Source organism: Oncorhynchus nerka, linkage group LG18 (genome assembly GCF_034236695.1).
Source record: "Oncorhynchus nerka isolate Pitt River linkage group LG18, Oner_Uvic_2.0, whole genome shotgun sequence".
NCBI classification, from domain to species: domain Eukaryota; kingdom Metazoa; phylum Chordata; class Actinopteri; order Salmoniformes; family Salmonidae; genus Oncorhynchus; species Oncorhynchus nerka.
The window spans coordinates 33,425,335-33,569,513 of NC_088413.1; the positions used below are offsets into that span (position 1 = coordinate 33,425,335).

General features: G+C 42.3%; 6 protein-coding genes and 1 pseudogene across 8 annotated transcripts in view; 3 read left to right on the forward strand and 4 right to left on the reverse strand.

The window, feature by feature from the left end:
* Nucleotides 1–9,502: 9,502 nt before the first annotated feature.
* Nucleotides 9,503–48,045, forward strand: LOC115145787 (choline transporter-like protein 1). Its single transcript, XM_029687298.2, has 16 exons — nt 9,503–9,751; nt 10,165–10,254; nt 12,933–13,075; nt 13,862–13,998; nt 14,099–14,192; nt 14,297–14,466; nt 15,170–15,259; nt 17,700–17,848; nt 25,963–26,149; nt 28,662–28,830; nt 30,190–30,346; nt 45,425–45,508; nt 45,599–45,736; nt 45,874–46,110; nt 46,893–46,973; nt 47,104–48,045. Exons 1-16 carry the CDS (start codon nt 9,608–9,610, stop codon nt 47,128–47,130), a joined length of 2,097 nt encoding a protein of 698 aa, XP_029543158.1. The 5' UTR covers nt 9,503–9,607; the 3' UTR covers nt 47,131–48,045.
* Nucleotides 48,046–56,794: 8,749 nt separating this feature from the next.
* Nucleotides 56,795–60,112, reverse strand: LOC115146552 (zinc finger protein RFP-like). 2 transcript variants are annotated; one of them, XM_029688641.2, is made up of 2 exons: nt 59,955–60,112; nt 56,795–59,714 (listed from the first exon to the last, which is right to left on the reverse strand). In XM_029688641.2, the coding sequence occupies exon 2, from the start codon at nt 59,710–59,712 to the stop codon at nt 58,096–58,098; it is 1,617 nt and encodes a 538-aa protein (XP_029544501.1). In that variant the 5' UTR covers nt 59,713–59,714; nt 59,955–60,112; the 3' UTR covers nt 56,795–58,095. The 2 variants fall into 2 exon arrangements, with proteins under 2 accessions (XP_029544501.1, XP_029544502.1); XM_029688642.2 differs by having other exon boundaries at nt 59,931–60,112.
* Nucleotides 60,113–76,093: 15,981 nt separating this feature from the next.
* On the reverse strand, nt 76,094–77,913 carry LOC115146553 (zinc finger protein RFP-like; annotated as a pseudogene).
* A 16,355-nt stretch (nt 77,914–94,268) lies between these two features.
* Nucleotides 94,269–105,039, reverse strand: LOC115145788 (pleiotropic regulator 1-like). The gene is made up of 15 exons (XM_029687299.2): nt 104,885–105,039; nt 104,422–104,528; nt 100,233–100,363; nt 100,054–100,107; nt 99,631–99,724; nt 99,263–99,356; nt 99,004–99,105; nt 98,654–98,746; nt 98,057–98,206; nt 97,783–97,884; nt 97,575–97,677; nt 97,185–97,293; nt 96,866–97,005; nt 95,088–95,281; nt 94,269–94,870 (listed from the first exon to the last, which is right to left on the reverse strand). The coding sequence occupies exons 1-15, from the start codon at nt 104,891–104,893 to the stop codon at nt 94,811–94,813; spliced, it is 1,542 nt and encodes a 513-aa protein (XP_029543159.1). The 5' UTR covers nt 104,894–105,039; the 3' UTR covers nt 94,269–94,810.
* Nucleotides 105,040–115,718: 10,679 nt separating this feature from the next.
* LOC115145790 (fibrinogen gamma chain-like) lies at nt 115,719–123,082 on the reverse strand. Of its 2 annotated transcripts, none has more exons than XM_029687301.2 (9): nt 122,966–123,082; nt 122,786–122,830; nt 122,103–122,286; nt 121,573–121,657; nt 121,044–121,174; nt 120,292–120,425; nt 119,864–120,048; nt 116,889–117,166; nt 115,719–116,586 (listed from the first exon to the last, which is right to left on the reverse strand). In XM_029687301.2, exons 1-9 carry the CDS (start codon nt 123,026–123,028, stop codon nt 116,405–116,407), a joined length of 1,287 nt encoding a protein of 428 aa, XP_029543161.1. In that variant the 5' UTR covers nt 123,029–123,082; the 3' UTR covers nt 115,719–116,404. The 2 variants fall into 2 exon arrangements, with proteins under 2 accessions (XP_029543161.1, XP_029543160.1); XM_029687300.2 differs by having other exon boundaries at nt 122,786–122,833; nt 122,966–123,081.
* A 15,589-nt stretch (nt 123,083–138,671) lies between these two features.
* Nucleotides 138,672–140,644, forward strand: LOC115146554 (lecithin retinol acyltransferase-like). Its single transcript, XM_029688643.2, has 2 exons — nt 138,672–139,268; nt 139,881–140,644. The coding sequence occupies exons 1-2, from the start codon at nt 138,717–138,719 to the stop codon at nt 140,031–140,033; spliced, it is 705 nt and encodes a 234-aa protein (XP_029544503.1). The 5' UTR covers nt 138,672–138,716; the 3' UTR covers nt 140,034–140,644.
* Nucleotides 140,645–141,277: 633 nt separating this feature from the next.
* LOC115146555 (lecithin retinol acyltransferase-like) overlaps nt 141,278–144,179 on the forward strand; it is a 3,953-nt gene continuing 1,051 nt past the window's right edge. Inside the window, exon 1 of the mRNA XM_029688644.2 lies at nt 141,278–141,813. Coding sequence (XP_029544504.1) covers nt 141,310–141,813 — 504 coding nt within the window. The 5' untranslated portion in view covers nt 141,278–141,309. The remainder of the gene's footprint in view (nt 141,814–144,179) is intronic.

Here is a 144,179-nt window from a genome sequence, read left to right on the forward strand (position 1 = left end):
GTGTGAGAGTGCACAACAGTGGAGCTGCAATTTTTTTTTTTTTTTATTTTTAAGAGGACAGCAATTTCTGGCACATGAGATCTCATGTCGAAATATGCCATCTTTCGGTATCGGTTCGAACAGTCCCTGGCTTGAGTTCCGCGAGGGCTCGTGGGGATGCTGTTTGCCAGTTGCTCGCACGGTGGCGGGGAGCTGACAGGTCGGCGAGGAGGATACAAAGACTGTATGGGGAGGCTCCCACCAATCACCAACCCACTTTGACTTTTAACGGTGCTCACGATTCGGCTCGAACACAAGATTTGACGGCGAGACCGGCCATTTACACTATACTAGCGGCACTCGCCTAGCCATGCTAGCCTCGCCCTCGTGTGGGTGCTAACAAGCCAGCTAGGTCGTGCTACGTATCAACAGCCAATGCCAGCCAATCGAATAAGGGTTGGAAGCTATAATGAGTTTCGATTGGTCACTCGTGTCGCAATATCGTGGAGGATTCGAATCAAGTTCAGCTTTCCTGAACTTTAGTCCGGCCCTGATCAGCTCCCTTGCCCATGCTCGCATCACTCAACGGCCCATTCCACTTATCTCACTTTCCTTCTATTGAAAGTGAATTGCTTCCAATGTTTCACCGAGCTTCCTATTGTAAAATGGCCAGTTAGTGTATTACTCTGGGACTAGGCCTGCTTGAAAACATTAGGCTATTGAATTAGTATTTCTTATAAAAGAGTGTGTTTTCAAGTACAGCATGTCACAAGAACACAGTGGATATACACTGAGCGTACGAAACATGAAGAACACCTTCCTAATATGGCCCTCGGAACAGCCTCAATTCGTCGGGGGTATGGACTCTACAAGGTGCCGAAAGCGTTCCACAGGGATGCTGGCCCATGTTGACTCCAATGCTCCCCACAGTTGTGTCAAGTTGGCAGGAAGTCCTTTGGGTGGTGGACCATTCGTGATGCACACAAGAAACTGTTGAATGTGGAAAAACTCAGCAGTGTTGCAATTCTTGACACCTGCTACCAATACTCCGTTCAAAAGGCACTTCAAACTTTTGTCATGCCCATTCACCCTGTGACTGGCACCCATGTCTCAATTGTCTCCCGACTTAAAAATCATTACTAAACTTGTCTCCTCCCCTTCCTCTACACTGATCGAAGGGGATTTAACAAGTGACATCAATAAGGGATCAAAGCTTTCACCTGGTCAGTGTATTTCATGGGGGAAAAAAGCAGGTGTTCATAATGTGTTGTATATTCAGTGTAGGTTGCATCCCAAAAGGCACCCTATTCCCTATATAGTGCACTACTTTTGACCAGAGTCCTATGGGAATATCAAATCAAATTGTATTTGTCACATGCACGGAATACAACAGGTGTAGGTAGACCCTACAGTGAAGTGCTTACTTAAAAGCCCTTAGCCAACAATGCAGTTTTAAGGGAAAAAAAGTGTTAAGAAAGTAAAAAACAAAACAAGAAATAGGGCCATTTGAGACGCACACAAAGTGTGGCTTTTGATGGTTTAGCATCCCAAAAGGCACCCTATTCCCTATATAGTGCACTACTTTTGACCAGAGTCCTATGGGAATATCAAATCAAATTGTATTTGTCACATGCACGGAATACAACAGGTGTAGGTAGACCCTACAGTGAAGTGCTTACTTAAAAGCCCTTAGCCAACAATGCAGTTTTAAGGGAAAAAAAGTGTTAAGAAAGTAAAAAACAAAACAAGAAATAGGGCCATTTGAGACGCACACAAAGTGTGGCTTTTGATGGTTTAGCCGATATCTCGTTTGCAAGAGGGATTTACAATCATTTAGAACTTAGACAATATAGTGTCTGGGGGCCATGCCGGGGCCACGTCCGGCCAGGGAAGGGACATTGCTTTAGGCCTACCTGTATAGAACTCACTGTAGTCAGAACAGGCTACATCCCAAATGGCACCCTATTCCCTATACAGTGCACTACTTTTGCCATTTTACTACGTAAAGCACTTTGAGCATCTGGAAAAGCGCTATACTTTGCTATACAACCTGTCAATTATTCTCTTCGAAATAACTTTACAGTGCAGTTTATGAGAATAAACATACCAATAAGCATCCTAAAATTATTTGATGTTTTAATATTTAATTGATTATGTCTTGATTAAAGTCATATGTGTATGCACTGTATATACTGTATGTGCGTGTGTGTGTACGTCATAGGAGGCTGGTGGGTGGAGCTATAGGAGGACGGGCTCATTGTAGACTGGAATAGTGCGGATTTGTGAAGGTCAGGACTGTGTATGTGTTCTTGCATACCTGCGTGTGTGTGTTATACTGACCCAGTCCTCTCTCTCTCTCTGTAGGTGCAGTATCCAATGAGGGTCAGTTCTCCCCCCAGCCTCAGGGCAGGAGCCTGGCCCCATGTGTTGCTACCCCCAGGACCTAGTGCCCATGCTGACTGTTGGATGATAACAGGAGCTAAACAATAACTGCCACAACAACAACAGAGAGAGCTATAGAACCACGCAACAGGGACAGCTACACATTACTACTGTATATAATCATACAACAGGAACAACTCTTCAAGCAGGAACAGCTACACAACAGAAAGGAACAACTACACTATACAATCACAACACAATCATACAATAGAATAGTAAGTAGTTTTTTAAAACATTTTTGTAAGTATTCAGCTGACAATTGCGTAATGCATATTTATGTTCACTAAAACTTAAAACGTCAGCTAAACTGCGACTTCACATAAAGAGCAACTCTTACTTGCTGGTTTACTGGACACAAACTATTGAGCGGGAAACCGACCCACAATCTCATTAATATAGCCGACTCTTGTCTGCGGTCATGGTGTTCTCCAAATTCACCACCTGGTGGAGTCATTGGGTTATTCTATGAAAATGGTGGCTTTTTGAACAGCCAACTTTCACAAATTGTATTAAAAAATATATATATCAAAACTTTGTCAGATAATAGTTAACCCCTTACCATTATAAATCAACATAAATGACAGCTTAACATATTTTTAGTATTTTACTACATTACATTAAATAAATGCTGCCTTTTTGTCACTGGTGTTACCTATATTTTAGATGACAATTCAGGCTTTCTAGAATGCAATTTCAGTCTTTAATTTGCATACATAATCAAAGACAGAAAAGGTTAAAGATAATAATGTACTTTAAACATGCATGTGTAAAGTTCTATTGTCTGACATTTTTCCATTTATATTTATTTATTGTTTTATTGTAACATTAGAAATAATTGAGTTTGAGTCATCAAAATTGAAGGATCATATCCTTAAAATGTTTACTAATGAATGTAGCAACAATTAGATAGATATAAAACCCATATTCAATTAAATTGTGCAACTCTGATGCCAGAACACCAATATACCATACAGTAATACCAGTGATGCAACATAAAACCAGTGACACAACGTAACACCAGTGACACAATGTGAAACCAATGACAAACACAAGATTATTTCAAACAAATTTGATCAATTTATTGGTAATATTTTTTAATGACAAATCATTTCAGATTTCATCAAATGGGTTGATTTAATATGAACAATACAATTAGGGTTATTGGTCAAAGATTAAGACCAAAAGATGAAGCCTAGACTAAAATGTGTCTTTCATGTCACAACATTGTTATGCAAGCATATAAAAACATGTCCACTAGAACATTAGAAACACTAACTAAAACTGTTTTCCTAACCACACTGATACGAACATTTTGTACGCAGTAAAACATGTTCATGGAATTTATCCTGCATTGTTCTTCACTTTTACATGTTATTGTGTCGCGTCCATCTCCTATCATCTCTGAGCCAATCGCCATTGCTTCCTAGCTGCAGACGGCTTCTTCACTAGTAGCCAGTTCACATCTGCCACTTTCACACAGTCAAGTGCTCCTCCAAGTACTTCCAGATACTGTGACACATTTGAACTGATATTTTGTTCACTGGCAGCGGCTCTGGCATCAGACAAACAATCTGGTCATCCCCATACCAGTTGGTATCATCTCTTTGGGCTTGGCCTGTAGAACTTGTTGACACCATTCCTGCACATGTGCTTTACTTTGACATGCTGTTCTTCAACCTCCAGTATAATGCCAGGGAATGGCATTTGAAACAGTGGCCAGGTAAACAACAGCATGGTTTGCTGTCATACCTTGTCCATAGACTGCATACATGGTAAGGGAACCAACATGTCGTTTTGTAATTTGGGTGAACTATCCCTTTAAGTAACTCTGTAGATACAGAGTATATATGTCTTCCTACAGACACATTGTCTTAATTCTGACCTTGCAGTACTGGGTTCAGTGTCTGGAGTGGATGGGGGTGGGGGGTTAAACACTGTCGTTACTGCTCTCAATCTCTCTCTGTGTTTTGCGTGTCTGACCCGCCATTTCCTTCCCGCCTGTCCTTTATTCCCTTTCTGTGAGATCCTTCACTCTCTTTATTTTTTGACTCTCTAAATCCTTTAAGTAAGTCCGGTGTTTTTGTTTAAGGTAGGCTGCTCTGCGGTGTGGGTCAGCATCCCCGCGCTGTCTGTATAGAGTCTAACGCTTTTCAGCAGCACCTCATTTCGCCATTATCTATCAGAAGGAAAGTGTAAGGAATTGCTATTTCGTATGCAGGTGACTAACTTACTGCTAATTACATGGCTACAACTCACAGTAAAGCCTGTGGGGTCCCCTACAGGATAGCTCCCACATTACACACAATCTCCTTTGTATTTTAACCGAACACTGTGTGCCCGAAGAAGATCCTACGATGATGGACAGACAACTGAGCCAATGGCAGAAGACTACAGACTACAACCAGCTGAACCAATCCGGAGATCCGATCTTCATAGGGTCAACCTACTTTCTGTGACGTATATAAGGGCTGTGCTGACTGTTTACGCTCTCTCTGCCTGCCGTTCCACACGAACTAACGGAAGAGCCGTATTTACGTGTACCAGATATTCTCCCTCTGAAATAAACTGTCGCTTGTCGTACAATTTTAACACCTGGTCTGAATCGATCCTTAACCGGCTCACCCTTCTAATATCCTTTTATCAACAAAAGCCATATTATGTGATTACAATATTGAAACAGTAATCAAATGCTAATAAGTCTTTTTTTAAATATAATTGTTGAGGGTTTTATAAAACATTGAGAAAAAGTTTGTGGTGTTATTGATTGTCACTGGCTTTATCGACATGTCACTGGTACTTGGTGATATCTGAGTATCTGAGACACTCCGGTATCTCAACATTTTGCAGGCTTTGCCACGAGCCTACAGGTCATTGCAAAATCGTATATGCTGTTCTAGATCTGTGAATAAGAGATGGATGAATTGAGCTAGTAGATTGAGTGTCCGTTTGTATTCTATTTGGTGATGTCACCGTGTTTGTGTTAGTCGGGGTACCAACCTTTTTAGCTATTCGTTACAGGCTGGTAAAACATCTAAAAAGGTAATCCGGGATTTTGAAAATGAAACAACACACTTCTTAAAGATCCTATTTTCATTGGAAACATCGAATATATATATTTTTGCACAAACAGACTCGGGTCATGAAAGTAGATGGTCAGAGTTGTAGCCATTAAACGTGCCATTGAGCTGAAGAACCTGACGAACCTTAGAGAAAAAGATTTGATGAGCAAGCTCAACGTTTTTCTAAAGAAAGATCACCCATCTCAAGAAGAAGAGTCTGTGTTTAAATCTTTACAACTACAGTTAGAACAGTTTTACAAGGATCTGGGTGCCTTTCGCAGATCAAGAGCAAAATGGATTGAAGAGGGGGAAAGAAACAGCAGTTATTTCTTTGCACTTGGAAAGAGAAACAGCATGCAAATGAATGATGTATTGTTAAATATTTAGGAATACTTCTATCAAAAAAAACACTTAGTCAGACAACATATGAATTCCTCTCCTAAAATTAAGAATAATAATATAGTTAATAGTTGGCTACAAAGGGATCTATCTAATCCCTCTACCTGTACTTCATCTGGAGAAATAAGTCTCACAAACTTAAAAAGTCAGTCCTCTCAAATAAAAGACATCATAAGAGGTGTGGAAGTGTTGGATTTTGTTGACATAAATAAAATTTTCAAGATCAATTTGTTGAAAAGATGTTTGGTCAATACAGAATCAATTTGGTATTTCATTGCAAACAATGTGTTCAATAAGTTGGAATGTCTTCATTTTTTTACTGAAATGTAATGATATTCCCGAAAGATGACCTGCTAAATTGGCTAGGTTTCACCAACAAGCTTTAATGTCCTGGAAAATATGTTTCCTGCACAACGTTTCCCCACATTACACTCTTTTGTGGAATAATTCAGACATACAGTACATTCGGAAAGTATTCAGACCCCTTGACTTTTCCCACATTTTGTTATGTTAGTCTTATTCTAAAATGTATTACAAAAACAATTGTCCTCATAAATCTACACACAATACCCCATAATGACAAAGCAAAAACAGATTTTTATACATTTTTGTAATTTTACAAAAAAAATGTAACTGAAAAATAACATTTACATAAGTATTCGGACCCTTTACTAAGTACTTTGTCTAAGCACCTTTGACAGTGATTACAGCCTTGAGTCTTCTTGGGTATGAGGCTACAACCTTGGCACACCTGTATTTGGGGAGTTTCTCCCATTCTTCTCTGCAGATCCTCTCAAGATTTGTCAGGTTGGACAGGGAGCATCGCTTCACAGCTATTTCCAGGTCTCTCCAGAGATGTTTGATCGGGTTCAAGTCCAGACCCTGGCTGGGCCTCTCAAGGACATTCAGAGACTTGTCCCCAAGCCACTCCTGCGTTGTCTTGGCTGTGTGCTTAGGGTTATTGTCCTGTCACCCCAGTCGGAGGTTCTGAGTGCTCTGGAGCAGGTTTTCATCAAGGATCTCTCTGTACTTTGCTCCATTAATCTTTCCCTTGATCCGGACTAGTCTCCCAGTCCCTGCCGCTGCAAAACATGCCCACAGCATGATGCTGCCACCACCATGCTTTAAAGTAGGGATGGTGCCACGTTTCTTCCAGACATGACGCTTGGTATTCAGGCCAAAGAGTTCAATCTTGGTTCTCATGGTCTGAGAGTACTTTTAGGTGCCTTTTGGCGAACTCCAAATGGGCTGTCATGTTCCTTTTACTGATGATTGGCCTCCGTCAGGCCACTCTACCATAAAGGCCTAATTGGTGGAGTGCTAAAGAGTTGGTTTTCCTTCTGGAAGGTTCTCCCATCTCCACAGAGGAACTCTGGAGCTCTGTCAGAGTGACCATCGGGTTCTTGGTCATCTCCTTGACCCCAAGTGCCTTCTCCCCCGATTGCTCAGTTTGGCTGGGCGGCCAGCTCCAGGAAGAGTCTTGGTGGTTTCAAACTTCTTCCATTTAAGAATAATGGAGGCCACTCTGTTCTTGCGGACATTCAATGCTGCAGACAATTGTTGGTACCCTTCTCCAGATCTGTGCCTCGATACAATCCTGACTCGGAGCTCTACGAACCATTCCTTCAACCTTTTGGCTTGGTTTTTGCTCTGACATGCACTGTCAACTGTGGAACCTTACATAGACAAGTGTGTGCCTTTCCAATTCATGTCCAATCAATTGAATTTAACACAGGTGGACTCCAATCAAGTTGTAGAAACATCTCAAGGGTGATCAATGGAAACAGGATGCATATGAGCTCAATTTCGAGTCTCATAGCAAAGGGTCTGAATACTTATGTAAATAAGTATTTCTGTTTGACTTTATGGGGTATTGTGTGTAGATTGTTGAGGAAAAAATATAATTTAATCAATTTTAGAATAAAGCTGTAACGTAGCATAAAATGTGGGAAAAGTCAAGGTGTCTGAATACTTCCCGAATGCACTGTAACTGTAAGGAATAAATCATTGTTCTACCCTAGCTGGCATGAGAGGAATATTGACTTTGTTCTTGATGTTTTCGACAACAGGGGTAATATTCTTTCATGTTAACAACTTATAACATTGAATGAGTTTCCAACACCTTTCAGAGAGTTTATGTCTGTGATCAAAGCAGTTCCCACACGAATGAAAACTCGTCTTAGCTTTGGTGATGATCACAGAGTTGATCCAGAACTCAGTATAGAAGGCGCGGGCTTAACTTGAGAAATCTTGTTGTAACAACAAATGTATAAGACACATTTTTCGTTCACGGAACCAACTTTCGCCTCGAGTAAAACATTTCTGAAACATGCTTATTCCTGACATTGTCTAGGGAAAAAAAGCTTGGTTGATGCCTTACGAATATTGTATACCAAACTTATTTAAGGGAGTACACTGTAAGATTCTACATAAGATATATCCATGTATTTATAGTTTGTCCAAATTTGTTTATATGAATGATATCTGCCTTTTCTGCGAAAAAAAGAAAGTGACTCACTTGTTCTATAAATGTTAACCTGTGATAGAGTTTTGGGAAAACGTTGCAGAATACTTATTTACCTTTTTGAACACTACTCATGTTTCTGACATGAAGGATATAGTATGTTACTATTGCAATGATAACAAGACCATTGAAATTGTGATTTGAAAACAAAAATATTGTTGCCAAATACTTTATACACAAACAAAAATGCCAGAATTCGATACCAAAATGACAAATATTGTGGGTTGAATTGAATAATCTTGTTAAGACATTATCCATAGTAAATAACAAAAAGAATGACATCTTCCTGAATCATTATAATGAGATTTTTTTCTGAATGAATACAATCTTCACTTACATTTTTTTATATTTAATAATTTCTTGTTTATACTTGTTTTGTGAGACATGTCAGATGTAGGGATGTACGTTGTTGATAATTTTGTATAATGAATAATAATCTAAAAAATATATATATATAAAAATAAAACAAATTAAAAGGGGGGTGTAGCTAACATTCCACTCCTTGACACTCCTGTCATTTGCCAAAGAGAAAATAAATATTAAAATATTAACATTCTAATAGCAGAAGACAGAAACCGGGCGGTGTTTGTGTGTGTGAATCATCACAGATTAGAGTGCTATGCTTCAGAATCAAATCATGAGATACTGGCATCACTCAGGGCAGTGGGATTAGAATTCCATTTCACACTGAATTGTCAGATGATTTTGATATGCTCATTACAAATGGCTCTGGATGGTCAGAGAATGTGCCATTGTCACTGAGGTTCTGGTGGAAGTTTATGGTGCTTTTTTTATGCTCTGTAGTAGCTGAAGGTTTTTATGTTCCAAGACAAACAAAAGCACATTTGTTTCCTGGATAACAAAAGTGTACTGTGTCCATCAACACCCCAACACGTCAAAATACAATAAAACAAAGCATGTTTTATCTAAAGCAGTTAGCAAATTCTACAACTTGCATTCATGTCAAAATAACATGCATTTTAATAGAAACATATTTATTTCCATAAGCTTTTATCCGACAATAGGTGAATGTCTGCAGTAAACCCATTGGGGTTTTCACTGTTTTAATGTCTATGGGTTTTCAGCGTTGCATCCAACGTTTAGCCTACAGTGAAAGCGTTTCAGTGCCATAAAATAATATTAGAAAAAAAACGTATGATTGCAGTGACACTTTCGCCTCGTTCACAAGGAAAAAGTTAATCGCATGTGCATACACATCCTTGCATCTAATCTGTTTACAAGCGCAGTGTTACAGGCAAGGAAGTTTTGCAGGCACTTTTTGTGTTTTGGAAGTTCCAGTCACTCCCTAAATCGCCTGTCAACAATGGGATGCTGTGGCAGTTCAGAGGTAATCGGGTTGAGGGATATTTAAGACAAAACGTTTGTTACTAGCTAGCTAGACATTTTTAGATGTTCCAAACTAGTTGCTAACATTATCTGTTTGGGGTAACATACCCATTTAGCTACAAAAACGAACAAGTTGTTATCGACTGTCTGCAGATCTTTCGCGGCGTTGTCTGTACTGTATGTAGTTAACTATAGTTGTTTACACTTAAACAACGGACTACTTCTGTGTCTAAAATAAACGCTTTCATGTTAATTTAGGTGAAAGTAAGTTATTTAGTCAAATACTATACAGTTTTTCTGAGTGTTAGCACTGACTGAGGGAGAGAAAAAAGCACGCCAGGTTAAACCAGTGTTGTGCATGCACCAGGCGTTCACAGATGACGAATTTGATTGTTTCCTACTTTTATTTGTTAGCAAAAGCAGCGCGAGTGGAAACCATTGGAGGATCGAAGCTGCACGGATATTCCATGGCTCATCATATTCGCATTGTTCTGTATCGGAATGGTGAGTTTGCTGTGGTTTCTTTGTAGATGACCATGGGCGCGTTCGAGCTGATCACTTTCGTCAAGATTTTGACTCATTTTGGTCACCGCCTTTCAAAGTGTGTAGCGTTATTATAAACATTGTTCGATTTGGGACTACATGACGACTGCATGACTTTAACAACAACCATGTGATCAAAGGTCGTGATCTTTCGATTGCAGTCGCTCCTCACCACAGATTATCCGTTATATTGACCAGATAATCTGGAAAGCAGTCAGGAGGAGGCAAGATCAGGTGGGACCATTCTAGCCAATGAGAGGGCAGATACGCGTGCGACCAGGCACAACTGTCTTCATTAGTTACCACAGCCACAAAGTGTATCGTAAAAAGTCATGAAAACAAACATTTGCATTTTGGTCCAAATTTAAGGTTTAGGGTTAGGCATAATGTTAGCAGTGTGGTTAGGTTTAAAATCACATTTGGAGAAGTTAAATTGTAGAAATAGGCAGGGTTATGACTTTGTGGCTGTGTTAACTAGTGACGACCAGGCATAACTCTGATAGTTTGTTCTCAAAATTGCTGGGATGTAACATGTCCTTTTTATATTAGTATCAGCGGCAGGTTGCTTAGTGGTTAGAGCGTTGGACCCGTAACCGAAAGGTTGCTAGATCGAATCCCCGAGCTGACAAGGTAAAAATCTGTTGTTTTGCCCCTGAACAAGGCAGTTAACCCATTGTTCCTTGGATGTCATTGTAAAAAGGAGTTTGTTCTTAACTGACTTGCCAAGTTATAAAGGTTGAACACCCAAAAAATAACAACCTAATCATGACAAAAATTCTATTAGAGCAAATAAGCAAAACATTTTTTAAATGAAATTTGACACTCATTAACCTCGACAAAAACGCCACCTGCTGGAGACGACAGACTTTGGGCCCAGTTATCCCTCTCGCTTCGCCTCTTTCCTCTCTGTCCTCACCAACTGCAACTTGAAGTCAGAACCAAAGCATTGTGGGAGACAACCTTCTGTTTTGTTGGAAGCAAAAGGCACTACATGCTATTAAATTGTTGATGTTGCCACTTATCATTGGTTATTACCAATACACATGGACTATTTTGTGTGGATGACTATTTAGAGCTTAAATAGATATTTGTCCTTACATCCTTACAATCTAATTGCATAGGCCTACACGTGATCCACATTTCTAATATAAATAAATTAAATATCCTACTTGCTGACAATACAGCTAATGGGTTTATTTAAATATTACTGTAATGTTGTGTCCCATGTCATAGCCTACAACTTGTCTTGTCTGTAACATTGTTGTCACCAAACAAATTCAAACTTGTTGGGTGTATATTTAGTGTGAATACAATTGAATACGTATTGTAGGCTACACATGGGTCATTGTTGTCACGACTTCCGCCGGATGTCGGTCCCTCTCCTTGCCCGGGCGGCGTTCGGCGGTCACCGGCCTTCTAGCCATCGCCCATCCACTTTTCATTTTCCATTTGTTTTGTCTTTGTTTTACACACATGGTTTCAATTCCCCAATGACTTGTTCATTATTTAACCATCTGTTCCCCCATGTTTGTTTGTGAGTGATTGTTTGTATGTAATACGGCCCGTTATTGTGGGCTCGTTTATTTGTGTTGTATTTGAGAATATATTTGAGTAAATATTACGTTGATTACTCATATCTGCTGTCCTACTCCTGACTCCTCTACACCAGCTACACACAGGCTTATTACAATTGTAAGATGTTTTCTACACTGGCAATTAATGTGTGTTCGGGAAACCATCCCTTAATAAGCAAGTACCCCAGACACCAGTCATGGGGTCAATACCAAGTGCATATGACTGCTTGGCATATTGCTAGGCATATTGTTTCCCCGAGTAACTTATTTGAACTGATACACTGGTACGTGTATAGTCTAATACGTTTCTGTACAGTGAGCGTTTCCTCCTTCATGCGACTTAATCAAATTCTGCTTACTGACAAGCAACATAAAGGCTGAGAATGAAAGAAACAGTCTCTACTGATGCTGACCTGCAATCAATTACCATGCAGCAAGAACCTCGGACTCCATTTAGTCACATCTGTTACAAGTCTATGTTGCGCAATCACAAATAATAATGAGGAAGGTACAAGGGCGTGAAGTAATGGCAAACAGAGCATGTCCCATACGCTGCAACAACAAAGAAATCTGTCGGTGCATATGTACCTGCACAGAATTTACTCGTCGACTTCAGACTACAGACGGCTGCTTTCGCCTTGCCACTCAAACGCGCCCCATGCTGAGTGTGCAACACTTTACTCGGGCTTACATTGAGCACATGCAGATCTTATTGATCTCTCTTTTTGTTTTCAGTAAGCGGACATTATATAGAACTGGCACTGTTAACTGTAATGACATATGATAATATGAAGCACACTGACTGGTCAATCCAACCACATGAGGCATAGTGGTACATTGTTTGGCACCTATTCTGTTCGATTGCATGTATGGAATAAAATTACACTGTTTATGGTTCGCGAAGGTTATTCGATGGGTCATTTAGTACATGGCGTCATATACTGATTATTGTAATTACCAGCGTAGTTCAGCTCTACCCTGATATTGTTTTGTGCATTGTCATCATGATGATGGTGGTGGGGATGATGATCATGTTGTTATTAATGGAAGCTGCTTCCCCGGTAGGCCTGTATCGCTGGTTTCTCCATTTCCACGGGAGCTGCATCCAGGCTCATCTCTGGCTACGACAGCTACGGTAACACCTGCGGTCAGAAAAACGGGAAGATCGAGGGGGTCGAACTCAGTGGCCGGGATCAGACCGACAACAAGTAAGTCGCGTTGGGAATGTGGATCATCTCGAGATGGATGCTTACCAGTTATTAGCCTATCATGGAATAGCGAAGTAATAACAATGTTTTGGTTGAGATTTCCACTCCCATGACAGGGCATTTCTGTCAGACACTTTACTCTAAATCGTACTATACTCACTTCTTGTTACCTGTGGTCAGAAAAGACTGATGTGGGTCTGAAATGGCACCCATCTATATAATGCACTCTTTTTGACCAGAGCTGGGGTCAATAATAGTCCACTAGGGAATAGGGTGCCATTTCACATGTAGACTGAGTGCAACAATGTTTTGCATTAATTCATGTCCATGTTCTTTCTTTTGGGAAGATATTCTAATAAATGATTCATACATCCAGTCCAGTAAGTTTCCATTCTAGCAGTCTCTAGGAACAGTTTCAATGAGACAATGGGCTTTGTTTCTTAAACTGGGCTGGTTGCCCATTGACGTTTTGACTGAGGGGGCAGCAGGGGCGTTTTGGCTACAGAGATTTGACTGTTTGCTAAGCTCCATCCCACATCACATTTTACACAACCTACGTCAAAAAGTCCACTATGAAAATATACTGAGGACAATATGCAGTTTATTGTATTGCAAGATGGAACCGTACATTTTGCAACATTCAAGGATGTCACTCAAATGTGCAGATGTTTAGTTCCGTCTTACTTGACTTGGGCCATTGGCAAATACATTCCATCTCCCTCTTTTCAGGACGTTTTTATACTTCCCTGCATCCTTATTGAGGTCCTGTTCTTTGACCTTTCCCAGGTATGTCTTCTTCCTGGACCCCTGCAACATTGACATCCTGAACAGGAAGATCAAGTCCATGGCCCTCTGTGTGTCCAGGTGTCCAGACAGAGAGCTCAAGACGTACACTGACGTCAAAAAGTTTGCACTGCAAAATGGTGAGCGTTCTCTAATCCGTACTGTATGCATTTATTCCATTGGTAATTGGTGAAAATCAATTGCACAAAGTTTACTTCCTATTTCTCCACTTTTACATAGGATCGGAGCTCTGCTCATACGACATTCCAGTCTCCAGGTATCCAAGCCACGGAGAGAGATCCAAAAAGTGCCCCAAACTCCCCGTGCCACCAAGGTACGGTCCTTTTACCAGTGTCAAGTCAACAGCGAGTAAATATAATGACACTCGCGAGACTTATGTTGACGATACCATTTCCCCCATCCTCTCGCCTTGTGCAGTAAGTCTCTCCCGGTGTTCCACCGCTGCACCCCCGTGGACATCTCCTGCTATGCCCAGTTCGCTGAGGCCTTCGTCACCTTCGTCAGTGACAACAGCATGTTGCACAGGGTTATCGCCGGGGTGATGGCCAGCAAGGAGATTATCATGGGCCTCTGTGTGCTGGCTCTAGGTACTGTGCATTCTAAAGTGGCGTTTTATGTTCTACCTGTCCGTATAGCCTCCTAAAGCATAATAGTGCATATCCTAAATAACTTCTCTCACTCTCTGTATACTGCTTGATTTGATTGTGCCTCAGAGGCCTCTGCTCTCCCCCTAGAATGTTGCCTTTCCTGAGACGGGGTCAGGAAATGATAACAGGAAATGTCTCCTGGAGATCTGACGGCATCCAGGGCTCCATGCCAACTTTTTAAAAAAGTAGAAACGTTTAGGAGCACACAAAGATATTCGGAGCACAGTGGAGAATATTTGAGGTAACAAGCCGTTTTCTTTGCAGTAATAGTGGAAGCATGACAGTCGTGAATCTGCGCTCAGTGTATGCCCCATGGCACTCGGGCTGCAGTACAGTGAAGTCGCCTAGTCATTGCAACAATTATCATCTGGGTGATTTTCATTCTAGGCGCACTGGTGCTCCTAAATAAAAATGCCAGGTCGCACAGCAAAATATTTAAGCGCATAATGCAAGTAAAAAGGTCGCACTGTAGAGCGCTGGCATCCAAAATAAGTAGTCCCCCTTAAATTTACACGAAACATCAGCCTTGTGTTTCAATAAATATAGCAGCAAGAATCGTAGCGTTATACAATAATAAATGCATTTTTATGTCATGACAATAGCATCGTTTCGTCTCTTTTATTTCTATCCCCTCTGTCTCTAGTCCTCTCCATAATCCTGATGGTGGTGATTCGCTACATCTCTGTCGTGCTGGTCTGGATGCTCACAGCCCTCGTGGTTCTGGGCTCTTTAGGTAAGCTTCCCTCTTACCGACGTCTCAGTGATGTCATGAAAGAGACGGTCTTAACTAGTGATGGGCATTCCGAGTCTTTTCGGTGAGCCGGATCTTTTGGCTCCGCTCACCTAAAACGAGCCGTTCATTTGGCTCCCAAACGTCTCTTCCTTCATTCTGTAGTGCTTAAAAAAGGTATGAAAAACCAAATTTCTATTGTAAAGCCTAAAAGGTCGCCTAGCATTATGTCAGATTGTGAAATGTGAGTTCAAATCAATGTTACCTCATGAAATCAGATTGCTTGCAAAAACACTGCAAAAATTGAGCATGGACCAGAATGAAGCTTTCTCCTCACTATCTACTGTCCCTGCTGTAAGGAATTCCCATCTCCAGATAATGTTTCTACAACTGATCTCCAGATAATGTTTTTATAACTGATCTCCAGATAATGTTTTTATATCTGATCTCCAGATAATGTTTTTATATCTGATCTCCAGATAATTTTTTATATCTGATCTCCAGATAATGTTTTATATCTGATCTCCAGATAATGTTTTTATAACCGATCTCCGGATAATGTTTTTAGAACTGATCTCCAGATAATGTTTTTAGAACTGATCTCCAGATAATGTTTTTAGAACTGATCTCCAAATAATGTTTTTAGAACTGATTTCCAAATAATGTTTTTATAAATGTTTTTAGAACTGATCTCCAGATAATGTTTTTATATCTGATCTCCAGATAATGTTTTTACATCTGATCTCCAGATAATGTTTTATAACTGATGTCCGGATAATGTTTTATATCTGATCTCCAGATAATGTTTTTACAACTGATCTCCGGATAATGTTTTTATATCTGATCTCCAGATAATGTTTTTATATCTGATCTCCAGATAATGTTTTATAACTGATCTCCAGATAATGTTTTTATAACTGATGTCCGGATAATGTTTTTATATCTGATCTCCAGATAATGTTTGTATATCTGATCTCCGGATAATGTTTTTACAACTGATCTCCGGATAATGTTTTTATATCTGATCTCCAGATAATGTTTTTATAACTGATCTCCAGATAATGTTTTTATAACTGATCTCCAGATAATGTTTTTATATCTGATCTCCAGATAATGTTTTTACATCTGATCTCCAGATAATGTTTTTATAACCGATCTCCGGATAATGTTTTTAGAACTGATCTCCGGATAATGTTTTTATAACTGATCTCCAGATAATGTTTTTATAACTGATCTCCAGATAATGTTTTATAACTGATCTCCGGATAATGTTTTTATATCTGATCTCCAGATAATTTTTTATATCTGATCTCCAGATAATGTTTTTATATCTGATCTCCAGATAATGTTTTATAACTGATCTCCAGATAATGTTTTTATAACTGATGTCCGGATAATGTTTTTATATCTGATCTCCAGATAATGTTTGTATATCTGATCTCCAGATAATGTTTTTACAACTGATCTCCGGATAATGTTTTTATATCTGATCTCCAGATAATGTTTTATATCTGATCTCCAGATAATGTTTTTATAACTGATCTCCAGATAATGTTTTTATATCTGATCTCCAGATAATGTTTTTACATCTGATCTCCAGATAATGTTTTTACATCTGATCTCCAGATAATGTTTTTATAACCGATCTCTGGATAATGTTTTTAGAACTGATCTCCGGATAATGTTTTTATAACTGATCTCCAGATAATGTTTTATAACTGATCTCCAGATAATGTTTTTATATCTGATCTCCAGATAATGTTTTTACAACTGATCTCCGGATAATGTTTTTATATCTGATCTCCAGATAATGTTTGTATATCTGATCTCCAGATAATGTTTTTACAACTGATCTCCGGATAATGTTTTTATATCTGATCTCCAGATAATGTTTTATATCTGATCTCCAGATAATGTTTTTATAACTGATCTCCAGATAATGTTTTTACAACTGATCTCCAGATAATGTTTTTATATCTGATCTCTGGATAATGTTTTTATATCTGATCTCCAGATAATGTTTTATAACTGATCTCTGGATAATGTTTTTACATCTGATCTCCAGATAATGTTTTTCGAACTGATCTCCAGATAATATTTTCAGAACTGATCACCAGACAATGTTTTTATATCTGATCTCCAGATAATGTTTTTACATCTGATCTCCAGATAATGTTTTTATATATAATATCCAGATAATTGTTGTCGGGAGCTCAAAAAGCAGTAGTAACAGTATGCAAATCAGGAAGCCAAATGAACAGGTGCAATTCAATTTCCGCTGTTTGAAAAGAGCCGGCCGTTCTCGAACAACCCATCACTAGTCTTTACCTGGTTCTTCTCTGATATCCATCCAGAAACCAGTGTACAACCAGAAAACTACATTTTACCCAGTATGAGCCTGAACCCAATGGTAGCCTAATGGTTTCGTCCTTGTGCGTTTCAGGCGGGACCGGGGTTCTGTGGTGGCTCTACGTGGACCACAGGATGAATCTGACTGACCAGACTGGTACCACCCCAACACCCCAACAGCAGTTGGCCACAGGCAACGTCCAGGCTTTGCTGGTCTACGCTGTCATTGCCACCGTCTTCACGGTACGTGTGTGTGCATGCGTGCTTGTGTTGCCATGTGTTGTGATTTCTCTGTTTTATATGGGTACCGTGTGTTTATACTGTACTGTGTTTTCAAGTATTTGCTCTTCAAGACCAGATTTGTTTAAGGAACAAGAAAAAGACAGAAATGGCCAGACCCATATTTACATTTTAGACTTTTAGCTTATGCTCTTACAGATTTTTCACCCCAGGGACATTGAACCAGGGATATTGAACCAGCGACCTTTCGGTTACTGGCCCAACACTCATGATTAGCGTTCCGGTGGGAAGTTAAGGACTGGAATTTTGCTTAAATTCATCAAAAAAGTTAGCTTATAACAGTGAAACTTTTTTGTGGGATACACACAAGGCAATTCTAGCTCTTGTGGCATATTTTGGTTAAACTATCCCCAGTTCAATAAAATTGCAACCCTCTGCATGCACAGTGCACACATTCCATCACATGTGCAGTGCACTCTGCCATCACATGTACAGCTGATTCTGAAGATCTTGCTCACTAATGAGATGCTATTGAGCCCACACTACTACACTGTCTGAGCCAAGGACTACATGCATTCTGGTAAGTTTTGATTACAATACTAGGCGGGGTGAATGTATTTTATATGAGATACATGATTTTCTTTTAACATCTAAATAGTAGCCTACAGCAAAGTGTGTTTAAATCATTTCTAACTTGTTAACAATTTCTGCTAGTTAGTGTTTGCTACCGTGTGGGTTTTTAGGTTGCTTGAGCCTGTTAACATTTCTAGGGCAGGCGTTCCACTAGCGGAACCCCTCGACAACATTCCGCTGAAAAGGCAGCGCGCGAAATTCCAAAATATTTTTTTAAAATATATAACTTTCACACAATAACAAGTCCAATACAGCAAATGAAAGATAAACATCTTACCTCTTAAAGCTAGGGGGCAGAATTTTCACTTTTGGATAAATAGCTGCCCAATTTCAACTTCCTGCTGCTCATGCCAAGAATATAAGATATGCATATTATTCATAGAGTTGGATAGAAAACACTCTGAAGTTTCTAAAACTGTTTGAATCATGTCTGTGAGTATAACAGAACTTATGTAGCAGGCAAAACCCCAAGGACTAACTGTTTCCCATCTCTGTTCCCTATATTGTCTTTGCCATTGGATATTTAATAGGAACCTATGTTCAGTTCCTACCGCTTCCACACGATGTCGCCAGTCTTTGGAATATGGTTGAGGTTATTCCTTTGTCTTATGAGGAAGTAGGCCAACTCGGAACAGGGGACACTTTTGTGAGTTGCGCAAGACGTGAAGAGCAGAGCTTTTTCTTTTCGTTCATGTATTGAATACAGATTGCCCCGTCTACAAGTAGTTTGAAATATTTTGGCAAGTTTATAGGCAACTTTTGAAATATTTTGTAGTGACGTTGTGTTTTTCTAAGCTGTTTTTTTCTGGATCAAACGCGCTTCATAAATGGACATTTTCGATATATATGGACGGAATTAATCATACAAAAGGACCAATTGTGATGTTTATGGGACATATTGGAGTGCCAACAAAAGAAGCTCGTCAAAGGTAATGCATATTTTATATTTTATTTCAGTGTTTTGTGTAGCGCCTGTTACGCTAGCTCCTTTGTTTACTGCTGGTGCAGATGTCTGCAGGCTATTAGATAATAGCTTCTTATGCTTTCGCCGAAAAGCATTTTTATAATCTGACATGTTGGCTGGATTCACAACGAGTGTAGCTTTAATTGAGTATCGTACATCTGTGATTCAATGAAAGTTTGAATTTTATAGCATTTTATTTGAATCTGGTGCTCTGCATTTCCCCTGGCAATTGGCCAGTTGAGACGCTAGCGTCTCCCCTATCCATAAGAGGATAATTATCTACCCATCGTGTCCGATTTAAAAAAATGCTTTACAGCGAAAGCACAACATATGATTATGTTAGATCATAGCCAAGTCAAAAAAAATACACAGCCATTTTTCCAGCCAAAAATAGGAGTCACAAAAAGCAGAAATAGAGATAAAATTAATCACTAACCTTTGATGATCTTCATCAGATGACACTCATAGGACATCATGTTACACAACACATGTATGTTTTGTTCAATAATGTGCATATTTATATCCAAAAATCTCAGTTTATATTGGCGCATAACGTGCAGTAATGTTTTGATTCCAAAACATCCAGTGATTTTGCAGAAATACTCATATTAAACATTGATAAAAGATACAACTGTTATTCACAGAATTAAAGATAGACTTCTCCTTAATGCAACCGCTGTGTCAGATTTTTTTTAAACTTTACGGAAAAAGCATAATCTGAGAAAGGCGCTCAGAACCCAATCCAGCCAGAGAAATATCCGCCATTTTGGAGTCAACAGAAGTTAGAAATAACACCATAAATATTCACTTACCTTTGATGATCTTCATCAGAAGGCACTCCCAGGAATCCCAGTTTGACAATAAATTACTGATTTGTTCCATAAAGTCCATCATTTAGCCACTTGTTAGCGTGTTCAGCCCAGTAATCCATCTTAATGAGGCGCAGGCACTTCGCCCAGACAAAAACTCCATTTACAAGTTCCATTTACAGTCCTTTAGAAACATGTCAAACGATGTATGGAATCAATCTTTAGGATGTTTTTAACATAAAACATCAATAATGTTCCAACCGGAGAATTCCTATGTCTGAAGAAAAGCACTGGAACGAGAGGTAACCCTGTTGGGAGCGAGCGTCATGAGACCAAGGCACTATGCCAGACCACTCAAACAGGTCTCATGAGCCCCTCCTTTATAGTAGAATCCTCATTCAAGTTTCTAAAGACGGTTGACATCTAGTGGAAGCCGTAGGAAGTGCAACTTGACTCCATAGACACTGTGTATTTGGTAGGCCAAGCTTTGAAAAACTACAAACCTCAGATGTCCCACTTCCTGGTTGGATTTTTCTCAGGTTTTCGCCTGCCATATGAGTTCTGTTATACTCACATACATTATTCAAACAGTTGTAGAAACTTCAGAGTGTTTCCTATCCAATACTAATAATAATATGCATATATTAGCATCTGGGACAGAATAGGAGGCAGTTCAGTCTGGGCACGCTATTCATCCAAAAGTGAAAATGCTGCCCCCTATCCCAAAAGAGTTTTAACCGAGGAGTGTTAATTCACCTGTTTCCATACATGTTTCATTTTAAAACAATTATCTTACAAAGGAGTTGTTTAATCTAACTGCTTAACTATTTATCTGTACATGGAATTGTATTTGTTGTTCTTTTAGTCATTTTTCTCTCTCATCTTTACAGGAAAATGCCACAGACACTATCTGATGTGTGGAGACATTTCACAGCAGCTAATGTAGAAGGGAAAGCTGTGTATATTTGCAAATACTGTGCCCAATCATATGTGAAGAATGCAACAAAGATGCAGAATCATCTGGCCAAGTGCATAACGTTCCCACAGCAGTCACAACAAGCAACCTCTGACAGAAGTCCCTCTACTTCTATTCGAGGTGAAAATTAGGAATCAGACACCTTATTGATAGCAACAGCTCATGGTCCTCCTGGAAACAGAAGTGTTTTTGACTCACTCAATGGTGGAACATAGTCAGAGAAATACTGATGAATTTCTTGCTCGAGCTGTGTATGCAACTGGTTCATCTCTGATGCTCATAAGCAATGTGTATTGGAAGAGATTTCTGAATGTTCTTTGCCCAGCATACACCCCTCCTACCAGACATGCTTTATCTACTCATTTCCTGGATGCAGAGTTCAACAGAGTTCAAGTGAAGGTAAAACAAATCATAGAGAAAGCAGCCTGTATTGCAATCATCTCTGATGGGTGGTTGAATGTTTGTGGGCAAGGAATAATTAACTACATCATCTCCACCCCTCAACCAGTATTCTACAAGAGCACAGATACAAGGGACAACAGACACACCAGTCTCTACATTGCAGATGAGCTGAAGGCAGTCATCAATGACCTTGGACCACAGAAGGTATTTGCACTGGTGACAGACAATGCTGCGAACATAAAGGCTGCTTGGTCTAAAGTGGAGTCCTACCCTCACATCACACCCATTGGCTGTGCTGCTCATGCATTGAATCTGCTCCTCAAGGACATCATGGCACTGAAAGCAATGGATACACTCTACAAGAGAGCCAAGGAAATGGTTAGGTATGTGAAGGGTCATCAAGTTATAGAAGTAATCTACCTCACCAAGCAAAGTGAGAAGAATAAGAGCACCACATTGAAGCTGCCCAGCAACACCCGTTGGGGTGGTGTTGTCATCATGTTTGACAGTCTCCTGGAGGGGAACGAGTCTCTCCAAGAAATGGCCATATCACAGTCTGCCGATATGGACAGCACCATCAAGAGGATCCTCCTGGATGATGTATTTTTGGAAAGAGTGGTAAGCAGCCTGAAACTCCTGAAACCTAGAGCAGTAGCCATTGCTCGGTTTGAGGGAGACAAAGCCACCCTGTCTGCTGTTCAGACTCTGCTTGCAGATGTAAGAGAACAAATACGTACTGCCCTGCCCACTTCACTGTTGCTCCAAGCAGAGGAAACTGCTGTTCTGAAATATATCAAAAAGCGTGAAGACTTCTGCCTGAAGCCAAGTAAGCTGGCAAGAGCACCCAGTCTGGTGCAGAGATCAACAAGGCCTATGGTGTCATCACTATGGTGTCTCGTCACCTTGGCCTGGATGAGGGCAAGGTTCTTGGCAGTCTGGCGAAGTACACTTGCAAGTAAGGGCTTTGGGATGGAGATGCAATATCGCAGTCATGCCAACATAACTTATCAGCCACCTGGTGGAAGGGACTTTGTGGATCTGAGGCTCTTTCCCCTGTTGCCTCCATCATCCTCCAAATCCCACCAACATCAGCCGCCTCAGAGCGCAACTGGTCCTTGTTTGGGAACACGCACACCAAAGCACGCAACAGGCTGACCAATACAAGGGTTGAAAAATTGGTGGCCATCCGGGCACATTTGAGGCTATTTGAGCCTGACAATGAGCCACCCTCTACAAGGTTGGAAAGTGACAGTGAAGATGAGGCCTCAGAGTCTGATGTTCAAGAGGTGGACATTGAGGGAGAAGACATGGAAGCCTGAGAGGAAGACAACCAAACCTTTAGTTTCTAGACTATCACTTTACAGATGTATGTTGAAAATGTTTTTGGAGATGTGATGGATAATTGGGGATCATTCAATATTCACTTTATTTTGTTGTTCAGTGAAATCATCCCATGTGAAGAGTCAACTCATTTAATTAAAGTTAAACAATTAAACTAAATTGTTTTTTTAAATGTATATTGGAAGGATTTAATCATTTGCAATTATGTCTACTTATGATAAGGTAAAAGGTTTCTGTCTACATATGATGTGGTAAATATATCCAATGTAAAAAAAACATCTACATTTAAAAGGTATTAATATTAATGTCATATTTCTGTTAATTCCCACGGAAAGTTTCCACCTCTGAATATTCCCCGAAATGTACAACCCAGCGCAGCGGCTATTTAATGAGTCTGTAATCTGATGTTTTGCCGACGGTTGGCACTAGTGGAAAACACTGCATTCACACATACCAACACAATCTCACAATCAATTCGTGCATATATGTACAAAATGCATTTCAGCAAATTTCGTGCGTTTTTGTGCGTTTTTCTGGCTTAATTCGTGAGAAAAGACACAAATTGAAGTGCTTCTTAATCCGTGCGAAAAGACACATTGATTAGTGCAAAAAGACACAAATTTAACCAGTAGGCTACACACAAGCCTTTTCAACAACCATATAGACGCGATAGTTTATATTTAATTTTTGTTCTTAAACTCGATGTAGGATCAGGCAAAATCCCTTGAGTTGCGCACCTTATGCAGGTTTGGTCCTCGGTTGGTTGCCATGTGTCCATATCGAGTGGTGTGGTCATGATGTCTATGTCCGCTTGTCAACGGATGTGGAAAGCATAGTGCAACCTAGGAGTTTGGTTTCTAGTTTTGAGTCGGTTGATCCACTTCCATCTCTGACACGTGGAAACCGGAGGGGAAGGGAGGGGGGTGCACTCCACACATATGCGCGTAGGCCGGAGGGGTCCGGGCGAGGCCGGCCAAAGTTGTGGGCCCCATGGTTGCCCACTTGTAGATTGACCCATTGGTTGGGTTAAAGAGTCGTCTGTCCGTAGGGTGGGGGTTAGGGTTAGGTCCAGTGAAGTTAGGGTTAGGTATAGTTAGTAGAATGGTTAAGGTTAGGGTAAGGTATAGTCGCGTATATGGTTGTTGCAAAGGCTTGTGTGCCTACTGGTTAAATTTGTGTATTTTCACACGAATTAAGTAGCACATAAATTTGTGTATTTTCAAAAGAATTGAACCACACAAAAATGCACAAAAACGCACAAAATCTGCTGAAATACATTTTGTACATATATGCGCGAATTAGATGTGAGGCTGGGCTGTACTCACACAGCCACGCTTTGGTCTCAAACAGGTTACAATGTTGGTCAAACTATAAATCTGGACCGGCCCAACCCGAATCAACTCTTAGAATATTAGGCCCGAGCTGAAAATATACTTTTTCAAGTTACATTTTTTTGTGGGGGCAGAAGAATAAACGAATAAGTAACTCAAAATAACTTTGATCGCTTTTATTATAATTTTTACATTGCAAAAAGTTAAAATAGTTTTTCATGCCTCGAGATGTACATGATCTGGCTAAATAGGTTCCGGAACAAAACAGTCCAAAATGGAGAGATCCGGCTCAAATTAAGCACTGCATTTACATAAGTATTCAGACCCTTTACTGAGTACTTTGTTTAAGCACCTTTGGCAGCAAATACAGCCTCGAGTCTTCTTGGGTATGAGGCTACAACCTTGACACACCTATATTTGGAGAGTTTCTCCCAATCTTCTCTGCAAATCCTCTCAAGATCTGTCAGGTTGGATGGGGAGCATCACTGCACAGCTATTTTCAGGTCTCTCCAGAGATGTTTGATCAGGTTCAAGTCCGGACCCTGGCTGGGCCACTCAAGGACATTCAAAGACTTGTCCTGAAGCCACTCCTGGGTTTTCTTGACTGTGTGCTTAGGGTCGTTAAGGTTCTGAGCGCTCTGGAGCAGGTTTTCAAGAAGGATCTCTCTGTACTTTGCTCCGTTCATCTTTCCCTCGATCCTGACTAGTCTCCCAGTCCCTGACACTGAAAAACATCCCCACAGCATGATGCTGCCACCACCATGCTTCACCATAGGGATGGTGCCAGGTTTCCTCCAGACGTGACACTTGGTATTCAGGCCAAAAAGTTCAATCTTGGTTTCATCAAACCAGAGAATCTTGTTTCTCATGGTCTGAGAGTCTTTATGTGCTTGTTGGCAAACTTCAAACAAGCTGTAATGTGCCTTACACTGAGGAGTGGCTTCCGTCTGGCCACTCTACCATAAAGGCCTGATTGGTGGAGTGCTGCAGAGATGGTTGTCCTTCTGGAAGGTTCTCCCTTCTCCACAGAGGAACTCTGTCAGAGTGACCATCGGGTTCTTGGTGACCTCCTTGAACAAGGCTCTTCGCCCCGATTGCTCAGTTTGGCCGGGTGGCCAGCTGTAGGAAGAGTCTTGGTGGTTCTAAACTTTTTCAATTTAAGAATGATGGAAGCCACTTTGTTCTTGGGGACCTTCAATGCTGCAGAAATGTTTTGGTACCCTTCCACAGTTCTGTGCCTCAACAGACAGTTCCACAGACAATTTTCTCGACCTCATGGCTTGGTTTTTGCACTGTCAAGTGTGGGACCTTATACAGACAGGTGTGTGCCTTTCCAAATAATCTCCAATCAAGTTGTAGAAACATCTCAAGGATGATCACTGGAAACAGGATGCACCTGAGCTCAATTTCTAATCTCAAAGCAAAGGGTCTGAATACTTATGTAAATAAGGTGTTTCTGTTTTTTTTAAATACATATATAAATTTGCAAACATTTCTAACAACGTGTTTTCACTTTGTCACCATGGGGTATTGTGTGTAAATTGATGAGTTTTTTTTATTTAATTCATTTTAGAATAGGGCTGTAATGTAACAAAAATGTGGAAAAAGTGAAGGGGTCTGAATACTTTCCGAATACTTCATATCCTGTATCCCACTTTCAGGTGATCCTGCTGCTGCTGCTGTTCTTCATGAGGAAGCGCGTGGCACTGACCATCACCCTGTTCCACGTAGCGGGCAAGGTGTTCACTCACCTGCCCCTGCTGGCCCTGCAGCCCTTCTGGACCTTCCTCAGCCTCATGCTCTTCTGGGTCTCCTGGCTCGGTGTGTTCCTCTTCCTCGGAACCACAGGTCAGAATGGAATACAACTTTGTCACGTTGTGAAACAGACATTTTTGTTAATGTCTTTATTTTCCCCTTTCAACAAGATATTTACGTCTAAATAAACCTTCTTGGCGAGGATACCATTTTTTTTTTACAGATTTGTTCCAATTATTTTATGCCCCGAAAAATAACAAGGTAGTGAGTGGACTTGCGTCACTATGGAAAGTTTGGATACTGTACGTATGGACTGTTTTGTTCATTTCATCCCGCTAGTGATGTGATGATTAACCATAGAGATCCTAATAAATTACTAAATGGGCTGTGTCATAAACCCACAAAGTTCCATAATGGGGTGAAAATGGCAGCCATCTTGGTCAGGGAGAAATCCAAAACCAGTTGAATTAGAATAAATGACAGTAGAGGCATGTGATGCATTTCCTGTCTTGCAGGAAAATACAAGTAAGGTATGTGATGCATCAGAAATTGTGTAATGGAATTATAGTCAATATCAAATATTGTCATATAAATACAGTTTATATGTGTTTTACACACATTGTCTGTATAAATAGCCTCTCAAATATATGTAAACGGACCATAAATGTCTCAGATTTAGTTTTCTTAGAAAGCTGTGAGTGCTATTATATGAGTACATTTACATGCACACTAATAATTCAATATTAAAATGATTATGGCAGAGTATGGAAATAGTCATGTAAACACCTTACTCTACTTATGTTATTTGGCGTGAGGTCAAAATTGAAGTAAGCATACGCTGATTAAAACACCTGGTTTTCTGAGCATTCTTTCAAATTATTAGGACACGTAAACAGCTTAATCAGCATTCCAGCTGTGTATTTGATGTGCGTATGTGCCAGAACCGGTAGTGCAAGCCTCCCTCTTATGCGCGAGTGAAGTGAGTTCGGAAAAACTGAAAATATGCATTTTAGAAACAGTTTTCACATACAAATGTTATATGTCCGAACTCAGAATCAAATAGGCTTGGTCACTTGTGGAACAACATGGTCACTGGTGGAACGTTTATTTTCATTGGCGATTTTCTGCAATTATTTAAGTCCCATCAGGTAGCCTGATATCAGATGTGTCCATGTAAACAGGATAATTAGGGAAATCATTATTCTTGCGAAGCATGTAAACGTTTTAAACAAAATATTATATACTGAACAAAAATATAAACGCAACAGGTAAGTTGTTGTTCCCATGTTTCATGAGCTGAAATAAAGAGCCCAGAAATGTTCCATATGCAAAAAAAAAGCTTATTTCTCAAAAATGTTGTACGCAATTTTTTTTTACATCCATGTTAGTGAGCATTTCTCCTTTGCCAAGATAATCCATCCACCTGACAGGTGTGGCATATCAAGAAGCTGATTAAATACCATGATCATTACACAGGTACACCTTGTACTGGGGACAATAAAAGGCCACTCTAAAACGTGCAGTTTTGTCACACAACACAATGCCACAGATGTCTCAAGTTTTGATGGAGCGTGCAATTGACATGCTGACTGCAGGAATGTCCACCAGAGCTGTTGCCAGAGAATTAAATGTTCATTTCTCTACCATAACCCGCCGCCAACGTCGTTTTAGAGAATTTGGCAGTACGTCCAACCGGCTTCACAACCGCAGACCACGTGTAACCACGCCAGCCCATCAACTGATTTGAGCCAGTGTAGGACTGTGGATTGACCGCATTGTTTGAATGGAATGTTGGCACATTGTCAGTTAATTAGAAACATTTATGGAAACATTCCTCTACCGACCTACACACATACAGTGCAGATAAATTCTTCACATTCATTATTTTACACACTATCTTATGACAGCACTGGCAAACCATGGTTGACCAACATGGGTGACCTTAGGACCATCACAAGAAGGTTCATGTCCATTCTAGTGTTCTAATTCCTGCTTCTATGTGATTAACACACTCATGTGACATTTTGGAACTGAAAGCGCATGGCTAGAGTGGCATGACTCGACGCCCACTCTTATTTAGATTCTTGGGTCGGTCTGGTGCTGTGGGTGGCAGCTCGGGCGCACAGTCAAAGAAAAGGTCTCTGAAATCTACCCAATACATCATGTTCTCCCTCATCAACAACAACACCAGAGCAACCTCCAATACAACAAAGCGTCATGTTTTTGTAGAATCTGTCTGCCTACTATCTTCCTTTGTCTGCCTTTTAGCTGTTCCTGGATGTTATTCAGATTAGAGTTCGATAAACTAGATAACCTTTAAAAAAAGTGTCCAACAAACTCATCCGAGCTGCAGTGTTTGTTGTTGCAAAATGGTGCCATCTTGCTGTATTATATTTGAATGAAAATATTTTCCCCAAAAAATCTTCCAGGAACAATCATGATCCTTGAATGCCTTGCAGATCAGAGGAGATCAGCTTGCCCCTAATATTTGCTGTAGGGAACCCTGTAAAGAACGAGAAGATTGACCCCTAACCTTAGCTGTGTGCCCCTACAGGCACCCCTGTGCAGAGCGACCTCGAACCCTGTCTGTGTGTAACCCCTACAGGTAGCCCAGTGCAGAGTGAGGAGACAGGGCTGGTGGAGTTTCGTATGTCAGGTCCACTCCAGTACATGGTGTGGTACCACGCTGTGGGCCTCATCTGGATCAGTCAGTTCATCCTGGCCTGCCAGCAGATGACCGTGGCCGGAGCTGTGGTCACCTACTACTTCACAAGGTCAGGAGAGAGTGTTGTGACGAAATGCTATGTGATGAAATGCTATGTGATGAAATGCCATGTGATGAAACGCTATGTGATGAAATGTAATAAAAGTAATGGCATGTTTGTGATGTGTTCACTTGGAAATATCCCGTATCAGACCTGGGTACAGGTTTCTGGGTTTCTTCTGTCAAATACTTCTGATGACCAGGTGGCGAATCGCATCTCTGCATGTCTGGCAGACATATCAGTGTGGATGACGGATCACCACCTCAAGCTGAACCTCGGCAAGACGGAGCTGCTCTTCCTCCCGGGGAAGGACTGCCCGTTCCATGATCTCGCCATCACGGTTGACAACTCCATTGTGTCCTCCTCCCAGAGCGCTAAGAACCTTGGCGTGATCCTGGACAACACCCTGTCGTTCTCAACTAACATCAAGGCGGTGGCCCGTTCTTGTAGGTTCATGCTCTACAACATCCGCAGAGTACGACCCTGCCTCACACAGGAAGCAGCGCAGGTCCTAATCCAGGCACTTGTCATCTCCCGTCTGGATTACTGCAACTCGCTGTTGGCTGGGCTCCCTGCCTGTGCCATTAAACCCCTACAACTCATCCAGAACGCCGCAGCCCGTCTGGTGTTCAACCTTCCCAAGTTCTCTCACGTCACCCCGCTCCTCCGCTCTCTCCACTGGCTTCCAGTTGAAGCTCGCATCCGCTACCTGACCATGGTGCTTGCCTACGGAGCTGTGAGGGGAACGGCACCTCAGTACCTCCAGGCTCTGATCAGGCCCTACACCCAAACAAGGGCACTGCGTTCATCCACCTCTGGCCTGCTCGCCTCCCTACCACTGAGGAAGTACAGTTCCCGCGCAGCCCAGTCAAAACTGTTCGCTGCTCTGGCCCCCCAATGGTGGAACAAACTCCCTCACGACGCCAGGACAGCGGAGTCAATCACCACCTTCCGGAGACACCTGAAACCCCACCTCTTTCAGGAATACCTAGGATAGGATAAAGTAATCCTTCTCACCCCCCTTAAAAGATTTAGATGCACTATTGTAAAGTGGCTGTTCCACTGGATGTCTTAAGGTGAACGCACCAATTTGTAAGTCGCTCTGGATAAGAGCGTCTGCTAAATGACTTAAATGTAAATGTAAAATGTAAATACGTTAGCTGCACTTCATTGAGCTTGCCTGGTGCATTTGAACCAATGGAATTGTCCCAAAAGTGCAAAGCACACCCATCTTAGCTACAGTACAGCGCCTGCTTTATTTGTCCATTAGTACGGACAACACTATTTAATCCCAAGTCAGTCCTGTATCAGTTAATTGGACTATTTTACAACTCTTCTTCTTTTCCTCTATCCTGTGGTGGACATCAGGAATAAATCTCAACTGCCCATGACCCCCATCGTGTCGTCTATGCTGCGTCTGACCCGCTACCATCTGGGCACCGTGGCCAAAGGCTCCTTCATCATCACCCTGGTGGAGATCCCTCGCCTCATCCTCACCTACATCCACAACCAGCTGAAAGGAAAAGTACGTACTTTATCTCATTCAGCTATATCAAACGTGTATTTGTCACATGCGCCGAATACAATAGGTGTATATCACTGACATCCACAATCAGTTCAATGGCAGAGTATGTAGGGTGTTCACCCACTGCTCTAGAATGTTGAGGAAAAACGGGGCAATTCAAGAGAGTACTACAAAATGAATGCCAAGACGTAGTTTTCTTTGCCCTATGTCATTATAAATCTCATATAATGAATAATTCAATTGTTCTCTACAACATTATAACCTTAATAATATACTTGTACTTTTTAAAATTTGATTTAACCTTTATATTGACAGGGAAGTCATACTGAGACTAGGATCTCTTCCACAGAGGAGCCCTACATAAATACATCAAACACATACAATATACAAAATTACAAAACATATGAAGAAAAACAGACACATTTATCAACATAAGACGTCTCCGGTCATTACTCTGAACTGACCAAGGGGAACATCTCATTTCAGAGAACTCTGGAAGTGGTTCCACATAAAGGCGGAAAAAAAAAAACTAAAAGCAGCGTTTACCCATCTCTGTGGAGACCAAAGGGGCCTCCAGGGTTATCCAAGCCTGAGACCAGGTTTTGGTCATTTGTAAATCTAAATTGAATTCATGATGATAGATACATAGGAAGTTTCTGCATGAGTGCTTTGTAGATGAACACAAGCAAATGCTGCTCTCTCCTTACATGCAAAGAGACCCAACCCACTTTTTGATACAAAACACAATGGTGAGTTCTGTAACCATGACCAGTAATAAACCTAAGGGCACAATGGTGAGTTCTGTAACCATGACCAGTAATAAACCTAAGGGCACAATGGTGAGTTCTGTAACCATGACCAGTAATAAACCTAAGGGCACAATGGTGAGTTCTGTAACCATGACCAGTAATAAACCTAAGAGCACAATGGTGAGTTCTGTAACCATGACCAGTAATAAACCTAAGAGCACAATGGTGAGTTCTGTAACCATGACCAGTAATAAACCTAAGGGCACAATGGTGAGTTCTGTAACCATGACCAGTAATAAACCTAAGAGCACAATGGTGAGTTCTGTAACCATGACCAGTAATAAACCTAAGGGCACAATGGTGGGTTCTAGGGTTTGAACTATTGTTTTTCTGAAACAATTCTATATTGAATGGACTTATTTGCATTTTATGGGTGAACACCCTTGAAAAAGGACGGGTGGCTGCGACCCACCCCTTTTGAAGGTCCTCGGATACATTTTTTGGAACTCAGTCGAGGTCTCAACTTACTGTTCCGAGTTAGAATAGTAGAATACACAAGGTGCAGTTTAGAAATTTGGTCGTACATCAGCGGTTTCTCTCGTTATGTCAGTTACTTAAAGAGGAAGTGACAGCTTTTTAGCAACATGAAATCTTATAAAAATCGGTTCATATACACCCCCAGGAAGAATATGATATCTTTTGTTTACATTTTCTGACAAGGGAACACTAGATATGGTTATTGAAATACTTTTACACTTTCCAAGAATGTTTTAGTAGGACGTAGGGTAAGGTATTTGTGAAAATTCTATTGTGGTAAAGCGAACGTGCATTCCGGAAATTTAATAGACAAGGCATAAAACCTACCCCCCCAAAAAAAGTGTCAATCTTGTTCAGGACCGGGCTCTACACAGACCGATGCACCATAGCCAATCAGAGCTACAATAGGTCTATATGGAAATAAGCTATTTGCCTCACCGGCCTGCCATTATTCAATTTGAACTGAACTGTGTGTTTACAAGCAGTAAGTAACAACAGCACGACATTAGAAATCATTCGCCAAAAGCAACAAAGATACATTTTAATGGCTTTCTGCAAATATGTATATACAGAGGTCCTCTTACATTGAGATGGGTGCAACTGCAGCCCGCAATTTGGGGTGTTCCTGCATGTGGGCATCCCTGCATCTGCAGGAACCCCTCTTTATACTTCTGTTGGTCAATTTTTTATTGACTCCGGTACATAGGCGGGAGGCAGGGGCACTTCAGTAGAGTAAATGGTGGTAATGCACCATAATGTTGGATGCCAACATCCGATAAACCCCACAGAAGAAGAACAGGCAGGGGTGACAACAGTAGTTAGCTATAGCTAGTACACACCGGTAACGGTAGTTAGCTATAGCTAATACACACCTGTAGTGTCCTTCACCCCCGCCTGTCGGGTAGTTTTCCCACAGTTCTGTAAACGACAGCAAGGGCAGGTGTTCGGCAGGCGGGAGTGAAGGACACTGTGTGCTAGCTTAGCCAGCTTGCCCTAAGGAGGACTCTGGTACACAGCAGGCGGGGGCGTCACCGTGTGCAAGCCAGCTAACTGCAGTAGTAAGCTAGCACACAGTGTCACCCCAGTCTCCCGCCTGCTGTGCTAGCGGTGACGACCAGTAGACCGTGTCCTTCGCCCCTGCCTGTTGGACACTGTTTTCGCGCAATTCTGGTAATGATGTTGAAGGCAGATTTAGGTTTAGCAGGTGGGAGCCAAGGACACTGTCTACCGAATTCGGTACACAGCAGGCGGGGGCGAAAAATCTCAATACTCATAATACACATTTTGACAACTGAATGGGAACGGCCTGCTCGCCCATTTGATCGATGCCAAATACATTTAATAGACAACTAAGAGATATGCTTGCTAACTGTGCATACGTTGTTCAAGTTCAACGTAGCTAGCTAGCAAAGTGACACCCGCATCTCTAGCTGAAGCCACCAAAAAACGATATGACAGGGGAAAAGGCCGCCACTCACCAACTCGTGCCATGACATGACATCCTCCCAGCAGCTAGCTAGCTAACGAATGTTAGGCTCCTTGTTTTTAGCTTGCTAAATAAATAGATACTCTAGCCCAGGGGTGTCAAACTCATTTCGCATCGTGGGCCACATACGGCCTAGGGAGATGTCAAGTGGGCCGGACCATTAAAATTATACCATACTCTGCTACACTGCTCCACGAAATTGAAAATTTATGGAGTTGTATGAACAGTAGAATTCCATCACACAACTTTTGTTTTGAAGCTGCTGACTAACATTAAAGTGCACATTTTTTAAATCACCACAGTAAGGATTCATCTTCACAGAGCTGTATTCTTTCAATGCAAACAGTATCTAAGGCAGCATTTTAAAGGTGTTAGTCTAGTCTGGACTTGTATTTGTTCCTGAAACTTGGCATATTTTGGCCTGTACAAGTGCATCAACACCAGGTGTCATGTCCTGACTAGCTGTCACTTTCAGAATGTCATTTAAGTGCTTGTTTGTGAGCCTTGAACGCATTTTTGTTTTATTGATATTCATCACTGAGAAAATTTGTTCACAAAGGTAGGTTGTCCCAAACATGCACAAAATTTTAGCAGCCAGGGCTGTTAATTTGGGGTACCCTGGTAGTAGATACTGATAAAATCTGTCCAGACCTACAGAGGCAAATTTGCCCTTCAAATCTGCATCACACTGCAAATCAATTATCTCTAGCTGAATTTCGACCGGCAGATCAGAAGCTTTAACTGTGAAAGGTGAGCGAAAAACTGAAAATTCTGTCTCAAGTTCACCAAATACCTGAAAACGTTTCTCAAACTCCCGCAGTAGTCCTGCAATTTTGTCTTTGTACCGTTTCATGTCCGCATCAGGTCTGGTCACACACACATCTCTCAGACAGGGGAAATGAGCAGGGTTGCCATTTGCCAGTTGCATCTCCCACAAAGTCAGCTTCAATTTAAATGCATGTATGTTGTCAGAAAACTGTGTGACAACTTTTTGCGGCCTTGCAACATTTTGTTCAGATTGTTCAAGTGTTCAGTAATATCAACCAAGAATGCAAGGTCCCGTAGCCATTCCTGAGATTGTAATTCCAACACCGGTTTTCCTTTTTTCTCCATGAACTGTCCGATTTCCTCTCGTAGATCAAAGAAATGCCTCAGCACAGCGCCTCGGCTTAACCATCTCACTTCAGTGTGGTATGGCAGGCTGTGGGTAATGTTGCTGTCGCTGAGAAGTTTGTCAAACTGACGATGGTTCAGACCTCTGGACCGGATGAAATTTACAGTGCGAACAACCACCTCCATGACGTGGTCCATTTTCAGCGACTTGCAACACAATGCCTCCTGGTGCAAAATACAGTGAAATGTCCAGAAACGATCTCCTCCATTAAGGGCTTGTACTTTGTCTTTGAACTTTGTCGCGACACCTGCTTTCTTTCCGACCATGGATGGCGCGCCGTCTGTAGCCAGGCTGACAGCGGGACCAGTCCACTCCAACTCTGTCCAATGCAGCAACGACAGAGCCGAAAATGTCCTCGGCTGTTGTGGTGTCCATCATTGGCACCAACTCAAGAAACTCTTCAGTAACAGTCAATGTCTCATCAACTCCTCGAATAAATATGGCCAGTTGGGCCACGTCTGTGATGTCAGTGCTCTCGTCAATTGCCACGGAAAATGCAATAAATGACTTGACTCTCTGTTTCAATTGACTGTCTAAATCTGCCGATAGTTCCGAAATCCTCTCTGCTATAGTATTCTTCGTCAGGCTAATATTGGCAAAAGCTTGTCGCTTCTCGGGACATACAAGTTCAGCCGCCTTCATCATGCATCGTTTAACAAAGTCACCGTCGGAATACGGCTTCGATGCTAATGCTATTTCGCTAGCAATTAGGTAGCTGGCTTTACCGCTGCTTCACTGACTTCTCGGCTCTGGATGAAAGTTGACTGCTGTTTCCTCAGACCCGCCAGCAATTCGTTAATCTTATCTCTTCTCAGTTGTCCTTGCAAGCCGTCATATTTTTCGCTGTGATGAGTCTCGTAGTGGCGTCGAATATTATATTCCTTCAATACCGAAACTTGTTGCAAACACACCAAGCACGAAGGTTTTCCGTGCATCTCTGTAAATAAATAGGACGTGGTCCATTTTTCTTTGAAAATTCTACACTCCTTATCTACTTTTCTCCGTTTGGATAACGACATTTTGGCTAATGAGGGTGTAGCGGAGAGGTAGAGACCAAGGTATTAACAACGTCGTAACAAGCAGCAGATGGCGCATTGATACCGTCTGCTGTTTTCAGTCTGTCTCAGTGATGCGGCTTGTCTTCTACTCTGATGGAAAGAGTGCGCCCCTTAGCGGATAATCCATGAATTGCAGCGAATTAAAAATATTAATTCCATGTCTTTTATGCATTTTTTCCACTTTCAAATTATCCTGCGGGCCTGATCGAACCTCCTTGGGGGCCGGTTCCGGCCCGCGGGCCGTATGTTTGACACCCCTGAGGCTAGAGTCTAGCCTATTAGGAACGTTATGACTGACTTGAGATCATTGTGCTTGCCAGTTTGTTTGTATTGATGTTCCCTGCCTTAGTTTTGTCAGTTTTTGTCCAAAATATTGAGTCATTGAAACTGAAACAGTGCATCCTGAATGGGTGGAGGCAGCAAGCAATCAACCAGGGCAGCTGTGATTTACAACCTAATAGCAATATTTTTGTTACTAGCAATAAATGTATTGGTGAATTATATTAATCATGCATTGAACTGTATTCATCTGTTTTGCCAACAATGCTATATTCAACAATGCTATATTCTATGCTATAGTCAAATAGAATCTATTTTTAAAACCTCTTATTGTCTGTTTGTTTCATATATGCAAAGTAGTTAAAACGCTGTCAGTTCCACTTTAATTAGCCCATGTCTGCTAACATTTTTTTTATTGCTAAGTTAGTTTAGCAGCTAGCTATCTAAAATGTATCTGCACCCCATGGCAAAATGTGTAGAATTGCAGGAAACTTGCTTTAAAACAGTAACATTTTCTCTACACCCCATGTCAAAATGGTGTTAAACATGATTTTTGAATGACTAGCCCATGTCTGTACCCCACACATACAATTATTTGTAAGGTCCCTCAGTCGAGCAGTGACTTTCAAGCACAGATTCAACAACAAAGACTACATGTAGGGAGGTTTTCCAATGCCTCACAAAGGGCACCAAAGGCAGACATTGACTATCCCTTTGAGTATGGTGAAGTTATTTATTACACTGTGGATGGTGTATCAATACACCCAGTCACTATAAAGTTGACAGAGAGGAAAGAAACCACTCTGGGATTTCACCAATGGCGATATTTAAACCAGTTAGAGTTAAATGGCTGTGATAGGAGAAAACTGTGGATGGATTAACAACATTGTAGTTACTCCACAATACTAACCTAAATGACAGAGTGAAAAGAAGGAAGCCTGTACACAATACTAATATTGTTTGTAATAAGGTACTAAAGTAATTTAACATTTTGTCCTGAATACAAAGCATTTTGTTTGCGGCAAATCCAACACAACAGAGTACCACTGTAATGGGTGAGTGCTGGTGGCAGGGAAGTCAGGCGCAGGAGAGTGAACTTGGTATAAACGGAGCAGTTTAATAAGTATTCAAAAACTCTGAAAACCAAAATATACTAAATAAAATAAGAGGGTGCAAAACCTGTCGCACACCAGAACATAACTACACACATACATACAACAAACAATCACCGACAAGGACATGAGGGGAAACAGAGGGTTAAATACATAACATGTAATTGATGGGATTGAAATCAGGTGTAATGTAAGACGAGACAAAATCAATGGAAAATGAAAAAATGGATCAGCGATGGCTAGAAAGTCGGTGACGTCGACCGCCGAACACTGCCCGAACAAGGAGAGGGACCAACTTCGGTGGAAGTCGTGACAACCACTCTTCATATTTTCAAGCATGGTGGTGGCTGCATCATGTTATGGGTATGCTTGTCATCGGCAAGGACTAGTGATTTTTTGTGGGGGATAAAAATAAAAGAAATAGAGCTAAGCACAGGCAAAGAGGAAAACCTGGTTCAGTCTGCTTTCCAACAGACACTGGTAGACAAATCCACCTTTCAACAGGACAATAACTTAAAACGCAAGGCCAAATATACACTGGAGTTACTTACCAATACGACATTGAATGTTCCTAAGTGGCCTAGTTACAGTTTTGGCTTAAATGGGCTTGACAATCTATGGCAAGACTTGAAAATGGCTGTCTAGCAATGATCAACAGCTAACTTGAAAGAGCTTGAAGATATTTTTCAAGAATAATGGCAGGTTTTCTATAAGAATAAGGTTTTCAAAGCTCTTTGGGACTTACCCATAAAGACTAACAGCTGTAATCGCTGCCAAAGATGATTCTAACACATATTGACTCAGGTGGTTGAACAGTTATCTAATAAAAAAAATACAGTGGTTCCTCAATTAATAGTTTTGAGATTATGCTGCAGGACTTAATTTGTGGTTTAGTATGTTATCCTGCATCACTGCTTCATTGCTCCAGACCACCGCAAGGGGGAGTTAGAGCACTGATTATGCTTTTGGAAGCTGTACATTTAAAAATATATATATAGTCCATGATATTATTAAGATATATGTGTTGGCTGAATATAAGCAGCAAGTGATGTTTGCTAAATAATCAAGTTGATGGCGCAGTCATATAGCCTCGGCACCTACATAAAGCTGAGTGACTCACTCATTCATGGCTTTGGATCAAAAATAAATAAGTACCCACATTCTTTCTGATAGTCTAGAAGTGAAAAATAGAAGTGATTATAAAAGTCACAACTCTACAATTGTTCCCTAGTTTTGGTCTCACATAAGCACGGTCTGTGAAGAGCGTTTAACTAAAATAAGCAATTTTGTTTCATTTTTTTTTTTTAAACACCAGGAATATATAGACCTTAGACCTATGAACACTTAAAAAATGAGAGTCAGGGTTAGTGCTTTGTGTATGTTATTGGTTATCCTGACCTGGATGCCATGTATAATAGTCTCTAAAAGGACAAATGTTATCACCGTTTCTTGCACAGTTTCCTTTCCTTCCGTTTCTTGCATCCTTTCAGAGAGAGAATTTAAACAGCCACCTGTTTAAATTATATCATTATATATAAAAAATATTCCATTTGATTTGGAATGGCAAGCCAGACAAAATTAAAAGGACCAATTGTCTCACCCCTTGTTCAAGAATGGCCTTTTCCCCCTTTATGAAGTTTCCAACTCTCCACTTTCGGTTATTTGAAAATGAAATCATCTCCAAAATATAGTTGTTTTTTAAACAAGGACTTAGAAAATGAGATTATGAACTCTACAAACAACGTTTCCAGTACGAGAATGAGAATGGTAAATGACTGTAATTAATACATTCATTCAATACAAAAGAAGCCACCCATCCACCCATTATGGGCTATTAGCAGGACAATAGACTACGGCCAAGAAAGAGGGTAGGGGGGGAATTGTATCGTCAATTTCTCAAGCCAAAACATCTTGATGGTCTCCACCAGTTCATCTTTACTACATAAAGGTCTGCTTACTCTGCTGGTGACTTGACCCAGTTTTTGCCCTCATTTGCAATGCAAACCCGGGTGGCAGTGTGTTTTGGTCCGAGCAGGCCCTTTTCATCAAGCCAGCTTATTTCTATGGTGCTACCCGTTCCAGGGTTGGGACTGTATCCACCAGAGGACTTGAAAATGAGTCGGTGCTGAGAAGATCACCAAAACTAAAGGTATTTTGGTTTCAGTACATTTAAAAAAATGTTTTATGTGTATAGCCTATCAATGTGTAGACATGCAGTCGTGGCCAAAAGTTTTGAGAATGACACAAATATTATTTTTCACAAAGTCTGCTGCCTCAGTTTATATGATGTCAATTTGCATATACTCCAGAATGTTATGAAGAGTGATTAGATTAATTGCAATTAATTGCAAAGTCCCTCTTTGTCATGCAAATTAACTGAATCCCCCCAAAACATTTACACTGCATTTCAGCCCCGCCACAAAAGGACCAGCTAACATCATGTCAGTGATTCTCTCGTTAACACAGGTGTGAGTGTTGACGAGGACAAGGCTGGAGATCACTCTGTCATGCTGATTGAGTTCGAATAATAGAGTGGAACTTCAAAATGAGGGTGGTGCTTGGAATCATTGTTCTTCCTCTGTCAGCCATGGTTACCTGCAAGGAAACGTGCCGTCATCATTGCTTTGCACAAAAAGGGCTTCACAGGCAAGGATATTGCTGCCAGTAAGATTTCACCTGAATCAACCAGTTATCAGATCATCAAGAACTTCAAGGAGAGCCCAAGAAAGTCCAGCAAGCGCCTGGACCATCTTCTAAAGTTGATTCAGCTGCGGGATCGCGGTACCACCAGTACAGAGCTTACTCAGGAATGGCAGCAGGCAAGTGTGAGTGCATCTGCACGCACAGTGAGGCGAAGACTTTTGGAGGATGGCTTAGTGTCAAGAAGGGCAGCAAAGAAGCCACTTCTCTCCAGGAAAAACATCAGGGTCAGACTGATATTCTGCAAAAAGTACAGGGATTGGACTGCTGAGGACGAGGGTAAAGTAATTTTCTCTGATGAATCCTCATTCCGATTGTTTGGGGCATCGGGAAAAAAGCTTGTCCGGAGAAGACAAGGTGAGCGCTACCATCAGTCCTGTGTCATGCCAACAGTAACGCATCCTGAGACCATTCATGTGTGGGGTTGCTTCTCAGCCAAGGGAGTGGGCTCACTCACAATTTTGCCTAAGAACACAGCCATGAATAAAGAATGGTACCAACACATCCTCCAAGAGCAACTTCTCCCAACCATCCAGGAACAGTTTGGTGAAAAACAATGCCTTTTCCAGCATAATGGAGCACCTTGCCATAAGGCAAAAGTGATAACTAAGCGGCTCGTGGAACAAAACATCGATATTTTGGTTCCATGGCCAGGAAACTCCCCAAACCTTAATCCCATTGAGAACTTGTGGTCAATCCTCAAGTAGCGGGTGGACAAACAAAACCCCACAAGTTCTGACAAACTCCAAGCATTGATTGATTAGCATTGATGATGCTAAACATACCTTTGTAAAACTGACTATCCTACCGATCCTTGACTTCGGTGATGTCATTTACAAAATAGCCAAAAACACTCTACTCAGCAAATTAGATGTAGTCTATCACTGTGCCATCCTTTTTGTTGCCAAAGCCTCATATACTACCTACCACTGCGACCTGTATGCTCTCGTTGGCTGGCCCTCGCTTCATATTCTTCGCCAAACCCACTGGTTCCAGGTCATCTATAAGTCTTTGCTAGGGAAATAACAAAGAAGCCTTATCTCAGCTCACTGCTCACCATAGCAACACCCACCCGTAGCACGCGCTCCAGCAGGTATATTTCACTGGTCATCCCCAAAGCCAACTCCTCCTTTGGCCGCCTTTTTTTCCAGTTATCCGCTGCTAATGACTGGAATGAATTGCAAAAATCACTGAAGCTGGAGACTTATATCTCCCTCACTAACTTTGAGCATCAGCTGTCAGAGCAGCTTAACGATCACAGCACCTCTACACAGCCCATCTGTAAATAGCCCACCCAACTACCTCATTCCCCAAATTGTTATTTATTCTTGCTCTTTTTGCATCCCAGTATCTCTACTTGCACATCATCATCTGCACATCTATCACTCCAGTGTTAATGCTAAATTATAATTATTTTGCCACTATGGCCTATTTATTGCCTTACCTCCCTAATCTTACTACATTTGCACACATTGTATGTAGAGTTTTCTATTGTGTTAATGACTGTACATTTGTTTATAACTCTGTGTTGTTTTTGTCGCAGGGCTTTACTTTATCTTGGCCAGGTTGCAGTTGTAAATGAGAACGTGTTCTCAACTGGCCTCCCTGGTTAAATAAAGGTGAAATAGAATAAAATTAATAAAACATCTGTGGAGAAATGGCTGGACAACAGGCCTCACCAAAAAAATACGCATGGTTCCACAGAATAGCAACTGGGATGGAACCCGAGGCGAATGTGTCTTCTTCATCAACATGTTTATGCTTTCGTTAATAAAATAATGATAAAAATACTCTTTCAAAATGCAGATGTTTATTTCGTTATGGGTCCATAACGAATTACTATGGGAATAAATATCACTTGAATGACAGAAATATTGGAACAAAGTAGGCTTTGATTCATGCCTGGGCCTGCAGGACACAGAGTTCGGACGAACCATTGGGTCGAAACTACAGAACAGTACAAAACAAGAGAACACATTATTCATCCACAGCTACTTCGAAGTCTGTGGAGGGCTGAGTACATCCTTTATTGTATTCACTTATACAGTATCAACATGATATTAACTTATAGAGCTAATAAGAGACTAAAATAACTGTGGGTAAATACAGAGCCTTCAGAAAGTATTCATATCCCATGACTTATTCCACATTTTGCTGTGTTACAGCCTGATTTCAAAATTGATTCAGTTGATTGTTTTTCTTACCCATCTACACACATACACAATAATGACAAAGTGAAAACATGTTTTTTTGAAAATACACGTAAGTATTCATACCCCTAAGTCAATACTTTGTAGAAACACTTTTGGCGGCGATTACAGCTTTGAGTCATCTTGGGTATGTCTGTATCAGCTTTGCACATCTGGATTTGGGGATTTTCTCCCATTCTTCCTTGCAGAATTTCTCAATCTCTGTTAAGTTTAATTGGGGAGCGGTGGTGAACAGCAATCTTCAAGTCTTTCCACAGATTTTCAATGTGTTTCAATCCTGAGCTGTGGCTGGGCTACTTAAGGACTTTCACATTCTTGTTCTGAAGCCATTCCAGCATTGCTTTGGCTGTAGGCTTGGGGTCATTGTCCTGTTGGAACATAAATCTTCACCCCAGTCTAAGGTTGTTTGCACTCTGAAGAAGGTTCTCATCAAAGGAATTGCCTGTATTTGGCTCCATTCATTGTTCCCTCTGTCCTTACCAGTCTCTGCCGCTGAAAAGCATCCCCATAGCATGATACTGCCACCACCATGCCTCACGGTAGGGATGGTGTTAGATGGGTGATGAGTTGTGCTGGTTTTCTTCAGACATTGTGCTTTGCAGTCATGCCAAAGAGTTACATCAGACCGCAGAATCTTTTGCTTTATGCTCTTTCTTTCATTTGCCTTTTTGCAAACTCCAGGCGTGCTATCATGTGCCTTTTTCTCGGGTGGTTTTCGTCTGGCCGTTCTCCCATCAAGCCCATATTGGTGAAGTGCTGTAGAGACTGTTGTTCTCCCATCTCAGCTAAGGACTCTGTAGTTCTGTCAGAGTGGTCATTGGATTCTAGGTCACCTCCCTGACTAAGGTCCTTCTTGCCTGGCCTGGTTGCTCAGTTTGGTTGGACGGTAGCTCCAGGCAGAGTCTGGGTAGTTCCATGTTTTTTTAAATTTCCCAATGATGGAGACAACTGTGCTCTTGGAAACTATCAACACTCTAGAAATGGTTTTATACCCTTCCCAGATATATGCCTCATCACAATTCTATCTCGGGAGATCTACGGACAGTTCCTTAGACTTCATGGTTTACTGTAGTTTCTGCTCTGACATGCTTTGTTAACTGTGGGACCTTTATATAGACAGTAGTGTTTCTTTATAAATCATGTACAAACAATTGAATTGGCCACAGGTGTACTCCAATCAAGTTGTTTTGTGACATCTCAGGGATGATCAAAGGATATTGGATGTGTCTGAGCTCAATTTGTAGTGTCATTGCAAAGGGGTGTGAATACTTATGTAAATGAGATATTCCTGTTTTCACTTTGCATTATGGGGAATTGTGTGTTGATGGGTGAACAATGGGTAACACAACAAATTGTGGAGTAAGTCAAGGGGTATGAATATTTTCTGAAGGTGCACTGTAGGTAGATTTGAATAATCAAAGCAACATAACTTGTATTACTTATTTAAGTTAATGCCAGTTAAGTTTTCATTTTCAGTAAGCACAAGCATTTATTATCCATATTAAGATGTACAGAACCGTTTTCATTTCATGATGAAATTTCAGAGGAAACCTGTGAACATTCTAATGTGACATGTCAATCTGACTAAATACACTAATTTTGATGATTTGTAAATTGTCTGTTGCAGAACAACAGTTCCCTCGTTGTTTAACCAGTCTGTGTGATTGACATGAGAGATGATGAGAGGGGCTACGTTTTTGCGATCAGTATTATTACAGGATTCAAAGAATGGAAAGAGTGTCTCTGTAAAGGTGCAGACAGTGGAAGAGCAGATATGAGACCTGGCCTCCACATCATAAAAGGAGACGTGACCCTCCACATAGTCCACAAACAACCCCACCTTCTGGGGCTTCTCTCTCAGGGAGAGAAGGCAGTCCAGAGTCCATTCTCAGGGCTCAGTGTGATTTTACCCTTCCAGTCAATGGGCTCTCTGGCCACACCTACATCCCAGTCAGTCTTCCCCTTAACCGTCACCTCATAGTAAAATCTCCCAGAGGAGAAGCCATCCTTTCCGAGGGTCATGGCATAACGATCAAACCTTTTTGGATTGTCCGGAAGATTATGTGGTGTGTTTCCATGTCTTACTTGTTTCCCGTCTTCAGACAGGATCAGACTGGAATGTTCTGTATCAGGGTCCAGAGACGTAAGTGTGATTTCAGGCAGCTTCTCCATCTCTTTATTCAGCGTCCAGCTAAGACAAAAGCTCTCCTCGCGGTCCCCACACACATATCACTGAGAACACTGAACTCAGTGATTTACTGCCCCAGCTCTTTAGAGCCCTTCAGCCTGCCTCTCTACTGCTGTCTGCTTCTCCTCAATCACCTCAACACGCTCAGCCTGGCTTTTCTCAATGGATTTCACCAGAGTACTGAAGAACTGCATACACTCTGCTGTCATAAGTCTTGTGGTCTGTTTCAGTGCAGAACTGACACACACACACGCCTGGTCATTACTACAGAACACCTCCAGGGGTCTGTCATGCTTCTTACAGATCCTGTCTTCCAGGTTCTCCACAGGGTCGATCAGCTTGTGTCTCTTGAACGCTGGGGCTATCTGATGAGGCTCCAGGTGAGTCTCACAGTAAGAGGTCTGACACACCAGGCAGGACTTCAGGGCACCGAGGTTCATCACAGTGCTCACGTCACAGGGCTTTTTTGTCGACGTTTGGGAGGGGACTCCATCTTTACCCCCGTCTCTCATCCTTTTAAAATTCTCTACAACCTCTCTGAAGGTCGTGTCGACACGAAGCTCAAGCCGTCTGGAGAATTGCTCCTGTCGGACATCGACACAGGTCCTTGCCGTTCCGGTACTTTGTGACAAAGACCATGCAGAAGTTGTGTCCACACGAAGTGGAGACTGGCTCAGTGAACACATCCAGACAGATAGAGCACATAAACTGCTCTTCAGACAGGAGACTGCTGGAGGAAGCCATATTTAAAGAGAGAGAGAGCAAACACTCTCTGAAATACTTCAGATCAAAATACTAAAAGTCTCCAGCTCCAGATTATAATCAATCAATAATGCATTATATATATATATATATTTATTTTTTTACAGAGCATTATTTATTTCCTCTAATGACAGTAGAAATTAATCAATGTTCTAAATATAGTTAAACATAGCTACGGTGGATAAAGAAAACAGGAGATGACCACAAACTGTTATCAGGTAACATTTCTTCACCAAACCTTGTAAATCTCTACTGACCTGTGTCTGTGTAAAAGAGTGTGGACGTGTTCTCCGATGTTTATTTTCTGGACTATAGTATCAAAAAAACTACCGGAGAGTCAGCATCGTGAATATACTTTTCTGAAGAGTTTGAGGGTATTTACTCGTGTGCACAACATACAGTAGTAGGTATATCCCACCCAGTGCTGTTCTGTGCTCTGGAACAGAATTAACCCTTCACATGGCTTATTTCTGTCTTCATTCTTGATACATTCTTTTACCAAAATCAAACAAGGTTGAACAGTTTAAACAGGAGTCTTCCATTTTTATTTTTACTGATTTAGGTCGAAAAAGTGTGAATCAGAAATGTTTAAACATAAAGACCTATTGCAGGTGTATGGAAGGTTTTCAGACAACAACAACAAGTTAAAATTCCACACGGGGATGAAAAAATAGTGTCAGTCTTGGCAGATTTGACAATTAAGAAGCAAGACATATCCCAGATTGTGTTGTTAAACGTTCTCGCTTTCACTCATAACAATTACCAGTTTGTCAAGTCAGACAATGGGTGGAGAACTAAAACTGAATGTGTTTTCTGTTGGTAGGAAAATGCCTGTGCTCGCTGTATGCTGAAAGCCTGCATCTGCTGCTTGTGGTGCCTGAAGAAATGTCTAACATACCTGAATCAAGTAAGTTTCCTATCAGACTGATTGTCATTGAAGATGTTGACAACAGTCTATTTTACAGACGATACTCCTGTCTGTCTGTTTTCACCACAGAACGCGTACACGGCCACCGCGATCAACAGTACCAGTTTCTGTACATCGGCATGCGATGCCTTTGTCATCCTGGTAGAGAATGCCCTCAGAGTGGCCACCATCAACACCGTGGGGGACTTTGTCCTCTTCCTGGGAAAGGTAACGGCCACATAGCAACGCCATTTTAGGATATTTCAAGCATAATAATACTATTCGATCTATCACCCTCTCTCTTTTTCTCTTTTCTCCCTTTCCCACCCCCACTTTTCTCCATCTTTCCCTGTGTGTGTGTCCAGGTACTGATCGTCTCCTGCACAGCATTCGTCGGTGTACTGTCGCTCAACTACCAGCGTGACTACACGGTATGGGTGCTGCCCCTGCTCATCGTCTGCCTGTTCTCCTGGCTGGTGGCCCACTGCTTCCTGTCTGTCTTTGAGATTGTGGTGGACGTGCTCTTCCTCTGCTTCGCCGTGGACACCAAGCACAACGACGGCAGCCCCGGCCGAGAGTTCTACATGGACAAAGCCCTCATGGTGAGGGGAAGGGAGGCGAGGCTGGGTGGGAGATTATGGCTGGGTCCCCGATTCTCCACCAGTCATGGATTAAAAGCAATGGATTGGTGTAATCACAGATAACAATGAAAATAAATGTCTTTAAAAAATGTATCTTGCCAGTCGTGGCGTGGCAAGATCTGGTGGGACCATTCTAGCCAATGCGTGGGCAGATACGCGTGTGAACAACAGGCACAACTCCGACAGGCACAGCTTGCCGGGATTTCACATGTCCTACTTATGTCAGTACAACTGAAACAACCTAAGCATTACGAGACTTCTATTCGATCAGATAAGCCTCATGTAGTAATTAAACCATACCATTTTTTGCTAAACAAATTTGACCCTCATTGACCTCCATACAAAAACCTGTTTAAAAACACCATCTGTTGGAGAAGACACATCTTGGGCCCAGTTATCCCTCTCACGTCGCCTTTTCCTCTCTGCTGCAATCGCAGGCTAGAGGGAGTTTCCGCCATTGTTCAATTCTTTGGTAGAATTGTGGAGAATAGCCTTATATATATATATATATATCTGTTCCATTATCCACACTAATATTCCAATGTATCAGGCAACACCTTCTCACTGGTATGCTAGTGTGGGTAATGGAATGTAGCCATTGTTTTTGCAGTGCCACTTTTGAATCCATTTCTATATGGTGAATAGTGTTTATGTACGTATTACACCAAACTCGCCTTGTTACCTCAACACCCGACACACACATTCACGCTCTTTCTTCTTTCTCCCCCTACCTCTCTCTGTAGGAGTTTGTAGAGAACAGTAAAAAAATGGCGGGAAGGGACCGGGCCGAGGCAGGTGGAGACGGTCGTGAGATGAAGCCCATGGTGAGTTAACAAAACTTTTCCGACAGAGAACACATTCACTTACCTCCATAATCTAGAGTCATACACCCAAAATGACGATGCTGATGAAGACAATAGTAAAGATTAACACTCCATTTGTTTGTTGTTGTAGACTCATGGAGGAGGGACTTTTGCTTGACCAAACCAAACCAGAAGACGGAAACCAAAAGGCATTCTAAACGTTTCCAGGATATCACTCCAGTCCCAGGGACGACAATACTTTTGATAACATGTGTATTAATTTATGGCACACTATACATGAAAGCTTCGGGTCTTTTTTAAAGCACAATGTCTTTTTGTAGCACATCCGTCAATAATATTGTTAGTGTAGTTTTGCGGTATTGTACAGGCTGTGGAGTTGGTGTTTTTTAGTTTAGCTTCTTGTGTGTGTGGAAGTATTGTGTGAGAGATTTATTCAAATGCAGCATGTCATCACTGTTGTTGTTTTTTTAACTACTAATATTGTACACTGCAAGTGTTTGTATATCAATGTCTTTTTACATTGTGGTAATGAGGATCATGGTCGCTACTTACTGGTCCATCTAATTCGATTGTGACAAATAACTAGCATAACAGATGATCAACAGGCACTTTTCTCTGTGGAAAACTCCAACCCCAATGTCTTTTGACCCTGTTGAAAAATTTGCTTCATGGAATAGAAGAAAAAACTTATTCTGCGTTTATATATATATTATTTTTTACAGGATCAGTGAAAAGCCAGCTCCCAATGGAGCATTTTACTGTTGCAAATCAAATATGAAATAGCCAGTGCTATGTACTATGATAAGGATGTTCATATTGGTTATTAGTATTCTGAAATGCAGGTCCAACAAGTACTGAGGTGTCTTATGTCAAAGGCAATGCATTACCATAATGGAAAATCCCTATATTGTGGCAACGTTGAGCCATTACTCCTGATTTGAGTTTGGAATACTGTATCCATAGAAAAAGCGATTCCCTATGACTGTATCTCTATTCGTCAATGCAGACAGAGTTTTATCCCAGAATATTTTGGATTACATTTTGATACAGAGAAATAAAACAACAAAAAGAAGCAGTGTCCACTTGTGTTTGTGAGAGCTGTGGCCAAGAGAGAATCAGTTCCAGTAGGGACATGGGTTTGTGTCTGGATGTCATTAAGATATCCACTCAGGAAGAAACATTCAAACAAAATACCCAATAATAAATACAATATAAAAACTCAGCAAAAAAAGAAATGTCCTCTCACTGTCAACTGTGTTTATTTTCAGCAAAACTTGTGTAAATATTAAACTTGTGTAAATATTTGTATGAACATAAGATTCAACAACTGAAACATAAACTGAACATGTTCCACTGACATGTGACTAACATAAATGGAATAATATGTCCCTGAAAAAGGGTGGGTCAAAATCAAAGTAACAGTCAGTATCTGGTGTGGCCACCAGCTGCATTAAGTACTGCAGTGGATCTCATCCTCATGGACAGCACCAGATATGCCAGTTCTTGCTGTGAGATGTTTCCCCACTCTTCCACCAAGGCACCTGCAAGTTCCCGGACATTTCTGGGGGAAATGACCCGAGCCCTCACCCTCCTATCCAACAGGTCCCAAACGTGCTCAATGGGATTGAGATCCGGGCTCTTCGCTGGGCCATGGCAGAACACTGACATTCCTGTCTTGCAGGAAATCACACAGAACGAGCAGTATGGCTGGTGGCATTGTCATGCTGGAGGGTCAAGTCAGGATGAGCCTGCAGGAAGGGTACCACATGAGGGTGGAGGATGTCTTCCCTGTAACGCACAGCATTGAGATTGCCTGCAATGACAACAAGCTCTGTCCGATGATGCTGTGACCCTCCACCTCCAAATCGATCCCGCTCCAGAGTGCAGGTTTTGGTGTAACACTCATTCCTTCGATGATAAACGTGAATCCGACCATCACCCCTGCTGAGACAAAACCGCAACTCGTCAGTGAAGAGCACTTTTTGCCAGTCCATGCAAGATCTCACCTCATGGGGCATCAATGCTCATGAGGAAGGTGAGGGATCAGCCCAGAACTACACGGCAGGACCTGGTCAATGACCTGAAGAGAGCTGGGACCACAGTCTCAAAGAAAACCATTAGTAACACACCACGCCGTCATGGATTAAAATCCTGCAGCGCACGCAAGGTCCCCCTGCTCAAGCCAGCGCATGTCCAGGCCCGTCTGAAGTTTGCCAATGTCCATCTGGATGATCCAGAGGAGGAATGGGAGAAGGTCATGTGGTCTGATGAGACAAAAATAGAGCTTTTTGGTCTAAACTCCACTCACCGTGTTTGGAGGAAGAAAAAGGATGAGTACAACCCCAAGAACACCATCCCAATCGTGAAGCATGGAGGTGGAAAAATCATTCTTTGGGGATGCTTTTCTGCAAAGGGGACAGGACGACTGCACCGTATTGAGGGAAGGATGGATGGGGCCATTGAAGATGGGTCATGGCTAGGTCTTCCAGCATGACAACGACCCGAAACACACAGCCAGGGCAGCTAAGGAGTGGCTCCGTAAGAAGCATCTCAAGGTCCTGGAGTGGCCTAGCCAGTCTCCAGACCTGAACCCAATAGAAAATCTTTGGAGGGAGCTGAAAGTCCGTATTGCCCAGCGACAGCCCCGAAACCTGAAGGATCTGGAGAAGGTCTGTATGGAGGAGTGGGCCAAAATCCCTGCTGCAGTGTGTGCAAACCTGGTCAAGAACTACAGGAAACGTATGATCTCTGTAATTGAAAACAAAGGTTTCTGTACCAAATATTAAGTTCTGCTTTTCTGATGCAAATTAATTACTTAAAAATCATACAATGTGATTTTCTGGATTTTTGTTTTAGATTCCGTCTCTCACAGTTGAAGTGTACCTATGATAAAAAAAATTACAGACATCTACATGCTTTGTAAGTAGGAAAACCTGCAAAATCGGCAATGTATCAAATACTTGTTCTCCCCACTGTATGTATATATACACAGTACCAGTCAAATGTTTGGACACACCTACTCATTCAATGGTTTTTCTTTATTTGTACTATTTTCTACATTGTAGAATACATTTTGATGTCTTCACTATTATTGTAGAATAATAGTAAAGACATCAAATATTTTAGAAAAAGCTGTTGCGCAGCAACTCACGGCCTTCCTCAAGACAATGTATACGAAACGCTTCAGTCTGGTTTTAGACCCCATCATAGTGTAGCCAATGTGAAATGGCTCGCAAGTTAGCGGTGGTGCGCGCTAATAGTGCTTCAGTCGGTGACATCACTCGCTCTGAGACCTAGAAGTAGTTGATCCCCTTGCTCTGAGATTGCACTCGTGAAGGTGGTAAATTACCTTTTAAGGGCGTCAGACCGAGGCTCTGCATCTGTCCTCGTGCTCCTAGACTTTAGTGCTGCTTTTGATACCATCAATCACCATATTCTTTTGGAGAGATTGGAAACCCAAATTGGTCTACACGGACAAGTTCTGGCCTGGTTTAGATTTGATCTGTCTGGAAAAGATACTGTATGTTTGTCTCTGTAGATGGTTTGTCCTCTGACAAATCAACTGTAAATTTCGGTGTTCCTCAAGGCTCCGTTTTAGGGCCACTATTGTTTTCCCTATATATTCTACTTTTTGGTGATGTCATTCGGAAACATAATGTTAACTTTCACTGCAATGCCGACGACACATAGCTGTACATTTCGATTCTCATCACAAAATTGTCCAAGTTCAACTTTTCCACTGATGCCTTGAGATGGATGAAATCATACCTTGAAGGCAGAACTCAGTGTGTCAGAGTGAGCAATGAGCTGTCGCCCACTCGTAGCTATGATGTGGGCGTGCCCCAAGGGTCAATACTGGGGCCCCTCCTGTTCAGCCTGTACATTAATGATCTGCCTTCTATCTGTACTGGGTCTGAAGTTCAAATGTATGCAGATGATACAGTGATATATGTGCATGCAAAGAGCAAACAACAAGCTGCACAAGAACTCACTACTGTATGGTCCAGGTTACAAAGTGTCTCAGTGACTCGTGTTTGCATCTCAATGTGAAAAAAACTGTTTGCATGTTCTTCACAAAGAGGGCAACAGATGCTACTGAGCCAGATGTCTATGTGTCAGGGGAGAAGCTCCAGGTGGTATCCGATTTTAAGTACCTTGGCATCATACTTGATTCCAACCTCTCTTTTAAAAAGCATGTGAAAAAGGTAATTCAAATAACCAAATTCAACCTAGCTAATTTCCGATTTATACGAAATTGTTTGACTACAGAGGTAGCAAAACTGTACTTCAATTCTATGATACTCCCCCACTTAACATACTGCTTGACTAGTTGGGCCCAAACTTGCTGTACAACATTAAAACCTATTCAGTCTGTCTACAAACAGGCTCTCAAAGTGCTTGATAGGAAGCCCAATAGCCATCATCATTGTCACATCCTTAGAAAGCATGAGCTCTTGAGTTGGGAAAATCTTGTGCAATACACCGACGCATGTCTTGTATTCAAGATCCTTAATGGCCTGGCTCCCCCTCCACTCAATATTTTTGTTAAACAGAAAACCCAGACATATGGCAGCAGATCCACAAGGTCTGCCATGAGAGGTGACTGTATAGTTCCCCTAAGGAAAAGCACCTTTAGTAAATCTGCATTCTCTGTGAGAGCTTCCCATGTCTGGAATACACTGCCATCAGACACACATAACTGCACCACATATCACACTTTCACAAAATGCTTGAAGACATGGCTAAAGATCAATCAGATTTGTGAACATGGTCCCTAGCTGTGTGTTGCCGCTTTCCATGTTGTCTGTTGTCTGTAGCTTGTGAGGTGTGGAAACACTTTGTTGCTTTTATGAATTTTGTCTTGCTGCTTTTTGTTCTATGTTGCTCTGTCTATATGCTACGTCTTGCTTGTCCTATGTTGCTCTGTCTGTATGCTATGTCTTGCTTGTCCTATGTTGCTATGTCTTGCTTGTTCTATGTTGCTATTGTCTATATTGTAATTGTTTTTAATAACCTGCCCAGGGACTGCGGTTGAAAATTAGCCGGCTGGCTAAAACCGGCACTTTTACTGAAACGTTGATTAATGTGCACTGTCCCTGTAAAAATAAAAAATAAACTCAAACTCAAACTCAAACATGGTGAAGCCCCAAAATTGCCCTCCCTGGAAGCCTGTGTTTCAGATGTAAGGAAGTGGATGGTGGCAAATGTTCAGAGATGCTAGTTCTAGGTCCCAAGAAACAAAGAGATATTCTGTTGGACCTGACAATTCATCTTGATGGTTGTACAGTTGTCTCAAATAAAACTGTGAAGGACCTCAGCGTTACTCTGGACCCTGATCTCTCTTTTGATGAACATATCAAAACTGTTTCAAGGACAGCTATTTTCCATCTACGTAACATTGCAAAAATCTTTAACTATCTGTACAAAATTGATGCTAACCTACAAAGGATTAAATGGGCTTGCTCCTACCTATCTTTCCGATTTGTTCCTGCCGTAAAACCTTGAAATCAGCCCTTGCCTTAACAGGATTCCAGTGTAGAGAGGCTAGCACTGGAGTAATATGATCCATTTTTTGGGTTCTAGTCAAGATTCTAGCAGCCGTGTTTAGCACTAACTGAAGTTTATTTAGTGCTTTATCTGGGTAGCCGGAAAGTAGAGCATTGCAGTAATTTAACCTAGAAGAGACAAAAGCATGGATTCATTTTTCTGCTACACGAACGCTACGGTCACAAGGCGCAGGCCTCCTTATTGTCCCTAGAATTTCTGAGCAAACAGCTGGAGGCAGGGCTTTCTCCTATAGAGCTCCATTCTTATGGAATGGTCTGCCTATCTATGTCTGAGACGCAGACTCGGTCTCGACCTGTAAGTCTTTATTGAAGACTCATCTATTCAGTAGGTCCTATGATTGAGTGTAGTCTGGCCCAGAAGTGTGAAGGTGAACGGAAAGGCACTGGAGCAACGAACCGCCCTTGCTGTCGCTGCCTGACTCTCCACTGGGATTCTCTGCCTCAAACTGACATTTACTCCTTAGGTGCACCCTCTACAACCACTGTGATTATTATTATTTGCCCCTGCTGGTCATCTATGAACATTTGAACAGCTTGGCCATGTTCTGTTATAATCTCCACCCAGCCCAGCCAGGAGAGGACTGGCCACCCCTCATAGCCTTGTTCCTCTCTAGGTTTCTTCCTGGGTTCTGGCCTTTCTAGGGAATTTTTCCTAGCCACCGTGTTTCTACACCTGCATTGCTTGCTGTTTGGGGTTTTAGGCTGGGTATAAGGGTACAAGGCGAGACCCAGATGCAGACACAGGAGGCAGATGGTTAGAGTCTTAGTTGTTTATTGAATCCCAAAGGAGTAGGCAAGAGAATGATCGCAGACAGGCAAAAGGTCAAACCCGGATTCGGAGTCCATGAAGTACAGAGTGACAGACAGGCTCGATGTCAGGGCAGGCAGAAGGGTCAGGCAGGCAGGTACGGAGTCCAGAAAAAACAGCAAGAGTCAAAACCGGGAAGAACAGACAACAGGAGCATGGGAAAAACACGCTCGTTGACTTGAAAACATACAAGACAAACTGGCACAGAGAGACAGGAAGCACAGGGATAAATACACCGGGGAAAATAAGCGACACCTGGAGGAGGTGGAGACAATCACAAGAACAGGTGAAACAGAACAGGGCGTGACACTGGGTTTCTGTACAGCACTTTGTGACATCAGCTGATGTAAGAAGGGCTTCATAAATACATTTGATTGATTTGATTGAAAACTATGAAATAACACATGGAATGATGTTGTAACCAAAAGGTGTTAAAAACAAATCAAAATATATTTTACATTCTTCAAAATGGCCACCCTTTGCCATGATGACAGCTTTGCACACTCTTGGCATTCTCTCAACAAGCTTCACCTGGAATGCTTTTCCATCAGTCTTGAAGGAGTTCCCACATATGATGAGCAGACTACTTCTCCTTCACTCTGCGGTCCAACTCATCCCAAACCATCTCAATTGGATTAAGGTTGGGTGATTGGAGGCCAGGTCATCTGATGCAGCACACCTTCTTGGTCAGATAGCCCTTACACAGCCTGGATGTGTGATAGGTCATTGTCCTGTTGGAAAACAAATGATAGTCCCACTAAGCCCAAACCAGATGGGATGGCATATCGCTGCAGAATGCTGTGGTAGCCATGCAGGTTAAGTATACCTTGAATTCTAAATAAATCACTGACAGTGTCACAAGCAAAGCACCCCCACACCATCACACCTCCTCCTCCATGCTTCACGGTGGGAACCACACATGCGGAGATCATCTGTTCACCTACTCTGCGTCTCACAAAGACACGGCGGTTGGAACCAAAAATCGCAAATTTGGACTCATCAGACCAAAGGACAGATTTCCACCGCTCTAATGTCCATTGCTTGTTTCTTGGCCCATCTAGTCTCTTCTTATTATTGGTGTCCTTCAGTAGTAGTTTCTTTGCAGCAATTCGACTATGAAGGCCTGATTCACGTAGTCTCCTCTGAACAGTTGATGTTGAGATGTGTCTGTGAAGCATTTATTTTGGGCTGCAATTTCTGAGGCTGGTAACTCTAATGAACGTATCCTCTGCAGCAGAGGTAACTCTGGGTCTTCCTTTCCTGTTGCTGTCCTCATGAGAGACAGTTTCGTCATAGCACTTAATGGTTTTTGCGATTGCACTTGAAGAAAGTTCCGTATTGACTGACCTTCATGTCTTAAAGTAATGATGGACTGTCGTTTCTCTTTGCTTATTTGAGCTGTTCTTGCCATAATATGGACTTGGTCTTTTACCAAATAGGGCTATATTTTGTACACCACCCCAACCTTGTCACAGCACACAACACAGCATTAAGAAGGAAATAAATTTCACAAATGAACTTTTAACAATGCACACCTGTTAATTGAAATGCATTCCAGGTGACTACCCCCATTAAGCTGGTTGAGAGAATGCCAAGAGTGTGCAAAGCTGTCATCAAGGGAAAGGGTGGCTACTTTGAAGAATATAAAATATAAAATCTATTTTGATTTGTTTAACACTTTCTGGGTTACTACATGATTCCATATGTGTTATTTTATAGTTTTGATGTCTTCACTATTATTCTACATTGTAGAAAATAGTTAAAATAAAGAAACATCCTGGAATGAGTATGTGTGTCCAAACTTTTGACTGGTACTGTATACCCAACAATAAAATAATATATTTAATTTAATTCTAATTGTGATGTTATTGTGATGTATTAACTTGGAAATAGCCCCCTATCAGACCAGGGTTCAAAGTATTTGTTTTTCTGTCAAATGCATTAGCTGCACTTGATTGATCTCAACTGATGTAAAGAAAGAAATGGAATAGTCCCAAAAGTGCCATCCCCACCAATCTGGCACTCCAAACAGTCTATTTCACTCAAAATATTTGAAAGAAAATAAATTGGAACCCAGCTCTGTCCTGCATGAGTTTGAATATTCCTATCTCTTGTTTTCCTCTACCCTCTGGTGGACATCCGCAATAAATCCCTGATGCCCATGACCCCCATCCTGTCGTATTCCACCCCTTTGTTATGATCTAAATAAGTCTAAGTCTAAACAAGTCTAAATAAGCTCAGGAGTAAAAATGTGCTTAACAAGTCACATAGTAAGTTGCATGGACTCAATCTGTGTGCAATAACAGTGTTTAACATGAAGCTGGCTCTAACCAGAATAGAAAGAGGAGTGGGAGGCCCCGGTGCACAACTGAGCAAGAGGACAAGTACATTAGAGTATCTAGTTTGAGAAACAGACGCCTCACAAGTCCTCAACTGGCAGCTTCATTAAATAGTACCCGCAATACACCAGTCTCAACGTCAACATTGAATAGGCGACTCTGGGAAGCTGGCCTTCTAGGCAGAGTTGCAAAGAAAAAGCCATATCTCAGACTGGCCAATAAAATGAAAAGATTAAGATGGGCAAAAGAACACAGACACTGGACAGAGGAATTCTGCCTAGAAGGCCAGCATCCCAGAATCGCCTCTTCAGCGTTGACGTTGAGACTGGTGTTTTGCTGGTACTATTTAATGAAACTGCCAGTTGAGGACTTGTGAGGTGACTGTTTCTCAAACTAGACACTTTAATGTACTTGTCCTCCTGCTCAGTTGTGCACCGATGCCTCCTCTTTCTATTCTGGTTAGGGCCAGTTTGTGCTGTTCTGTGAATGGAGTAGTATACAGCGTTGTATGAGATCTTTAGTTTCTTGGCAATTTCTCGCATGGAATAGATTTAATTTCTCAGAACAAGAATAGACTGACAGATTTCAGAAGAACGTTTTTGGTTTCTAGCCATTTTGAGCCTGTAAACGAACCCACAAATGCTGACGCTCCAGATACTCAACTAGTCTAAAGAAGGCCAGTTGTATTGCTTCTTTAATCAGAACAACCCTTTTCAGCTGTGCTAACATAATTGCAAAATGTTTTTTTAATGATCAATTAGCCTTTTAAAATGATAAACTTGGATTAGCTAAACACAACGTGCCATTGGAATATATGAATGACGGTTGTTGATAATGGGCCTCGGTAAGCCTATGTAGATATTTCATAAAAATCTGCCATTTCCAGCTACAATAGTCATTTACAACATTAACAATGTCAAATTGATCAGAAATACAGTGTGTATTTCTGATCAATTTGATGTTATTTTAATGGACAAAAAATAGCTTTCTTTAAAAACAAGGAAGTGTCTAAGTGACCCCAAACATTTGAATGGTAGCATATTGTAACGGCTCCCCTCTTCCTCTTCTGAGGAGGAGTAGCAAGGATCGGACCAATACGCAGCGTGGTAAGTGTCCATGATACTTTAATAAGAACTGAACACGACTAAATACGAAAATAACCAAGTGAATAGAAACGAAAACCGAAACAGTCCTGAATGGTGACACAATCAACAAAACAGGAAACAATCACCCACCAAACACAGGTGGGAAAAGGCTACCTAAGTATGATTCTCAATCAGAGACCACTAACGACACCTGCCTCTGATTGAGAACCATACCAGGCCAAACACAAAACACAACATAGAAAAAGGAACATAGACAACCCACCCAACTCACGCCCTGACCATACTAAAACAAAGGTCAGAACGTGACACACACTTCGTTATTATCGGGTACTGTGTGTAAAAATATATATTTTGAGTTTGTGCTATAACACAACAACATCTGGAATAAGTCAAGGGGTATGAGTACTGTCTGAAGGCACTGTACCATCAGCTCAAAAGAAAAGTATGTATTCAGTCACTTTTCAGTCAATGTTCCTAAACCAACAACCAGCTTATAGGCACATTATTTCCCTTATCACACACTGTCTTAGATCCACAGCCAGCTCCAAGGAAAAGTATGTCCTTTTTCGAAATGCAGTACTGTGGAACCAGCTCAAAGGCTGAGTATGTCCTTTACTACATTCACTTATACAGTATCAATAACCAGCTTAAAGGCTGAGTATGTCCTTTACCACATTCACTTATGCCGTATCAATAACCAGCTTAAAGACTGAGTATGTCCTTTACCACATTCACTTATACAGTATCAATAACCAGCTTAAAGGCTGAGTATGTCCTTTACCACATTCACTTATGCCGTATCAATAACCATCTTAAAGTCCTTTTTCACAATAACCTACATCCACAACCAGATCAAAGGAAAAGTAAGTCCTTTATCACATTCACGTATACAGTATCAGCAACCAGCTTAAAGATGCACAATAAAGAAATCACTCTGCCGTTTCCTGGTTGCTAAAATTCTAATAGTTCGCCTAATTTCAGTTTTTGACCAAAAGAAAGCAAGTATAGTGTTGAGAATCATTGTACCATCTAAACCGCTGTGAAATATCTTTTCCACATCCCAAAATATTGTATTTTCAGCTGTTTGAAGGTGGTGTACAAAACCTGAAAGTAAAAGATGCCAAAATGAAATGTAATAGCAGGAAGCATAGAAATAATGCACATACAACAGATCTACCGCTTTTTATACTTGCTTCGAATGAGAATGACAGATCTATAACTCACATTTCTATGTGAATTTGGTCGGGTCGCCCAAAAAGTTACATATTGCAGCTTTAAAGAAAGATTAAGTCCTTTGTTTAATCAGTATTTGTGATTGACAGGAGAGATGACGAGAGGGTCTGCGTTTTTACCACTATCATCACTACAGGGACTGAAGAATGGGTAGATTTTCTCTGTAAAGATGCAGCAAGTGAAAGAGTAGATATGAGACCGGGCCTCCACATTATAAAAAGAGACCACACCCTCCTCATAATCCACAAACACCCCCACCTTCTGGGGCTTCTCGCTCAGGGAGAGACGGACTTGCGGTGAGGCACAGGCTGTGTACTCCTTCCCATCCCTTAGCATCATAGTCCAAACTCCATGTTCAGGGCTCAGTGTGATATCCCCCTTCCTGTCAGTGGACTCTCTGGCAACTCCTAAATCCCACCTAGTCTTACCCTTAACCGTCACCTCATAGTAAAATCTCCCTGAGGAGAAGCCATCCTTTCCAAGGAGAACGGTAAAACGATCAAACCTTTTTGGATTGTCCGGAAGATTCAGTTCCGTGTCTCCAGTTCTCACTTGTTTCCCATTGTCAGACAGGATGAGAAAGAGATTTGCTGTATCAGGGTCCAGTGTCACATCCACTGCATACTGCTGAATCCTCTTCAGTTTGACCTCAGGCAGCTTCTCCATCTCTTTATTCAATGTCTCCTCCAGCTGAGACACAGCTCTCCTCACAGCCCTGTGAACACTGATCTCAGACCAGTTCTTGGTGGGTGGAGGGGTGCACACCACGGATGTGAAGCTCTGGAGAAGTTGGAGGTGGTCCTCAGTGTGTGAGAGCTGCTTCAGCTCAGTGCTTCTCCTCTTTAGCTCAGTGATTTCCTGCTCTAGTTCTTTAATGAGCCCTTCAGCCTGCCTCTCTACTGCTTTCTGCTTCTCCTCAACCTCCTCAATGAGCCGAGCTTGGCCTTTCTCAATGGATCGTACCAGAGCAGTGAAGACCTTTATGCTGTCTGCTATCTCCCTCTTTGCATCCCTTTTGCTGAGATGTACTGAGAGTTTAATCTCTTTAACTTTCTGCAGTAGCTCCTGGATAATCCTCTGCACTTCTGCCTCAGTTTTCCCCAGCTGAGCCTTCCTCTCTCCACACTCGTCCTCTATAGGAACAGTGTCATGAGTCTTGTGGTCTGTTTCAGTGCAGAACTGACACACACACGTCTGGTCGGTCCTACAGAACAGCTCCAGGAGTCTGTTGTGCTTCTTACAGATCCTGTCTTCCAGGTTCTCCACAGGGTCAATCAGCTTGTGTCTCTTGAATGCTGGGGATATTTGATGAGGCTCCAGGTGAGTCTTACAGTAAGATGCCAGACACACCTGGCATGACTTCAGGGCCTTGCGCTTCGTCCCAGTGCAGACGTCACAGTGCACTTTTCCAGGTTTGGCAGGGGACTCATCTTTACCTGTGTCTCTCAACAATTTATAATTCTCTATAATCTCTCTGAAGGTTGTGTTGACACGAAGCTTAGTTTGCCTGGAGAATTTCTCCTGACACAGTGGGCATTGACACAGGTCGTTGCTATCCCAGTACTTTGTTATACAGGCCATGCAGAAGTTGTGTCCACACGAAGTGGAGACTGGCTCAGTGAACACATCCAGACAGATAGAGCACAGCAACTGCTCTTCAGACAGTAGACTGCTGGAGGAAGCCATATCTAGAAAGAGAAGGAGGAACTATAAATGATTTCCTGGAAAGAGTCAGCTCTTGATAGTTTCAGTGCCATCAACATGGCATTAAGGGATACAAACCAATCCTGTTTAACCACACAACATACATTATGCATTAATACATTTACAAAATATAGCTTAACATAGGTACTGTAGAAAAGAAAACAGAATATAATAAGTTACACAATAGAATTTATCTTCACCTGCCCTGGTAAATCTCTACTCACTTGTGTGTGAGAGAGAGTGTGGGTTCTCTCTGATCTTTCTGACTGTAGTATCAAAAAAGCCCTGGAGACAGCTTAGCTGTCTAATAAAGATTTCTGAGGAGTTTGAGAGCGTTTGAGATAGTTTGCTCTTTTGCTGTTCATACGTCTATCCACTTAAGTTTCACTTTAGCAACTTGACATCAACATGCTCCTCCCCACCCAGTGCTGCTCTGCACTCTGGAACAGAATTAACCCTTCACGTTGCTGATCTCTCTCTTCTATCTTGATACATTGTTTACCCATCTAAAATCAAACCAGGTTGAACATCTTTAAACAGGAATGATCTAGGTAAAACAAGTGTGAATCAGAAATGTTAAACAAGGAATTATTGCAGATGTATGGAACGTTGTCCAAAGACGTAAAAAAAGAAAATAATTTAAGTTCATGGGGATGAACAAATAAACACGGTCTAGGTGTCACGCCCTGGTCTTAGTATTTTGTGTTTTCTTTATTATTTTGGTCAGGCCAGGGTGTGACATGGGTTATTTATGTGGTGTGTTTTGTCTAGATTTTTTTTGTAGGTTATGGGATTGTGGTTAGTGGGGTTGTCTAGAAAGGTATATGGTTGCCTGGAGTGGTTCTCAATCAGAGGCAGGTGTTTATTGTTGTCTCTGATTGGGAACCATATTTAGGCAGCCATATTCTTTGAGTGTTTCGTGGGTGATTGTTCCTGTCTCTGTGTTTGTTTGCACCAGATAGGCTGTTTAGGTTTTTTCACGTTTATTGTTTTTGTATACTGTTCGTGTTTTCATCTTTATTAAAGATGTATACAAATAACCACGCTGCATTTTGGTCCGATCCCTGCTACACCTCCTCTTCAGAGGAAGAGGAGAAAGAAAACCGTTACACTAGGTAGATTTGAACTTGCCCGATGACTCACACAGAATTCTTCCTCTGCTCTATTGATAAGAAACAAAGTTCATGGGTGTGGCGTTTGGCCATGGCAATAGGTCTGGGCAGCCAGGCAAGATTTGACCATTAGCAACAAGAAGTATCCCAGAAAGGGCATTTAAACATACTCACTTTCGCTCATACCGACCACCAGTTTGTCAAGTCAAATCAAATCACATTTTATAGGTCACATACACGTGTTTAGCAGATGTTATTGCGGGTGTAGCGAAATGCTTGTGTTTCTAACGCCATGCTTGTGTTTCTAACGCCATGCTTGTGTTTCTAGCTCTAACCGTGCGGTAATATCTAAAAAATAATGATCTAGCAAATTCACAACGATACACACAAAACACACAAATCTAAAATGAAGAAATGGAATTAACAATATATAAATATTTGGACAAGCAATATCGGAGCAGCATTGACTAAAATACATTAGAATAGAATAGAATGCAGTATATACAGTGGGGCAAAACAAGTATTTAGTCAGCCACCAATTGTGCAAGTTCTCCAACTTAAAAAGATGAGAGGCCTGTAATGTTCATCATAGGTACACTTCAACTATGACAGACAAAATTAGAAAATAAATCCAGAAAATCACATTGTATGATTTTTTTATGAATTTATTTGCAAATTATGGTGGAAAATAAGTATTGGTGGCTGACTAAATACTTTTTTTGCCCCACTGTACATATGCAATGAGTAATGAAAAATATGTAAACATTATTAAAGTGACTAGTGTTCCATTTTAAAGTGGCCAGTGATTTCAAGTATATGTATACAGTGCAGCAGCCTCTAAGGTGCTACTGATGGCTGTTTAACAGTCTGATGGTCTTGAGATAGAAGCTGTTTTTCAGTCTCTCGGTCCCAGCTTTGATGACCTGTACTGACCTTGCCTTCTGGATGAAAGTGGGGTGAACAGGCAGTGGCTTGGGTGGTTGTTGTCCTTGATGATCTTTTTAGTCTTCCTGTGACATTGGGCACAGGGCAGGTAGTTGCCCCTGGTGATGCCTTGGGCAGACTGCACCACCCTCTGGAAAGCCCTGCGGTTGCGAGCGGTGCAGTTGCCGTAACACGCGGAGGAGATGCGCCTTCTTCAGAACACTGTCTGTGTGGGTGGATTATTTCAGTTTGTCAGTGATGTGTACGCAGAGAAACTTGACGCTTTCCACTTTCTCCACTGCTGTCCCGTCGATGTGGATAGGGGGGTGCTCCCTCTGCTGTGTCCTGAAGACCACGATCAGCTCCTTTGTTGGCGGTAACGTTGAATGAGATGTTATTTTCCTGGCACCACATTCCCAGGGCCCTCACCTCCTCACTGTAGACTGTCTCGTCATTGTTGGTAATCAGGCCTACTACTGTTGTGTGGTCTGCAAACTTGATGATTGAGTTGGAGGCATGCGTGGCCACGTTGTCATGGGTGAACAGGGAGTACAGTAGGGGGCTGAGAAAAGTGTTAAGGATCAGCGAAGTGGAGTTTTTTCCCCCTACCTTCACCACCTGGGGACGGACCGTCAGGAAGTCCAGGACCCAGTTGCACAGGGTGGGGTTCAGACCTAGGGCCCCGAGCTTAATGATGAGCTTGCAGGGTACTATGGTGTTGAATGCTGAGCTATAGTCAATGAACAGCATTATTACATAGGTATTCCTCTTGTCCAGATGTGATAGGGCAGTGTGCAGTGCGATGGCGATTGCATCTTCTGTGGATCTATTGGGATGGTAAGCAAATTGAAGTGGGTTTAGGGTCTCAGGTAAGGTAGAGGTGATATGATACTTGACAAGTCTCTCAAAGCACTTCATGATGAAATAAGTGAGTGCTATGGGGCGATTTAGTTCAGTTACCTTTGCTTTCTTGGGGACAGGAACAATGGTGGACATCTTGAAGCATGTGGGGACAGCAGACAGGGATAGGGGAGATTGAATATGTCCGTAAATACTTCAGCCAGCTGGTCTGCACATGCTCTGAGGACGGAGGCTAGGGAGTGCGTGATGGTCTGTAGACCCTGCCACATACGTCTTGTGTCTGAGCCGTTGAATTGGGATCCACTTTGTCTCTGTACTGACATTTGTCCTGTTTGATTGCCTTACGGAGGGAATAACTACACTGTTTGTATTCGGCCATATTCCCAGTCACCTTGCCATGGTTAAATGCAGTGGTTCGCGCTTTCAGTTCTGCACGAATGCTGCCATCAAGTCAAACAATAGGTGGAGACAGGGGCACCACATGGATTTTGGGCCCCATGAAAAGATATCCCATTGGGCCCCACCACCACAAGCCACACCAACCCTGCGCGTTTGCTGTAACCACACACCCCCAGAACCCAATCGACCCATTCAAAGCTTTAAATAGCTCTACCTTCGCAGGCTTAAAACTCTATTGTAGTCCAATATTTACCGTACAATATTTACTGACAGTGAGCTGTGAAGATATAACACTGTGCAGACATGCATGCAATGTTCGGCATACAGTGGAATTCACTATTTGATGCAAGACTGATACCCTCTATAATAAAAGTGATAAAGGCCATCTTTTACAGTCTAAATGTAGTTTTAATGGTACAATTCTTGAATGGAAAATTCTCTTAACATTAATGAATAACTTAAAATAAATATAACTTAAATATACATTAACCTCTTCAATTAAAATAAAGCAACATTATCATCTATAGAATGATATAACAAACAAAATAATAAAATCAGCAGCAGATTTTGAACTAAGTATATATACCAACGAGAAAATTAGCAGCTGGAAATGGAAAACCAAATGGAAATGAAAAGGCCAGATGGTGGCACTAGAGGAAAGGTCAAGAGGTCACCAAATCAATAGGTTTCTTCCACTTGGGGTCTTGATTGTACACAACTAATTTTATGGCAATCCAGCCATTACTTTGAGATATATCTTGTTCTCAGTCTGTTCTCAGTCTTGTTCTCAGCCTGTGGGCATCATGTGTGTAGTGATCCAATATCCATAGCCATGCCATTTAACAGTTATCACTGGCCCTTGCTCAGCCTTACTCACCAAGAGCCCAGCGCCAAGCCTTCCTGCTAGCAAAGTCACTGATCAAGTCTTTGAAGTCCAGCTTTCTAGCTAACTAACTTTCAATGGACAGCATGGCAAGACTGCAAAGCCTGTCCTGGGACATAGTGGACCTGAAATAGTTTTATATCAGTTTTAGCTTACTGAAAGCTCTCTCGCCACGAGCAACAGTCACAGGCAGTGTGCAAAATATACGTAAAGCAATGTATACTTCTCCAAAAATGCTTTGCAGCTGCATCTTACAAATTGCATTCAGGAGACCGACAGGGGACAAGTTAGGGGGGGGGAAGTGGCAGTGTTCAGGTGTCTTACTTCATTTTGAATCTCAGGTGTAAGTTCTCTGGAATACTTCCTGATCAGTGGTTGGCACACAGAAGGGACTTTATCCTCACTAATCTGCCCAACTTTCAGAACAGCAGAAAATGATTCTACAATTTTTGGCAGTGGTGTGGATCCTAGTGTCCAAGTCACTTATGATGTTGTCCATGGCAGTAAAACAACACTGTGTTCTGAAACACCGTTGCTGCACTGTCCTGAGCCGTCTCCTCTTGAGAGGTCTCACCATGGAATCTCTTCCTTTTCCTCTGGCGGCTGTGTTCTTTGCTAAATTGAGGTGCAACATCCATTTGCGTAGCAATCAGTGTTGCCTCAGACAGGAGAGACTCCCATCCATCTCTAAGAGCCTGCATCTCTTCCTTTAAGGCTCTGATACGGGCTGCCTCTGTGTCAAGTGCGATTTTTCCTGACTGGAGAATCACATTCCTGTCCTCAATGCATTGCAGTATCTGCAATTCTCCCAACTGACGGTGTCATTCAACACAAAGCTGCTCACCTCCTTCAATTGGGAGTAGGGCTGGTTCAGGGGTACGGGGATGGGGAGCCCAGTCAAAACTGTTCGCTGCTCTGGCCCCCAATGGTGGAACAAACTCCCTCACGACGCCAGGACAGCGGAGTCAATCACCACCTTCCGGAGACACCTGAAACCCCACCTCTTTAAGGAATACCTAGGATAGGATAAAGTAATCCCTCTCACCCCCCCCCCCCCCTTAAAAGATTTAGATGCACTACTGTTCCACTGGATGTCATAAGGTGAATGCACCAATTTGTAAGTCGCTCTGGATAAGAGCGTCTGCTAAATGACTTAAATGTTAAATGTAAAATGGGGAGAAAGGACTGCTGAGCCTGAAGCTGCATATGTTGGGCCTGGCACCAGGCAGGGGCAGGGACAGGGACAACGGATTGAGTTTGAATAGCTTGCTAAAAGTTTGCGTGCATTGATTAAATGTCGGCTAAAAGAGGAGCGAAATGTAAACACTCATGATGCTCCACCGGCCCTCCTCACTCGCAATTCACTGCTAGCAAGTACCGTTCGCGCGCGCCTGGTTTGGGGGGGCAATACAGAGGCTCTCTGGATGTTTACTTTTTGCCAAAAACAAAGAAAGAAAAAGAAACCGTTAGTTTTATTAGTGCATTGTAAATAAAATATTATATTAATGATGACAGGTTAATCATTTAATATAGGAAAAAATGTACCCAATGTTCTAATCATTTTTTAGGGCCCCTGTCAGTCACAGGACCTTAGAATCATTCTAACTTTTCCATCCCATACGGCGCCCCTGGGTGGAGAACTAAAGCTGAAAGTATTTTCTGTTGGTAGGAAAATACCTGTGCTCGATGTATGCTGAAAGACTGCATCTGCTGCTTGTGGTGCCTGAATTAGTCTCTAAAATACCTGAATCAAGTAAGTGTCCTATCAGAATCATATTGATTGTCATATGCGATGTTGATTATTCTTGCTATTACACATGTTATATCATTGACAGAATGTATTTTACAATGGAGACTCATTCCAAGATGACAGCAATCACACATGGTTATTGATGATACTTCTGTCTCTTGTTTGTCTGTTTTCACCACCGAATGCGTACACAGCGACAGATATCAACATAACCAGTTTCTGTAAGTCGACACGTGACGTCTTTGTCATCCTAGTAGAGAATGTCTTCAGAGTGGCCACCATCAACACCATGGACGACTATGTCCTCTTCCTGGGAAAGGTAGCGGCCGCATAGTGACTGTGAGGGAGACTACTAGAGTGAGGGACGTGTACGACAAAATGGCATCAATGAACAGGATGATTGTTTCTGCCTGTGGAGCGTTCCAGTGAGGGTCTGTGAGGGAAACCGGTGTAGCATTTTATGAAGCGCGAGGGAAATTCCCGTCTGACCAAAAGACGACGAGGACCCACCCAGACCAGACCCTTACTGTGAGCTGCCCAGGAGGAGACACATCATCTGCAAACAATTGAGGGACATGGCGACTGAATTTCAGTGAGTCAATTTAAAGAGATTTGCATAAAAAAAGATCTTATAATAAAACCAAGAAAACTAAACATAAAAAGGTACCACTAGTCTTAAGAAGAAGGCTAGAGCTAATCTCAGGAGAAGGCTAGAGTGAGGGCAGGAAAGGTACCATAGAAAAGCCCCCACTGACAGCTGTCTGTAGGCATTAATGAAGTGTCTACGTGGTCTGAAACCACTGATAATAGCACAAGGTGTTATTGAGCACAAGGTGTTATTTTATATGTACAGGAAGTATCGTCAAGAGAACCGTTGACGATACATATTGTGCATAGGATGTAATGACTATAATTTTTTAAGATGCACATGGAGTAATAAGGGAGATTACTGAGTGTGTTTGGGAATAGTACTAAGTGAATGTGAATGTTAGAGTTGTGTGAGTCTTGAAATGACCATTTAAGCTGATTGAAATTTGGATAGTAAGAGATTGAAATTTGAATAATAAGTGGTAAGCTGAAGTTCAACAAAAGATTGAAATTTGGACAATAAAAGGATTTGAAATTTGGATAATAAGAGGATTGACATTTAGATAATAAGATATATTATTAGTACTGAGTGAATGAGAGCTGTCAGGGGACTAGCCGCAGTTGATCACTGATAAGTCAGAACCGTCCAGAGTAGTGATGCTCAACTGATACCCCAACCAGTTCTGTGTGAGTTTGTCAATCTATAATGTTATCTAGGGGTTCTGTCCACCACTGCCTGTCAATCTACAGGTAGTGAGCACTGACAGGAGAAGCCATTGAAAAGTTTGAGAGTATGAGTGAGGGTAGAGAAGCCCCACTGACAGCTGTCTATAGGCATTTCTGGAAATTGTCTATGTGGTCTGACTACTGAGATTTCTTTGAGAACATGTACCTCTCGGGCTGGCGGCACTGTGATCGTTGCTGGTGGTGTGAATGTGAATACCTAAGTTGATTCATAACGTTATATAGGGATTCTGTGTGATGTGAAGATATGACAGGAGAGAGTTCTATTACCGAAAATGCTATATGAATAGTATAATGGGTTACTAGAGGTTTGATAAAGTAACAATGGAAAAAATAATAATAATATACAACTTGCTTACCCACTTGTGGTGTAAACTGGCTCTGTTTCCCAGTCTATCCTGTCTCAGGTGCCAGACTTATTATGGACAGAGCATGCTGTCTATAGTGGACTGATAGGCAGTGCTAGCCCAGTTATAATGCATGTTGATCCCAAAAAGAAGCCCTAGTCTCGAGAGCTACCTTAAAAAGGAGCTCCTTCCAAAGTTCATCTCTTCCCTTCTGAATTGGCCAAGGTATTTTTTATCAATTTGGCCCATTACATGTTAATCATAAAATAATAGACATTTAATAAGTGTGAGGCAGGAAGTGAATATCCAACAGCAATTTGTAATAAATATATAGAGTAACATAGTTAGAGTAGACTTAAATAAACACAACGCCTTCCAATAAGGAAAAAAGTATCATGTTTGTTTTGTTTTTAAACCTTAAACCTTTATAAACCTAAACCTATGTTATCAGTGGCTTCCAGATAGCCCTCTAATAATGCCATATGTTCAGTGCTGTAGAGTACTTAAGAAAAAATACTTTAAAGTACTACTTAAGAAGTTTTTGGGGTATCTGAACTCTACTTGATTATTTATTTTTGACAACTTTCACTTTTACTTCACTACATTTTTTAAAGAAAATTAATGTACTTTTTACTTTTACATTTTATCTGACACCCAAAAGTACTCATTACATTTTGAATGCTTAGCAGCACAGGAAAATGGTCCAATTCACACACTTATCAAGAGAACATGTGGTCATCCCTATTGCCTCTGATCTGACGGACTCACTCAACACAAATGCATCTTTTGTAAATGATGTCTGAGTGTTAGAGCATGCCCCTGGTTATCCGTACATTTTCAAAACAAGAAAATGGTGCCATCTGCTTTGCGTAATATAAGGAATTTGAAATGATTTATACTTCTACTTTGACTTTTGATACTTAAGTATATTTTAGCAAATACATGTACTTTTGATACTTAAGTATATTTAGAACTAAATACTTTTAGACTTTTACTCAAATAGTATTTTACTGGGTGACATTCACTTTTACTTGAGTAACTTTCTATTAAGGTATCTATACTTTTACTCAAGTATGACAACTGGGTCCTTGTTCCACAACTGCATATTTTAGTAATTTGAAGAAGTAAAGGTTTCAATTCAAGGTCACATGACGAACAGAGGGACTGAGTCTTGGGACTGATATCATATTAGAGGTTGCCATCTGTCACACACTGATCTGTTTCACCTGTCTTTGTGCTTGTCTCCACCCCTCTCCAGGTGTCACCCATCTTCCCCATTATCCCCTGTGTATTTATAACTGTGTTCTCTGTTTGTCTCATTTACGTGGAACTGCATCCATATGCATTCAGATACAACATGGCGCAGCCAGCGCCATCAATAAATGAGGAAAGTTGGCAAAATAAGCCACATTTACGTGTCCTTGTAACCAGCCTATAACAAATGACAAAAACACTATTTATTGTGTTTCGATGTGTAGCGTATGCAAAACTTTATAGCCTATTTTTGGGGAGGTTTTAGCCTAATTTCCTAAAACAATAGTTGTAACAATAGTCCACCTCACGGTTCAGCTTTCAGAGGTTTGAGTGTTGGGCCAGTAACCGAAAAGTTGCTGGATCGAATCCCCGAGCTGACGAGGTAAAAATCTGTCATTCTACCCCTTAGCAAGGCAGTTAACCCACTGTTCCCTGGGCCGATGGCGTGGATGTCAATTAGGGCAGCCCCCTGCACTTCTCTGATTCAGAGGTGTTGGGTTAAATGCGGAAGATACATTTCAGTTGAATGCATTCAGTTGTACAACTGACTAGGTGTCCCACTTTCCCTTTCCGCTATGCAGCGACTGGCCCGCTTCCACCTGGGCACTGTGGCCATCCTCATGTACATCCACAACCAGGTCAAAGGCTAAGGATGTGCCATATCATTAGATTCTCTTTGAGAGAATAAGAGGTTAAGAGAGAAAAATAGTATAACTTTCTGTCAAAGGTCAGCATTAGATCTAAATTATGTTAAATTAAAGCAACATAACTTGTATTAAGTTTTAAGTTAATTTGAGTTGAATGAAGTGAATATTGGCTTAGCAACCGCGTGACGCAGCGTGACAACGTGAACATGAATGTTCAAGAATCCCAAATTGCATTATGCATTTCCTCCTTCTTTCTAGAGTAGCTTTGATGGCAGTTGGGTTTTTGATGCCAATGTTATCTCACAAATGTGAGGATGTTTGAGGTGGAAAAAACTAAAATGAAGAAATCTCATTCTTTCAACATTTTATTGGCGACAATGTCTGGTATGCATATAAACAAATCTGAGGCGTTACCACCCCGTGTTAGAGGCCAAGTGGGCATGACTGGACATGATTGAAATCATACTCAACCCTCAAATATCCAAAGAACATCATACATTTCTCAGAATCTCGCTAATCTCTGTTCTGAAAGGTACTGACTATATGACAAATGATCTTATTTACCCTTTGCAGTCAATTTTGGAATAATAATAAATGCTGTTTTTTTGGTTCAGCTCCCCTTTGAGGGATAGTTTTCCTTCTGTCAAAGAAGGTCAACAATATGGGTAGGTGAAAAGCTATGATCACTTATTGATATCACTTATTAAATCCACTTCATCAATGTGGATGCAGGGGAGGAGACAAGTTAAAGAAGGATTTTTAATCCTTGAGACAATTGAGACATGGATTGTGTATGTCTGCCATTCAGTGGGTGAATGCACAAGACACAACACAAGAGTTAAGTGCCTTTAAGGGGTGTATGGTAGTAGGTGCATGGCGCACCTGTTTGAATGTGTTAAGAACTGCAATGCTGCAGGGCCTTTCACGCTTATCAAGAATGGTTACCACCCAAAGGACATCCAGCCAACTTAACACAACTGTGGGAAGCATTGGAGTCAATGTTTTGTGCAGTCAGTATATTATGATGTATAGAAAGGTTTTAATTTGAATTTGCTTATAATATTTCAGAGGAGATCCGTGGCAACTCAATTCACACTCAATTCGTGCAAATCTGTACAAAAAGTAATTCAGCAGATTTTGTGCGTTTTAGTTCGGGTGAAAATATATTTTTTTGTCCGACTTCATTCATAGGAAAATATACACATTTTTGTGTTACTTCAATTATAGGAAAACTTCGGAACAATCTTTTAAAAGTTATTGGAGCAATGCATTTTGGGCAGTGGTGTTCTACACTGCCTTTTTCGTGTTCCACATTTATTTATATAAAAAAACAAATGTGTTAACAACCCAATATTGTAAATTAACCAGGTTGTCACCGAAATACTTATAATATAATAGTATCCTTACGTTTTATGAAATTCTTTATTAATGCCAATGCTGTTTTCTATGCTTGTTTTCGCTTAATACTTTTGTATGCTGGGTTCACGACGGTCAGTCCCTCTCCTTGTTCGGGCGGCGTTCGGTGGTCGACATCACCGGTCTTCTAGCCATAGCTGATCCACTTTTCATTTTCCATTTGTTTTGTCTTGTCTTCCCACACACCTGGTTTCATTTCCATCATTACATACGTTGTGTATTTAACCCTCTGTTCCCCCCATGTCCTTGTCTGGAATTGTTTATTGTAAGTGCTTGTGCACGTTATGCTGGTGTGCAACGGGTTTTGTACCTATTGTATTGTTTATTCTGTTTACGGTGATTTTATTATTAAAATACGCCATTGTAACACAGTTTTCGCTCTCCTGCACCTGACTTCTCTGCCGCCAGTACGCACCCCTTACAGAATTCCGGACCAAACTTATGGAGTCAGCAGGAGCAGGTACAGGGGTGGAGGAGCGCGTCCGGGAGCATACAGCAATGCTACACCATCTTGGCACCGCCATGGACTGCGTTGTCCAGACAATGGACCGCTGAGAAAGACAGGGAGTTCTCCCAGCACCTCTACCAGTACAACCGGGGTCTCCACTATGCGCCCTTTCTTCTCCAGGGAGACCGGAGGGGGTTCCAGCTCGTGCACCATCAGTGGCCGCAGAGGTCACACTGCCGGTCGGTGCTGGGTTGGTTCCTCTGGGTATCGAGGCAGCAGGCAGGGCGCTCTGGCGTCACCCCAGGTGAGGCAGCACCATTCTCACCCAGAGCCCTCTGTTGCACATATGTTTGTGTATGTCACTTTTCCTGAGTTTTCCCCGCATTCCCAGCATAAGGCGCTCGTCGATTCAGGCACGGCTGGGAATTTCATAGATAGATTGTTTGCCCATAGTTTAGGGATCCCCATTGTTCCCGTGGCTGTGCCGTTCCCCGTTCACGCCTTAGATAGTCGACCATTAGGGTCAGGGTTGATTAGGGAGGCCACCGCTCTTCTGGGCATGGTGACGCAGGGGGGTCACAAGGAGAGAATTAGTCTCTTCCTTATTGATTCTCCTGCATTTCCCGTGGTGCTAGGCCTACCCTGGTAAAGCTTGTCATGACCCCACTGTTTCTTGGCCACAGAGGGCTCTCACGGGGTGGTCGCAAGAGTGCTCGGGGAGGTGTTTAGGGGTTTGCAGATCAGGTCTCCACCGTGCTCATTCCCCCTGAATATGCAGATTTGGATATTGCCTCCTCCAAAAAGAAGGCAACTCAGATCTGAACCAGATCACGGTGAGGTATAGTTACCCGCTACCGCTCATAGCCACAGCAATAGAGTCAATGCACGGGGCGCGCTTCTTCACCAAACTAGATCTCAGGAGCGCTTACAACCTGGTGCGTATCCGGGAGGGAGACGAATGGAAGACGGCTTTCAGTACCACCTATGGGCACTATGAGTACCTTGTCATGCCATACAGGTTGATGAATGCTTCATCAGCCTTTGTAGATGAGATTTTCAGGGACCTGCACGGGCAGGGTGTAGTGGTGTATATTGATGACATTCTGATATACTCCGCTACACGCGCCGAGCATGTGTTGCTGGTGCGCAGGGTACTTGGTCGCCTGTTGGAGCATGACCTGTACGTCAAGGCTGAGGAATGCCTGTTCTTCCAGCAGTCCGTCTCCTTCCTAGGGTATCGCATTTCCACCTCAGGGGTGGAGATGGAGAGTGACCGCATTGCAGCCGTGCGTAATTGGCCGACTCCCACCACGGTAAAAGAGGTGCAGCGGTTCTTAGGGTTTGCCAACTATTACCGGAGGTTTATCCCGGGGTTTTGGTCAGGAAGTGGCTCCCATTATTACCTCAATGCTGAAGGGGGGCCCGGTACGTTTGCAGTGGTCAGCTGAGGTGGACAGGGCTTTTAGTCACCTGAGGGCTCTGTTTACCTCGGCTCCCGTGCTGGCCCATCTGGATCCCTCTTTGGCGTTCATAGTGGAGGTGGACGTGTCCGAGGCTGGGATAGGAGCTGTGCTCTCTCAGCGCTCGGGTACGCCACCAAAGCTCCGCCCCTGTGCCTTCTTCTCGAAAGAAGCTCAGCCTGGCTGAGCAAAACTATGACGTGAGGGACCAGCTGTTGGCTGTCGTAAAGGCCTTGAAGGCGTGGAGACATTGGCTTGAGGGGGCTAGGCACCCTTTTCTCATCTGGACTGACCACCGCAATCTGGAGTACATCCAGGCAGCGAGGAGACTGAACCCTCGCCAGGAAAGGTGGGCCATGTTGTTCACCCATTTTGTGTTCACCCTTTCCTGTAGACCAGGCTCCCAGAACGTGAAGCCAAACGCATTGTCCCGGCTGTATGACACAGAGGAGCGGCCCATGGATCCCACTCCCATACTCCTCACCTCCTGCCTGGTTACGCCGGTAGTGTGGGAGCTGGACACTGACATTGAGCAGGTGTTACGTGCAGAGCCCGCTCCCGTCCAGTATCTTACTGGGCGTTTGTACGTCCCGTCTGCTGTTCATGACCGGTTGATCTATTGGGCCCACACGTCACCCTCCTCTGGTCATCCTGAGATCGGTCGGACAGTGCGCTGTTTGAGCGGGAGGTACTAGTGGCCCACATTGGCTAAGGACGTGAGGGTTCATGTTTCCTCCTGCTCGGTGTGCGCCCAGTGTAAGGCTCCTAGGCACAGCCCAGAGGGAAGCTACACCCCTTACCCGTTCCACAGCGGCCTTGGTCGCACCTGTCGGTGGATTTTCTTACCGATCTTCCCCCCTCACAGGGTAACACCGCGATCCTGGTCATTGTGGATCGGTTCTCTAAGTCCTGTCGTCTCCTCCCTCTGCCCGGTCTCCCTATGGCCCTACAGAATGTGGAGGCCTTGTTTACGCACGTCTTCAAGCACTACAGGGTGCCTGAGGATATAGTGTCTGATCGAGGTCCCCAGTTCACGTCTAGGGTCTGGAGGGCGTTCATGGAACGTCTGGGGTCTCGATCAGCCTTACTTCAGGGTTTCACTCCGAGAGTAATGGGCAGGTGGAGAGAGTAAACCAGGATGTGGGCAGGTTTCCTAATAATTCGTAATCTTAACCGAGCTTACTGCATCTTGGGCAGGAAGTCTTGATAAAAAGGATCTATACATAATCATACTTGAGACACACCAGGTGATACAGTTTCCTTGTAAGTGGGATAGTCATACAGTGCCTTGCGAAAGTATTCGGCCCCCTTGAACTTTGCGACCTTTTGCCACATTTCAGGCTTCAAACATAAAGATATAAAACTGTATTCTTTTGTGAAGAATCAACAACAAGTGGGACACAATCATGAAGTGTAACGACATTTATTGGATATTTCAAACTTTTTGAACAAATCAAAAACTGAAAAATTGGGCGTGCAAAATTATTCAGCCCCCTTAAGTTAATACTTTGTAGCGCCACCTTTTGCTGCGATTACAGCTGTAAGTCGCTTGGGGTATGTCTCGATCAGTTTTGCACATCAAGAGACTGACATTTTTTCCCATTCCTCCTTGCAAAACAAGCTCGAGCTCAGTGAGGTTGGATGGAGAGCATTTGTGAACAGCAGTTTTTAGTTCTTTCCACAGATTCTCGATTGGATTCAGGTCTGGACTTTGACTTGGCCATTCTAACACCTGGATATGTTTATTTTTGAACCATTCCATTGTAGATTTTGCTTTATGTTTTGGATCATTGTCTTGTTGGAAGACAAATCTCCGTCCCAGTCTCAGGTCTTTTGCAGACTCCATCAGGTTTTCTTCCAGAATGGTCCTGTATTTGGCTCCATCCATCTTCCCATCTATTTTAACCATCTTCCCTGTCCCTGCTGAAGAAAAGCAGGCCCAAACCATGATGCTGCCACCACCATGTTTGACAGTGGGGATGGTGTGTTCAGGGTGATGAGCTGTGTTGCTTTTATTCCAAACATAACGTTTTGCATTGTTGCCAAAAAGTTCAATTTTGGTTTCAACTGACCAGAGCACCTTCTTCCACATGTTTGGTGTGTCTCCCAGGTGGCTTGTGGCAAACTTTAAACGACACTTTTTATGGATATCTTTAAGAAATGGCTTTCTTCTTGCCACTCTTCCATAAAGGCCAGATTTGTGCAATATACGACTGATTGTTGTCCTATGGACAGAGTCTCCCACCTCAGCTGTAGATCTCTGCAGTTCATCCAGAGTGATCATGGGCCTCTTGGCTGCATCTCTGATCAGTCTTCTCCTTGTATGAGCTGAAAGTTTAGAGGGACGGCCAGGTCTTGGTAGATTTGCAGTGGTCTGATACTCCTTCCATTTCAATATTATCGCTTGCACAGTGCTCCTTGGGATGTTTAAAGCTTGGGAAATCTTTTTGTATCCAAATCCGGCTTTAAACTTCTTCACAACAGTATCTCGGACCTGCCTGGTGTGTTCCTTGTTCTTCATGATGCTCTCTGCGCTTTTAACAGACCTCTGAGGCTATCACAGTGCAGGTGCATTTATACGGAGACTTGATTACACACAGGTGGATTGTATTTATCATCATTAGTCATTTAGGTCAACATTGGATCATTCAGAGATCCTCACTGAACTTCTGGAGAGAGTTTGCTGCACTGAAAGTAAAGGGTCTGAATAATTTTGCACGCCCAATTTTTCAGTTTTTGCTTTGTTAAAAAAAATTGAAATATCCAATAAATGTCGTTCCACTTCATGATTGTGTACCACTTGTTGTTGATTCTTCACAAAAAATATACAGTTTTATATCTTTATGTTTGAAGCCTGAAATGTGGCAAAAGGTCGCAAAGTTCAAGGGGGCCGAATACTTTCGCAAGGCACTGTACTTCTAAAGGAAACATACCCAAAGCCCTTTTCTTGTAATCTTATCATTTTGACCTGTTGCACTGACATATGTTCTGTACTGACTGTCCATGTGACCTCAACTAGTCGTCAGAATATGGAACCTGTTGTTTAACAAATCTGCTAGGTCCTTCAAAAAGTTGGTGCTGGCTTATCAGCTCAATATTCTGAACTAAAAAATGTACTTCAATCTACTTCAATTTTGGACACAGTTCCACAGATTATTGTTTTAGCTTCTTACTTATATCACTGGTGTTAAAACCTGTTGAGTGTAGGGGGCAGTATTTGGATTTTTGGATGAAAAACGTACCCAAATTGAACTGCCTATTTCTCAGGCCCAGAATCTAGAATATGCATATAATTGTAAAATTTGGATAGAAGACACTCTAAAGTTTCCAAAACTGTCAAAATATTGTCTGTGAGTATAACAGAACTGATATTGCAGGCGAAAACCTGAGGAAAATTCAACCAGGAAGTGGCCTCTATTTTGAAAGCTCCATGTTCCATTGAATGCCTTCCCTCCATTTAAAGGGATATCAACCAGATTCCTTTTCCTACTGCTTCCCCATGTTGTGAACAGTCTTTAGACATAGTTTCATGCTTTTATTTAGAAAAATGAGCGAGAAATATCACATTGCGTCAGTGTATAGCTGGGTGTTCCCAGAATTTTGCTTGCGCAACAGTTTGGAACAACTACACCTATAAGTCAATTTCAGTTGATAGTCTTTTCAGCAAATAAAAACATTTATTACCTATGTTATGATGAAAATGTCCCTCCATTGTTTAATCAGTGTGTGTGAATGACAGGGGAAATGATGAGTGGGGCTGAGTTTTTACCACCAGCATTCATACAGGGGCTGAAGAATGGATAGAGTTTATCTGTAAAGGTGCAGCCAGTGAAAGAGTAGATATGAGACCTGGCCTCCACATCGTAAAAAGAGACCTGACCCTCCTCGTAGTCAACGAACACACCCACCTTCTGGGGCTTCTCTCTCAAATAAAGGAAGACAGGGGGAAGGTACAGGCTTTGTAAGTATTCCCATCCCTCAGAGACACAGTCCAGAGTCTGTACGCAGAGCTAGGTGAGATATTAACCTTCCTGTCTTTGGGCTGTCTGGCCACACCTACATCCCAGTCAGTTTTCCGCTTAACCGTCACCTCATAGTAAAATCTCCCAGAGGAGAAGCCATCATTTCCAAGGACAATGGGATACTGATAAAACCTTTTTGGATTGGGAGGACGATTCTGTGGTGTGTCTCCACATCGTACTTGTTTTCCATCTTCAGACATGATGAGATATAGATGTGCCGTATCGGGGTCCAGAGTCACATCTACTGCATACTGCCGAATCCTCTTCAGTTTGACTTCAAGCAGCTTCTCCATCTCTTTATTCAGTGTCTCCTCCAGCTGAGACACAGCTCTCCTCACAGTCCCCACACAGAGATCACTGTGAACACTGATCTCAGACCAGTCCTTGGTGAGTGGGGGGGTGCACACCACGGACGAGAAGCTCTGGAGAAGTTGGAGGTGGTCCTCAGTGTGTGAGAGCTGCTTCAGCTCAGTGCTTCTCCTCTTTAGCTCAGTGATTTCCTGCTCCAGTTCTTTAATGAGCCCTTCAGCCTGACACTCTACTGCTTTCTGCCTCTCCTCAATCACCTCAATTAGCTCCGCCTGGCTTTTCTCAATGGAGCGCACCAGAGCAGTGAAAACCTGCACGCTGTCTGCTATCTCTCTCTCTGCATCTCTCTTGCTGAGATCTACTGAGAATTTGATATCTTTAACCTTCTTCAGTCGCCCCTGGATAATCAGCTGTACTTCTGCCTCAGTTTTCCCCAGCTGAACCTTCCTCTCTCCAGACTCTTCCTCTATAGGAACAGTGTCATGAGTCTTGTGGTCTGTTTCAGTGCAGAACTGACACACACATGTCTGGTCAGTCCTACAGAACAGATCCAGGAATCTGTCGTGCTTCTTACAGATCCTGTCTTCCAGGTTCACCACAGGGTCGATCAGTCTGTGTCTCTTTAAGGGTAAGGCTATCTGATGAGGCTCAAGGTGAGTCTCACAGTAAGAGGTCTGACACACCAGGCAGGACTTCAGGGCATTGTGCTTCATCCTAGTACAGACGTCACAGGGAACTATTTCCGGTTTGGATGGGGACCCATCTTTACGTCTGTCTCTCGTCTTTTTAAAATTCTCTACAACTTCTCTGAAGGTTGCGTTGATGTGAAGCTTAGGTCGTCTCGAGAATGTCTCCTGACACAGTGGACATTGACACATGTTCTTGCCATTCCAGTACTTTGTGACACAGGCCATGCAGAAGTTGTGTCCACATGAAGTGGAGACTGGCTCAGTGAACACATCCAGACAGATAGAGCACAGGAACTGCTCTTCAGACAGGAGACTGCTGGAGGAAGCCATATCTAGAAAGAAGGCGGAACTCTGAATTATTTCCTGGAATGAGTCAGCTCTCAATTGTTTCAGTGCCATTGTCAACATGGCATTTAGAGACACTAACCAACACGGATTAAAATCGTTTAAACATACAACCAGGGTTGGGTAGGTTACTTTCTAAATGTAATCCGCTACAGTTACTAGTTACCTGTCCAAAATTGTAATCAGTTACATAACTCTAGGATTACCCAAACTCAGTAACGTTCCGTGCATTCCGTTACTTTTAGATTACTTTCCCCTTAAGAGGCATTAGATGAAAACAAAAATGTATGTTACCAATTGAACGACATCTATCGCAGGACAAATCAATGTTAAAATGTACATAGCTGGCAATATATGGATGTTAAATTTACCTAATGGATTGGTTATGCAGGCTTCTTCTAACCCATCGCTTTCTACTACATATAATAACACGATTAAATTATCTTTACAATTAAAAACCAAAGTCTATCAGAATTTCAGTCATTCCAATAAATGTTATACCTCTTGATCTTCAGGAATAGGACTTGGAAATATGGAAGTATAGATTAGCCAAATGTTTTACCTGAGCATGACCCCAAAACTAAGGACTTATTAGCCAGTCCTACTCTGTTGTTTATGATTTTGTTGTCATGGAGGACTGATTGGGCTCATTGATTCGAGTTGAAAAAGAAATGCTGCGCTCATGGAATGGCATGCTTTGAGCACTACTGAAAAGTGCTATTTACACGTGAAAAACAAATGCCATATGCTGCATTTGCTATAGGCCTATTCTTTACCTTTTTGTTGGTGACACTTTGATATCTTGATAATATGCAGCTGTTTAAAGGGCAAATCCAGAATTGAAACAATAACGAAACGGGCTGCCCGACTCTGTTTTGGTAAAAAGGTGAGGGATGGGCCTGGAGAAATGTAACCACTCTCAGATTCATAGACAGAGCTGCGGATGCAAGGACTGACCATTCATGATATCAAAATGATTGTTTAACCATGTTATGAGGCTATACAGTGTTTGTTTACATTTACAATGTTTATAAACACGGGAGAAAAACAAGTTTATATTTTCGGTTCTGATGCGGTATGACAGTTGAACTAAGCTCATGAGGCATTTACAAGTTATATTCTTCAAGAATCAATGGATATATATGGATATATGAATATGTATATAATTTATGAATCCAAAAATGAATGTAACAACTACAGATTGTCCCTTTAAGTCTCTCAAAAGTGTTCAAGTTTGAGCATGTCTCCATTAGGCCTATGGATCATTTTTTTTATCAGCAAGAATTAGATTGAGCAATAAAAGCCCCACTTTTATTCCATAGGCTGGGATCCTCCCTATGCAGCTGTTGCAAGAGCGCATTTTTCACTGGCTGTCCATTGGTTTCAAGAACAATGATTGATAGGTAGTTTAAACTTCTTGAATTCAAAAGTTATTGGGTTCAAATACACATTTAGATTTGTGAACATCCATCCACAACAACCACAATCCGTGGCGCAAATAGCTAAATGAGAGAGCAGCAGTGTGATTCACATCAATGCGCTGTGTAGATATCAATACTAAGTGATATCCGTATCGCCGTAGACTACGCCACTACTGTCATCTTTACCTCCAAGCGTTTATTCAAATTGGATCATCTTTGGATGCCGACAGCAGTCGCACCATTGGAAGACATACCATGGACTGTAGCCTACAAAAGCCTATTCCTGCTCTTTTCCCGTGATCCATCAAACACATTTGGTGTGTCATCATAGCTGGTCTCTGACTTGTGGTCAGACTCGCTCAGGTGGAACAAATTTAAACACGTGCCTTTTTTCAATGCTGATTTGAATGTCAAAGATTTTTTTTCCGCAAACATCCTTTCTGAATTTTTAAGTAATCCTTGAAGTAATCAATTCGTTTTTCAAAAGTATCGGTAATCTGATTACATTTTTGCTGTTGTTGCTGGTAACGTAACGCAACGGTACTACCTTTTTTGTAATCCCTTACATTGAACAGATTACATGTAATCCGTTACTCCCCAAACCTGCATACAACATACGGTATAAATTTGTCAATCTACAAAATAAAGTTAAACATAGGTACTGTAACCGATAAAGAAAACAGGAGAATACAATAATTCCAAAAAGTAGAATGCATCTTCACCTGCCCTTGTAAATCTCTACTCACCTGTATCTATGTGTGTGTAAAAGAGTTTTATCAGATTTATCGGAACTATATACTGTGGTATAAAGAAAACATAGACTGCGTAGCTGTCTTAATGGTTTTCCAGAAGAGTTTGAGATCGTTTGCTTGTGTGCGCAACATAAAGTATGTCTATACACTTCAGTTTCTCTGTAGTAAAATGACGTTGACATGCTGCTCCCCACCCAGTGCTGCTCTGTGCTCTGGAACAGAATTAACCCTTTCACATGTCTGATCTCTCTTCATTCATGATACATTCTTGATACAACAGTGTCAATCAGAAATGTTAGTTAAGGAGTTACTGCAGATGTATTGAAGGTTTTCTAAAGACATAGACTACAATAGAATTCACAGGGGATGAACAAATACAGTCCGTCTAGCTAGATTTGATCCTTATTTAACCTTTCACTGCAGTAGACTAAATCAGGGTCACACAGTGTTTCTTCTACACCTCACGCACATGGTTCTGGGCTTAATAAAAGACACCTATACCATGTCAGATATGGAGTTGAAATGTAATACATTGAGTTTGCATCCCGCTATTACACTTTATATTACATCACAGAAGACTGAAAAATAACTAAACGGTTTGACATAGGAACACTGGATTTTCGACTGTTGAATTATTTATTTTGTTTGATTAATGATGAAAATATGAAACATATTCATAACATCCCACCCATTTTTTTATTTTATCTTTCTTTAACTAGGTAAGTCAGTTAAGAAGAAATTCTTATTTTCAATGACGGACTAGGAACAGTGGGTTAACTGCCTGTTCAGGGGCAAAACAACAGATTTGTACCTTGTCAGCTCGGGGATTTGAACTTGCAACCTTTCAGTTACTAGTCCAACCACTAGGCTACCCTGCCGCCACATGAGGCCACTAGATCATTTGACTGCAGGAAAGGGGTACATAAGCAGCGAAATATCCCAAATTATGCCTTTAAACATACTCACTTTCGCTCATACAAACTACCAGTTCATCGAGTCATGCCAGACAATGGGAATGTAAGAAAATGCCTGTGCTTGCCATATGCTGAATGCCTGCATATGCTGCTTGTGGTGCCCAAAGAAGTGTTTAACGTACCTGAATGATTTTTCCACTTTAATCCATTTCTATATTGTGAATGGCGTTTATGCACATTTTACACCAAACTAGCATTTGCGATACTTGCCCCCTATTGTCTCAACAGCCAATACACACATTCACACTCTTTCTTCTTTCTCCCCCTTTAGGGGTTTGTAGAGAACAGTAAGAATATGGCGGGAGGGGACCGGGCCGAGGCAGGTGGAGACGGTTGTGAGATGAAGCCCATGGTGAGTTAACAAAACGTTTCCAACAGAATGCATTCATTTACCTCCATAATCTAGAGTCATACACCCAAAATGATGACGCTGATAAAAATAAAACACAGTACATGTAAAATGCACATAAAATCAGCAGTGTAATGTTTGGATTTAGTCTTGTCAGGTGATCTGTTGTGTCCTCAATTTTGGTCTAATAATTTCCCCATAATCTCCAAACTCTTCCTTTTCAAGTGCTACCATGCTTATGCTGATGCATAGCCTTTTTCTTCTGTAAGAAACAGTTCAATATTGCCCTTTTGGTATTTTTGTCATTAGTCCACTGTTGATACAGTCCCAGAATGTTTTGCATTTTGCATCATCATGACGTGGCAGGTGACACTTTGCTAATTTGCTTCTTGAAAGTCCAATATCTTGAAGACTTGACTGCCGACAGGCCACATATTTTGGGACTGTTATTGTAGTTTGGTGCTATTCTACAGGTTGTGGCGTTTTGGTTTTGTTTAGCCTCTTGTGGGTGAAGTTATCGTGAGAGATTATTCAAATGTGTTATTTTTTTGAATCAATACTACCGTTTGCATATCAATGTCTTTTTGCATTGTGGGATTGATGATAATGGTTGCTACTTGTGATGTATTCCTCCTTGACTAATACAACTGACTAGCACGGACATTTTAGAAAAATTTGTGAATTTATTTTTCTACATTTGTGCAATGTGTTCTCCCCCTCGCCTGTTAACAGGATTGTGTTACTATGGTGGATCAGATATGAAATAGACATTTACTTTAATACGAAAGTTTTCTATTACTCTAATGTATGAAATGCAGGCCCAAGAGCACTGAAGTTGCCTTATGTCAGAGGCAATGCTTGATCATAACTGACAATCCCAAAATTGAGGCAACATTGAGTCATTACTGCTTACTAAGTTTGTAATACTCTATCCATAGAAAAAGGGATTCCCTGTGACTGGATCTCTATTCCTTTCATGAGTTTGTGTCATGACACAGAACTGTTGTAACATTTTTATGCCGATGAATAAAAGGAAACAATCTATGTCCTCTTGTCTTTGTCAGAGCTGTGGGGCAAGAGAGAATCAGTTCAATCTTGGACATGGGTTTGTGTCTGCATGTCACTAAGACATCCACTAAGAGAGAGAAACAATTAAAAAAATATACCCAAATATAAAAACAATAATGTATGTATACCCAACAATAAAACAATATATTGAATTAAATTAAATGCTTGTGATTGGGATGTGGTGAAATGGAAATTGCACAGGCTTCAAAGTATATTTTTTCAGTCAAATACGTTAGCTGCACTTGAGCTTCCCTGGTGCATTATAACCAATAGAATAGCCCCAAAAGTACAACCCCACCAACCTGACACCACAAAAATAGAATTATTAAATGTCTATGTCTGGCACTCCATATATAGGCTCAAACAAATGCTCAAAGTGTCTAACAGAAAACAAATACAATTGGAATTCAGGTCTGTCCTGTATCAGTTTGACTATTTTCTAACTCAATTTTACTCTACCCTGTGGTGGATATCAGGAATAAATCCCAGCTGACCATGACCCCCATCCTGTCCTCTATGCTGCGATTGGTCGACTTCCACCTGTATACCGTGGTCATCCTCACCTAGATCCACAACCAGCTCAAAGGAAAAGTACGTCCTTTATCACATTCACCTACATCCACAACCATCTCAAAGGCTGAGAAGGTGCCATATCATTATCTTCTCTTTGAGAGAGAATAAGAGGTAAAGAGAGAGAAAAATAGTAAAACTTTCGGTGAAAGGTCAGCATTAAATCTAAATATATGTTTCATGATTAGCTACTCGTGGTGTGATTGTGATAACATACAGGAACTCAAGTCCTTTTTTTCACCCAACCTAAAATACCTCACAATCAAATGCCGACCGTATTACCTCTCAAGAGAATTCTCTTTGGTTATAGTCACAGCCGTGTATATTCCTCCTCAAGCCGATACCACGACGGCACTCAAAGAACTTCACTGGACTTTATGCAAACTGGAAACTACATATCCTGAGGCCGCATTTATTGTAGCTGGGGATTTTAACTTCTTGCGTCGAGCCATCCCGGATCCGGGATCATGACTACAGCCTCAAGCCCATTACCATAACGCAACGTTAACTATTCATGAAAATCGCAAATGAAATGAAATCAATATGCTAGCTCTCAAGCTTAGCCTTTTGTTAACAACACTGTCATCTCAGATTTTCAAAATATGCTTCTCAACCATAGCAAAACAAGCATTTGTGTAACAGTATTGATAGCTAGCGTAGCATTTAGCGTTAGCATTCAGCAGGCAACATTTTCACAAAAACCAGAAAAGCATTCAAATAAAATAATTTACCTTTGAAGAACTTCGGATGTTTTCAATGAGGAGACTCTCAGTTAGATAGCAAATGTTCAGTTTTTCCTGAAAGATTATTTGTTTAGGACAAATCGCTCCGTTTTCTGCGTCACGTTTAGCTACGAAAAAAACCTGTATCCAGGATTGTGTAAATCTATCCGCAAGCTCATTAGCATAACGCAACGTTAACTATTCATGAAAAGCGCAAATGAAATGAAATAAATCTATTTGCTCTCAAGCTTAGCCTTTTGTTAACAACACTGTCATCTCAGATTTTCAAAATATGCTTTTGAACCATAGCTAAACAAGCATTTGTGTAACAGTATTGATAGCCTAGCATAGGATTATGCCTGGCATTCAGCATGCAACATTTTCACAAAAACCAGAAAAGCATTCAAATAAAATCATATACCTTTGAAGAACTTCAGATGTTTTCAATGAGGAGACTCTCAGTTAGATAGCAAATGTTCAGTTTTTACAAAAAGATTATTTGTGTTGACAAATCGCTCCGTTTTCTTCATCACGTTTGGGTAAGAAAAAAAAAAGAAAAAACATTAAGTCATTAAAACGCGAACTTTTTTCCAAATTAACTCCATAATATCGACAGAAACATGGCAAACGATGTTTAGAATCAATCCTCAAGGTGTTTTTCACATATCTATCGATGATAAATCCTTCGTGGCAGTTGACTTTCTCTTCTGAAGAAATGGAACGCGCATGGACCTAGAGATTACGCAATAATTTCGACACAGGACACTGGGCGGACACCTGGTAAATGTAGTCTCTTATGGTCAATCTTCCAATGATATGCCTACAAATACGTCACAATGCTGCAGACACCTTGGAGAAACGACGGAAAGGGCAGGCTCATTCCTGGCGCATTCACAGCCATATAAGGAGACATTGGAACACAGCGCCTTCAGAATCTGGGGCATTTCCTGTATGAAACTTCATCTTGGTTTCGCCTGTAGCATTAGTTCTGGGGCACTCACAGATAATATCTTTGCAGTTTTGGAAACGTCAGAGTTTTTTCTTTCCAAAGCTGTCAATTACATGCATAGTCGAGCATCTTTTCGTGACAAAATATCTTGTTTAAAACGGGAACGTTTTTTATCCAAAAATTAAAAGAGCGCCCCCTATCTCGAAGAAGTTAACAAACCAAATTTGAAGAAAACGCTACCGAAATTCTATCAACACATTGACTGTAGGACTCGAGCTGCTAAAACACTCGACCACTGCTACTCCAACTTCCAGGATGCCTACAAGGCCCTCCCCCGCCCTCCCTTCGGCAAATCTGATCACGACTCTATTTTGCTCCTCCCTTCCTATAGGCAGAAACTCAAACAGGAAGTACACGTGCTAAGGACTATTCGAAGCTGGTCTGACCAATCGGAATCCACGCTTCAAGATTGTTTTGATCATGCGGACTCGGATATGTTCCGGGTAGACTCCGAGAATAACATCGACTAATACACTTATATTCAACAACCACTTTAGCCACTGCCTGTTCACACCGCTATCATCCAAGAAGGCGAGGTCAGTACAGGTGCATCAAAGTTGGGACCAAGAGACTGAAAAACAGCTTCTATCTCAAGGCCATCAGACTGTTAAATAGCCATCACTAGCCGGCTACCACCCAGTTACTCAACCCTGCACCATAGAGGCTGCTGCCCTACATACATAGACTTGAAATCACTGGTCACATTAAAATGGAACACAGGTCACTTTAATAATTTTGACATATTTTGCATTACTCATCTCATATACTATATATATACTGTTTTCTATCCCATTAAACTGTATCTTAGTCTATTCCGCTCTGACATTGCTCGCCCAAATATTGATGTATTCTTAATTCCATTCCTTTACTTTAGATTTGTGTGTATTGTGTGTGTTGTGAAATTATTAGATATTACTGACCTGTTGGAGCTAGAAACGCAATAACATCTGCTAAACAAGTGTCTGTGACAAATACAATTTGATTTGATGAATTAAAGCAACATAACTTGGATTACTTTTTCACTTCATTTGAATGAAGTGACTATTGGCTTAGCAAACGCAGCATGACAATGTGAACATGAATGTTCAAGAATTGCAAATCGAACCATACATTCACCATACACCTCCTTTCTAGAGTAGCGTTGATAAACATGATGCTAACATTATCTCACAAATGTGAGGACGTTTGAGGCGGTAAACCCTAAGCCGTTTATTATGAACAAGTCTCGTTCTTTCAACATTTTTTAAATGAACCTTTATTTAACTAGGCAAGTCGGTTATGAACAAATTCTTATTTACAATGACGGCCTACACCGTCCAAACCCAGACAACGCTGGGCCAATTGTGCCCCGCCCTATGGGACACCTAATCACAGCTGGTTGTGGTACAGCCTGGATTTGAACCAGGGTGTCTGTAGTGACACCTCTAGCACTGAGATGTAGTGCCTCAGACAGCCTCTCTGCTGTATGTGAAGAGATAAGCAGGCTGTAGGATGACTCTGATGCTACGATTAGATAGAGCACACTCAGCACAGCTTTTCCTCCATTCAACCTTCCCTTACTGCATTTCTCCAAAGGCGTTACCACCCCGTGTTAGAGGCCAAGTGGGCATGACTGGGCATGATTGAAATCATACTCAGCACTCAAATATCCAAGGAACGTCATACAATTCACGGAATCTCGCAAATCTGTTTTGAAAGATACTGACTATATGACAAATTATCTTATGTACCCTAGTTAATTTTGGAATAATATGTGCCGCGGGCCGCTTTCAACCTGAGATGTCGTGTTCTTGGTTCAGCTCTCCTTTGAGGGATATAGTATTCCTTCTGTCAAAGAAGGTCAACAATATGGGTAGGTGAAAATCTATGATCCCTTATTGATATCACTTATTAAATCTGCGTCAAGCAATATGGATGAATGGGAGGAGTGTTTTGTTCCTAACGTTTTGTGCACTCAGTATATTCATATGTACAGAAAATGTCATTATAATATTTCAGAGGAGAACCGTGGCATCACAATCTCACACTCAATTCGTGCAAATACGTACAAAAAGTATTTCAGCAGATTTTTTGCGTTTTCGTGCATTTTTCTGCGGCTTAGTTCGTGTGAAAATACTTTTTTTTGTGCAACTTAATTCGTAGGAAAAGCCCATTTTTGTGTCACTTCAATCACAGAAAAGTACGTTTTTGGGGGGAAAACTTCTGAGCAATCTTTTAAAAGTTATTGGAGCAATGCATTTTGGGCAATGCTTTTCTACGCGGTCTTTGTGTTCCACATTTATTTATATAAAAAACAAACGTGTTAACAACCGAATTATGTTAACAAATCATGTTGTCCCCGAAATACTTATAATATAATACTATCCTTACGTTTTATTAAAAACATTTTTAATGCCAATGCTGTTTTCTATGCTTGTTTTCGCTTAATACTGTTGTATGCTGGTGCTATGTTCGATTTTATGAGGGTTGGCAGATTTTTTTGTGGCATCAATGAAAGCATTTGATTGGGGAATGGGGATACATTTTCAAGATGGGAAACTAATTCATCAATAAACAGAAGACCTGCAAAAAATATGTTTGGTTTAAATTCCCCTGGTGCAACTGCATGGTACTTGCAACTATAACGAGTCTGGACTATAATCAATTAAGCCATATCAAAGCAGTTTAACAGGTTAATGTAAAACAATGAATTATGTTGGCTTAGATTTATGGAGCTTTGAAGGCTGTTTCATGACGATTATTGCGGCCGTGTCAATCATGTTATATAGTTTTGTAATAAGGCATTTGCCATCATTGTAGGCCAAAATTGGCGGCAGCGTTGGGTTCACATCCCGCTCACGTCTAGTTATGTGATCTAGTGGTGGGAAGCATGATTTTTTTTCAACATTGGGTTGGATAAAGCAACAACGGGCGTGACGAATAGAAGTCGTCACGACAGGTGTGATCAAGCCTTTTACATCAAAGTTCTCTGAAGCCGAATGGAAAGTGCTATGCCCTGACATGTTAATCAGAAGAAAATCCTCCGTGACTGTCTAATTTACATAAGACCCAAAACAAACACATTGTACACATTTACAACCATGGTGTTCTTTTGTTACTGACGTTTATACCTAATAACCTGACAATGATCCACATCATGCGGGTAGACACATAATGTAAGTGTGTCATGCAGCAAAACACAACTATCCTTTTTTTTAGGGTGCAAACCAGTTATATGAATCACTGTTATCCATCCTGTTCGGATCTAATGAAATGGGTGTAGGGTTGATATACAAACACCCAGTCATGAAGGATGAAGCTCGGCCCCTCTTGGTTCTCATTGGTGAAGACTGAACTCAAGTTACGTCAGACTCCCCAACATGTTATACTCCAGATGTTGTAGATAAACCCTTTTTAAGGTGATATAACTTGTATCATTGCTATAGGGTTGTGAAACCCATAGCCGAATGACTTCAGATTGAGCATTTCTCCCTGGAAATTGCTGCTGACATTGAACATAGTTCAGGGTATTTAATTAATATCAGACTCACCTATACCACTATTCCCAACATCTTATAACCGATAGGTTGTAAATAAACCCTTCTTAATATGATATCATGATTATAGGGCTGTGGTAACCCTTTGCCGAATGGCTAAAGACTGAGCATTTCTCACAGAGAGCAATTTCAGTTTTTTATGAAGACATTTTTTTTTTTACCCTTATTTTATCAGGTAAGTTGACTGAGAACACATTCTCATTTACAGCAACGGCCTGGGGAATAGCTACAGGGATGAATGAGCCACTTGATTAGATGATTAGGTGACCGTGATGGTCTGAAGGCCAGATTGGGAATTTAGCCAGGACACCGGGGTTAACACCCCTATACTCTTACGATAAGTGCCATGGGATCTTTAGTGACCACAGAGAGTCAGGACACCCGTTTAACGTCCCATTCAAATGACGGAACCCTACACAGGGCAATGTCCCCAATCACTGCCCTGGGGCATTGGGATATTTTTTTAGACAAGAGGAAAGAGTGACTCGTACTGGCCCTCCAACACCACTTCCAGCAGCATATGGTCTCCCATCTAGGGACCAACCAGGACTAACCCTGCTTAGCTTCAGAAGCAAGCCATCAGTGGGATGCAAGGTGGTACGCTGCTTGCTATAGGCAGTATCCATTTATTTACAGTAGCTTGGTGATTAATTATAAAAATGCCAAATATACCAAAAGCTGAATCAAACAGAGATGTACGACTATTTACTGAAACATGCAAACATTTAAAGATAATGAACACATATTATTATACCTTTATTTAACTAGGCAAGTCAGTTAAGAACAAATTCTTATTTTCAATGACGGCCTAGGAACAGTGGGTTTAACTGCCTGTTCAGGGGAAGAACGACAGCTTTGTACCTTGTCAGCTTGGGGGTTTGAACTTGCAACCTTCCGGTTCCTAGTCCAACGTTCTAACCTCTAGGCTACCCTGCCACCCCATGACAACTAGATACAACTATTTTATTAAAAAATCATTCATACAAAAGTCATGAGTTGACTATAACATGACTACAAACAAAGTGAGTTGTGTGTATATGTCTGTACGTTTTTGTGTGCGCGTGTGTGTGTGTGTGTATTATACATTTCCCATCATAAAAATGTAACCAACAACCTGCTCAAAGGCACAGTACTTCCCTTATTATATTCACTGTCTTAGATCCGCAGTAACAATGGAAAAGTATGTCCTTTTTCGAAGTGCAGTACTATGGGACCAGCTCAAAAGGCTGAGTATGTCCTTTACCACATTCACTTATACAGTATCAATAACCAGCTCAAAGGCTGAGTATGTCCTTTACCACATTCACTTATACAATATCAATAACCAGCTTAAAGGCTGAGTATGTCCTTTACCACATTCACTTATACAGTATCAATAACCAGCTTAAAGGCTGAGTATGTCCTTTACCACATTCACTTATACAGTATCAATAACCAGCTTAAAGGGTCCATCTGTAGCTTCTACATCCCTTTTTGTACTTATAAATGAATGATATAACCCCATTGATTCTTGAAAAACGTAACTCATGACCTTAGATTGACAGGAGGGATGATGAGAAGGGCAGATTTTTGACCATCATCATTACCAGAGGGACCGAAGTAAGAATAGTGTCTCTGTAAAGGTGCAGCCAGTGAAAGAGTAGATATGAGATCTGGCCACATCATAGAAGGAGACCTGACCCTCCTCGTAGTCCACAGACACCCCCATCCTTCTGGGGCTTCTCTCTCAATGAGAGGAGGATAGAGTGGGATGTACAGGCTTGGTACTCATTTCCATCGCTTAGCATCACAGTCCAGAGTCCATCCTCAGGTGTCAGTGTGATATTCACCTTCATGTCAGTGGACTCTCTTGCCACTCCTAAAACCCATGAAGTCTTCCCCTTAACCATCACTTCATAAGTAAAATCTCCCTGAGGAGAAGAAATCCTCTCCAAGGACAATGGCAAAACGATCAAACCTTTTTGGATTGTCAGGAAGATTCTGTGGTGTCTCCACATCTTACTTGTTTTCCATCTTCAGACAGGATGAGATATAGATGTGCTGTATCGGGGTCCAGAGGCCGGGTTCACAAAACATTCTTAAGAAGACATTTCTTAACTTTAATTTCTTAATTTCTTAACTGCCATTTTTCCTTAACTTTAGGACAGCTAAACCCTTGTCTTGAGACGAATGGATACTTTTGTAACCATGAATGTTTTCACAGTTGGCTACCGGTTATTTAAGTAAGTTACAGCAAGAATACAAATTAAAACACGCATTATCTAGCTAGCTAGTAATGAGCAATATTCCATATTTGCAAATTTCGTCAATTTGCAAAGAAGAACTTGGCTAACGTTAACGTCGTTAATCGTTAGCTATTTTGGCTATAATGTCTTTACACGTTAGCTAGCTAATGTAGCTGACTAATTTACCGGTCGCGCAGTCCCTCTACCACCATCTCTATGATGGACGACACCTTCTCCTCCAGCTGGTCCACGTGAATGGTCTCTCATCTCCCTTCTTCTTAGCAGCCGGCTTGATGTCGGACCACTTGATTTTTATGGCGTCACTGTCCCTTGCCATACCCCCGAAGGCAGTAACAGACTCGGCCAATCTCGCCCATCCTTTCTTGATGGTCTCAGCAGTGACCCCGCAGTTATCAAGTCTCCCCAACAGCAACCTTTTCCTGACTGCTATTTCCTCCACCATCACTTCAATCTCTTTTCTTGGTTATCCATTTTTTGATTTTGATACAGCTGATCTGATGGCTATAATGTAATAATCAAATCCGATCCTCCCTGTCACATAGGGCTATTTAAAAAGGTTTCAAGCACATCACTAATGTCAATGCCACATAAGATATTTACGAAGTTCTTAAGAAAACTACGAATTGCTAAGAATATTTTGAGGAATTGAATTTAGTTTTTTCGTAAGTAAATGTTTTGTGAATCCGACCCGTCACCTCCACTGCAGACTGCTGCGTACCTCTTCAGTTGGACTTTAGGCAGCTTCTCCATCTCTTTATTCAGTATTTCCTCCGGCAGAGACACAGCTCTCCCCACAGTCCCCACACGTCACTGTGAACACTGACCTCAGACCAGTCTTGGTGAGTGGAGGGGTGCACCCTAGGGATAGGAAGCTCTGGAGAAGTTGGAGACGGTTGTCAATGTGTGAGAGCTGCTTCGGCTCAGTGCCGAAGCCAGAGCCCGTACGGGAGTTGTAGCGCTGAGACAAGATAGTAGCTACTAAACAATTGGATACCACGAAATTGGGGAGAAAAAAACAAAAAAACATGTTGAGGCTTCAAGTGTTTGTTTACGATTACATTATTTACAAACAATGGAGTAAAAGCATACACAGTTGAAGTCGGAAGTTTACATACACTTGTTGGAGTCATTAAAACTCGTTTTTCAACCACTCCACAGATTTCTTGTTAACAAACTATAGTTTTGGCAAGTCGTTTAGAACATCTACTTTGTGCATGACACAAGTCATTTTTCCAACAATTGTTTACAGATGATTTCACTTATAATTATAATTCAATGTATCACAATTCCAGTGGGTCAGAAGTTACCGTAAACTAAGTTGACTGTGCCCTTAAACAGCTTGAAAATTTCCCCAAAATTATGTCATGGCTTTAGAAGCCTCTGATAGGCTAATTGACATAATTTGAGTAAATTGGAGGTGTACCTGTGGATGTATTTCAAGACCTACCTTCAAACTCAGGGCCTCTTTGCTTGACATCATGGGAAAATCAAAAGATATCAGCCAAGACTTCAGAAAAACCATTGTAGACATCCACTAGTCTGGTTCATCCTTGGGAGCAATTTCCAAACGCCTGAAGGTACCACATTCATCTCTACAAACAATAGTATGCAAGTATAAACACCATGGGACCAGGCAGCCGTCATACCGCTCAGGAAGGAGACGCGTTCAGTCTCCTAGAGATGAACGTACTTTGGTGCGAAAAGTACAAATCAATCCAAGAACAGCAGCAAAGGACCTTGTGAAGATGCTGGAGGAAACGGGTACAAAAGTATCTATATTCACAGTAAAACGAGTCCTATATCGACATAACCTGAAAGGCCGCTCAGCAAGGAAGAAGCCACTGCTCCAAAACCACCAATAAAAAAACAGACGGTTTGCAACATCGAGACAAAGATCGTACTTTTTGGGGAAATGTTCTCTGGTCTGATGAAACAAAAATAGAACTGTTTGGCTACAATAGCCATCATTGTTTGGAGGGAAAAGGGGGAGGCTTGCAATCTGAAGAAAACCATCCCAACTGTGAAGCACGGGGGAGGCAGCATCATGTTGTGGGGGTGCTTTGCTGCAGGAGGGACTGGTGCACTTCACAAAATAGATGGCATCAAGAGGCAGGAAAATTATGTGGATATATTGAAGCAACATCTCAAGACATCAGTCAGGAAGTTAAAGCTTTTGATCGCAAATAGGTCTTCCAAATGGACAATGACTCCAAGCATACTTCCAAAGTTGTGCAAAATGGCTTAAGGACAACAAAGTCAAGGTATTGGAGTGGCCATCACAAAGCGCTGACCTCAATCCTATAGAAAATTTGTGGGCAGAACTGAAAAAGCATGTGCGAGCAAGGAGGCCGACAAACCTGACTCAGTTACACCAGCTCTGTCAGGAGGAATGGGCCAAAACTCACCCAACTTATTGTGGGAAGCTTGTGGAAGGCTACCCGTAAAGTTTGACCCAAGTTAAACAATTTAAAGGCAATGCTAACAAATACTAATTGAGTGTATGTAAACTTCTGACCCACTGGGAATATGATGAAAGAAATAAAAGCTGAAATCACTACTATTATTCTGACATTTCACATTCTTAAAATACAGTGGTGATCCTAACTGACCTAAGACCGGGAATTTTTACTAGGATTAAATGTCAGGAATTGCGAAACTGAGTTTAAATGTATTTGGCTAAGGTGTATGTAAACTTCTGACTTCAACTGTATTCTGATCAGGTACGACAGTTGAACTAAACTCACAAGGCATTCATAAGTTAAATTCTTCAAGAAAGAATGGGTATATATAATTTAAAAGTAACAATTGATGTAGAAGCCGCAGATTGCCCCTTTAATGCACATTGACGAGGGGGTTGCTGAGAATTTGACACTAACTTGCCACAGCTGCCTGCATTTCATATTACAGTACATCTAATGTAATAGTCTCAAAGCAAGTACTGTGTAATGACAGTACAAAACATAACATTGAGTATACTGTAAAGTTAATACTACCGTAATCGTAATGAATGAAAAATAATTTACTGTAAATACAAGGGATTGGTGCAAGCAGGTTGGCTGCTAGGTAGTGTTTAGAAATTACAGCATATAATTAATATTTGATGTCTTATAACACTTCTGGAAGCTTCCAAACTGGCAGCGACTACAGGGGAAAGCAAAATGCTCAACCGTTTAAGACTTGCCCCACTCCAACCTGTCCCCTATACATTTTAAATTGATGGGGAACTATAACCACATAGGAGTTAAATTGGTACAGCACTCACTCACGGGTGCACTATAGCCTCTTACAAGGCACGCCTGAAAATGTCAATAAGCCAGAAACAAATAAAACATTTGGCACTCCCAACTACACAGCACGGTATTCTGTGGGGTGGAATTACAGTACCATTCAAAATACAGCAATTATTTCCCCACAATTTACAGTATGCTGCAGTAAAACATTTGAGCAGTTTAGAGTTGATAATACCCTAAATTGCCATATGAATTAGCTTCACATTACAGTGTACCTCTGCTTTGTCAAAACAGGTGAGCAGAACTTACACATTATCAGTGAAACCAGGAATACGGCTGCGCTCCAGGACTAACCAGGAGACAACGGATAGTGGGAGGAGATCAAGGGAAACAGTTGCAAAGACTACCGGAATGTTGTCACCAATGGTTACATGGGTGAGTCACGCTTCACGGAACTTCAAAATGAGAAGCAACATGTTTTTTTTTTAATGGTTCTGTTGATCATACAGTGATTTATTTGATACACCAGATTGCACAACAAATTACATTTCTCTTGTATATACAGTCGGTGATTCTGTTGGATCAATACAAAAAAATAAAACCTGACCTAGAAATCTAGAATTTTCCACACATTTACCGGAATTGATCCGAATGGGGACTGTGTGCACACTAAGGAGAGCCCTTACGGAGCTGAGGAGTGGCTTCTCATGGTGGACGAGAATGACCAGAGGTATGAGAGAGCGGTCATCATCAAGAACAAACATTCTGGAAGGTTAAAGGCTGTCCATAATGGCTGCTTTGTTGGACTAACATCGTACACTGAAGACTGAAAATGGTACTTAGAATAATGAGTACATTGAAAAAAAAAAGATTCAAATGAAAATAAAAGCCAACTTGTTCAAAGTATGTTTTTGAGTGAATATTCTTGTTACAAAACTTATGGGGTTCTATTGATGGGAATATTGACAACAGAAATTAATGAAAGTATTTATATTTTGGCCAAAACTAGAATCTCTTCCTCTTGAGGATCTCCGGTTTCCAGTTGATTGGGTGGCTTTCCTCGGTCTGAAATAAATAAAAAATACAATCTCACCCTAGTCAGAAACAAGGAAGGAATACTTCAGTTTCATTAGCTTAGCAATGTTTTAGTGACTGTCATTTTTCCTGATTGAATAAACATCCACAATGAGGTAGTAAAAAAAAAATCTAAATCCACTATTGAATCACATCTCAAAACAAAAACTCATGTAGATATACAGCACGGGATGAAAGTATCTCTTACCGCGGTGTCGTCCTCTTTGTACACCTTGATGGTCTTGTCAGCCTCGGCCGTGATCAGCCTGCTCTCTGAGTTGTCGAACATACAGGCGAAGATCCCCGATTCGCTGTCCAGCGAGCCAGGTTGCACGGCGGCGTGGATACGCTGGAAGTTGTAGCCCGTCCGCCAGTCCCACAGGTGAATGGTGCCGTTGTCAGCTAACGGAGACAATAAGAAGCTGTTAGGTTTAGCTGTATCCTGGAATGCATTTCAACTACCAGCTGTGCCTTGTTAAGAGTTAATTTGTGGAATTTATTTCCTTCTTATTAATGGGTTTGAGCCAATCAGTCGTGTTGTGACAAGGTTGGGGTGGTATACAGAAAACTGCTCAAATAAGCAAAGAGAAACGTCCATCATTACGTTAAGACATGAAGGTCAATAGAGAAAATGTTAAGAACTTTGAAAGTTTCTTCAAGTGCAGTCGCAAAAACCATCAAGTGCTATGTTAAAATTGGCTCTCATGAGGACCCCGCCAAAGCAAAGGAAGACCCAGAGTTACCTCTGCTGCAGAGGTTAAGTTCATTAGAGTTACCAGCATCAGAAATTGGCAATTAACTGCACCTCAGATTGCACCCCAAATGAATGCTTCGGAGTTCAAGTAACAGACACATCAACATAAACTGTTCCGAGGAGACTGCACGAGTCAGGCCTTCATGGTCAAATTGCTGCAAAGATACCACTACTAAAAAGACACCAAGAAGAAGACTTGCTTGCGTCAAGAAACAAGAGCAATGGACATTAGACCAGTGCAAATTTGTCCTTTGGTCTCGGGTCCAATTTTGAGATTTTTGGTTCCAACCGCTGTGTCTTTGTGAGACGCAGCGTAAGTGAACGGATGATCTCCGTATGTGTGGTTCCCACCGTGAAGCATGGAAGAGGTGGTGTGATGGTGCTTTGCTGGTGACACTGATTTATTTAGAATTCAAGGCACACTTAACCAGCATGGCTACCACAGCATTCTGATACGCCATCCCATCTGGTTTGTGCTTAGAGGGACTATCATTTGTTGTTCAACAACACAGTGACCCAATACACCTCCAGGCTGTGTAAGGGCTATTTGACCAAGAAGGAGAGTGATGGAGTGCTGCATAAGATGACGTGGCCTCTACAATCACCCGACTACATCCCAAACTATCTCAATTGGGTTGAGTTGGACAGCAGAGTGAAGGAAAAGCAGCCAACAAGTACTTAGTATGTGTGGGAACTCCTTCAAGACTGTTGGAAAAACATTCCAGGTGAAGCTGGTTGAGAGAATGCCAAGAGTTTGCAAAGCTGTCCTCAATGGTGGCTACTTTGAAGAATCTAGAATATATTTGGATTTGTTTAACACTTTTTTGGTTACTACATGATTCCATATGTGTTATTTCATAGTGTGACGTCTTCACTATTATTCTACAATGTAGAAAAAAATAATGGAATGTGTAGGTGTGTCCAAACTTTCGACTGGTACTGTAGATCAAAACATTGGTATAGATATAGGGCTAGGACCTAGACATGGCTGCCTATAGGATGTCCTATTACTTAGCCATTCCAATATCTTCGCTTCCAGCCTCTTCCGCTATCACTTCTTTTTTGTTTGTTGCCCATCTTTAGTAATGCGCCTTCAAAGCAACAACGCCCTTCTATGTACTATGACTAGAAAGAATCTGACACAATCATCATGACAGAGGCTCAAAACTGTCTATTTCAATAGCAACATATCTACAAGGCCCAGTTAGAAAAAGCAACGGGTGTTTTCATACCTCCCGATACCAGCACGCCGTCCGAGTTGACTGCCATTGCGTTGATGATGGCGTTGTGTCCAGAGAGGTTCTGGATGAAGTTGCCGTCAGGGAACGTCCACTGCTTAATGTTGTCGGCAGAGCCAGAGGCTAAGGTATACCTGTAATGTGCAGCCAACCAATGGTTCAGTGTCAAAATACAAAATTACAAACGCAGAAATAAAGTGAGCGACCCTATCAGCTATCAATCCTATCATTTACTACAACTAGGTAATAGAAGTTGACCAACTTGGGTGTGACATATGCATCAATACTAGCTACGTATGAGGAATTGACATACTGTCTGGGATGTAAGGCCAGTGCTCTGACAGACTTCTTGTGGTTGGTGAGAGTGGCTCTGGTCTTCCCAGCTATCAGATCCCATAGCCTGATGGTGGAGTCGTGGCTCCCTGGAACAGAAAAGAGCAGGGTTCAGAAGGTCACGCCGTAGCAAAACATCTTGAAACGAACAAAACGCTGTGTTCTTATTGGACAAGTTCAATTGGCATCTCCTATTTTCTCCCTACCAGAACATGACCCAGGAGAAAAGGTCAAAATTCTGATTTCTCTTCGCGCCAGCTCATAATAGAACATAACAATATAATAAGCCATTGATGGTACTTTGCAGTGAGTCAACTAGCCAATATATGAACACAGCTTGGCAAAGCAGTTGTAACGTATCCGTCTGTACCTGTGATGATCTGAGGTTCGGCGGCCTGGCATCTGACTGTGGCCACTGTGTTGGTGTGTCCGGACAGGGTGTGCACGTTGGCTTTGCTCCTGATATCCCACACCTATAGACGCACAGATTTCATATTGAAGTCCCAATCCATTCCAAAATGTTCCACTAAAAATAAAATTTTTGAAAGTCAAGACAACTAGTCATTAGCAACACTTACCCTGGCCGTGGCATCTCGACTGCATGTGACCAGCACGTCGATGGTTGGGTGCAGGTCCAAGTCGTACACGGCGCTGAGGTGGCCGTGGTAGTGCCTGATCACCTAAAAACAGCAATCATAATTGGAAAAACATATGACATTGAAACACGTGTAGTAGAGCAGAAATGAGTGGGTGTAACTATACTAAATACTTAACTAAATAATAATGGACCTACAGTCCATTCAAACACAAAATATAAAGTAAAGAAGAAATGAAAGGGTACTAGTACAGCACCTTGTTGTACTCCAGATCCCAGCACTTGACCTGCTTGTCCTCACCGCAGGAGAACAGGTAGGGACTCCGGGTGCTCACGGCCACGCCGCGCACCGTGCTGATGTGTCCCGTAAGGGAAAGCTTTAGCTTCCCACTGGCCAGGTCCCAGATCTGTCAGGAGAAGAAGAAATGGGGATTTGACATCACGATCAACTTATAGCTGATCTATTACGAGATACATGACTAAATGCCACCATTTGACAGACATTGAATAGATCAAATGGGTGCCCCAATACCTTTGTCACTTATTGTGATGATAGTGGTAAAAACGCAGCCCCTCATCCCTCCTGTCAATCACACACACTGATTAAACAAAGGACTTAATCTTCCTTTAAAGCTGCAATATGTAACTTTTTGGCGACTCGACCAAATGCACATTGAAAAACGCGTTATAGATTTTTCATTGAAAGCAAGTTGAAGAAGCAGTATATCTGTTCTATGTGTGCCATTTCTATGCTTCCCGTTCCTAAGTTTCATTTTTGCGTCTTTTACTTTTGTACACCCGCTTCAAACAGCCGTTTCGAAGCTATAGATCTCCCGGTCTCTCTCTGTACTCACCTTAATGGTTCTGTCGCCAGCGCCGGTCACAAACCACTGGTTGCCGGGCTCTACGGCAATGGACCGCACCCAGCCAAGATGACCACTGATGACCTGGAAGGGATAAAGCAAACCTGTATCAGCTACCACACAAAACAGGGGGCAAGCCAATACCCCCGAAGGCATCTGAAACACATAGGCCCTACATAAAGATATTCTAAGATTATGGTAGTACGTTTGAAGGACTAGGCACAGTTCCTTACAAAACATCAACCTTTGGTAAGTGTGCCAAGTGCTTTGATAAAGTGTGTGCACTGTAGAGCAAGTAAGTGTATTCAGATGCTCTTGACGTGACAAAATAATGTCCTTACCCGAAACAACTTCCACGGCGCGTGCCACTGGGGCTTGGGCATAGTGGGGGCTTTTCTGGCAATGAGGGAAGAGTTTTTGGTGCCGCCTCCTTCCAAAAGAGACTAGAAAGAAGACAGAAAATGATTATTCGAAGTGGTAGCATTAGATCATACAAGGCTGTTGTCACATTAGTGGAATGTTGGTGCAGAAATACATGTGAAGTGTTAGACACAAAAAGGTGTGTAGGACTAATAATACGTATCGGAGAGCGTTGCCCACCATAGCGTGTGAGTGAGGAGCGTGAGACCTCTCTGCCCCCACTGCGTGTCTGTGGATGTCCCCAACACTGGCTGCTGTGCGACTGGCGTCTAGCCTGCAATTACACAAAAAAACTAAATGGATGCTGGATACCTCAAAGTACACTCATACGATAGGCAACCCTGATTGGGGTCTCGTGTTGACTGGATACAATAAGCCTTTGCTTATTTCTCAAAAAATTTGGGGGTCTGTACAGACGTTTGTAGTGCTATAGAATTACAGAAGAATTGTGTCAAACAGATGAATGTCTGACGTGAACTATCGAATTATGTTTGTTCTAGTGTCTTTTCACTTCAACAAATCTACCGGGCATCATCTGAAGTAAGTACCTGGCTTGTGATGGTGGCAGGGCAAGAGCCATGGCATTAACTCCCCCCTCACTGGGGTTCCTATGTATCTGAGTGTCCGCCGTCAGAGCCACCCCTGAGGATGACAATACACAGCATTATAAAAGTGATGTAACACCCCCGAGGGTACAATATGAATGAATGTGGTTTTACTTGCAACAGTAGCATTGGTATTGAGGTTATACCAGAGGGAGGGTTCTCAAAGTCTGGTCCTGGAGAGATAATGGGTGTGAAGGTTTTGGTTCCTGGCCAATCATTTAACACACCAGATTCAAATAAATCCTGATCTTCAGCCATGATTTGCTGAATCAGGTGTGTTAGGATAGGGCTGGAACGAAAGCCTGCACCCCAAGAACCTCTCCAGGACCAGAGTAAGGGATCCCTGGGTAAGACTGTTGTAATTACCAGGTCCTGAGGGGTATGCGTGGGTCCCAGTGATCAAGTACTCTGGATCATCACCTGGAAGACCAGAGAGTTGTAATGAGAAATACTTGGAAGTATTGACTTGTAATAGTGCTCATTCGTTGCCCGTGAAAACAATACTGATTTGTCAATGATTGACGCTGACGTGATGGCATTCTTACCGGGTTGGAGATAGTTCTGATTGGCAGGCATGTTGGATCCCAGTGGTCTGTCCTTGCCCTCTTTCAGAACGGGCATGTGTAGAACGGCACTGTAGTCTGCCCTTAGCTTCGCTGCCATCTTCACCTTGTGACTACGAAGGGAAACCCTAGTTAACTCAATTGAACACATCAGGCTGAAAGTAGGGCCGGGCGATACGGCCTAAAAAATGATGTCTTGATCTTTTCAAATGTATAGGTGATTCACAATATACAGTACCAGTCAAAAGTTTGGACACCTCCTCATTCAAGGGTTTTTCTTTATTTTGTACTATTTCCTACATTGTAGAATGATAGAAGACATTCAAACTATGGAATAACATATGGAAACATGTAGTAACCAAAAAAAGTGTTGAATCAAAATATATTTTATATTTGAGATTCTTCAAAGTAGCCACCCTTTGCCTCAATGACAGCTTTGCACACTAGGCATTCTCTCACCCAGCTTCATGAAGAATGTTCCCACATCTGCTGAGCACTTGTTGGCTGCTTTCCTTCACTCTGCGGGCCAACTCACACCAAACCATTTCAACTGGGTTGAGGCCAGGTCATCTGATGCAGCACTCCAACACTCGAGTGTTTGGTCAAATTGCCCTTATACAGCCTGGATGTGTGTTTAGAGTCATTGTCGAAAAACAAAATGATAGTTCCTCTAAGCCCAAACCAGATGGGACGGCGTATCGCTGCAGAATGCTGTGGTAGCCATGCTGGTTAACTGTTCCATGAATTCTAAATAAATCACAAACAGTGTCACCAGCAAAGCACCCCCACACCTCCTCCATGCTTGGAACCACACATTGGGAGATCATCCGTTCACTTACACTGCGTCTCACAAAGACATAGCGGTTGGAACCAAAAATCTCTAATTTGGACTCATCGGACCAAAGGACAGATTTCCACCGGTCTAATGTCCATTGCTTGTGTTTCTTGGCCCAAACCAGGCTCTTCTTATTGGTGTCCTTCAGTAGTGGTTTCTTTGCAGCAATTCGACCTTGAAGGCCTTATTCACCGAATGTGACTGTTACTTGAAATCAGCGAAAAAAATTGGCTGCAATTTCTAAGGCTGGTAAATCTAATGAACTTATCCTCTGCCGCAGAGGTAACCCTGGATCTTCCTTTCCTGTGGCGGTCCTCATGAGAGCCAGTTCCAGCATAACGCTTAATGGTTTTTGCGACTGCACTTGAAAAAAACTTTCATTCACATTTCTTGAAATCAAGGCAACGGGTGGCTACTTTGAAGAATCAAATATAAAATGTATTTTGATTTGTTTAACACTTTTTTGGTAACTACACGATTCCATATGTGTTATTTCATAGTTTGTCTTCACTATTTTTTTTATTTCACCTTTATTTAACCAGGTAGGCTAGTTGAGAACAAGTTCTCATTTACAACTGCGACCTGGCCAAGATAAAGCATAGCAGTGTGAACAGACAACACAGAGTTACACATGGAGTAAACAATTAACAAGTCAATAACAGTTGAAAAAAAAATATTAAAAAAATAATAATAAAAAATAAAAAGAGTATATACATTGTGTGCAAAATACAATAATTACAATTTAGCAGATTAACACTGGAGTGAAATGATCAGATGGTCATGTGCAGGTAGAGATACTGGTGTGCAAAAGAGCAGAAAAGTAAATAAATAAAAACATTATGGGGATGAGGTAGGTAAATTAGGTGGGCTATTTACCGATGGACTACAGCTGCAGCGATCGGTTAGCTGCTCAGATAGCAGATGTTCAAAGTTGGTGAGGGAGATAAAAGTCTCCAACTTCAACAATTTTTGCTATTCGTTCCATTCACAGGCAGCAGAGAACTGGAAGGAAAGGCGCCGAAATGAGGTGTTGGCTCTAGGGATGATCAGTGAGATACACCTGCTGGAGCGCGTGCTACGGGTGGGTGTTGCCATCGTGACCAGTGAACTGAGATAAGGCGGAACTTTACCTAGAATGGACTTGTAAATGACCTGGAGCCAGTGGGTCTGGCGATGAATATGTAGCGAGGGCCAGCCGACTAGAGCATACAGGTCGCAGTGGTGGGTGGTATAAGGTGCTTTAGTAACAGAACGGGATGGCACTGTGATAAACTGCATCCAGTTTGCTGAGTAGAGTATTGGAAGCTATTTTGTAGATGACATCGCCGAAGTCGAGGATCGGTAGGATAGTCCGTTTTACTAGGGTAAGTATGGCGGCGTGAATGAAGGAGGCTTTGTTGCGAAATAGAAAGCTATGATTCTACAATGTAGAAAATAGTAAAAATAAAGAATCCTGGAATGAGTAAGTGTCAAATTTTGACTGGTAATGTACCTTCACTAAAAATGACCAACCTCTTGTAGCCAGCTATTCTTGGTATTTATGGTCTAGCCAACTTGGATCTATTTGCTAGCCAACAAAGTAGAAAAGTTGAATTGTTATGAACTCACCCTCCTGCACATCTCCAACTGTTTAAACAGCATGCAAGCCTGTCCACATTGTTCAGATGTTGAAATCAAGTGGCCTACCTTATTTCTCAGAACGAGTTGCCATTATATAATAGTTTTTAATATATATTTTTTTAAAGCTCCTTGTACATTTATAAAACAAACCGGACAGCTCGTGTAACAGTCTGTGGCTAAAATGCTGCTAGCGGTACATGGTCCTGCAATGTTGCGTGTGACAGAAACTGAGTATTCATTTTCCAGAATCAATGTCCATTGACATTCCCATTTTAGTAGGGTCCGTTCTTCACACAACAGTAGAGACATAGAAAAGGTATAGTTAGAAAGTTCTCCCCTAGAACAGTAAGATAAATGTCTCAATATGTTTCAGTGCGCGTGGGGGAGGGGCTTGGTGCGCGTGGGGGAGGGGCTTGGTGCGCGTGTGTAAATGAGGTGCACCGTCTAAGCAGAAGGAGCGAAGGTGACAAGACCAAAAGACAACATGAGAACAAGTGGACATAAACGCTAACAAAAAAAACTAGATTGCGATACAGGCATTTGGAATATAATACTAAAACATATATTCAACTGAATTAGATATATCGCCCAGCCCTACCTTAAACCTTAGTCATTTCAGAGAATGAGCCTCTGTCCTGAACATAACCCGAATAGATTCTGACCCTATGCTTGTTTACAGCTACACTGGGATCTTACAGGCTTCGTGTTCAGATTAAGACACCGCAGTGCGAGATATGGCCCAGAAAACGTACCTCAATCCAGGGATGAGTAATGCGTTGAACTCTGATTTGTCTCATTATCCCAACTGTTACACAGAGAAGTTTGAACAACTGCTAGTTTCTCCAGAAAACTGCATTTTCCATCCTCATGCTAGGTAGCAGAAGCCACAGCAGCCATTTTGGAAGGGCAGCTCCTTTGTTGTTCAATGTGATGTGCCATTCCATAACGGCTGCTGTGGCTACTGCTAGCTAGCATGAAGATGAAAACGTCAGTTTACTTAAAAATGTGTCATTCGATCTTCGATGTAACTGAGTGTAATTCACATACGTACACCCCAAGGCACACACACACTTGTTTTCACTAATTCTCCTATGCTCACACAGTGGACTATCCACACTCACACACAGACTATGTATGCCCCCACACACATAAAATGCATGCCCCCACACACATAAAATGCATGCCCCCACACACACATAAAATGCACACACATGCATACTGACACCACAGTTCCACACCCCATTCACTGCTGCTACTGTCCATCTTTCATTTTGCCTAATCCTTACCTATATGTACATAGCTACCTCAATCACCATTCGACTCGGTACTGGTACTACTGTTTATAGCCATGTCATTTTTTTATTTGTTATTCACAGTTTATTAATTCCTCGAGTTACAAATATATATACAGTTTGGAAAGGGACCTGTAAGTAAGCATTTCACCACACATGTTTACGAAGCACTTGACAAATAACGGGACACTTCCTTCGGAGTACAACGCATTTCTCATCCCTGGAGGGAAGTAGATTTCCCGAGCCTTATCTCGCGCCGGGTACCGGTGTCTTAATTAAAACAGGAAGCCTGTCCGACCCCAGTGCGGCTGTTAGCAAGTATAGGGTCGTTAATTATTATGTCTATGCTGAACAGACATACTGGACCCACACACAGCGTCTCTCTCACACAACGACAGCATACTGTTATACAAAACATGAGTACCTTGTTTCATCCAAGGAGACTGGTTTGGCATGGTCAGCAACAAACATATCATGAGTCCTCTTGAGGGACCTGAACACGAGCGTGTGCACAGAGTGCTTCTGCACATCCTGAAAAATGAAATACACGGACATATTACTTTCGACAAAAGCTATATTTTCTTTGCTAGCTAACTGTCATCTACTGTAGCTACTAATTCATGACGCGAGCTACTGTAGTTAGCCATGTGCCGTTAACGTACATCTCAACTCCACGATACCACATTCGCGGATGTAAGTGCAAATAACGTTGCACAGCTGATCTAGCTAATATTAATTTTCCAAATGTAATTATTTCAAGTGTATTTCAAATGGGCTAAGTATAACTTAACGTTGCTTGCTAGCTATCACTTTAGCTTATGCGCCACTAGCTACACCTGTTGTAATTTCAGTTTTACTGACATAAATATGCACGAAAGAGCACATACCTCAGTCATTTCTGATGTTACTTAGCCAGATAGCTTGGCAATCTGTAAAAACTTTCGATAAAACAGATGTATAAATAAGCTAGACACCGCTTGCTAAACAAACGTACAAATGCTGTTCAGATGCACCGGATGCAAACCATCAGTTCACGTGTTCATTTCCGGGTCAAATATTCCCCCTTACGACTGATGATTATCGCCATCACATGGCCTCATCTAGTAACTTTTATGATACAAGTAAACTCAGCAAAAAAGAAACGTCCTCTCACTGTCAACTGCGAATGTTTTCAGCAAACTTATTTAACTTAACATGTGTAAATATGTGTATGAACATAACAAGATTCAACAACTGAGACATAAACTGAACAAGTTTCACAGACATGTGACTAACAGAAATTGAATAATGTGTCCCTGAACAAAGGGAGGGCCAAAATCAAAAGTAACAGTCAGTATCTGGTGTGGCCACCAACTGCATTAAGTACTGCAGTGCATCTCCTCCTCATGGACAGCACCAGATTTGCCAGTTCTTGCAGTGACATGTTACCGCACTCTTCTTCCGGGCACCTGCAAGTCCCCAGACATTTCTGTGGGGAATAGCCCTCACCCTCCGATCCAACAATTCCCAGATGTGCTCTATTGGATTGAGATCCGGGCTCTTCGCTTGCCATGGCAGAACACTGACATTCCTGTCTTGCAGGAAATCACACACAGAACGAGCAGTATGGCTGGTGGCATTGTCATACTGGAGGGTCATGTCAGGATGAGCCTGCAGGAAGGGTACCACATGAGGGACGAGGATGTCTTCCCTGTAACGCACAGAATTGAGATTGTCTGCAATGGCAACAAGCTCAGTCCGATGATGCTATGACACACCGCCCCAGACCATGACGGACCCTCCACCTCCAAATCGATCCTGCTCCAGAGTACAGGTCTCGGTGTAACGCTCATTCCTTCAACAATAAACGCGAATCCGACCATCACCCCTGGTGAGACAAAACCGTGACTCATCAGTGAAGAGCACTTTTTGCCAGTCCTGTCTGGTCCAGCGACGGTGGGTTTGTTCCCATAGGCAACGTCGTTGCCGGTGATGTCTGGTGAGGACCTGCCTTACAACCGGCCTACAAGCCCTCAGTTCAGCCTCTCTCAGCCTATTGCGGACAGTCTGAGCACTGATGGAGAGATTGTGTGTTCCTGGTGTAACTCGGGCAGTTGACGTTGCCATCCTGTACCTGTCCCGCAAGATGGATGTTCGGATGTACCGATCCTGTGCAAGTGTTGTTACACGTGGTCTGCCACTACGAGGACGATCAGCTGTCCGTCCTGTCTCCCTGTACCGCTGTCTTGGGCGTCTCACAGTACAGACATCACAATTTATTGCCCTGGCCACATCTGCAGTCCTCATGCCTCCTTGCAGTATGCCTAAGGCACGTTCACGCAGATGAGCAGGGACCCTGGGCGTCTTTCTTTTGGTGTTTTTCAGAGTCAGTAGAAGGGCCTCTTTAGTGTCCTAAGTTTTCATAACTGAGCTTTTAGTGTCTTAACGAACGTTCCACAGGTGCATGTTCATTAATTGTTTATGGTTCATTGAAAAAGCATGAAAAACAATGTTTAAACTCTTTATAATGAATATCTGTGAAGTTATTTGGATATTTACGAATTATCTTTGAAAGACAGGATCCTGCTGACTTTTATATGATGTCTTCTGCAGTGTTACTAATAACCATTCAGGCCTTATTTATAGTTTATATAATGATTTTTATTCAAGATAAACAAGCTATGATGACTAATCCTGCCAAAATTGCTATTTTCAAGATTAATTTCAAGTCCTAATCACATGTAAAGCCTAGGCCCGTTCATTTTTTGTGATGCTTTTGGACAGTTCAAAGTTGTTGATTTGGATTTCATCCAGACTTTATGTCCTGAATACGACAACACAGCATTTTGAAAACCTCTGAAAACTACGGCACTAGGACCATGTTTGTCAACTAAAGTACGCTGATTAATATTTAACCACTATCGATTCCAAATTTGGGTTAGGGTTCCCCCATTCAAGATGCACATCTGCATTCTGCAATTTTAAACAAGTATTCCGATCACAATCAAGCACCAAACAAAATCTGTTCACATCTCCTGTAGATTCTAGCCTATTTCTGTTTTTTCCCTGCAGGACGATGCATCTTGGAAAACATGAGTAAGCATATTTCTGCAATGAGTATTATCCATTTACTAAACATATTTGACTCAATATGAGTAACTGCCATAGAAATATGGAATGTCCGTCAGGGGACTTCTAATCAACCAACATCAATGCTACTATCCCAAAGTGATGAATTCAAGTTTTCCCTGATCCTACTTTCTATCTACTGGATGGAAAAGTGATTGTCAATCGATGACTATTGCAGTAGTGCGTTATGACTAATTTACTCGTTTTGGCTTTTGGTTGACCCCATAAAAACACTGATAGGAAAATGTCATGTACGTTGGGTAATATTGACATAAAGAGTGGTCACATAGGGGACCTGCACAATGTACAAACAAAGACAAATAATCACTCACACAGAGCATACATACCAGTCAGCAGAAACCCACGCATCAACCCACACAGACACACACGCCCACTCACACATGCTCACACACAAGGCCTTTCTGAGATCAATATGATTAGACGGCAGAAAGAGAGAGAGATCGGGAGAGAGAGAATATTTTTGGTCATAGTGTCACATCTACCGAATGACATCCAAACATGGTTTTGTTCATGTACAGTCTAATAGATCGTGTGACAACGATTACAAATGTTGTTCTCAAAACATGTATGGAGAACATTTGTCTTGATAAGGCCATGCATTAATGGGACAACAACAGTATGGGTTCTAATTCCTGTACTGTTGGTATTGTAGGAAATAAAGGATTGACTGAGTTGTAGTCATGGCAGATAATATTCAAAGTTTTGGTGACTTTAATATTCACATGGAAAAGTCCACAGACCCACTCCAAAAGGCTTTCAGAGCCATCATCAGTGGGTTTTGTCCAACATGTCTCCGGACCTACTCACTGCCACAGTCATACTCTGGACCTAGTTTTGTCCCGTAGAATAAATATTGTGGATCTTAATGTTTTTCCTCATAATCCTGGACTATTGGACCACCATTCTATTACGTTTGCAATCGCAACAAAAAATATGATCAGACCCCAACCAAGGATCATCAAAAGCCATGCTATAAATTCTCAGGACAACCCAAAGATTCCTAGATGCCCTTCCAGACTCTCTCCACCTACCCAAGGACGTCAGAGTACAAAAATCGGTTAACCTCTTCAACCTATGGGGGCGCTATGTCATTATTGGATAAAAAAAACGTGCCCGTTTTAAGCGTAATATTTTGTCACGAAAAGATGCTCGACTATGCATATAATTGGCAGCTTTGGAAAGAAAAGACTCTGACGTTTTCAAAACTGCAAAGATATTATCTGTGAGTGCCCCAGAACTGATGCTACAGGCGAAACCAAGATGAAATCTCAAACAGGAAATGAGCAGAATTTTTGAGGCTCTGTTTTACTATCGTCTCCTTATATGGCTGTGAATGTGCCGTGAACGAGCTTATGCTCTCTGCCGTTCGTCCAAGATGTCTGCAGCATTGTGACGTATTTGTAGGCATATCATTGGAAGATTGGCCATAAGAGACTACATTTGCCAGGGGTCCGCCCGGTGTCCTTTGTCTAAGTTGGTGCGTAATTCCCAGCTGCAATCATTTTACCATGCGATTCAGAGGGAGAAGCACACTTCCAGGAACGATACATACATCATTGAAGAGATATGTAGAAAAACACCTTGAGGATTGATTCTAAATCAAATCAAATCAAATCAAAATTTATTTGTCACATACACATGGTTAGCAGATGTTAATGCGAGTGTAGCGAAATGCTTGTGCTTCTAGTTCCGACAATGCAGTAATAACCAACAAGTAATCTACCTAACAATTCCAAAACTACTGTCTTATACACAGTGTAAGGGGATAAAGAATATGTACATAAGGATATATGAATGAGTGATGGTACAGAGCAGCATAGGCAAGATACAGTAGATGGTATCGAGTACAGTATATACATTTGAGATGAGTATGTAAACAAAGTGGCATAGTTAAAGTGGCTAGTGATACATGTATTACATAAGGATGCAGTCGATGATATAGGGTACAGTATATACGTATGCATATGAGATGAATAATGTAGGGTAAGTAACATTATATAAGGTAGCATTGTTTAAAGTGGCTAGTGATATATTTACATCATTTCCCATCAATTCCCATTATTAAAGTGGCTGGAGTTGAGTCAGTGTCAGTGTCAGTGTGTTGGCAGCAGCCACTCAATGTTAGTGGTGGCTGTTTAACAGTCTGATGGCCTTGAGATAGAAGCTGTTTTTCAGTCTCTCGGTCCCAGCTTTGATGCACCTGTACTGACCTCGCCTTCTGGATGATAGCGGGGTGAACAGGCAGTGGCTCGGGTGGTTGATGTCCTTGATGATCTTTATGGCATTCCTGTAACATCGGGTGGTGTAGGTGTCCTGGAGGGCAGGTAGTTTTCCCCCGGTGGTGCGTTGTGCAGACCTCACTACCCTCTGGAGAGCCTTACGGTTGAGGGCGGAGCAGTTGCCGTACCAGGCGGTGATACAGCCCGCCAGGATGCTCTCGATTGTGCATCTGTAGAAGTTTGTGAGTGCTTAAGGTGACAAGCCGAATTTCTTCAGCCTCCTGAGATTGAAGAGGGGCTGCTGCGCCTTCTTCACGATGCTGTCTGTGTGAGTGGACCAGTTCAGTTTGTCTGTGATGTGTATGCCGAGGAACTTAAAACTTGCTACCCTCTCCACTACTGTTCCATCAATGTGGATAGGGGTGTGTTCCCTCTGCTGTTTCCTGAAGTCCACAATCATCTCCTTAGTTTTGTTGACGTTGAGTGTGAGGTTATTTTCCTGACACCACACTCCGAGGGCCCTCACCTCCTCCCTGTAGGCCGTCTCGTCGTTGTTGGTAATCAAGCCTACCACTGTTGTGTCGTCCTCAAACTTGATGATTGAGTTGGAGGCGTGCGTGGCCACGCAGTCGTGGGTGAACAGGGAGTACAGGAGAGGGCTCAGAACGCACCCTTGTGGGGCCCCAGTGTTGAGGATCAGCTGGGAGGAGATGTTGTTGCCTACCCTCACCACCTGGGGGCGGCCCGTCAGGAAGTCCAGTACCCAGTTGCACAGGGCGGGGTCGAGATCCAGGGTCTCGAGCTTGATGACGAGCTTGGAGGGTACTATGGTGTTGAATGCCGAGCTGTAGTCGATGAACAGCATTCTCACATAGGTATTCCTCTTGTCCAGATGGGTTAGGGCAGTGTGCAGTGTGGTTGAGATTGCATCGTCTGTGGACCTATTTGGGCGGTAAGCAAATTGGAGTGGGTCTAGGGTGTCAGGTAGGGTGGAGGTGATATGGTCCTTGACTAGTCTCTCAAAGCACTTCATGATGACGGAAGTGAGTGCTACGGGGCGGTAGTCGTTTAGCTCAGTTACCTTAGCTTTCTTGGGAATAGGAACAATGGTGGCCCTCTTGAAGCATGTGGGAACAGCAGACTGGTATAGGGATTGATTGAATATGTCCGTAAACACACCGGCCAGCTGGTCTGCGCATGCTCTGAGGGAGCGGCTGGGGATGCCGTCTGGGCCTGCAGCCTTGCGAGGGTTTAAATGTCTTACTCACCTCGGCTGCAGTGAAGGAGAGACCGCATGTTTTCGTTGCAGGCCGTGTCAGTGGCACTGTATTGTCCTCAAAGCGGGCAAAAAAGTTATTTAGTCTGCCTGGGACCAAGACATCCTGGTCCGTGACTGGGCTGGATTTCTTCTTGTAGTCCGTGATTGACTGTAGACCCTGCCACATGCCTCTTGTGTCTGAGCCGTTGAATTGAGATTATACTTTGTCTCTGTACTGACGCTTAGCTTGTTTGATAGCCTTGCGGAGGGAATAGCTGCACTGTTTGTATTCGGTCATGTTACCAGACACCTTGCCCTGATTAAAAGCAGGGCAAGGTGTCTGGTAACATGACCGAATACAAACAGTATTCGCGTATTCGTCAATATTGTTATCTGACGCAATACGAAACATATCCCAGTCCACGTGATGGAAGCAGTCTTGGAGTGTGGAGTCAGCTTGGTCGGACCAGCATTGGACAGACCTCAGCGTGGGAGCCTCTTGTTTTAGTTTCTGTCTGTAGGCAGGGATCAACAAAATGGAGTCGTGGTCAGCTTTTCCGAAAGGGGGGCGGGGCAGGGCCTTATATGCGTCGCGGAAGTTAGAGTAACAATGATCCAAGGTTTTTCCACCCCTGGTTGCGCAATCGATATGCTGATAAAATTTAGGGAGTCTTGTTTTCAGATTAGCCTTGTTAAAATCCCCAGCTACAATGAATGCAGCCTCCGGATAAATGGTTTCCAGTTTGCAAAGAGTTAAATAAAGTTCGTTCAGAGCCATCGATGTGTCTGCTTGGGGGGGGATATATACGGCTGTGATTATAATCAGTAGAGAATTCTCTTGGTAGATAATGCGGTCTACATTTGATTGTGAGGAATTCTAAATAAGGTGAATAGAAGGATTTGAGTTCTAAACAACGTTTGCCATGTTTCAGTCGATATTATGGAGTTATTTTGGAAAAAGTTTGGCGTTTTTATAACTGAATTTTCGTTTTTTTTTGGTAGCCAAACATGACGCAGAAAAAGGACCGATTTCTCCTGCACAAATAATCTTTCAGGAAAACTGAACATTTGCTATCTAACTGAGTCTCCTCATTGAAAACATCCGAAGTTCTTCAAAGGTAAATTATTTATTTGAATGTTTTTCTGGTTTTTGTGAAAATGTTGCCTGCTAATGCTAACGCTAAATGCTAATGCTAAATGCTAACGCTAAATTCTAAATTCTAGTTTTGCTATGGCTGAGAAGCAGTATTCACCCATATCTTTCGGCACTACGGGGTGCCGGAGGACATAGTTTCTGATCGGGGCCCCCAATTCACGTCTCGGGTATGGAGAGCGTTCATGGAACGCTTGGGGGTCTCTGTCAGCCTGACCTCCGGTTATCACCCCGAGAGTAATGGGCAGGTGGAGAGAGTGAACCAGGAGGTGGGTAGGTTTCTGCGGTCGTATTGCCAGGATCGGCCAGGGGAGTGGGCACGATACATTCCCTGGGCTGAAATGGCTCAGAACTCACTACGCCACTCCTCTGCTAACGTGTCCCCTTTTCAGTGTGTATTGGGGTACCAGCCGGTCCTGGCACCATGGCATCCGAGCCAGACCGAGGCTCCTGCGGTGGAGGAATGGGTACAGCGCTCCAAGGAGACCTGGAGTGCTGACGGCCACCGCAGTGAGGCCCCCGTGTTTGTACCGGGGGACAGGGTCTGGCTCTCGACCCGAAACCTACCTCTCCGCTTGCCCTGCCGGAAGCTGGGTCCGCAGTGTGTAGGGCCCTTTAATGTCCTGAGGAGAATAAACGAGGTGTGTTATCGATTACAACTCCCTTCCTATTATCGTATTAACCCCTCGTTTCATGTGTCTCTCCTCAGGCCGGTGGTAGCTGGTCCCCTGCAGGACAGTGAGGTGCCGGAGGTCCCTCCCCCCCTCTGGACATCGAGGGGTCCCCGGCGTACACGATCCGGGCCATTCTGGACTCAAGACGCCGGGTGAGGGGCCTGCAGTACCTCGTGAACTGGGAGGGGTACGGCCCGGAGGAGAGGTGCTGGGTACCGGTGGGGGACATCTTGGATCCATCCATGTTGAGGGATCGCCTCCATCCGGATCGCCCTGCACCTCGTCCTCCGGGGCGATCTCGAGGCTGGTGTCGGTGCGCGTCAGGGGGGGGGTACACCAAACTGGAAGTCTTCCGACTAGCTTGGAAAAACAGTACCGTGCAGTATCGAAGGGCCCTCACTGCTGCTCGATCATCCTATTTTTCCAACTAATTGAGGAATAAGAACAATCCAAAATGTATTTTTGATACTGTCGCAAATCTAACTAAAAAGCAGCATTCCCCATGAGAGAATGGTTTTCACTTCAGCAGTGATAAATTCATGAACTTCTTTGATGAAAAGATCATGATCATTAGAAAGAAAATTACGGACTCCTCTTTAAATCTGCGTATTTCTCCAAAGCTCAGTTGTCACTGCCAGGACCAAGGATTAAGGGAGACACATTTTTTAATACTATATCTCTTGACTCTGATGAAAATAGTCTTGGCCTCTAAACCTTCAATCTGCATACTGGACCCTATTCCAACTAAACTACTGAAAGAGCTGCTTCCTGTGCTTGGCCCTCCTATGTTGAATATAATAAACGGCTCCCTATCCACCAGATGTGTACCAAACTCACTAAAAGTGGCAATAATAAAGCCTCTCGTGAAAAAGCCGAACCTCAACCCAGAAAATATGAAAACTATTGGCCTATATCGAATCTCCCATTCCTCACAAAATTGTTTGAAAAGCTGTTGCGCAGAAACTCACTGCCTTCCTGAAGACAAACAATGTATACAAAATGCTTCAGTCTGGTTTTAGACCCCATCATAGCACTGAGACTGCACTCGTGAAGGTGGTAAATTACCTTTTAATGGCGTCAGACCAAGGCTCTGCATCTGTCCTCATGCTCCTAGACCTTAGTGGTGCTTTTGATACCATCGATCACCACATTCTTTTGGAGAGATTGGAAACCCAAATTGGTCTACACGGAAAAGTTCTGACCTGGTTTAGATCTTATCTGTCTGGAAAAGATGTCAGTTTGTCTCTGTAGATGGTTTGTCTTCTGACAAATCAACTGTACATTTCAGTGTTCCTCAAGGTTCCGTTTTAGGACCACTATTGTTTTCACTATATATTTTACCTCTTGGTGAAGTCATTCGGAAACATAATGTTAAGTTTCACTGCTACTCCTAGATTAGACTACTGCAATGCTCTACTTCCCGGGCTACCCGGATAAAGCACTAAATAAACTTCAGTTAGTGCTAAACATGGCTGCCAGAATCTTGACTAGAACCCCAAAATGTTATCATATTATTCTAGTGCTAGCCTCTCTACACTGGCTTCCTGTTAAGGCAAGGGCTGATTTAAAGGTTTTACTGCTAACCTACAAAGCATTACAATGGCTTGCTCCTACCTATCTTTCTGATTTGGTCCTGCCGTACATACCTACACGTACGCTACGGTCACAAGACACAGGCCTACTTACTGTCCCTAGAATTTCTAAGCAAACAGCTGGAGGCAGGGCTTTCTCATAAAGAGCTCCATTTTTATGGAATGGTCTGCCTATCCATGTAAGAGACACAGACGCGGTCTCGACCTTTAAGTCTTTATTGAAGTCTTATCTCTTCAGTAGGTCATATGATTGAGTGTAGTCTGGTCCGCGGGTGTGAAGGTGAACAGAAAGGCACTGGAGCGACAAACCGCCCTTGCTGTCTCTGCCTGGCCGGTTCCTCTCTAACCCTATTCTCTGCCTCTAACCATATTACGGGGGCTAAGTCACTGGCTTACTAGTGCTCTTCCATGCCGTCCCTAGGAGGGGTGCATCACTTGAGTGGGTTGAGTCACTGACGTGATCTACCTGGCCAGGTTGGCGCCCCCCTCGTGTTCATGCAGTGGGGGAGATCTTCGTGGGCTATACTCAGCCTTCTCTCAGGGTAGTAGGTTGGTGGTTGAAGATATCCCTCTAGTGGTATGGGGGCTGTGCTTTGGCAAAGTGAGTGGGGTTATATCCTGCCTGTTTGGCCCTGTCCGGGCGTATCGCCGGACAGGGCCACAGTGTCTCCCGACCCCTCCTGTCTCAGCCTCCAGTATTTATGCTGCAATAGTTTATGTGTCGGGGGGCTAAGGTCAGTCTGTTATATCTGGAGTATTTCTCCTTTCTTATCCGGTGTCCTGTTTGAATTTAAGTATGCTCTCTCTAATTCTCTCTCTTTTTCTCTCTTTCTCTCTCTCTTCTCTCTGAGGACCTGAGCCCTAGGATCATGCCTCAGAACTACCTGGCCTGATGACTCCTTGCTGTCCCCAGTCCACCTGCTCATGCTGCTGCTCCAGTTTAAACTGTTCTGCCTGCGGCTATGGAACCCTGATATGTTCTCTGGACGTGCTACCTTGTCCTGGACCTGCTGTTTTGGACTCTCTACCGCACCTGCTGTCTCTAACTCTGAATTATCGGCTATGAAAAGCCAACTGACATTTACTCCTGAAGTGCTGACCTGTTGCACCCTCTACAACAACTGTGATTATTATTATCTGACCCTGCTGGTCATCTATGAATGTTTGAGCATCTTGGCCCTGTTCTGTTATAATTTCCACCAGAGATTTAGGCTGGGTTTCTGTACAGCACTTTGTGACATCGGCTGATGTAAAAAGGGCTTCATAAATACATTTGAGTGATTGATTGATTAATTGAATAAGTCTTATGTTCAGGTAGGTATTTATTTTGTAATAGAACAGCATATAGGACATTTTAATCGTTTTTAATAGTTACATTCTGTTTCAGAACGTTTTCTCCATGCTGAACATGAACCTGGCTTTGGTGGGCACTTTGGTCTTAGAGGCAGGGAAAAACACACATACCCTCTTTAATACGATAAATTCCTACTTCACATTCCTACCTGATAGCGTTACTTTCTTTCCCGTTGACATATCCTCTCAGAATTCAACCCAGGCTATTTGAATATTGGTTCAAAGGACTTCCAATAGGTGATTTCCAAGAACTTCCCCCAATGTATCAAAATAGCTTCTGCAAATCAGTACCTGGAATAGTTCAAAATAATTGAACGAAATGAGTTAGGTCTTCCCAGCACAGTGCCTTCTCTTTAAAAGTCTTTCAATGCCGCCACCAACTTGTATGTCACATAAATGTGGGTATCATTTATCATATTTAGCACAATTACAAGCGTTACCAGGAATGAATATCAGGAAAAGTACAATAAAGAAATGGGCATGGTCTTTTAAATGCAAGACCCTTGTGTAACCGAGGTGATTCAGTGCCTTGGCCTGAGACTTGAAGACTTGCGTTAGCTCCCGGAGCTATTGCCTTTTTAGCTCAGAGAGCTTACACAGTCTTATGGCCTTCATACCACCCAGGTTCAAACCCTGTCTTAGATCATGTAGTCGGAGCAGGGGTATCTATATTTAGAAAAATACAACATTTATTAATTGGTTACACCAACCAGATAGACACTAGATAAAGTTTGTTCTAACAGAAGGTGCTAGATAGAACAAGTCAAACCAATCTTCCAAGGTCCAACAACAGCAATTTGATCATAGACAATATTTTAGGCAAGAGGACAAAAAAACTACATTGATCGAACCAATAAAACACTAGAAACAACAAGACAGAGGGCCATTTTTCCAGACACATTTTAGGCCTAAGGTTAGTCCTGGACTACATGTTTGATAGACTCCCCATGTGCTTCTTAGGATTTGGCTTAATCTGTGTCCGGAAAAGTTCTAGCTCAGTCAATATTGCAGTATTTGTTTCAGTAGTGTTTACAGGCCTCCAAACTGTTTGACCCCTCCGGTCTGCTGTCCGTCCCCCGCCGTGATCCTGTTGGTGGGGATGATCTTCATGGTAGTCTCCTTCATGGAGTACCAGCGGCTGTGCCACGTGGCCCAGATGATGCCATTGTCGTAGCCTGACTCGCCGGCGTCCTTCTCCGTGTACTTCCCACCTACGGATGGAAAGACGGAAAGGCAGAGGTGTCAATGAAAAGTTTGTTACAAGTAAGAAAATCACAGTGTTTGGACCGACTCATAAATGTGGCCTTCTTGGAAAGTTAACATTAAAAATGTCAGAGAACCCCCCCCCCCAAAAAACTAACATTGGTATAGGCTGTTAGTGATTTGCATACATGTATAACTGTAGTATGGTTCATGTTACTTGGAGAATAGTATTCTTTCAACGGAAAAATGCAAGAACGCGCACGTGTGTGTGTGAGAGTGTGCAGGTGTCTGTGTACGTGCGTGTCCTTACCCTGGTAATATTTCCCATTGAGGTGGGCGGCGTGGCATCGGTTCATCCACCAACCGGAGCCGTCCTGCATAGCACAGTTACCCTGGAACTTGTCGTTGTCCTTGTCGCTGGTACTAAACTGCATGCCGTTGTGAGACGTGTAGAACTTGTCGCTGGGGTCATCTCCGAAGTCAAAGCCGTCGAACGCATCCCCCGCGTCACCGCCAAAGTAGTAGGCGTAGGTCAGGCGGTACATGTCGATTTCTGGCCCCACTTTGAACATGGCGTAGTCGGCATACCTAAAGAAAGAAAATACATTTAATTATTAGCAATTTTTTACGTGTGTGGTTTTATTGAATAAATAAGACAGTGAGAAGAAGACAACAAAGGTAGGAGCGGTGCAGGTCAGAAAGGCATTGGGTTGGATTTGAACCCATGCCTACTGTGGTGCATATGCCTGTGTCCATGACACTAAGCACTAGACCACACAGGCGACAAGTATTAATATAAAATGGAAACCCAGCCGCAGGCTGCCCAGTGGTGCGAGCTTACTAGACGAGCTAAATGCCTTTTATGCTCGCTTCGAGGCAAGTAACATTGAATCATGCATGAGAGCACCAGCCAATCCGGATGACTGTGTGATCACGCTCTCACTAGCCAATGTGAGAAAGACCTTTAAACAGGTCAACATTCACAAAGCCGCGGGGCCAGATGTATTACCAGGATGTGTACTCAAAGCATGCGCGGACACACTGGCAAGTGTCTTCACCGACATTTTCAACCCTGACCGAGTCTGTAATACCTACGTACATGTTTCAAGCAGACCGCCATAGTCCCTGTGCCCAAGGAAGTGAAGGTAACCTGCCTAAATGATTACCGCCCCATAGCAATCACATTGGTAGCCATGAAGTGCTTTGAAAGGTTGATCATGGCTCACATCAACACCATCACCCCAGAAACCCAAGACCCACTCCAATTCACATACCGCCCCAACATATCCACAGATGACTCAATCTCAATCGCACTCCACACTGCCCTTTCCCACCTGGACAAAAGGAACACCTATGTGAGTATGCTGTTCATTGACTACAGCTCAGCATTCAACACCATAGTGCCCACAAAGTTCATCACTAAGCGAAGGAACCTGGGACTAAACGCCTCCCTCTGCAACTGGATCCTGGACTTCCTGACGGGCCGCCCCCAGGTGGTAAGGGTAGGCAACAACACATCTGCCACACTCATCCTCAGCACTGGGGCCCCTCAGGGGTGCATGCTTAGTCCCCTTCTGTACTCCCTGTTCACCCACGACTGCGTGGCCAAATACGACTCCAACACCATCATTAAGTTTGCTGATGACACAACAGTGGTAGGCCTGATAACCGACAACGATGAGACAGCCTATAGGGAGGAGGTCAGAGACCTGGCAGTGTGGTGCCAGGACAACAACCTCTCCCTCAATGTGAGTAAGACAAAGGAGCTGATCGTGGACTACAGGAAAAGGAGAGCCGAACAGGCCCACATTAACATCAACGGGGCTGTAGTGGAGCGAGTTGAGAGTTTCAAGTTCCTTGGTGTCCACATCACCAACTAACTTTCATGGTCCAAACACACCAAGACAGTCGTGAAGAAGGCATGACAACACCTTTTCCCCCTCAGGAGACTGAAAAGATTTGGCATGGGTCCCCAGATCCTCAAAAAGTTCTACAGCTGCACCATCGAGAGTATCCTGACCGGTTGAATCACCGCCTGGTATGGCAACTGCTCGGCGTCTGACCGTAAGGTGCTACAGATGGTAGTGCGTACGGCCCGGTAAGTCACTGGGGCCAAGCTTCCTGCCATCCAGGATCTAGGTATATAATAGGCGGTGTCAGAGGAAGGCCCAAAAAATTGTCAAAGACTCCAGTCACCCAAGTCATAGACTGTTCTCTGTGCTGCCGCATGGCAAGCGGTACCGGAGCACCAAGTCTAGGACCAAAACAGCTTCTACCCCCAAGCCATCAGACTGCTGAACAATTAATCAAATGGCCACCCGGAATATTTACACTGACACGGCCACCCCCCCCACCCCTTTGTTTTTACACTGCTGCTACTTGCTGTTTATTATCTATGCATAGTCACTTTACCCCTACCTACATGTACAAAATAACTTGACTAACCTGTACCCCCACACATTGACTCGGTACTCCATGTATATAGCCTCGTTATTGTCCTTTTTTATTGTGTTACCTTTCATTTTAATTTTACTATTTAGTAAATATTTTCTTAACTCTTTCTTGAACTGCATTGTTGGATATTAAGGGCTTGTAAAGTAAGCATTTTACCTTAAGGTCTACACCTGTTGTAGCATGTGACAAATAACATGTGATTCATTTTGATTTGAAGAGTGGAAAAACATGCTATTTTGAAGTTAGTCACCTCACCAAGAAAAGGCTTACTGCTGCGTATTTCCACAATTCCTCATTAAAAAAATGGCACTTAATGGCACTAAATATTTCAGCACTAAATATATTAAAGGGGCGAATCCTAACTTGGCCTTAAATCAAATTTCAACTTAGTCTCCTATTGACATTATGACTAAGTGAAAATTTGGCTTGCTGAAGTTAAGATTTGACCTTAAATATTTCATTAATTTAGTGGAGAGAATTGCGCTAGTAAATGTGTCATATAGGCAAGACCAATGATGCCAAGCCCCCAATAACTTTGAGGGGGAATTGATAATAGCGAAATACAGTATTTATAGCATTTTTAAAGCGTGAAACCTAGACACCACAGAATTGGATTGGTAAGCATCCCAGGGGGTCAAGTTGGTTGCAATGATGTCATTGTAACATCCTTTGCAACGGGTTGGAGTGACATCATTGGAACCAGTTTACCTGCTGGGATAAGTCTGAGCTGTTCCTACTATATTTTGAACACCATTTTCTATTCAGTTTGAGGAATGTAGGCCCTAAGCGTGCACTAGTAGTAGGCTTAGTAGAGCATTTAGTAGTACGTACTTCTTGTTGCCCACCCAGTCGGTGAGCTCGATCCTCAGCACGTATGGGATGGAGGACTGGGTGGAGAGCAGGTGCATCTTCTCGTTGCCCAGCCAGAACTCGGTGGTGTCATCTGGGCTCAGGTAGCCGAAGCCCTCCTTATACTGGACCCAGTCCTTGTTGAAGTCCACGCTGCCATCACGTCTCTGTGGAGATATATGTTGGACGGTGGTTATGATAAGAATACAGTATGTGGTTACAACCAGGTTTGGGTCAATACCATTTCACTTTAGTCAATCTGGAAACTGAAATCCCAAATTGGAATGTTTACTTCCTGAAATAGAATTGTCCCCAACCCTGGTTCCAACTTCCAATGGCTCAGTGGGTTGGAGCATGGTGGGGTTGGGGGTTTGAATCCTGCATGAGCCAACCATAATGAACACACGTACCCTCTGCAGGACGGTAAAGCCGCGGCCGAAGCTGTCAATCTCGCAGTAGACCAGGAACTCCTCCTTAGCCTTCAGTGGCTTCACGTAGTACAGACCGCTGGTTTTGGCACCCTTGTTGGCAATATCCTGGCAATCTAATACGAGAAAAACAACATGTCATGATCATGTTGATATGTGTTAATAACAAAGACTACTGTTCCCACAAGGCAATGCGCTATGCACAACGGTTTTGTAGTGTTTTGATTCTGCTTTTAGCCTGTTCCAGATGGAAATGAGCTCTGGCTCTATTACCTTGCTGATTATGCTCTTATGATCTTGTGCATTGCTGATTATTGTCCCTTGTCCCTGGTAAAGATCCACTCTGTGGTATTTTATTAACAGCTGTTTTTTGATCATTTAAATTAAAGCTATACCTATTTATGGAAGAATATTTCATAAATGCCAATAAATTTAATAATTGAACTAATCTAAAGTGCATCCATATAACTGGATTGATACCCCTTGCTTAAAGAATATCACTTATAAATGCCAACAAATGATATGAACAAATTAATTCATTAACCATTGCTAAAGTACATCCAAATAACTGGATTGGGACAAATCGGCTCAGCCTCTATTGATTGATGCCTTTGATTGGCTTCGGACTCAACACGCAACAAGGACAAACGACGGGTAGAGTGAATTCTCCAGGAGCAGGGTTGAGTAACCTCTGATGAACTGGGGATCGACCTGCAGAACGCTGCAGATTTTACCTTTCCCTGTGGTGGGTTTGATTTCCACAGTATCCTTGCAGGGATCTTTGCATTTCTGATCCAGCTGAATGGACATCTGTTTGAGGTCTAACATCCTCTTCTTGTTGGATTCCAGTATCCCCTGGAGTTGACTGAGCAAAAGAGGGGAACAGATTGAAAATGTTTCTCAGGTGTCGCGGATATAAACTTAGATTGCGGTTTATATTGTAGGTCAGTGGGTGCATGACTTGACTATCAATGTGTTTTAAGTACATAGCATTTGACACCTGTACCCTTAGTCCTGGTATTTCCAGGTAATTCGTCTCCAGCAGGCAAAACTGGTTGAAATGATTGTAATATCATTGACTGGTTTCAACCAGCTTTAGCCGCTGAGAGACATACGAGCATGGGGGTCAATTCCAATTGAATGGCAATCAATTCCAGAAGTCAATTGCTCTCCTAAGGAGAAGTTCCATGTCCAATTCTAAGTGAATTGAGACCAAATTAGATTCTGATGTAAAAAAAAAAGAACAGAAAAAGAAGGACTTACTATATTTGCTCCTCCTGTGAGACGATGGTCTTCTCAAAGCGCAGGACATCATCCAGTATGCTGGCTGACCTTTTATAGTGGACGTCTGTGGAACAATCACAATACCTGCTTCAGTTACAGTAACCTACATGAATTACCAGAGTCTATAGTTCTTTTACAATTAGCTTAATACCTGGGTGTCTTCAGTAGGGCAAACTGTAGAAAAACATTTTTTCAAAGGAAAACAAAAAAATACGTGCTCTTATTGGACGAGTTCAGACAGTATCTCCCGGATTCACTCTGTTTCAAAATGTTTTCTCCCTATTGAACACAACCCTGACAAAGGTTATAGACAAACTGTTTGTGAAGTGATGTAAACTAAATCACATAGACATGAAAAGCGGAGTGTGCCTCATCGATGTACTTCTTGAAAGTTTCGACTTTTCTGCTACTGACATCCCCACTTCTTAGCACCACATCTAATAGTGTTGATTTTCGTGTTAGCTAGTTTAACACAGTCAAATAGCCCAAGATACAGAAAAGTCAATTACCTCCACCAGACTTCTGATGTTGTGTTGCCGAATCCTTCATATAGGTGACTTTCTCTGTGGCCCCCGTGGTAAGGTTGGTTATTCTATCCAGGATGTCCTCCATTTCATCAAGGTCCTTGTCCACCACCGGCTTGTACTTGTTGAGGTAGTCAGCCACGCCACATGTCGTCGGGCAGTACTTGCCCTACAACAGACACAGAACACGGATGCTTTCATTTGAACACTCTGTGAGAGATGTGTCTGTGTTGCAAAGGACACCCTATTCCCTCTATAGTGCGCTGCCTTTTGACCAGGGCCCGTTGATCTTTGGTCAAAAGTAGAGCCCTTTATACGGAACAGAGTGCCATTTGTGACACATATTCACAACATATTGTTATACTGTGACATTGGATGTGTTGAGCATTGGACATTTTCATTGGATTCAAAGAAACTACTAAATGTTTAATTACATGTGTTCTTAAAGAGGCACCAACAAAATTGGTTGTAATAACCCAGAATCAACTACATATCATATGCGCGTGGGGACTATAATTTAGCAACAACTCAATCTAAATAACAATGTCAATAAGCATACAGTACAAAGAGGATGAAATAGCAAGATGGAGGATTTCTTCCTGTACACACACACCACTTAATGAGTGGAGTAGAGTACATCGGTGCATCCCATCTACAATCATACTTACAAATCCGTCCCTTGGTGTGCAGTCCTCGGAATAGTCTCCCCTCATCTGCTGTGGAACAGAAGCAAAACAGCACAGTCTGTTATCTTAGTAGATGCTACTGTACCTACTGTTTATGGAGAACACTGTTTATGAGAGAACACACCTTCGTTTGAAAGAGGTTCATTGAAATGTGACACTTACTGCAGAGGAGAGGGAGAATAGCAAAAGAACGCCTGCGGCTGTGGACAAAAGTGAAGGAGCCATGTTGCTAGTCTTTGGTGCACCAGTTGTGGTGTTGTACAGTTGGCCCCTGACGGTGTATTTATCTGATCAAGGTCCTCCTTCCTGCAGCAGATAAGGGGTCCGCGTGTAAACAGAACCGGGTCATCCAACTCATGTCCTAGTAGATGACTCAATGTTGGGACAAAATTATGACTCAAATGTCCTACTTCTCATAATTTCCCAGATGTGACTGGGATTGATTGACAGGTGTGGTGTGGTTCCTTCCACGGCTTTTTTGATCACAGGGAAAGTCGTGGGCAGCAGGATCGTGTGGTGAACTTCGTTGGGGTCAAAACAACACTGGGTCAATCATGCCATATCATTACCTTGCAAATTCCACTCAAACCAGTATAAAACATATGACAAGATACTGCATTAGATATTATATTAGAGTGCTATCTAAATAAAATTGTCTACAATTAGTGAGTCCCCTTTAAGTTTCTTTTAGGACTGCAATCACTCCCTCAAGTTACAGTCCTCCACCATTTGTCTGTTTCTGTGTGAGTGATACACTATATACACAAAAGTATGTGGACACCCCTTCAAATTAGTGGATCCAGCTATTTCAGACATGCCCGTTGCTGACAGGTGTCGAACACACAGCTATGCAATCTCCATAGACAAACATTGGCAGTGGAATGGCTTTACTGAAGAGCTCAGTGACTTTCAACGTGGCACTGTCATGGGATGCCACCTTTCCTTCATCAAATGTCTGCCCTGCTAGAGCTGCCCCGGTTTTTTAAATATTTTTTTTATTTCACCTTTATTTAACCAGGTAGGCTAGTTGAGAACAAGTTCTCATTTGCAACTGCGACCTGGCCAAGATAAAGCATAGCAGTGTGAACAGACAACACAGAGTTACACATGGAGTAAACAATTAACAAGTCAATAACACAGTAGAAAAAAAAGGGGGAGTCTATATACAATGTGTGTAAAAGGCATGAGGAGGTAGGCGAATAATTAAAATTTTGCAGATTAACACTGGAGTGATAAATGATCAGATGGTCATGTACAGGTAGAGATATTGGTGTGCAAAAGAGCAGAAAAGTAAATAAAGAAAAACAGTATGGGGATGAGGTAGGTGAAGATGGGTGGGCTATTTACCAATAGACTATGTACAGCTGCAGCGATCGGTTAGCTGCTCAGATAGTTGATGTTTGAAGTTGGTGAGGGAGATAAAAGTCTCCAACTTCAGCGATTTTTGCCTTTCGTTCCAGTCACAGGCAGCAGAGTACTGGAACGAAAGGCGGCCAAATGAGGTGTTGGCTTTAGGGATGATCAGTGAGATACACCTGCTGGAGCGCGTGCTACGGATGGGTGTTGCCATCGTGACCAGTGAACTGAGATAAGGCGGAGCTTTACCTAGCATGAACTTGTAGATGACCTGGAGACAGTGGGTCTGGCGACGAATATGTAGCGAGGGCCAGCCGACTAGAGCATACAAGTCGCAGTGGTGGGTGGTATAAGGTGCTTTAGTGGCAAAACGGATGGCACTGTGATAGACTGCATCCAGTTTGCTGAGTAGAGTGTTGGAAGCCATTTTGTAGATGACATCGCCGAAGTCGAGGATCGGTAGGATAGTCAGTTTTACTAGGGTAAGCTTGGCGGCGTGAGTGAAGGAGGCTTTGTTGCGGAATAGAAAGCCGACTCTTGATTTGATTTTCGATTGGAGATGTTTGATATGAGTCTGGAAGGAGAGTTTGCAGTCTAGCCAGACACCTAGGTACTTATAGATGTCCACATATTCAAGGTCGGAACCATCCAGGGTGGTGATGCTAGTCGGGCATGCGGGTGCAGGCAGCGATCGGTCAACTGTAAGCACTGCTATTGTGAAGTGGAAAAGTCTAGGAGCAACAACTCAAAGTCGTTGGCCACACAAGCTCACAGAACAGGACCACCGAGTGTTGGTGTGTAAAAATCAATGCCAGGTATTGGCTGGAGTGGTGTAAAGCTCGCCGCCATTGGACACTGGAGCATTGGAAACGCTTTCTCTGGAGTGATGAATCACGCTTCACCATCTGGCAGTCTGACGTACGAATCAGGGTTTGGCGGATGCCAGGAGAACGCTACCTGCCCCAATGCATAGGGCAAACTTTAAAGTTTGGTGGAGGAGGAATAATGGTCTGGGGCTGTTTTTCATACTTCGGGCTAGGCCCCTTAGTTCCAGTGAAGGGAAATCTTAATGCTACAGCATACAATAACATTCTAGATGATTCTGTGCTTCCAACTGCATGACAACGCCCGGGTGGACAAAGCATGGTCCATACAGAAGTGGTTTGTCGAGATCGATGTGGAAGAACTTGACTGGCCCCACCGAACACCTTTGGGATGAATTGGAACGCCCAACTGCGAGCCAGGCCTAATCGCCCAACATCAGTGCCCGACCTCACTAATGCTCTTGTGGCATTAGTTATGCTCCAACATTTAGTGGAAAGCCTCCCCAGAATAGCGGAGGCTGTTTTAACAGCAAAGGGGGGGACCAACTCCATATTAATGTCAACGATTTTGGAATTAGATGCTCGGCAAGCCAAGCAGGCGCCCACATACTTTTGGTCATGTAGTGTATAAGCTTTGTTTGTGAACAATGCATTTGTAAACAAGGGCTGTATAACCTTAAAACATTGTTAAAACTATCATTTGGACATTATGGATGGCCAGTCCTTTCATCCATAGCTCTGTCTATGAATTTGAATGTGCCTCAGTTACTTTTTATTTTCACTTGAGTATTTTTTTAAAAAAATAGTAGTAATTGTACATCTACTTGTAATAAAATGTCCTTAAAGTAACAGTACTTCTGCTTGAGTAGGATATTTCAGTACTCTTTCCACCCCAGGGAATGACCCTTTGTCAGTAGTGGGGCGGGCAAATTGGTCCTACTCCAACCGTGGCTGCATTTCCTAGGATAACCACCAGTGGGAGTTGAGCTACCGTGATCTGAGGAACACTGGAGAGGCCATACAATTCAGGTGTAGGGTGAAGTTGCCTCTAGACACTGATCTGGGGTTATTTTAGAATTTTCCACACTAATGGTAAAGGTTAGGATTGGGGGAGGCGAAGCAGATCCTAGACCTGTGTCGAGGGGAAACTTCACCCAGGAGCTACAATTTAAGACAACGTTGTCTATACTATAACAGCCTCAGTTAGGGCCTCAGCTCCTTACAGACAGTTACAAAAAGATTCCTACAACCCTTCTTTCTGCAGACATAGAAAAATAGGAAGCGTTACCACAAACATGCTTCTTACCGACGAAGCGTTACCACAAACATGCTTCTTACCGACGTTGAAATTATAGGAAGCGTTACCACAAACATGCTTCTTACCGACGTTGAAATTATAGGAAGCGTTACCACAAACATGCTTCTTACCGACGTTGAAATTATAGGAAGCGTTACCACAAACATGCTTCTTACCGACGTTGAAATTATAGGAAGCGTTACCACAAACATGCTTCTTACCGACGTTGAAATGATAGGAAGCGTTACCACAAACATGCTTCTTACCGACGTTGAAATGATAGGAAGCGTTACCACAAACATGCTTCTTACCGACGTTGAAAAATAGGAAACATTTTCACAACCATTCTCAGCTTCTTACAGACAGTGAAAAAGAGGAAACGTTCCCACAACCATTAAGAGGCCTGTGAATCACAGCATGACAGAGAAATCTATTTTAACCGGTCAATCTATCCGAATGAGAGTTGTTTAAGCCTATAAAGTGAATCAAACTTAATGAACAAAACACAAATAGTGTGTATGGTACTTCTGAAAAAGGCTTTTATGTTCTGTCGAGACATAACAACGCAGGCGAAGGCGGCGCTGTCGGTGGTGATGCATGTCAACACAATATTCCCCGCCAATATCTCACTGATGAATTATAATGTAGGTATTAACTGTTAGTTTCGCTTCGGCCTGTTGGGCAAACACGTTTCCATGTGTTGATGTTGCGCAAAAAAACAAAGCAGCTTTTTTTTTAAAGCGCTTAAAAGCTTTTATTCGTCTTCTCGAGACGCTCTCACACCAACAATTAGGCTATTGGGACTTTGTGATTTGAATTGGAGCCTAGCAGAGCACGTAAGGGATAAATAGTTTAGAGAACAGTTGGAATGGAGGCTACTTCCATTGCTGTAGCGCCCCAAAAAGACCTGCCTACGTACATTGCATGCAAATGTCCCCACTCGAAATTCACAGGGACAATGCAGTATGTTTCAAGTGGGCTTTTTTTTGACGTCAGTGAGTTGTCGTTAAAGCATGTCTACTGGTAAGAGAGCGAAACGATAAGAGGTTACTTTTGTTTCACAGTTAAGGCGAGCTACAGTCAGGACCAAAATGATTGGAACTCCCGATAAAGATGAGCAAAAAAGACTGCATAAAATAAATAACACAAATAGAGCTATATTGCATGCTCAACACTTTTGGAAAATAAAATTATTATATACTAATACAATTGCTCAGATAAATAGATTTTTTAAACAAGTAACACCTTTCTCTCTCAAAAAGATAGGGGTTAAAATTATTGGCACCCCTGTTTTCAATACCTTGCAATAATATCTTTTTCTAAAATAGTTAATTGACCACAAAATCAACATTTTGCAAAGGCCATCTCAGTCTCCGGACTTGGACCCCATTGAAAACCTGTGGTTTGAATTGAAGAGGGCAGGTCATCAGTGCAAATGAAGGATATCAAGTATCTGTAAATATTCTGTATGGAGGACTGGTCTAAGATTCCCTAAAACATTTGAGAAAAAGGATCAGTGCCGTTATCCTCGGAAGGTGAGGCGTTGCAAGATATTGAAAACAGGAGAGACAAATGATTTTGACCCCTATCTTTTTGAGAGAAAAATATGACTTGTTTAACTAAATCAATTTTTCTGAACAATTGTATTAGTTTAATTGAAATGCATTCCAGGTGATTACCTCATGAAGCTGGTTGAGAGGATGCCAAGTGTGTGCAAAGCTGTCATGAAGGCAATGGGAGGCTACTTTGAAGAATCTCAAATAAATATATTTTGATTTGTTTAACCTTTTTTTGGGTTCCTACATGATTCCAAATGTTACTTGTTTAATTAACTAAATCTATTTTTATGAGCAATTGTATTAGTTAAAATGTGAAAGCCTTAATGGTGAAAGAGCCACGTCTGTTTGCGATACTACAACAACAAAGAAGTTACAGCTGTCACGACTTCCGCCGAAGTCGGTTCCTCTCCTTCTTCGGGCGGCGCTCGGCGGTCGACATCGCCGATCTTCTAGCCATCGCCGATCCACTTTTCATTTTGTCGTCATTTCCCAATTACTGGTCATGTATTTAACCCTCTATTTCCCCCATGTCTTTGTGTGTGATTGATTGTTGTTCAGGTCGTTACGTTCCTGGCTGTGTTTTTTCGGGTGCTGTTTTCACCTGTGCTTTGTGGCAACCATTATTGTTCACACATTGGTATTGTTACTGTGTGCTATTTCTTAAGTAATGTGCGTTGTTCACTCATCTCTGCTCTCCTGCGCCTGACTTCCATGCAACAGCTACAACGAACTGCAAACAACGAACACTGTGTTTTTTTTCTATCATAGCATGCGGTATAGATTACAAATGTGTTATTTCGTTGTCTTGATGACTTCACTCTTATTCTGCAATGTAGAAAATAGTAAAAATAAAGGAAAACCCTTGAATGAGTAGGTGTGTCCAAACTTTTGACTGCTACTGTAGCTCTGTAAATTATTTATTTGATAGTCTTTTTTGCTCATCTTTATAAAGGGCAGGGGAGAACGACTGCCCCCTCTCATTGAAGCCATGGTAGTTCAAGGCCGACCTCGGTACTGCCGGCAATGTTAGCTGAAAACAGGATCCCCCTTTTTAGTGAATGGGAAAAGTCTTCGGGGTCAATCTTCATATGAATAAAGACCATTTTTTCGAAGACAATCATGGTACCAACATTTGTTTCTAATACACCAGATGTATGTCCTTCAACCAATGATTTTTAAAAATCGCACACAGAACAAGTTATAATGATCATTTTGTTGCTAATCTCAGCCTGCAGCACAAACTGTTCCCCGACCTGAGACCGCAGTTTAAACCGGCTTCAATGCGCTAATTGAGTCTTCACATAGGAAGGAATGGTGTCACGTGATCGACGGCTTTGTCCAGTCATATATACAGTCATTGTTCAAGGGTGCCAATCATTTGGGACTTTACTGTATTTCAATGTATATACCCTACACATTGATTAAATTATAATTCCTTTTGAAAATAAAAAAGACTTGTTTGTTGTGGAAAATTGGTAAAGCATTTAGCTCCCTGGATATATTACAAGATAATATTCAGTATTTATATTCAGGAATATGCATGCGTCTCCTGTCCTGTCTAAAAGAATAAACATCACTGCAGCCAGTTGTTGACCTAAAGTGTCTTTAAGCCTCCTGAGAGTTTTTCAGACATACTGACACATCAAGTTTTACTATGAGTCAGGATGGGAAAGCTATGACACGTTTCATTGTCCGAAATCAATAAATCGGTCTGTAATCAATTACATGAACCACCATTGTAAAAACAACCAATACAAAAAAAATGCAGTGACAGTCCTTTTCATTGTGGTCCTCCTGGGAAGAGAGTTGTTCCTAGCTACACACATTGTTAGCCCTGAATCTAACACTGAAGCTACACATTGTGTGTACTGTGTAGCTCCAACACTGCACACAGTATTAGCCACGAAGCCTATGAATAAAAACAAGGCTTCCAATGGGCAACTTTGCGCCTAATTGGCTGCGGTATCTGGTATGTTTTCTATTTTTAAGGAACTTCTGGAGGATGGAAACAGATGGCCATTTGTTTCTGGCAATGAGACCATAAACAACATATCAGTGTCCTCATGTCTCAAGACTTGGAGTGTCTTGGTTCATTTTGAGGCCATGGAAGAGACAATATTTCCTGTTTGTTTAACAAAGTCCTACTACTGAATATGAACCATCAGGGCGTTCTAGGTTATTGTTTTTTCAGTCGCCCGACACAGATGATCAGCCTTGACCCGAAACAGCCTGGTTATGATCTCCAGAAGTATGTCATTTAGCAGACACTTTTATCTAAAGTGACCTGCAGTAGTGCCTCCATACATTTTCGTATGGGTGCCCCAGCAGGAACTGAACCCATGACCCTGGCGTGGCAAAAGACCCGCAAAAGGGGGTTTCACTATCACCGTTCGCTACACTGGTGTCAGAAGTGGGATGCTGTCCGTGAGGTCATCGGAGAGTTGTGTTCATGTGGAGGACTTGGTATAATGAAGCGCAGTGTCAAGACCCTTGCCTTAGGTAGGCTTTCGAATCTGGGAGACCAGGGGTTCGAGACCCGCAAGGGACATTGCTCTGTCACTGTTTGTTACAATACGATTCAGCAATTGTACTGAGATGCCCAACTAGACTTCAATAAAGACGACTAGGAATGCAATGTCAATGTAGTGGCGCTCACGTATGACCACGGGCAAAAATAATAATAATCCCAGAACGAGAGTTTGATTGAATTGAGGTCAGAGTTCTAATAGGTTGGGCATGAGATGTGAGGCATTAGCTTCATATAGGCTATTAGACCAGGAGTTCAATCACAGCAAAAATGCCCGACACCCCTCTACGCTGTCGTCCAATGGATTTCAAGCATTCGGGGGCGGTTGAGAAATCTGAAGAATTGGGATCTCTGACTGGGCAGTAGTGGTACACTGCTCTGGGCAGAGCCATCTGAATGCATTCAATAGGTGCATACAAATAGGCGCATACAAATAGGTCTATACATTTTCACCCAGGCAGTGCTCCGGTATTTTCTTATTTCCACCAGGGTCTTCATTGATGGATCTATATATAATATGCTGTAAATGAACCGTAACTGACACTCATAATAGCCTACTGTCTTGTATTGGACACCCATGCATCACCATGCACACCACCATAAACACAATGCTCGTTGTATCTTATTTACTGGTAGCTAGGCTACATTTCTGGCAAGGGTGTCCAACATCTTCTTTCAGTTCTTTTTTTGCTTTCCACGCCAAAGCAAACAGTTGGAGGAGTCATAACGATACCTAGTGGCTCATGAAGCTACATCTGTAGCCCCCGCTGTTGACATTGGTGAGAAAGAAAGAAAAAAAAATCACACCTTGGCTACCTCTCCGTAGCCCACTTTTACTTTGGGAAACGACATACGAAACCCAGGCACCCAGACAGATAAGGCCTTGCTGACCTGGGAGTGAACTGTCGGGCCGTCAAACCTAAAAAACGGTGAACTCTCCACGAACTTTCGCTGAACTCGCCTCTTCCTCCTCCTTGAGACTGGAGAGAGACGCCAGATGGAAATTGTTTCCTAATGCTCCCGGGCTCTCGCAAGTGCCAGGAAGAAATACTTGGGACCAACTGATAAGATAGGGCTTGGATGCTCTGTCCTATGTTGGTGTGACTGTCTGTTGAGAGGAATTTGTGTTGGAGAGTTTTGAATCACGTATGCATTTACCATGAGAAAACAGAACTCCTCTTCTAGTTTATCAGTTAGCTACACTGAGGTAACTGCATGGACATTTGAACCTGCAATCTGCCTTTTTCCAGTTCTGTATCTAGTCTGCTGCACCCACTGGTGTTTATAAAACGTGGATGACTATCAGCGCCGCTGTATTAAAGCCACCGCGCTGCCAATTTGGTGGTACGCCTTCACAGAAATGTTTTTTGGATGGAGAAGCTATAAAAATGAATTTATTAACATCTACATTTGTTTTTTTGCTAATTATATTCTATTACAGACACCTTAATAAATACTTTGAAATTAGATTATATAAACTAAAAATCTAAATTGAACATAAAAAGTACTAATGCTGCTGTCCTCATTACGACTAAGAAATACTAAAATACATGTAATTTTGTCATGTCGAATTCCCTTAATTCCTATGGGGGACTGCTCCTTCTGGGAATACCAATATGGCGGCCGACGGCATCAAAGCCTCTCATTGGCCATTACATTGGCTTCAACACTAAGAGATAGCTGTGTTCAATTTTTTTTATTGCATATACAGTGCAGTTAGCTGTTAAGCCAGTTAGTCTAAGAATTTCAAGTCTCAGTATGGGGAAAATCCTAAATCCTTCAACTTCAGTCAAATGTTTATTTAGTCTCCCATTGACATCAAAGCATGACCAAGTGGAAATTCTGCTTAAAGATAGAATCCGCAGTAGGGGGAAAGAGCGCCACTGGCTGCCCCACCACTGTTTTTGTTTTTGTTGACGAATTGAGGGGTTTCACGCAGCATATAAGTCGCTCTGGATAAGAGCGTCTGCTAAATGACTTAAATGTAAATGTAAAATATAACAAAAAATGTGCAGTACATATTGCGCTCTCCTATCACAAGTGCAATGACGTCAGAGGGGATTTGCAGTAACTTCTTTGTTGTTGCATCACAAACGGACCTGGCAGTTTGCCCGCCAAGGATTCCAGCTTTAAGTGGAAGTTAAGATTCACCCGTTTTCGCCTTTGCAACCCTAAATGGTTAAATGAGTTATACAGTGTATATCACTGACAGTTCAGTCAGAAGAAAGCAATATGCATAACGAGCCGTTTTTGGGTTATCCTCAAACTCGTGACTCTCACCTAGCTCAGTAATAATCTCAAGGTTATGAAGTCAAGAACAAAGCCGACATGGAATTACCTTTCAGGACCATTGTTAAAAGTCCCCCAGTGGTGACTGCTATAACTATAACTGGCCATTTGACTGGGGAGTAAATCTCTGAGTGGGAAGAGGCCAAAGGTTCGTTTTAATGCCACCCAGGAGTTCAATTTATGGTCACGGACTGTAAGCTCATTCAGCTGAACGTGGTATGACCACCAAACGTGGAACATGAGAGCGCTGGTTGACATTTGGTTATCATAATGTTCTTCATTTTTATACCACATTCTGCATATGGTAATTTCTTAAAATATGACATTTGGTTTATATAATAATATATACCCACATTAATACAGTTGTTGTTGAAAAATAAGTAGGCCTACGTTTCATTTGCAAATCACAAAATGTCATGCAAAATCTATGTAAACGGCATAATTTAATGTAAACTTCAAGATTTATGAATCACTCCAACCACGTTTCCATCTAGAGTTTTTATGCAAGTAAAGTCACATGACAGCTGTGATGGAAACAGGAAGTTTCGGTACAATTGAATAAATGCTGACAGTATTTGTTTGTTCGACATGGTGGGATCTTTTTGTGATGGTAAAATTAATTATGCAAGAAATGGTGGTGGAAACTCCTTTATGCACAAATATTGATATAATAACCAACATATCGAAGTCAACTTGGAGTCACATAATGACATGGTGTGTGGTCCTCCCACGACGACTCGGGAAAACATGTAGTTTATTAGTTTACAGATGAAATCAATTATGATAAACGTCACAGGGTTGTGAACGTGCACGGTGTTGAGCTTGATGCTCCTTTCCAACTGTTGAGGGTCTTATTCTGGTGACATGATGCTTGACTGCCGTTTTGTAAATACAAATATTATTGCTCTTATCCATAATAATCTCATCATGTAGGCTATTGTAGACAGTATCTGCAAGCTTTTGGCTAGACCAGACTAGGCACATTTGCTATTTTTGTTGTTGAATTTCCCCCTTTTCTCCCCAATTTTGTGGTATCCAATTGTTAGTAGCTACTCTCTTGTCTCATCGCTACAACTCCCGTATGGGCTCGGGAGAGACGAAGGTCGAAAGTCATGCGTCCTCCGATACCCAACCCAACCAAACCACACTGCTTCTTAACACAGGGTGCATCCAACCCGGAAGCCAGCCGCACCAATGTTTCGGAGGAAACACTGTGCACCTGGCAACCTTGGTTAGCGTGCACTGCGCCCGGCCCACCACAGGAGGCCCACATTTGCTATTTTATCTGCTATTGTATCTGCTATTGTCACGTGTACTCCCTCTTCGCACATCGTTACAGCTATCTCAAGGATCTACGGGATCGGTGTCCCTGTTCCTATGCAGTGAACGTTCGCTAATGTGACTAGAATGACTTTGTAAGTAACGGCAAACTTTCAAGACAAGACATGTCTTACATAAGCAGAAAGCTTAAATTCATGTTAATATAACTGCACTGTTCAATTTACAGCATGTTATTACGGTGAAAAAAATACCATGCTTTTGTTTGAGAAGAGTGCACAACATACAACTTATGGCAACTGGTGTGATACATTCACCTCTAAATAATGTACTTACATTCAGCAATCATGCTCTGATTTGTCATCCTGAGGGTCACAGAGATAAAATATAGCATCATTTTGTTTTATTTTTATATTAAAATGTAGGAACTGGGTTCTACAGTTTGAACCCGTGCTGTCTCTGCACACACACTGCTGCCATCTGGTGTCCAAAATCTAAATTGCACCTAAACTCCTATATGATACTACGGCCTTTGTCTTGCATGTCCATCTGGACAATGTCCATCTGGACATTTCCTTCAGTGATGACATATCCCAGAAAGGAGAGGGTGGAAAGGTGGAACTGGCATTTCTCCGCTTTCACAAATATCTGATTCTCCAGGAGGCGCTGAAGGACTTGTCGAACATGGATTACGTATTCTTGGGCAGAATGAGGGAAGAAACAGGACGTCATCGAGATAGACGAACACAAAATTATTTAACATGTCCCGGAGCACATTGTTTACCAGGGCCTGGAAGGGAGCGTTGGTGAATCCAAACGGCATGACCAGGTACTCATAATGTCCACTGGCAGTCTTGAAGGCTATCTTCCACTCATCCACTTTGCGTATCCGAACCAGGTGGTAGGTATTCTGAAGGTCCAGCTTGGAGAAGATGGTAGCCCCCTTGAGAGGTTCGAAAGCTGAGGAGAGGAGTGGTAGGGGGGTAACGATTCTTGATCGTTATGTCATTAAGGCCCTGGTAGCCAATGCACGGACACAGAGTCTTGTCCTTTTCCACAAAGAAAAAAACGGCGCCGGCAGGGGATGCAGAAGGACGGATGTCTCTAGCAGCCAGATTGTCGTCAATATACTCCTCCATGGCCTTGGTTTTTGGGCATGATAGGGAATATAGCCGACCCCGAGGTGGTGTGGTGCCTGGATGAAGGTCAATGGCACAATCGTAGGGACGATGCAGGGGAAGACAAGTAGCCCATGCCTTGCTGAAGACCTCCAGGAGGTCAAGGTACTCTGCGGGGATGGCAGAGAAATCCGAGGATTGACTTAAGCCCCGGGGAGGCTGTCTTGGGAAGGCTGCGCTGCTTTGAGGCAATGGGAATGGCAGAACGGACTCCAACCCAGGATTGAGCTCGTGGTCCAGTCATTAATGGGGTTGTATTTTTGGAGCCAAGAAAATCCCAAAACAGGAACATGGGGGGGGGGGGGGGGGTGCTGTATAGCTGTATAGCTTCACTGTGATTTCCTGAAACCCGCAGGTTAACAGGACCAGTGCTGTGGGTAACTCTACCAATGGAGCGGCCGTCCAGTGCTCTAGCGTCCATGGGAACAGAGTGGAGTTGAGTGGGGATACCTAATTCAGAAACTAGGGTAGCGTCCATAAAACTCTCATCTGCCCCAGAGTCAATGAGCACCCGGAGAGACTGGTTTCCCCACAGCAGTTTCACAAAAAAACTGAGTGCAGTTGATGGGAATTAGAGGATTCCCAGGATGCCTCACCCGAGTACTTGTACCTACTAAAGAAATAGGTCTCTTACCCGGGCAGGTAGCTATATAATGTCCCACAGCACCACAGTACAGACAATTGTTGGAGCTTAGCCTATGTGAATGTTCCCTAGGTGATAATCTAGCTTTGCCCAGTTGCATAGGTTCCGGTGTATCTGACTTACCCATCGCCGATGATTCTCGAGGGATCTCGGGTGGCTTCGGGTCTTCTCGGAAATACAGCCTTCGGGGACTTCCGAATTCCTTCGGAAATGAATGAGCAGCAGCGGATGAACAAGTGTGCCCAAGACCAGACCTCTCACTCCTGCGTTCCCGTAGACGCCCATCAATCCTAAGAGTAAGGGCGATAAGGGAATCAAGGCCAAGCGGTAACTCCCGAGCTGCTCGTCTTTTATTCTCTCTGAAAGTCTGTGAAGGAAGGTATCGAATAGGGACTCCGGATTCCTGACACTCTCAGCGGCCAACGTGGGAAAATCTACTGCGTAGACTGCCACACTACGGGAGTGTTCACGTAATTCATGTAGTTTTCAGGCCGCCTCTCTCCCGGATACCGGAGAATCTAACACCTTCCTCACCGCTACCATGAAATCTTCCAGATGACGACAAATGGCAGATTGTTGCTCCCAAACTTCCGTCGCCCAGCACCCTTCCCAACATTAGCGTAATAATATACGCTATCTTAGACCGGTCCGAAGGGAACGAAGATGGCTGTAGCTCAAAAATAAGGGAGCACTGAGAAAGTAAACCCGGCAGGTTCCAGGATCCCCAGAATATCGCTCCGGAGGAGGTAAACAGGGGAGCAGGGAGACAGCGTGGCGGAGATGGTCCAAGTCTGCTGGGTCAGAGTCCAGGATGTACAGAGTGGCAGGCAGGTTCGAGGTCAGGGCAGGCAGTATGGTCAGGTAGGCGGGTTCAGAGTCAAGGCAGGCAAGGGTCAAAACCGGGAGGACTAGCAAAAAAACAGAGGGAAAAAAAGCAGGAGCATGGCGTAATACGCTGGTTGACTTGACAAAACAAGACGAACTGGCACAGACAGACAGAAAACACAGGTATAAATACCCAGGGGATAATGGGGAAGATGGTTGACACCTGGAGGGGGTGGAGACAAGCACAAGGACAGGTGAAACAGATCAGGGTGTGACAGGATTACTATTGCAACAACACATCATCAGTAGGGTAAAACTAACCTGTCTCACAACGGTCTAAGCCCAGCTCACATTCCGTATTAGCACAATTTACGATCAAATCTGTGCACCAGAACGTTTTATAAATGAGGCACTTGGACTCTCATTTTTACCGTTACAAAATGTCACATTACTTTCTAACAGGAGTTGGTTGCATTTAAACAGGTTCTGTTAGGATCGTTAGGCTATCTATCACTTCTCCAGGCACTGTCAAGATCTGATCATCTGTCCAGACTTAGACAAGCGCTGAACTGCAAATCCTGTTGGATTGGACATCTTAAGACACCAGTCAGTTAGGGTTGAGGGGAGTTTGATGTCAACATGCTCTTGACTTGCCCTGGATATGACCACAACAGAACCCTTTTCTGACCCCAACAAGACCACTTCACATCTGCAGTCTTGTAAAGGTCAATGACGGTCAGACGTCAACTTTTAACCCAAAATATTTTTGTTGATAAGAGGCCGGTTAGAAGTTCATGCAAGACGTTTCGACTCCATCTTTGTTGACATCTGAATTATACAACATCGACCCACTTTGGAGCCTTTAATCTGTCCAGGCCAACAACCTACGGTCTGCAAATCAATCAGCTAAATAGCCTAATTAGAGAATCTCACATTTCACAAACCAAGACCAACTACAGTACAAACAAAAGTCAACCATTTTACTCCGGGTCATTGGCAATGAATGGGATGGGAGAGGCTAACATGTTGGGGATACTGTACCGGGAGATACTGTAAATGTAACGGTTCTCTTGGGGTGAAGTAGAGGCGGACCAAAACGCAGCGTGGTTATATTGATTCATGTTTAATAAAAACAGATAAACACGAACACTACAAAACAATAAACGTGGAAAACCAAAAACAGCCCTGTCTGGTGCAAAACACAGAGACAGGAACAATCACACAGTGAAACCCAGGCTACCTAAATATGGTTCCCAATCAGAGACAATGACTAACACCTGCCTCTGATTGAGAACCATATCAGGCCAGACATAGAAATAGACAAACAAGACATCCAACATAGAATGCCCACTCAGATCACACCCTGACCAACCAAAACATAGAAACATACAAAGCAAACTATGGTCAGGGTGTGACAGTAAATGAGTTAAAAATGGCTTGCTATGGCTCTCGACCTTCACCTCTCTGGAATCCATATGGGAGCTGCAGTGATGGGGGGAGAAAATGGGGTACCCCCTCTCAAAAAAGCAAAAAAATAAAGGGCTTGCTCCAAAAATAGCACAATGCTTGGCAGACAAGGTCAGTTTACTTAGAATACAACAACTGTAAAGATCCCCGAGGTAGATTAGATTAGAAGACAGTATAGGCCTAATAGGCCAGACAAGGTGCTCTTCATAATGTTGTATTGATTGTCCCATTGGGCCTACTGTATATAATACAATAATAAAGGGAAAAAAACTTCAAGATTCTGGGCACAAGGTCATAATTTTTTTATTTGATGAATCTGCCTTTTGATTATAAAATATAAAAATATCTAATTTATTCGTTCAATATGATTCCAATGAGCCTGTAATTATAATTTGTATATCCTACAAATGTAATGGTTGTGAATTTAAATTACGCAAATCAACGTACATCTTCAGCGTAAACAAATGATTAAAAGTATAGTAAACAATATGCCAAATTATGTAGACTAAAGAAAAAAGACATACGTGCCAAAAATACCATAGCAATGTCCTTTGTGGCCAATCGTGTCTTCGGGGTTTACCTTCGAGCTGCACTGTCCCCTCCTAGTGCACTTACCATATAAACCCACTTCCAGACAACTCTCAGAAAACTTTGGACAGGAACTTTCAACATGCTCGACTCGTTGACATTTCTCGTCGAGAAGCTAACCCTTCTCTCCAACTTCAAACTTTTCGAGTTTAAATGGACGGATAGGAAACGCAATGAGGCGGGATGCAAAGAGCGCACGATGCACAGTCACGCGCCGTTGTCTCTCCAGAGAGGGGACCTTTTGGAGGTGCCGAGAACTTTGTTCACGCACTTCGGTATCTACTTGGGTGACAACAAAGTCGCTCACCTGATCCCGGATATCATGCCCGTGCTAACCAACGATACGATGATCATCAAAACAGTTATCACAAATAAGAGACTCATCATGGGTTGCTTGTACAAGTGTGCCACGGTGCGCGTGGACACGTTGGATGACTTTGTGTATGGCTCAAACATATTGGTGAATCATATGGATAGAAAATGCAAGGCGCAACAACCGTTCCCAAATGAAGAGGTTGCAGAGAGGGCAGAACAACTCGTCGGCGCCATCCCTTACAGTTTACTATGGAATAACTGTGAACATTTTGTTACATACTGCAGATACGGTTCCGCGAAAAGTCAGCAAACGGAAATGGTCATTCATTTTCCTTGCATTATTTCATTTATTTATTTAATTTTCACAATTGCGTTGTGCATAAGTCTGGCCCCTTAACTTTTACGCTACAGGAGATAAATGTAGTGTCTTCTTAAAATATTTTACCTGTACATAACCTGTATCCCAGTGAGGACTGTTATCTTTAGATTAGGGCATATATAATGTTTTTCAGAGATTTGCATTTACATTAATATTATTACAAATGTATTGAATTGTTGATTTAGGTTAGACCTGGTTGTATTACTTATTGGGAACAGCATCATCAACCTTTGAAATTTCCAATCCCATATTTTCTATTTATATGATAATGCATCTCCATTTGAAATTACATTATGCCATTATGCTATAATAGGCAACTATATTCAGAAACATTTTTGTTTTATTCAGTGTTACGGAAAATACATATATTTGGGCTTTGGTTTGTTGTTTTGGTGTTGTTTCATGCAAGTTCTTCTTCTCTCTTTTCTTCCATATTTCATAAAAGTTTAGACTTGTAACATAAAGAAATTGAATATGCCTAAAATGAATTGCTCATAAAAGTCCAATACATACATGTTTATTAATTGCATTATTTTTCTCCTTTCTATGCAGTTTTGTGAGTGTCTGAAATCAATCATCCAAGACCAGAGGAGTGTCTTTCTCAGCGTTCTCCTGGGAATGATCTACATCGTCTGCTTTGGCCTCGCACCTTCAACTACATTACCCACAACCCTCATCTCCTTCACTCTGTGGATGGCCGGCTGAGAGGCCAAAGTTCAAACCTTCAAACACTCCGATGGACATTTCAATGGAAACTATTTAGGATCGTGTCTTTTCATTCATTGGTCCTTGTGGTGACATTACTTGGCACCTCCCAACTCATACGCCTTTGGTATAGGCCTAAAGTGGCATATCATATGATAGGCCATTGTTACAGCAAGAGCTACTTTTGATTTGATACTGGCCAGCCAAAAGAAAACAGAGGGCAATGTGGTTGTAGGCCTAGCAATTTACATTTGAGTGTTCATGTCAACACTTACTGTATTGTATGTAGGCCATTAAGGTATTATAAAGCTTTTATAAAGGTCATATGATCCCTCTGTGACCAAAGTATCATCCCTATTTCCCCCCAAAAGGCACATTTTCTACTTTTTAATCTTACTGTGTAAGTCAATGTCGTCTAATCTGTAAATAATTTAATTTCTTCAATAATGATACTCTTGTATATTTGTTTATATAGATACATTCAGTTAGAAACTCTAAGAGTACTACACTGATTAATACAATACTTTTACGAATGTGTTTTGAGAGCAAATCCTTTTGTTTTCCATCAAATACATTGTAAATATAAGAAATGTTAATAAAGATATTGGAAGTCATAATTTGGTTTGTTTTGGTCTGGTTTCAAGAACAATTTAAATAATTGATTTTTCAATACAGTTAGGTACATGCAGTCACAGTGCATCTTAATACTCACATTGCATCTCTGTCAATACCACCCACAGCATTTTCAAACGATCATGTTATTGATGGAATATTGGCCGCATAAAATCCCCAATACATCCCCATAGTATTTCCAAACCCAAATACTTAATCATATAAAGTAGATTTACGCAAGAGCCACACTCATAAAATAAACACATTCTCTGGGTAGTATTTCTTAGTAATGACTATGCTTTATTATTTTCTTTCTACGGTACCATATTCACAGTTCCAGACATATCAAGAGTGAGTCAGCATTGTACAGCTCAACCTGACTGTTTATTCAGGCTAGAAAATATTTATGACCTTCTAAACTGGGGATTTGTTTTTCTGATTTGCCAATGACAGCCACATAGCCAGAACACTTCCCCCGATTAAACCCTCGGTTGTGAAATTAAGCCTCCCTCAAAACCACACGATTAGCAGAAAGCCCTTTTATTTCTGTCGAAATTGCACTGTAAAGTTGCGAAACCTCTAATGCCATGCGCTTGGCTCCTCCCAGACCCTTAGCCCCGATAAAACGGCCAGGTGTCGAACCTTTGGATATAGTTCTGCCACCATGATTACCTTCCTCCAACTCCTCAGCCTCTTCTTCATTGCTTCCAAAGTGGATGAAGAGGACAAGGACAAAGACTGTAAGTATGACCTGTCCTTGTACAAACGTGGCGACCTTTTGGAAGTTCCTAGAACTCTCTTCACCCATTTCGGCATCTACCTGGGCAACAACCGGGTGGCCCACTTCATCCCGGACATCCTTCCGGTATTCACCAAGAACAAGGCTGCCATCGGCAAGATGGTGACCAACAACCGGCTGATTCTAGGGGTGATCGCCAAGTCGGCGAGCGTCAGGGTGGACTCGTTGGCGGATTTTGCGTATGGCTCGGAGATCCTGGTCAACCACATGGACAAGCTGTGCAGCCAGCCCCCCCTGGAGGGGGACGAGGTGGCCAGGAGGGCAGAGAAGCTCATGGGCTCCATGACCTACAGTTTGCTGTGGTACAACTGTGAACACTACGTCATGTACTGCCGCTATGGCATGGCCATCAGCTACCAGACCTACCAGGTGGAGTATGGGGTTCTCCTTTGTCAGAGCACACTGTTCTTACACGTTTTGGGGGTAGTATGTGATCGGACAATCGATGGTGATTTCCCGGGCGACTAAGATCAGTCACTGCAAACTTCTCAGAGTGGAAGCCATCACGTGACCCCCCCAATTTAGACGATAGGGTTTACCAAACCTCCCCTCAACTGTCAGTCCACTGATTTGACATATCCCAGTTTTAGCACGCCTGATTCACCCTGTCAATCATCAAGCCCTATTATAGTTGTGTGTGAGACGAGTACTGGATTAGATCAGTGGAATGGCTGGGGCTACTGAAGGAGATGTTAAGAAAACAATGCTTTAGTTGAGACTGTAGGAATAACATTGTGAACCATGAGCCAATAGTACACTTGGTGTTACATAATGCTCAGGGCAATGAACCAATTGTGGGAGGATTTTTTTTTTTTTTAACCCGGCAAGTCAAGAGTTATTGCTGGTTCAAATTACGGTCAGACAAAGTTTTGTAACACTATTTATATATTATTGAGTGAAGAACCTACTGAGACATATTAAAGTGAATCACTGCCGATAAATACGCCGGGGAAGCAAAAACTACATAAACGTATTGCTCAATGACTTGCATTAGTACATAGCTTTGCTGTAAGCATTAGGCTACACACTAAACATTTATTGGAAGGAATGAGCTTTAGCTCAGAGCATATAGTCTCTCCAGCCTTTTCGGAAATGCCCCTTTTGTTACATGTGATTGTAGCCACAAAAGTGCCTCTATTTATCCAGTCACCTATGTCATAGGCTCAAAAAGGTCACACGGGAGAGATATTTTCTGAAAGAAAAGAGTTTGAGCACGTGGGTTGCGCGGGAAATATGGCAAGTATTTCAATGAATTTGATGGAACGGACACAGATTACAGGATAATAAAGTGTTGACCTCAGTCACCTCACATGCCAAAGCTATTAAGCGGAAAGATACATATAAGGGAAATGATTAGAATGAAACTGTTCTTCAACCGTCAGATATGATTTGGTCTTCCAAGTTAAAGTGCTGTTTCACGCTGACGTCGACTGATTATGTGGGGAAACTATGGTCAAATAGCGGCTTAGTTGCTCAACTCCTTTGTTTTCGAGAATGGATTTACAACGTCTCTTGTATATATCGGCCTACTTAGGAGTCATTTAGAAACTTAGTTCAGATGATGGCAGTTGGCATACACTAGAGGTGGCTCATTTGTTCCAGCCCAGCAGTAAAACGCCCGGTTCAAATGATCAACGGATCATGATTCATGGACAAGCTCCTCAAAATCTCGAGAGAATAAAATGAGTGAGTGTCATCAGGCCCCATATTTATAAGGCCCCAGTGTCATCAGGCCCCATATTTATAAGGCCCCAGTGTCATCAGGCCCCATATTTATAAGGCCCCAGTGTCATCAGGCCCCATATTTATAAGGCCCCAGTGTCATCAGGCCCCATATTTATAAGGCATATCAGACTAGGAGTTCTACTCTATAATTAGATCCCTGCTATCCATACATTATAATCTAAAAGTCAAAGCTGGTAATAGATCAGCACACCTAGTCACTCTTAGGAATATGGGCCCTGGTCTGAGTTCAGCAGGGCACAGTGTTGTGGAACGCTCAGAAATATATTGGGTAGAACAGACATGAAACCTCTCTGGCATGTAAGTAAGGAATCGGGTAAGCTCTAATCATGGCATTTCTATCTGAACACGACACAGGACGTGCTGGTACCAACGTCTAGTCTAGACATGCTGTGGTCACCCCTAGCACAGACGATAGCCAATCAATGTGGGAATACTGCACACTGATGCAAAGTACTGTATGATGAGAGCAGTTGAAAGGGTATACATTTCTCTGAAAAGGTCAGATGATTCTGTGCTGCGGTGGATAGATTGCTTTTAGACCAATGAAAGGTGCACTCAAAGGCTGATTCTCTACCCTTCTCCAAAAGTGTGCACTTGCACACTCCCCGTCATGGATTCAAAAGCATCTGATTGGTGCAAGAAGGTAGTTACTAACATTGGTTGAATCCATGAGAGAAAGTGTGAAAGTGCACGCTTTGTGAGAAGTGTGGAGATTTGGGACAAGTCACAGACTTGTTGAGTTGGACTGTAGTGCACTGGTGAGCAGCACCATCTAGTGTTAATGCATTAAAGACCCTCATTTTTTTAAACCTTTATTTAACCTGGCAAGTCAGTTAAGAACAAATTCTTAGTTTCAATAATAATTGAATAATTATTAGTATCTTAATAATACATGCATTGTAATATAAATCAGTAGGTCCGAGTACCCCTGGATGGGTACCACTGTTACACAGTACTTTATTAAATAGAGGTACTGTATTTATGGTTGA

Coding starts and splice junctions, on each gene's coding strand:
- LOC115145790 (XM_029687300.2), bottom strand. CDS start 123,028: ATGGCTCCTTCACTTTTGTCCACAGCCGCAGGCGTTCTTTTGCTATTC. Junction 122,834..122,965: donor TATTCTCCCTCTCCTCTGCA/GTAAGTGTCACA, acceptor TCTGTTCCACAG/CAGATGAGGGGAGACTATTC. Junction 120,049..120,291: donor GCTTTACCGTCCTGCAGAGG/GTACGTGTGTTC, acceptor ATATCTCCACAG/AGACGTGATGGCAGCGTGGA.
- LOC115145787 (XM_029687298.2), top strand. CDS start 9,608: ATGTGCATACACATCCTTGCATCTAATCTGTTTACAAGCGCAGTGTTA. Junction 14,193..14,296: donor AAACTCCCCGTGCCACCAAG/GTACGGTCCTTT, acceptor CGCCTTGTGCAG/TAAGTCTCTCCCGGTGTTCC. Junction 15,260..17,699: donor CGTGGTTCTGGGCTCTTTAG/GTAAGCTTCCCT, acceptor TGTGCGTTTCAG/GCGGGACCGGGGTTCTGTGG.
- LOC115145788 (XM_029687299.2), bottom strand. Junction 99,357..99,630: donor CTGCCACCATCACAAGCCAG/GTACTTACTTCA, acceptor GTGTAATTGCAG/GCTAGACGCCAGTCGCACAG. Junction 94,871..95,087: donor ACAAAGAGGACGACACCGCG/GTAAGAGATACT, acceptor TATTTATTTCAG/ACCGAGGAAAGCCACCCAAT.
- LOC115146552 (XM_029688641.2), bottom strand. CDS start 59,712: ATGGCTTCCTCCAGCAGTCTACTGTCTGAAGAGCAGTTGCTGTGCTCT.
- LOC115146554 (XM_029688643.2), top strand. CDS start 138,717: ATGCTCGACTCGTTGACATTTCTCGTCGAGAAGCTAACCCTTCTCTCC. Junction 139,269..139,880: donor AAAGTCAGCAAACGGAAATG/GTCATTCATTTT, acceptor CTTTCTATGCAG/TTTTGTGAGTGTCTGAAATC.